This window comes from Amblyraja radiata, chromosome 11, assembly GCF_010909765.2.
Source record: "Amblyraja radiata isolate CabotCenter1 chromosome 11, sAmbRad1.1.pri, whole genome shotgun sequence".
Classification (NCBI taxonomy): Eukaryota; Metazoa; Chordata; class Chondrichthyes; order Rajiformes; family Rajidae; genus Amblyraja; species Amblyraja radiata.
The window spans coordinates 25,069,226-25,185,441 of NC_045966.1; the positions used below are offsets into that span (position 1 = coordinate 25,069,226).

The 116,216-nt window shown below is 41.6% G+C and overlaps 1 protein-coding gene across 5 annotated transcripts; it reads left to right on the top strand.

The window, feature by feature from the left end:
* The first annotated feature begins 4,493 nt into the window (after positions 1 to 4,493).
* fbxo38 (F-box protein 38) lies at positions 4,494 to 82,027 on the top strand. 5 transcript variants are annotated; one of them, XM_033029562.1, is made up of 22 exons: positions 4,494 to 4,661; positions 12,028 to 12,197; positions 15,589 to 15,722; positions 19,575 to 19,738; positions 21,990 to 22,155; positions 22,275 to 22,412; positions 23,704 to 23,841; positions 26,005 to 26,098; positions 29,468 to 29,598; positions 31,281 to 31,451; positions 32,908 to 33,050; positions 37,568 to 37,757; positions 39,650 to 39,763; positions 44,805 to 44,981; positions 48,911 to 49,687; positions 54,710 to 54,810; positions 56,532 to 56,634; positions 63,205 to 63,371; positions 67,873 to 68,018; positions 72,282 to 72,385; positions 73,890 to 74,003; positions 79,979 to 82,027. In XM_033029562.1, the coding sequence occupies exons 2-22, from the start codon at positions 12,070 to 12,072 to the stop codon at positions 80,155 to 80,157; spliced, it is 3,579 nt and encodes a 1,192-aa protein (XP_032885453.1). In that variant the 5' UTR covers positions 4,494 to 4,661; positions 12,028 to 12,069; the 3' UTR covers positions 80,158 to 82,027. The 5 variants fall into 5 exon arrangements, with proteins under 5 accessions (XP_032885453.1, XP_032885455.1, XP_032885454.1 ...); XM_033029564.1 differs by having other exon boundaries at positions 73,896 to 74,003; XM_033029563.1 differs by lacking the exon at positions 4,494 to 4,661 and adding an exon at positions 11,749 to 11,800.
* Positions 82,028 to 116,216: the final 34,189 nt, after the last annotated feature.

Consider the following 116,216-nt stretch of genomic DNA (forward strand, 5'->3'; position numbering starts at 1 on the left):
CTTTATTAGCCTCCCTTACTCTTGCTTCCTTTTTTCCTTTCCTCTTTTCTTCCCTCTCTTAATTTATTTTCATTCTCTCTTGCTGCCTGCCTCGCTCTCTGTCCCCTTTCTACTCCAAGATCAACACCCATATAATTTCAAGATAGCAAAGTGTTGCCTCAGTTCAGAAGGTGGAAAATAAGCATAATCCTTATATGCTTAAGTGGAGTTGTGATCAATGTCAAGACAATCTTTCTTCCCAAGAGACTGCAGATGCTGAAATCTTGGGGTAAAAAATACTATTTATTGTTTATTGAACTTTTTGTTTGTTTATTGGGCTAGCTATTGAATATAATATACTGTGTTCACAATTCACCTGGTGTATTACTGCAGCTGCTAGTAGGAATTTCATTGTTCAGTTTCGGGCTATATGACAAAATACTCTTGACTAGTGTTATTCGCGATAGTGTTTAAAGTATTTAAAGGAAACAATAGACAATAAGTGCAAGAGCAGGCCACTCGGCCCTTCGAACCATTCAACGTGATCATGGCTTATCATCCACAATCAGTACCCCGTTCCTGCCTTCTCCCCATATCCCCTGACTCCGCTATCATGTTTCCTGCCTCTAGCGTGTCCAAATCCTTAATAATCTTATATGTTTCAATAAGATTCCCTCTCATCCTTCTAAATTCCAGAGTATACAAGCCCAGCCGCTCCATTCTCTCAGCATTTGACAGTCCCCCGATCCCGGGAATTAACCTTGTGAACCCACGCTGCACTCCCTCAATGGCAAGAATGTCCTTCCTCAAATTTGGAGACCAAAACTGCACACAATACTCCAGGTATGGTCTCACTAGGGCCCTTACAACTGCATAAGGACCTCTTTGCTCTTATACTCAACTCCTCTTGTTAAGAAGGCCAACATGCCATTCGCTTTCTTCACTGTCTGCTGTACCTGCATGCTTACTTTCATTGACTGATGAACAAGGACCCCCCAGATCCCGTTGTACTTCCTCTTTTCCCAACGACACCATTTAGATAAATCTGCCTTCATGTTTTTGCTACCAAAGTAGATAACCTGATGACTGACTTTAGTGCCTTCCCTCACAGTGGGAAACCTTTGGATTCTGCTGTGTGGGGATGTTTTATGTTGGACTCTATTGTGTGTTGTGTTCTTTATTTCAATGTATGGCTGTATGCAAATACATATTTCAGACCTTGGTCTGACAATAAAGTGCCATTGTATCGTATCATATCGTAACCTCACATTTATCCACATTAAACTGCATCTGCCCACCCACCCAACCTGGTCCAAGTCACCCTGCATTCTCATAGCATCCTCCTCACAGTTCACACTGCCACCCAGCTTTGTGTCATCTGCAAATTTGCTAATGTTACTTGTAATCCCTTCATCTAAATCATTAATATATATTGTAAATGGTTGTGCTCCCAGCACCGAGCCTTGCGGTATCCCACTGCCTGCCATTCTGAAAGGGACCCGTTAATCCCTACTCTTTGTTTCCCGTCTGCCAATCAATTTTCTATCCATGTCAGCACTCTACCCCCAATACCATATGCCCTAATTTTGCCCACTAATCTCCTATGTGGGACCTTATCAAATACTTTCTGAAAGTCCAGGTACACTACATCCACTGGCTCTCCCTTGTCCTAGTTACTTCCTCAATAAATTCTCAATTTTCCTAGTTACATCCTCAAAACAACCTGGCCCCTCATGTGGCTCCCTTCCTTTGTTTGCAGGGTCCCCACTAGACTCGGTCTCTCAAATGTCCAGCAGCAAAAACTAACACAGACCCTTCCCCACACCAAAGCTTATGACTGAGTGGACATGGGGGACTAAGTAGAAAGGAACTGCAGATGCTGGTTTAAACAGGAGAGACACAAAAGCCTGGGGTAACTCAGCAGGCCATGCAGCATCTCTGGAGAAAAGGAATAGGTGACTTTTCAGGTCGAGACACTTCTTCTGACTGAGAGTCAGGGAAAAGGAAACGAGAGATATAGGCACACAGAACCAATGAAGGAAAGATATGCAAAAAGCAACAGTGATCATGGAAATATGGAGCCCACAATGGTCCATTGTTGGCCGTGGGCTAAGTGATAACGAGTTATACAGACAGTGAAACCCAACACGGTGCGTTGGGCGATACAGTGGTGTAGCGGTAGTTACTGCTTTACAGCGCCAGAGAATCGGGTTCAACTCTGACTATGGGTGCTTTACATTCTCCGCATGACCTGCGTGGGTTTTTCGCCGAGATCGTCGGTTTCCTCCCACACTCCAAAGACGTACAGATTTGTAGGTTAATCGGCTTGGTATAATTGTATAGGAAGGAACTGCAGATGATGGTTTAAGCTGAAGATATACACAAAATGTGTAGCTAGCATTACTGCGCGTAGTGATGTTACAAAACTTACCTTCAGCGGCGCTGCAGTTCTGCCACTGGACGTGTGCGCGACTTTGGCAGCTTTGAGGGGGGGGGGGATTAAAATCCAGTTTTCTCCTGCCTGTCAGAGGCGGATTTCCTCGGGCAGCCAGCTGATGAAAAATAATCGATCCGACTTCCGTTCCCGATTTAAAAAAATGTTTTAATCGCGAGACAATTTAATAATTTGATTAAAATTAAAAGTGACTTCTAACGCCCTCAATGCCTACAACGTGACGGATCGCATGAACGGGACAAAACAAAGGGTACGTCGTGTATTTTACATATAAACTTGCTTCTTGGGATGGCTTTAATCTAATTTTACGTTACGAAAATGTGATTTGGGCCCCATACGAACTGGCAGTGTTTTTCCTGCCGATATGGGCTTCAAATTCACCGCAAATGCAACGTTCCAATCGATCGCGTTCCAGAAAAACCCACTCGCAAGATGATTTAAATGCCCTTTTCTTTTGGAAAATCATGTCATAAGAGCATCTAAATCGTCTATATTATGTGTTATTGTCTACCCATAGTCAATATTTTATACTAAATATCAGTTTTAGTCACATGTATTGTGCAAAAATATAAAAATGTTGATTATATTGAGTGGATGTTTCTAGATTAATTTATGGGAATTAAACATCAAATTCCTTCCATCTGGCATATGAATTCATGACAGTGGGATTTTAAAATCATGTTTATTGTGAATTCTTGTGTGAATGGGATTAGTTTGTTATTTGGATACTTAGGCTATTTAAAAAATATATCATTTTCTTAAGAAATGGAATCTACAGGACATTCTTAATGGAAAAGTAGTGGGCAGAAAGGCATGTCATGCGTGGTTTGAAGAGCAAAAACTTGTAGTTTACAATGCCAAAATTGAAAAGTTGAGGAAAAACAAGGTGTACAGAGTTGCTTATTGGTTACAATCTGAGGGGTATGATGATGCTACTGATTATGATATGCCAATGTACCAGCTTGCAACTGATCTTCTCCATAGAGACTTGGTCTATTGCTAGAAATTGTAATTTATTTACCTATCTGTTACGGACTTACAGCATATAATACAATAATATTAAAGTACTGATCTTGAGAATATCACATTTTTGAATTTTCAATGCAGTCTGGGTGTTTATTACTATTTCCGTCACAACGGTCAATTTTGTAATTGACTACAATTAGGTATTTAACTAATTATATGCTTTAATTTCAGGTCATCCAAGTAAGATGTTTTATATTTGTTTCAGAATGCTTCAATCTATAATAACTGAAAATTTCATTCAGTTCTCTTAATTTTTAAGAAAGTTATGGGCTTTTGACTGTCCTCGATCATAGCTTTTGTGTTAAGTCAATGCAAAAGCAATAGGGAACAAGATGCTAATTTCCGAGTATGAAAATGGCCATAACTTTTTTAATACTGAAGATATGAAAGTGAATTAGGTGTCAAATTAAACTTCATTTTGTGCTTTATCTGATGGGATAAATTGCAGATATGATTTTTTAAATCTCAAAATTTTGTAACATTGCTACTGTGCGTTGCGGGCTCAGTGGGCCGAAGGGCCTGTTTTCATGCTGTATCTCTAAACTGAACTAAATGACAATGAAACTAGTACGACGACGACGGGGGGGGGAGGGGAGGGAGAGGGAGAGGGAGAGGGAGAGGGAGAGGGAGAGGGAGAGGGAGAGGGAGAGGGAGAGGGAGAGGGAGAGGGAGAAAGGATGCATGGGATACTTGACGTTAGATAAATCAATATAGGTATACCACTTGGTTGTGAGCTACCCAGGTGAAATATGAGGTGCTGTTCCTTCAATTTGCGTTGCACCTCACCTCACCTGACATGAGGGGCTGCTGTTGGGTCTCACCTGACATGAGGGGCTGCTGTTGGGTCTCACCTGACATGAGGGGCTGCTGTTGGGTCTCACCTGACATGAAGGGCTGCTGTTGGGCCGAGAAGGGAAAGGCGTTTGTAGCTGCGACCAAAGATGATAGAAGGCTAGTGAACTTGCTCCAGTATCTTTGGTTGTGACGGGGTTTGTTTGGGCAGCGCCGCCCCGCCCAGCCAGGGCCGGCGAGCATGCGCGGTGGCGGCCGGCGGTGGGGAAGGTGACGGATGTTGCAGCGGCCGGGCCCGGCCTCCAGCTGGCACCGCACAGCAGCGCAGCGGCCTCCAGCCGACACCACAGCGCCCATACACCACCCACTGTGCCGCCGTGCAGGCCGCCCGCCCGCCTCGCATCCACCGGTAAGGACGGCTCGGGGGAGGGGGAATGGGGCCGAAGGCCGCGGCTCTGGGTGCGATGGGGCGGCCGATCGGCGAAGCTGGCCCTCGTCTCCGCGGCCCAGAATCCCGGGTGGAGGAGACGGCATCTCCCCCCGGGCAAGGGTTATAAACATCAATCCCCAAACCCCCACCTTGCAGACGGCGTCACCACCTCATACCCACCATTATGTTAACGTCCGCGTCACCCATACCCCACAGACAGAGGGCTGTCTCCCCTCCCCCCGTCAGACAAGGGAGCCTGTCACCCCTTCCCCTCCGAAATAGGGACCTGTCTCTCCCCCCCCCCCCCCCCCCCCAGACAGAGGGGCCTGTCTCCCCACACCGTCTGACAAGGGAGCCTGTCTCCCCTCCCCCCCCCCCCCCCCCCCCGGTCAGACAGAGGGGCCTGTCTCCCTCCCCCCCCCCCGTCAGATAGAGGGGCCTGTCTCCCCTTCCCGTCAGACAGAGGGGCCTGTCTCCCTTCCCACCCCTCCCCCCCCCCCCCCGTCAGACAGAGGGGCCTGTCTCCCCTCCCCCCCCCGTCAGACAGAGGGGCCTGTCTCCCCTCCCCCCCCGTCAGACAGAGGGGCCTGTCTCCCCTCCCCCCCCCCCCCTGTCAGACAGAGGGGCCTTTCTCCCTCCACCCCCCCCCCCCCCCCCGTCAGACAGAGGGGCCTGTCTCCCTTCCCTACCCCCCGGTCAGACTGATGGGCCTGTCTCCCCCCCCCCCCCCCCCCCCCATCAGACAGAGTGGCCTACCTGCCTCCCCTCCTTCTCCCCTGCCCCCATCAGACAGAGGGGCCTGGCTCCTCTCTCCTCCCCCCAGCCAGACAGGGGGCTGTGTTCTCTCCCTGCCCCATAAACAGAGGAGCTTGTCTCCCCTTCATCCGCCCCCGTCAGACAGAGGGATCTCTGTTCTCTCTTTCACCCCCTCCTCTGACAAAGGGACCTGCCACCTTGCTCCACCCCACCCACCGACCGGACAAGTGGCCATGTCCCTTCCTCCAGAAAGAGTGGCCTGAATGCTGCCCTCTTCCTCCACCCTTCAGCTCATCATCCATCTCTACATACTCCGGGTGCCTTGTCTCCTCGCCTTTGCCCTATACTTATCTTCCTCATATTCTACATTTTACTCCTCATCCGCTTTATTGTCATCAGATTCCACTATATGCACCCCTTTGTTTTCTCCATTTAAAATTTCTAGTGACTATCTCAACCCCACCTCGCCTGCCCCCACCTCACTCAGCTGCCAATCAGCCCCCTACTTACCTGGATCCATCTGTCACTTGCCAGGTCTTGCCCTCCTATTTCCCTCACATCTTTCTGCCAGATGTCTCCCTTCTACTCCAGTCTTGAAAGATTTCGACCCAAAATATTATCTGTCCATTTCTATCTACAGATGTTGCCTAACCCCCTGAGTTTCTCCAGCAATATACTGACACAGTAGATGTTGGGGTGTTTTCATTAATGGGAGAATCACGAGCAAGCGGATATAGTGGCCAAATATGGGGGCAGTCATTTAAACCTGAGGTGTGAAGACATTTCTTCTTTTGGGGAATAGTGAATCTGAAATTCTCTGCCGCTGATGTTCGCAATAGCAATGTCAGCAGATATATTTAAGATGGAGGAATACATCTTTTAAAGATCAATGAGTGGAGGGTTATGGAGAACTGGCACAGAAGAGTTGAGGCCAGCATATATCAGACACTATGATATTGAATGGCAGGGCAGGCTTGGGTGTTCACTGTAGATCTGTGGTTCTCCTATAATTCTGGAAATATTTCCTCCAGGCACAAAATAATTATTTAATCTTATCGTAGTCTTTTTCATTTTGATTTCTCCTTGTATTATCTGTAATAATTTTTCACTGTGTATAGATGCTTTTGCAGTTTCTTTCCTTTCCCGTACAACTCTCATATTTTTGTTTACCTTGTTTGTTCTTATTTGTTGAATTGTGAAATTACCAACCCTCAGCTTTCTCTTTTACAAAGCTAGACCTTTCACCTTTGATCTAATAGTGTTAACTTCTCAATTCAGATAATCTTTTCTGTTAGGATTTTGTTTTTGCATTCAGAACCGTAGCTGACATAAAACTATGTAGAAACAGGAACTCCAAATGCTGGGTTTACCAAGGAAAAACATAATACGCTGAAGTTACTCAGCAGTTCAGGCAGCATCCCTGGAGAACATGGATAGGTGATGTTTTGGGTTGGGACCCTTCTGCAGACTGCAGGGATGGGAGGAAAGAACAAGAATAGTGGAGGGACAGGACAAAGCATGATAGGCCTTAGGTAAACAAAGGCGAGGGGGGAAATTGATAGGCAGATGGACCAAGGCCAGAGATGAACACACACACCAGGTGTGAGTCAACAGAAATAAAGACTTGCAAATTGTGTAGCTAGAGATTGACGATTTGTGAATTGTTTAGGACTGGAGGGGAGAGATGAGTGCTAGGTCAGTAAGACCTGAGGGGAGAGGTGAAAACCGGTGGAAACTAGGCCAGTTAGCCTGACTTTGGTTGTTGGTAAGATTTTAGAGTCAATTATAAAGGATGCAGTTATGCAGTACTTGGAAGTTGATGATAAAATAGGCCAAAGTCAGCATGGATTTTGTAAAGGGAAGATCTTGCCTGACGAATCTGCTGGAGTTCTTTGAGGAAGTTAATACCAGGACAGACAGGAGAGGCTGTAGATGTTGTTTACCTAGATTTTCAGAAGGCCTTTGATAAGATGCTGCATGTCAGGCTGCTACGGAATATGAGAGCCCATGGTATTGAAGGAAAGATACTAGCATGGATTAGCGGGTTGGCTGATGGCTGAAAGCAAAGAGTTGCAATAAAAGGCAGTTTTTCAGGTTCGCTACAAGTGACTAGTGAAGTTCTGCAAGTGCTGGGGCCGCTTCTCTTCACGTTGTATAATAATGATTTGGATAAGGAGATTGAAGGCTTTGTGGCTAATCTTGCAAATTATGGTAGAGGAAGCAAGGACTCTGCAGATGAACTTGGACAGGTTAGGAGAGTGGGCAGAGAAGTGGCAGATGAAATTCAGTATAGCAAAGTGCGGAGTCGTATATTTTGATAATAAGAATAAAGGTGTCGATTATTGTCTAACTGGAGAGAGAATCCAGAAATCGGAGGTGCAAAGGGACATGGGAGTGCAAGTGCAGGACTTCCAAAAAGTTAGTTTGCAAGTCGAATTGGCAGTAAGGAAGGCAAATTCAATGCTAGCATTTATATCAAGAGGAATGGAATATAAAAACAGAGGTAATGCTGAGGCTCTATAAGGTGCTGGTCAGGCTGCATTTGGAGTACTGTGAGCAAATTTGGGCCCCATATCTGAGGAAGGCACTGGAGAGGGTCCAGAGAAGGCACTGGAGAGGGTCCAGAGAAGGCACTGGAGAGGGTCCAGAGAAGGCTCTGGAGAGGGTCCAGAGGAGGTTTACATGAATGTTTCCACGAATGAGTGGGTTAGCATATGATGAGCGTTTGATAGCACTGCGCTTCAACTCGTTAGAGTTTAGAAGGTTGAGGGGGGACCTCATTGAAACTTACAAAATAATGAAAGGCATAGAAAGAGTGGATGTGGAAAGGATATTTCCACTGATGGGAGAGTCTAGGACCAGAGGCCATAGCCTCAGAATTATAGGACGCTCTTTTAGAAAGGAGGTGAGGAGGAACATCTTTAGTCAGAGGATAATTAATTTGTGGAACTCATTGCCACAGAGGGCTGTGGAGGCCGTCAGTGGATATTGTTAAGACAGAGATAGACAAATTATTGATTAGAATGGGTATCAAGGCTTATGGGGAGAAGGCAGAAAAATGAGATTCGGAGGCAGAGATCAGCCACGATTGAATGGTGGAGTAGACTCGATGGGCCGCATGGCCTAATTCTACTCCTATAACGTGTGAAATTATGAACTTGTGAGAAGAAAGGTGCGGAGGGGAGTTTACTGGGGAGAAAGGGGAGGGGGGTGGTTTGTAGAGGGTACCAATGTATTACCTCTTTATGGGCATGGAGGATGAGATCAGTGTAGGGTGTACTAATATGCAAGGGCATTTAGAGATCAAGAGGGGGGCTGATGTTGGGTTACTTGAGCATTAAGGCGCAAAATTTCCCATGGCCCGATGGGATCTATTCCAGGCTATTGAGAAGGCCAAGAGTGAAGAATGCCAAAACAGGAAACTGAGGAGAACTTCTTCAAACTTTGAAGAAAGCTCCTGACCTGAAATGCCACATCCATTTTCTCCTGAGATGCTGCAGCTCCAGCACTTTGTGGCTTTTTTTGAGGCTAGAGAAAAGATTGCTGGGATCTTGATGGAGATCTTGACATCCTGGGAATGGTGAGGTCCCAGAGAATTAGAGAATAATTAACCTACAAACCCGCATGTCTTTGGAAAGTGGGAGTTGTTTTTGCATTGTTTAAGAAGGGAAATAAAGATAATTCAGTACAGTGGATGCTATCAACATTGACGCAGTGGTAGAGTTCTAGAGAACAGGGTTGGATTCTGACAATGGGTGCTGTCTGTACCGAGCATGTACTTTCTTCCTGTGATAGCATGGGTTTTCTCCGGTGATCCGGTTGACTCCCACTTTCCAAAGACATGCGGGTTTGTAGGTTAATTGGCTTCTGTAAATTGTTGCTAATGTGTGGGATAGAACTAGTGTACAGGTGAGTGCTGGTGGTTGTGGGCCGAAGGGCCAGTTTCCATACTGTATCTCTAAACTAAACATTTAGTAAGGCAATTGACAAGGTCCAGCATGATAGGCAGATCTAGAAGATTAAATCACATGGATCCATGGTGACATGGTATTTTGGATTAGATCCGGTTAACCTATAGAAGACACAGCATTGATGGACGGGTGTTGTTCTGTCTAAAGATCTGTGTACGATGCTGTTACGCCAGAATCATAGTTTAGTTTAGAGATACAGTGTGGAAACAGGCTCATCGACCTATCGAGTCCACGCCGACCAGCGATCCCTGCACACCAATACTACGCTACACACACTAGGGACAATTTACATTTATACCAAGCCAATTAACCTTTGGTGTATGTGTGGGATGAAAGCGAAGATCTTGGAGAAAATTCATGCAGGTCACAGGGAGAATGTACAAATTCTGTACAGACAAGCACCCGTAGTCAAGATCGAACACGGGTGTCTGGTGCTGTAAGGCACCATTTGCTTGGCCTTTGTTGTGATGTATATAAATGTCTTGAAAATATATTTTTGAGTTGGTTAGTGAGTTTGCAGATCAAGCAAAAATTGGTGGGATTTCAGATAGCGAAACAGATTGTCAAATGATGCAGCTGATCAGTTACAGATACGAGCAGAGAAATGATAGATGGAGTTTAATCTGGGCAAGTGTGAAGTATTGCACTTGGGGCTCAAATGTAAGGGGATATAGATTTATGGCAGGACCCTTAATAAGCTGTACGCTTGTCTTCGTAGGTTGGAGCATTAAGTGTTGCAGCTTTGTAAAACTTTGGTTAGGCTGCATTTGGAGTATTGTGCCGTTTACTTGCCTCGTTACAGGAAGGATGTGGAAGCTTTGGAGAAGGTGGAACACAGGTTCACTAGAACGCTGTCTGGATTAGGGGGTATTAATTATAATTGGAGGTTAGGTAAACTTGGATTGTTTTCACTATTGGACCATTGGAGCTCAGGGGGAACTTGGAATGTGCTGCCAGGGGTGGTGATAGAAACAGTAGGTATTTAAGATTTTGAAAGGATGTGCCAGGATTCAGGAACAGGTTCTTTTCTGATGTTATCAGACTACTGAACATTCCTCCCATAAAACAGTGTGTAGTCCCAATCTCCCAACCTATCCCATTATGAGTTTTGCACTTTTATTTGCACTTTTTCTATAACTGTGATGAGATAATGCTGTAACACAATATTCTCCCCTCTGGTATTTTTCTCTATCCATTGTACTTGTGTATGGTTTGATTATAGTCATGTACGGCATGATTTGACTGGAAAAGCATGCAAACAGAGCTTTTCACTGTGATAGTACATGTGACAGTAATAAACCAATACTATTCCCAGTTTAAGATGTTTTTGGATATGCATGCAATGGAGGGATATAGATCATGTGCAAGTAGAAGGGATTAGTTTAATTTGGTATCCTGTTTGGCACAGACATAACGGGAAAAAGGGCCTGTTCCTGAACTGTAATGATTTAGGTTTAAAACTTAGCCAGACTTGTTTATTGTCTGACGAAGGGTCTCGACCCAAAATGTCACCCATTCCTTCTCTCCAGAGATGCTGCCTGTTACTCCGGCAGGTGCAGGAGTAGGCCATTCGGCCCTTCGAGCCAGCACCACCATTCACTGTGAACATGGCTGATCATCCACAATCAGTACCCCATTCCTGCTCTCTCCCCATGTCCCCCGACTCCGCTATCTTTAAGAGCTCTATCTAACTCTCTTGAAAGCATCCAGAGAATTGACCTCCACTGCCTTCTGAGGCAGAGAATTCCACAGATTCACAACACTCTGTGTGAAAAAGTTTTTCCTCATCTCCATTCTAAATGGCTTACCCCTTCTTCTTAAACAGTGGCCCCTGATTCTGGACTCCTCCAACATCAGGAACATGTTTCCTGCCTCTAGCGTGTCCAAACCCTTAATTATCTTATGTTTCAATAAGATCCCCTCTCATCCATCTAAATTCCAGAGTATACAAGCCATTCTATCAACATATGACAGTCCCACCATGTCGGGAATTAACCTTGTGAACCTACGCTGCACTTCCTCAATAGCAAGAATGTCCTTCCTCAAATTTTGTGTCTACCTTCGATTTAAACCAGCATCTACAGTTCTTTCCTCCACATTGTTTATTGTCATGCCTTTTAACTTATTTTCACAGTTTACGACAGCCAAATTTGCCTTCACAATTTTATAAATTCTATCAGCATGGATGAAATCGGAGAAAGCAGATCATTAAATCTGGCGGCACAGTGGCGTAGTGGTACAGTTGCTGCCTTACAGCGCTTGAAGCGCCAGAGACCCGGGTTCGATCCCGACCATGGGTGCTTGTCTGTAAGGAGTTTGTACGTTCTCCCCGTGACCTCGTGGGTTTTCTCCGAAATCTTCGGTTTCCTCCCACACTACAAAGACGTACAGGTTTGTAGGTTAATTAGCTTGGTATAAGTGTAAATTGTCTCTTGTGTGTGTAGGCTAGTGTTAATGTCCTGGGATCGCTGGTCGGTGTGGACTCGGTGGACCAAAGGGCCTGTTTCATGCTGTATCTCTCAAACTAAAAACTAAAACAAGTCATCTTCTTTAATTACTCATCTGACCCAAACTTGCTGAGTAATTATTAAAGTATTTTGTATGTTTTGGATTTTCAGTGACTTTATAAAGGAGCATATTTGAAGAGATATTGGCTCAAGATGGGACCCCGACGAAAAATTATCAAAACATATTTAACTTTGAATAAAGGAGGAGAAGCTGCAAAGGATGTTGAGCCGAGGGATTATATGAATCATTTTTCGCATGAAGTGCTGTGTCATATATTCAGGTATGTAATATAAGATTTACTATTTAAGATGGCAGGAGGAAACAATTCGATAGTGTATGTGATTATCAAGATTTTGTCACTGCTTCCTTATGAACATCAATCTCTAGCTGTTTAATTAAGTATACTTTTCAATGTCTCCACCAAAAATATTCTGGGGGGAACCTCGATAATCTCCTCTCAATACCAACTCATTCAAAGCTGACCAAGAATACTTCAAATGGATTGGCTGTCACTGTTATCCTCTACATATGTTTACAATGTTCATTCAATTGAAAACAATAGGCTGCGATTCAGGAGTCTATTGTGGGAGATGATGACGCCTTAAAAAAAACCCAAAAGCTTTTCAGTCTGGTTATACATTCCACCACTTGCTTTCCTCAGACTGTTGCAGTGGTGATGTGGCTGTTATCACCAAATCAAACAGTAGTCGGTTTTCAACACTCGTTTCCCCTCTCCCGAACCCCAAAATCTATCCTCTGGAACTTTCATTTTCCTAGAGCATCCTGTTTATATACTAGCCATGCAAGCACCATGAAATTTTATTTTATTTCCTTTAACTTCTTCAACACAATTTTTCATCGTCACTTTAGCCTCCATCTTGGTTCATTGCGTGTGCTCTCCTCTGTAATTGCACTGACAGGATTTATGTATATTTGGAAGAACAATGCATGATCAAGGATAGTCAGCTTTGAGTAAGGAGATATCAATAGATAATAGACAACGGGCGCAGGAGTAGGCCATTTGGGCCTTCGAGCCTGCACCGCCATTCGACGTGATCATGGCTGATCATCCCCAATCAGTACCCCGTTCCTGCCTTCTCCCCATATCCCCATGACTCCGCTATCTTTAAGAGCCCTATCTAGCTCTCTCTTGTAAGTATCCAGATAACCGGCCTCCACCGCCCTCTGAGGCAGAGAATTCCACAGCTTCACAACTGTCTGAGGAAAAAGTGTTTCCTCGTCTCCGTTCTAAATGGCTTACCCCTTATTCTTATACTGTGGCCCCTGGTTCTGCACTCCCCAAACATCGGGAACATGTTTCCTGCCTCTAGCGTGTCCAAACCCTTAATAATCTTATGTTTCAATAAGATCCCCTCTCATTCTTCTAAACTCCAGAGTGTACAAGCCCAACCACTCCAATCTCTCAGCATATGACAGTCCCACCATCCTGGGAATTAACTTTGTAAACCTACGATGCACTCCCCCAATAGCAAGAATGTCCTTCCTCAAATTAGGGGACCAAAACTGCACACAATACTCCAGGTGTGGTCTCACTAGGGCCCTATACAACTGCAGAAGGATCTCCTATACTCAACTCCTCTTGTTATGAAGGCCAACATGCCATTCTCTTTCTTCACTGCCTGCTGTACCTGCTTGCTAACTTTCAAATCCTGTTTTGCCAATTTGAGTTTTTTGAGGTGGTAACAGAAGCAATTGATGAAGATGTGGTGGTAGACATTAGTCCATTTTGGTATCTTTAAAGCTTTTGACAAGGTCCCACATGGTAGGCTGTTCCAGACGGTTAAGGTCCAAGGGAAGCTAGAAAATTAGATCCAAAATTAGTTTGGTGATGGGAAGCAAAGGGGTGGTAGAAGGGTGCTTTTCTGATTAGAAGTCTGAGACATGTGATATACCACAGCAATTGGTGCTGGAACTTTTTGTTGTTTTTTGACATATTAATGACTTGAATATAAATGTAGGAGGAACAATTGATAAAATTGTGAATGGCACGAAAGTTGTGTTGTGGATAGCAATGCAGGTTTTCTAGGGCTACAGCAAGATATAAATAAGTTAGGTGGAGCATTGGCAGATAGAATTGCAATGTGATGGATTTTTGGAAGTCAAATAGATGTTGGACGTGTGCCATTGATGACAGAGTGCTAAATGTGCTGATAAACGGAGACACGTCGGATTCAAGTACATTGTTCCATGAAAGTGGCCACGCAGGTAAACAAGCAGTGAAGAAAACATATGGCATGTTTGCCTTTATGGCTTGGAGCAGGGGCCTACATGAGGGCCACATTATTTATTTGGCACTTTTGAGGGCCGTATGAAAAAATAAAGAAATGTCGCACACACACACACATGTAGTGACACACACAGAAACGCACATGCACACGTGGACTCCCACATACCGAAACACACAGATGCATAGAGACACACGGACACGCACACACACTCTGTATGATATGTTCGGTGCTCACATCAGGATCAACACTTGGGAATCAAGACAATGACTCGCTGGGAATCAAAACAGTGAGTCACCCAAGATCTGGTAACGGTGGATGAAAAATATGGTTGGTATATCCCTTTTTGCGTAGTTTTTTATAATAGAGCGATTGTTCCTCTTTCTTTCTTTCTTTTCTAGGGTCTATTTCTTAACTTTCTTCTCTAACTCTCTTTCTAATGGGCTTTCTTTTCACAACACTTTCTTGCACTATCACAACGCTTTCTCACTTTCCTTACTTCTTTTATTTCTATCTTAAAGCTCAAAAAATGAAGGGGTACAACAAATGTAATAAGATGTATGTGGTGTGTATTACTGTAACTTATTGTACTTCTAATAAAAATAAATAAATAATAATAATTAAAAAAAACAGTGAGTCACAGTTTAAGGATTAAGGGGAAATCTTTTAGGACCGAGATGAGAAAAACTTTTTTCACACAGAGAGTGGTGAATCTCTGGAATTCTCTGCCACAGAAGGTAGTTGAGGCCAGTTCATTGGCTGTATTTAAGAGGGAGTTAGATGTGGCCCTTGTGGCTAAAGGGATCGGGGTATGGAGAGAAGGCAGGTATAGGATACTGAGTTGGATGATCAGTCATGATCATATTGAATAGCGGTGCAGGCTCGAAGGGCCGAATAGCCTACTCCTGCACCTATTTTCTATGTTTCTATGATTCACAGAATCTGCCCAGCACACACTGCACCGCAGTAGCACGTGGCCCGGTAAGCATTCACATAACATGCGAGCATCGTGCACGCAGGGAGGTGGGTCTCTTATGCTCGCGAGGCGAAGATGGTATTGCGACATAACAATACAGATTGTGCAGTGCGCGAAATCTGTGAAACATTGTGGCACTAAGCGTGTGTGTACGTGAGCTGGTGATCTGAGCGGGAGCGCTACAGAATTCACTTTTATTTTGGTACACTCATGGTTCATACGAGTTGTACCCTGTCCTCTTGAATTAATGATCGGCATTTGATTTTTTTTTGGCTTACAAGCCGGGCAAAATGACATGACTTTTAGGTTATCCGGCAGACTTTAGGTGGCCATTGGCAACCGTTAATTTCGAGCCCTGTATTACACATGTTATGCACAGCTTATTTTCCTGGAAAGAAAAAAATATTATTGATCACAAGCATTAGCTGAACATTCCAGTATTTTTGCAGGTATCTCCCGCTACAAGATATCATGTGTATGGAATGCTTGTCCAGAAAGTTGAAGGAAGCAGTTACAGTATACATGCGAGTAGTGAAGGTTGTTGACCTCTGTGCTGGCTGCTGGTGGGAATACATGCCAACAGGTAGGTCAAATAGAAAAATGAAATATTGGTTTAGACATTGCTTGGGTATTAACATTTGATTTAAATATACCATCATATTTTGCAAATATTTTAAGAAGTTCCATAGGTAAAGCAAAATGGAGCAAGTAGTATTTATCAAAAGAGAAAAGAGAGGTTTCAGGTGCGTGGAAAAACTGCAAACTTATTACGGTTGTAACACCAGTCCTTCTACCTTCTCTCTCCTATTCATCTAGGGACCCAAACACATTTGCTGGGAAAACAGTGATTTCCTATCATTCCAATTTAATATTCTCTATTTTGTTGTCACATTTCTGTCTGTTTTATGTTGGGGAAACTAAACATGAATTAGGTGTTCAATCAATCTTTCCTCACATAACATTTGCCTGCCACTTTAATTCTTGCACCATTGCCATTCTGATATTAAGATTTTGCCGCCTTTGGAATAATTTATGATTCCAAAGAAGCTCAATTAAATTGGAAGAAATAATACATTGCAGCTCTTTATGCTCAATATTATAACTTGTGAATATATAACTTGTGAATATTGAATTCAGCCATTTTGGGATAATTAGGCATGACATCTTATCTAAAATTTCCAGCTGTGAATTATTTCTGCATCTGGATATTTCAGATTTTCATTAGTCTCGTATTTGCACATCCCTGGCATACCTTTCATTAACTGGTGGCCATTATCACCCTTTTTCAGGTGGCTTCACCACTGCTTTTGATGTTCTCTGACCCTATCACCGACCTTTTCTTTTTTAGTCAATCCTCTCAACTTTCTTTGCACCTTAAACATTTTTGAAATTACAACACGTTTTCATTCTGATGGAAGATCATTGACCTTAAATACTGAGCCCTTGCAAAGATTAAAATTATGCATTGTAAAGAAAATTGTCAAAGGATACAGCAGGATATAGGTCAGAGAGTCATACAGCATGGAAACACGTCCACGCTGACCAGGTATAGTAACTGAGCTAGTCCCATTTGCCCGTGTTTGGCCATATCTCTCTAAATATTTCCCATCCACGTACCGGTTTTATAAATGCCATTGTACCTGGCTGTACAGCTTCCTCTGACAACTCATCCCATATGTGCACCACCTTTTATGTAAAGAAATTATCCCTCTGGTCTCTTTCGAATCCCTTCCCTCTTCCCTTAAGCCCTCTAGTTTCGGAGTCCTCTGTCCTGCGGGAAAATAAAGAGCTTTTTTTTCAATGCCTCTCATGATTTTGTATACTGCTATAAAAATCATCCCTTGACCTCCAACGCACTGAAAGTCCCAGCCTTTGAGTCTTAGTAACATCCTTGTGAATCTTTTCCATACCTTTTTCAGCTTATGCCATCCATCGTATGGCAGGGCAACCAGAACATGCACAGTCTGCAGCAAATGCAGTCTTAACAATATCTTGTACAGCTGTAACATAACATCCGAACTACTGTACGCCATACCCTTACTGATCAAAGCAAGTGTGCTAAATGCAGACTTCACCATCATCTCTGCTTATGTTACCACTTTCGGAGAACTTGAATACCCACCGTAATGTTCTCTAAAGCTCCTAGCACCTCCTCTTATCTTTCCTCTCTCACTTTAAATCTATGCCCTCTAGTTCTTGATCCCCTACCATGAGGAAAAGGGTTCTGCATTCGCACTTTCTATTCTCCTTATGGATTTTATACATCTCTATATGGTCAACCTCAGCCTCCTGCCTCCTGGAATAAAGTTCCAGCCTGCCAAACAGCTCAGGCCCTCGAATCTTGGTAACATCTTCAAATCGTCTCTGCAGTCTTTCCTTCTTAATGGCATCTTTTCAATAGCAGATGACCAAAACCGAACACAATACTACCAGTGCAGGCTCGCCAAAGTCTTGCACAACTATAATATGACATGCAAACTTCTCTACTAAAATATTCAACATGGGTTGAATAGCTTCCTATTTATCTTGAGAAAGATTCAGGAAACTGCCTGGATAATGATGTTGGCCATGGACTGCTACATAATTGGGTCTGTTGTGGACTTGTTGGTTAAGTTTATAGTTTGCATGCCTGCATGAACCTGATGAAAGATAGAAATTAATTTCCATGGGCAAACAAAGTTAAGGGACTGGTGTATTGGTTTTTGCTGCCCCCTCATTTCTCTTGGAATTTATATCTGATGAAGGACATATCCACTGTACATCTGGATGAACAGAATGCTTACTTAGGTTTAGTGAGCAGCTATTCAGCCACTGGGAAAGTACAGTTTAACAGGATCCTGGTGATGACTTTCCCTGTAGCAGACAGCAGGAACTCCCCTCTGTAAGTACCATAATCTGATTTTCCTACTGTCTTGAAGAGGGTTTATAATCACACCATAATTGGCTTTCATCACTCAAATTCCCTCACTGATGATGGCCAATGTGCCAGAAGCCACCTTCGCCATTCTATTTACCTGCAACACCACTTTCAGGGAACTATGTACTTGTATTCCTGGGTTCCTCTGCTCTACAACACTCCCCAGCACCCTACTGTTCACTGAAGGTCTTACCCCGGTTTGACTTCCCAAAACACAATACATTATACTTATCTGATTAAACTCCAGTTTTCATTCCTTGCCCCACTTGTCCAGCTGATCAAGATCCTGCTGTAATTCCTGACTCTTTCGTTTCTAGTCGCTAATTCTTTTGTGGGGAAAATTCCTCATTAACGCTCTCAAATCAGTTATGATTTTGAGTGTCCTTGTCAAGTGTCTTCTGAGCCTTGTCTGTTGGAAGGAATATAATTTTTAACCATGTTGCCAGCTTGCCTATCATTTTATGCATTTGAACATATGGAAACCATATATGGGGTCTCATATACACTCATCAACCTCATATAATTTATAGAATGTTACCTTTCTATATTAGATCATTTACACTGCACTCTTCTCTGCATTAAATGTCATTTGGCAGCTTTTAATAGATTTTCTATCACCTGCAGATTTTATTATGCCCCCTCCTCATCTGAGTCTAAACCACATACAGCTTGAGGAAAAACCCTTCATGTATAGAAGAGTTTTACTTAATTTTTACCATGGATGAAGGGATTTTTGTATTTTAAAAGGCTTCATGTGTGGTGCCAGAATTGAACTTCGCTCTACAGTCAGCTCCTTATTAATATTTGATAAAGGTGTATTATAAACCCATCCCTTTGCTTTTATATCCTATATCTCTAATAATAATTTTAAATATCCCTGCACCCGCTCCCCCCCCCCCCTGCGTTGGGGAACCCTATGGATCCCACTTGGTCTAGTATTTTATAACGGTTTATTATAAACCCATCCATTTGCTTTTATATCCTATACCTCTATTAATGATTTTAAATATCCACTCGTTGGCTGACAGCCCTTTGTACCTTCAATGATTTGTATGCAGACTATCAAGTCTCTGTTTCTTTACATTTCAGCCTTTTACTTTTGTCTTTTTTTTAAGCAAAATCTACTTTCTCCATACTATGATAATTTGGGGTTTAAAATAATTGGGAATGAGAACCTGATATTTTTCCAGATTTCTCCCATTTCTGGCTTGTAACCAGTTTTCTGAAGGTATTGGATTTAATTCCAATGTGAATTGCTTTCTGTCCTTCCCATCTTTCCTGTACTCTGGATTGCCTGCTTCTGGTAGGCTTAATAAAAGTTGGAAATTATGAGAATTGGCCCATCTCCTATAAAAAACCCACCTTGCAGTATAATTCTATGAGTTGGATATCAGATATATTAAAGATGCATATTGTTTTGAAAAATGTTTAACAAATCTTATAATTAACTTTAATTTAATGTTCATAGTTCTAAATGCATGAATATGAATATAAACTTGTTCATGTATTCAATATCAGGATTCATCGATGCCAGTTTTTTAACTTTGTTAAAGAAAATGCCTGACTTGGAACAACTGTATGGATTGCATCCTCGGTACTTAGAAAGGCGACGAGTAAGAGGGCATGATGCATTCAGTATTCCAGGTGTACTTGAAGCATTACAAGCCTGCCCTAATCTAGTTGTAAGTAAAACTAATCTTCAATAAGCAGTACAATTTAGAAGTTTAAAAATAAGACCGGAAGTGAGAATGCTGGCTGTTATTGCATAGGATTCGATTCCATTCACAACTCTTAAGTGCAATGTTTTGTGCTCAAATGCTGCAAGAACTGGAAAACATTTGGACATGGCCACGTGTAATAGAGCGCTAGGCGATGGCCATCTGTACAATTCTAACCACCTCTCTTACATGTTCAAAAGCAGTATATTTGCTGAACTCACACTAAATCAGTATCTTGGTTTTGGGGATGTGATGATGAGATATTTAATTGGATATAAATGCAGCAGCAGGTCAGGGACTGTTTCCTTCCACAAATTACTCTCCATCTGCCAATGGGTCAAGATGGTGGAACATTCTCCTTATTAGCATTTTGGAGTATCTAGAAGGACCAGGAGTTATTTTTATACATTGAGGGCTAAAGGAATAGATTTCAGTATTTACTGAAAATATTCCTATCTTTTTACATGAATCAAATTCCAAGAGCCGGCTTTTAGCATTCGTATAGATTTTTTCGAGGATGTAACTAGTAGAGTGGATAAGGGAGAACCAGTGGATGTGTTATATCTGGACTTTTAGAAGGCTTTCAACAAGGTCCCACATTAAAGATTAGTATACAAACTTAAAGCACACGTTATTGGGGGTTCAGTATTGATGTGGATAGAGAACTGGCTGGCAGACAGGAAGCAAAGAGTAGGAGTAAACGGGTCCTTTTCAGAATGGCAGGCAGTGACTAGTGGGGTACCGCAAGGCTCAGTGCTGGGACCCCAGCTATTTACAATATATATTAATGATCTGGATGAGGGAATTGAATGCAACATCTCCAAGTTTGCGGATGACACGAAGCTGGGGGGCAGTATTAGTTGTGAGGAGGATGCTAGGAGGCTGCAAGGCGACTTGGATAGGTTGGGTGAGTGGGCAAATGCATGGCAGATGCAGTATAATGTGGATAAATGTGAGGTTATCCACTTTGGTGGCAAGAACAGGAAAGTAGACTATTATCTGAATGGTGGCCGATTAGGAAAAGGGGCGATGCAACGAGACCTGGGTGTCATGGTACACCAGTCATTGAAAGTAGGAATGCATGTGCAGCAGGCAGTGAAGAAAGCGAATGGTATGTTAACATTCATAGCAAAAGGATTTGAGTATAAGAGCAGGGAGGTTCTACTGCTGTTGTACAGGGTCTTGGTGAGACCACACCTGGAGTATTGCGTACAGTTTTGGTCTCCTAATCTGAGGAAAGACATTCTTGCCATAGAGGGAGTACATCTAAGGTTCACCAGACTGATTCCTGGGATGGCTGGACTTTCATATGAAGAAAGACTGGATGGACTCGGCTTGTACACGCTAGAATTTAGAAGATTGAGGGGGGGATCTTATAGAAACTTACAAAATTCTTAAGGGGTTGGACAGGCTAGATGCAGGAAGATGCAGGAAGATTATTCCCGATGTTGGGGAAGTCCAGAACTAGGGGGTCACAGTTCAAGGATAAGAGGGAAGTCTTTTAGGACCGAGATGAGAAAATCATTTTTTACACAGAGAGTGGTGAATCTGTGGAATTCTCTGCCACAGAAGGTAGCTGAGGCCAGTTCATTGGCTATATTTAAGAGGGAGTTAAATGTGGCCCTTGTGGCTAAAGGGATCAGGGGGTATGGAGAGAAGGCAGGGATGGGATACTGAGTTGGATGATCAGCCATGATCATATCGAATGGCGGTGCAGGCTCGAAGGGCCGAATGGCCTACTCCTGCACCTATTTTCTATGTTTCTATGATGATTTTCATTTTATTGGTGCAGCTGACCAAAATAAAACAGCTGGAATTCAAAGTAAAACAGATGGCAACCTAAAAATTCTGGTTTCAATTGTCGGAGCTTGTTGTGGATTAAATCTTTTTGGTAAATTTCAAATGTAGGTGCCGTTGTTTTGCAGTTTCAGTAATGTGCGGTTGGAATGCAGCAATTTATGTTACAACTAATCATTGCTGGAATAGTTAAATAAGAAAAAAATGAATCTCAGTTTCCTCCTTGCAGAAAATCCTAAATGAATTTTGCTGACAATTGTGGAGATATTTGGCTAAACTGTATAATTTACCATCATTTGTTATAGAACTGTGATGATTAAGGGACATTCAAAGCAAATCTTATGGGTTTTGGCTGTTAATTTTGTTGCTATATTTTTGTTTCCTCCATGCCATCGTAATTTGGTTTTGATTTTGGTAGGGTGTCGAAACTTCCCATTTAGAATTAGTAGAAGCCATCTGGAATTACATGCCACAGGTCCACATCTTGGGAAAATTTCGAAATCGTGATGGTGCTTTCCCAGTCCCTCCAGAAAACAAATTAACAATTCCAATAGGAGTGAAGATACAAACTCTTCATCTCGTTGGTAAGCCCTTTCTCCAATGGATAATTTGCAATAGGAAATTATGATTATTTGCTTTAAAATCTGCTTGTTGAAAGAAGACAGTAAATTTGAATTAATTTATTGTTGTGTTTTTCTTCTAGGAGTAAATGTTCCAGAAATTCCTTCTATCCCAATGTTGAGGAACCTGTATCTGCAGTGGGTACGACTAATCAAACCTCAGCCTTTCAAAGATTTTCTCTGTGTCAGTTTACGCACTTTTGTTATGAGGAATTGTGCAGGTACTAAGAAAGAATAATTTAAATGTTTCTTTTTAAGTTGCAGAAAATATACTTTTATAAGCTACTACACCAAGCGTGGACCCGTTGGGTCCCCCTCCCCAACGCAATATTCCCCCCAGTAGCACTCACTTATACACGACGCTGGATGTTAAAATGGCGATCCCGACCCGGCAATCCTCCCCCAACTGCGCAGGCGCGGATACCGGACCCACCACGTGTGCGTGGAGACGGCGCCATTTTCAATTGTGAGGCGGCTGATGGGCCCGGCAAGTGGGAGTGCACTGCGCAGGCGCGACTGCCGCGTTGATTGACAGTGTAAAGTAGAGAATAAAGTAAATTAAAGTTTATTAAGGAAAATATTTTGTCAAATCGAACAAAACTTGATACTGGTAGTGGTAAGGCGAGCCTAAAATTGTTGCGCCATTGTGTACTGTTTTGGCTGTCGTATGGGCAGAAACGCATACATAAAAAATGACACATATATATATCACACCAAGTGGGACGCGTTGGTTCCCCAACTCAACCCATTCCCCCAACGCAATATTTTACCATTCACCCATAGCCCCCACGGGAGGGGTGGTCCCCCAACACAACCCATTCCCCAAGGCAATATTCCACCACTCACCCATTCCCCCAACGCAACCCGTTTCCCCAACGCAATATTCCATCACTCGCCCATAGCCCCCAACTGCGCAGTTGCTCATTTCCCCTTATCCTCCAGCGCCCCCCCTCCCTCTTCACCCTTACTCTTTTTAAACTTTTAAAAATTGTCTACACTTTATAAAATCCAGCTGCACTTGCTGCCAGGACTCGGTGTCCTGTAATTTGCAACACTGTAATGTGCTAGGCCAGCAAGTGCAATTGGATTTTTTACAGTGAAAAGTTAAGTGGACAGTTTATGTAAATGAGATCCCATTGTGACGTCAAAGCTGCTAACTGCCACTGCAACTTGAACTGATTTTTCTCAAACTGGATTTTGTAAAGTTCAAAATGTGAATAACTTGTAAAATATACCATCAATCTGAACAAACCTTGACACACCACTCCACAGGACAATGGTGAGCAAGATGGTCCAAAAATTGTAGCTCCATCGTCTACCGTTTTGCCGTAATTCAGAGCATGACACGCAGGCACACAGACAGGCACACAGACATAAACAAGATTAAAGTTTTAGTACTATATATAGAAATATAGATATAGCAACCCATTGTCCTTATTTTTAGCACTAAGACAATTTGTTCAAATTATACATTTCTAAATTAAGTCAACCTGTTTGTCTTCTATTTTATAGGTCCTACCAATTCCTTAAAGTATGTTCCACTGGTGACTGGGTTAGCTTCAGCCAGGAACTTGGAACATTTGGAACTGGTTCGAGTACCTTTTCTTGGAGGTTTGATTCAACATGTAGTTGAGGACAGCTCAAGATCAGGTACTGACTTGTCGTTATGCCTAAAATGGATTAATATGTCAAAAGTTTTTATTTGGCAATTGTTTACTCAAAGTATTGCATCAAAACTTTGGTCTTAACTAATTATGAAAAAACTAAAAGAATGTTTTATCCTGTTAAACATTTTGGAAAGTCGATGATAACAGATGAGATGTATTTGTGTTGCATTAAGTTTGAAATAGCACCCATTTAAAATTCAGAAAGTCATGATGTGATTAACAGTGACTGTTATATGGATTTAGAACTGGCTTACTGATAGAAGTTAGAGGGTCTGTGGTGAAAGGACAATATTCAGGCTGAAGGCTATAGTGGGACCTCTGCTGTTTGTGATGTACATAAATGACTTGGACATATGCGCAGACAGGTTGATTACTATATTTGCAGATGACACCAAGATTGTTGGGGTTGTGGACTGTGAGAAAGGTTGTCAAAGTATACAGTGACATATAGATCAGCTACAGACATGGCAGGGAAAAAAATGGTAGATGAAGTTTAATCCGAGCAAGTGTGAGGTGTTGCACTTTGACAGCTCGTATACAAGGGGGAAATAAATAAATAATTATATGGTCCTTAATAGCATTGATGTACAGAGGGATCTTGGGGTCCAAGTCCATAACTTCCTGAAAGTGCCAAAACACATCGATAGAATGTAAAGAAACAATATGGTATGGTTGCTTTCATAGGTCAGGGGATTGAGTATAAGAGTCAGGAAGTCATGCAACTTTATAGGACTTTTTTTAGGCCACATTTGCAATTCTGGTTGTCCCATTAGAGGAAGGATGTGGAGACTTTGGAAAAGGATACACTGGAGGTTTACCAGAATAATGCCTGGATTAATGGGTAGTGTCTACAGGGAGGGGTTGGACAGACTTGAATTATTTTCTCTGGAACACTGGAGGTTTGATGTAGACTGGATAGGTTTATAAAATTATGAGAGTCATAGATACGTTAAACAATCAAAATCTTTTTTCAGGATGGAAAAGTCAAATACTGGACGACATAGTGTTACGTTGAGAGGGGCAAAGTTTAAAGGAGATGATTGGTGCAAGTGTTTTTACACAGAGGGTGGTGAGTGCCTGGAACGAGCTACTGGTGTCGGAGGTTATGAGGAGAAGGCAGGAGAATGGGGTTATGAGGGAGAGATAGATCAGTCATGATTGAATAGTGAAATAGACTTGATGGGCCGAATGGCCCAATTCTACTCCTATTCCCTATGACCTTATGACCATAGGGAGTGGTTGAGGCAGACAAGATAAAGGCATTAAAGAGACCTTTGGATAGGCATATGTGGGGTATGGATTATGAGCAGGCAGATAAGAGTTGGTCAGCATAATATTCAGCACAGACATTATGGCTGAAGGACTTGTTCTTTTGCAGTACTGGTCTGTGTTCTATGTTTATGAGATTTGTACCAAGTTCTTCTACGTGGATAACTGTAAAACCCGATTGATGGATTTGTAATTTCAGAGGATACAGGTTGGTATTCTCAAGAGGTAGGAGAATCACTGGGAATGATTTTCAACAGTGATCGCGCAATATTTGTGGAAACGGATTAGCCATCCATAATACATTCGCCCCAATTTGCCTTGTGGATTATTCAATGCAAATCCAATACTACATTTATTTTCTATCTTTGCCAAAGTTCAGTCTCATTTTCTTAAATAGAAATATAGAAAAATGATTTCCATATGTTTTTAATTCTATAAAGTTACAGACTTAACTATTTTGGTTTACTCCAAGAGATAAAATATAAGTATTTTATCAACATTAATTGTTTAGTTCACTATAAATCAATTCATTTATTTATTTTAACTTTTAAGTGAGGTTGGATCTGATACTCTGAAACTGTTCAAGAGCGAAATAAGATTTTGAAGGCTTAAAATAATCCACTACCTAAAAACAATTCCTCCAGCAGGATTTTATGCTCAGGTGGTTCACCAAACATTGTGTTTATCACAGGTTAAGGATAGACAATCAGAAAGCATATTAAGACACAATTCTATCTAGAGAATGATCTGAGCTCAAATGATCTGAGGTATGAAGGTTAGACAAGACTAATTTTTAACAAAAGAAAATTGAATAACTGAGCCTGTGCTTATGTTGCTTCAATATTGGCCCCCTAAAATCAATTGCTTTTCTTCATAGGTGGTTTCAGGAATCTGCATACTATTGTATTTGGAGCATGCAAAAATGCACTTGAAGTTGACCTTGGCTACCTCATTATTACTGCTGCACGTAGGTAAGTTTATGCAATATTTTCCATAACAGTACAGAGGTGCACTGCATAACTGGAAATAATACTTGTTTGTGGATGACATTTACATTTCATGATCATGTTTTTTTGGGGGGTTTTTCTTTAATCATCTCAAATTCCATTTCCTTAAAAAAAACAAAGGTGTAGCATAAGTGTGAAATAAAGTACATTCGCCTTTTAAAAAGAAATCAAAGATATCATTTGTTTTACATGTGGTGTTGTTGATCAGATTTTATTAACATATAGCATGTTACTCCAACATGTTGGAAAAGAGTTGCCACGTGAAAAGTTGTAAAGATTGTTGTCTGCTGGAAGTTTTATATCATACATTTAAAAAAAAAAGAAACATTAACAAATCAATTATGTTGTGACAGTATAGGAAAAGATGTGTCTTCAGATTGTTAACCGAAGGTAAAGATATTCTTCAGTTGAACATTTGTCATAGTAGATTCGTGGGACAAACCGATTTTTATTTAAAAACTTGCAAAACAGAAGGGATTTTTATGCATGTAATAATGTTGCTTTGCAATATTTATATGGACATTCCTCTGCCACCTGGTTGATATTCGGCAAAGCCTAAGATAGACTTAAAATGCTGGATTAACTCAATGGAATAGGCGGCATCTCTGGATAGAAGGAATGGTCTCATTCCTTCTATCCAGGAATGGTTTAATTCCTTCTGGTCTCAGAAGGGTCTCGACCCGAAACGTTACCCATTCCTTCTATCCAGAGATGCTGCCTATCCCCGCTGAGTTACTCCTGCATTTTGTGTCTACAGTGTAAACTAGTATCTGCAATTCCTTCCTACACATTAGGTAAAACCTGAAACTTAATTAGCTTCAGGAATCAAAGATAGACACAAAATGCTGAAGTAACTCACAGGCAGCATCTCTGGATAGAAGGAATGGATGATGTTTCTGGCCGAGACCTTTCTGAGAGGAGGAGAACTTATTCAGAATAGTTAAGAAAGAACTGCAGATTCTGGTTTAAATCGAAGGTAGACACAAAATGCTGGAGTAACTCAGCAGGACAGGCAGCATCTCTGGAGAGAAGGAATGGGTGACGTTTTGGGTCAGGACCCTTATACAAAATAGGTGTACTTTGAGGAGATTTTGCAGTGGAGCAGACAAAGCTTGTAGGAAGGAACTGCTGGTGCTGGTTTATTTTGAAGATAGACACAAATTGCTGCAGTAACTCAGCAGGACAGGTGGCATCTCAGGATGGAATCAAATATTGGTACATCATAGAATCACAGAAAATTTAGTCTAATCTTATTCTTTCCCAATGATTTTTAATGTTATGTTCATGTAATTATCTAATTCACTCCTGTAGATTGGTTTATGCATGCCAACCAATCATATATAAGTTAGCATCACAAACCCCACCTTACTGTAACATTTATACTAACACCTACTTCCTGCACTGCTCAGTCCGTGCAGCAGTCAAGATGCTCTGACAACTAATCATCCACTATGCTGCTAGAGTCTGCATACTGATTAAAGATGATTTTGGATCACATAACTCATATGACTCCTGTTTACATGGTGTCAGAAGTGGGATTCGAACCCTCCAATTGGAGATTAGTCTAATCATCCACTACAAAGAGGCACACAGCGGACACCCAGGAACTGATGCCACACTGGCACGCGCGCAGAGCCTGTTCTGGCCGGGGATGGCCAAGTACATAAGGGACGGAACAGCCTCCTGCCCCAACTGCAACATCCTCACACCTCATCAGCAGAGGCAGCCCCTTCTGCAACAACCTTCACCAGCTTTGGCCTGGACGTCGGTGGCGGCAGACATTTTCAAATGATGAGGAAAGCACTACCTCGTTCTCATTGACTCGACCTGCTGACCTCCATCACATCCGAGATGGTCATCCGAAAACTAAAGAGGCACTTCTCTACATTCGGTTCACCCGTTCGCTTGCAAACCAACAATGGTAGACAGTTCACCAGCCATGTGTTCAAGTTCTTTGCAAACCGATAGAACTTCCACCACGTCACGAGCAGCCCCGAGTACCCACAGATTAACGGACTCGCTCAGCGAGCTGTTAGAAGCGCCAAACAACTGTTAGAGTGAGCGCGCCTTGCAAACTCGGACGTGTATCTTGATCTTTTGAATCTCACAAACATTGCCAGAGACGGAACCCTGGGTTCACCAGCCCAGCGACTGATGTCCAGAATGACAAGACGTCCGGTTCCGATTGCTCAGCAACAGCAGGTACCACGGATGCTGAAGCCTGCTACTATCCAGAAACGTATTCAGGAGAAGCACGACATCCAGAAACGATCATATGACAAATCCAGCAAACCACTAAAGCCTCTACTGCTGGGCCAGGTCGTTCGTTTACAAACTTCTATGGGACACTCCCATCTGGGTACTGTTGTCGGCCCAGCTGACGAACCGCGATCTTACCTTGTGGACTATGAGGGAGCAGTTTACCGCAGAAGTCGGCAACACTTGCTTGCTGTGCGGGAACCCCGTCCGCCACCAGCTCCATGCTCCACCGCTTCCATTCCAGCCGCCTGTTGCCGTGCCCTCTACCGATCCCCGCATGCCTTACACCCCTCCACGTCCTGCGGTTGTGACTAACCACAGGGTTTCCCCCCCTGCATGTTTCCCCTTTCAGTCACCACAAGTCTCTCCCGCTCCTTTCTCGCTTCCGGGTCCTCCCAATCCGCCTAATGCTTCAGGAGAGGGGGGAGAGGGTTTGGTCCGTACGCGTTCGGGCCGTGTTTGTAGACCGCCTGATAGATATGGCGAATATGTTTAACTCTAATGGCATGGGTGCCCTTTACACTTAGTCTTTAGGGGGAAGGATGTAGATTGGTTTATGCATGTCAACCAATCATATATAAATTAGCATCACTAACCCCACCTTACTGTAACATTTATACTAACACCTACTTCCTGCACTGCTCAGTTCGTGCAGCAGTCAGGATGCTCTGACAACTAATCATCCACTGTGCTGCTAGAGTGCATACTGATTAAAGATGATTTTGGATCACATAACGTGTATGACTCCTGTTTACAACTCGTAATGTGTATCCCATAGTTAAACTTACTATTTGAGTAAAATGTTCACATTTTATTGCTTTTTATGAAAAATTAATTGGAAATCTTTTCTGCACCTCAACATTAACATCTCAGAACCTATCGTCCATATTACTAATTTGTGAATAAATGGAAAAATCTTTTGGGTAATTAATACTTTGAACATCATTCCATTATGTGGGAACAGAAATTTACCATGTGGCATTTCATTATTTGCCACACAAGATCAATAATATAACATTTTAACAAATTAACAACTTTACTAATGAAAGAATCATTTTGTTTGCTGTACTTCAGGTTACACGAAGTTCGTATTCAACCTTCACTAACCAAAGATGGTGTTTTCTCAGCACTAAAAATGGCAGAGCTGGAATTCCCTCAGTTTGAAACCTTACACCTTGGATATGTCGATGAATTTTTATTACAATGTAAGGATTTAACATTTTTTTTCTCCTAAGCTGGTTCTGATTCATTGATTGTAAATGGGGTTATTTGATAAAGAGATGTGACAGCTTGTTTGAAATGAAAATGATTCTGCATATGGGTATTCCAGTTGGTTCAGAATGCTGCTGCTCGCCTTTTAACTGGAACTCGAAAGAGGGAGCACATAACACCAATGCTGGCCTCCCTCCACTGGCTCCCAGTGCACTCTCGAGTTCATTTTAAAATTCTGTTATTTGTTTTTAAATCTCTGAATGGGCTCGCCCTGCCTTACCTCTCTGAGCTGCTCCACCCATACGCTCCTGCTGATCAGCTGCTCCTGGAGGTACCGAGGTCTAAGCGGAAACTCAGAGGGGATAGAGCCTTCTCTGTTGCTGCTCCGGCACTCTGGAACGCTCTGCCGCTGCACGTCAGACATGCCCCCTCACTGTCCATCTTCAAAGTCAGTGTTAAAACACATTTATACTCCCTGGCTTTTGACCATGCATGAGACTTTGCTCCTGTTTTTAGTGTTTTTAATATTTCTTTATTTTGAATATCTTTACTTCATCTTTTAATTGTTATTATTGGTGTGTATTAACTTTTTTGTCAATGATTAGTGATGTACAGCACTTTGTTGCAACTATGATTGTTTTTAAAGTGCTCTATAAATAATATTATTATTATTTCCGTAAATAAGTGTAATGGGTGGCCAAATTTGAGTTATATCATAATAAAATACCACAATGGGTCTACCTATGATCCTTTTCAGTTAATTTATGATCAAATCAACCAAAATTTAATATTTTCAAATTTAAAAAAGAGAGAGAAAAAATGTTTATGACATATGGGGCACTGACTGATTTCTAAGCTCCCTTAGATAATGTCGGCACCTAACCCACCCTGAGGCCCTTAGTTCACGCCAGGGTCATTATAATCGCATTGTTTGCTTTTTTTTTAAATCGCGACGAGTGCAAAAAAAACCCCGTTATAGCGCTATAAATAGCATTGACAACCTTAGACAATGGGAGGGACTACAGAATGGGACATCACTAAAATAGGTGAACAAACTAGATTTTTATTTCATGATTTTATGTTCTATTCATTATTAAGTCATTCAATGGAAAGCTTAAACACAAAAGATAAACAATAAAAAAAGAAACAATAAATATAAAAACAGTTACTCTGCTTTTAAATCATACATTTTACAACATGACAAAAGCGACACCACTACTCACGTTCTGCTTCAAAATCTTGGGGCATCAGAAAACCATCTTATCGGGTGATAAATGGTAAAAATCATAAGCATAATCAGAATTTGGCTTATATAGAGTTATTTAATTGCAAAATTAATGTAATCTTTCTGGTATAAATTAGCCTAAGGATTTGATTAAATCCTGCAAGAAAAATGTCACAAAAAATGCAAGAAAACACAGGGACAAATCTGATATTTTTCTTTATAAAAACATATTTATTTATTTTTGCTTCATCTCATTATTTTGGCTATACGCCATGATCTATGCTACTTAAAATGCAGGATATGAAACAATGGGAATATTACATAAAAAAACAGGAAAATAACCTGGAAGTTTGGAGACCTTCAGTTTCACTACTGAGTGCTGTATTTACGGAAACGCCCATATTCAAGCTAAGATGTATAATTTACAAGATGTATTTTTATTTTTACCAGGTAAAATGAACAATGTTGAATTAGTGAAGCATGGATTGGCAGATGTTATAGAAAATCCTGGCATCATTACAGATATTGGGATGAAAGCTGTAAATGAAGTATTTCCATGCATCAAATATTTACTTATTTATAACTGTCCACATCTCCACAATGCACACAATTGGATTACAGGTACACTTAAATTTTAGAAATTCTGCAGTTATATTATCCATATACATTTTTATTTGAAGTACGTGACTTAACCAACAATAATTTGAACAGATATTGATCAGTTGTTTAAAATTGCCATTTAAAATTAAAACAAAAGTGATTTAAGTTGATCAGAAAGCTGCCACTTACAATGGCCAGAGATAACTAATTGTACCTAATTGTCCAGTAATACTACACAACCAGCAAATTTTATTAAAGTCACTTTGAATCCAGAACTATACCTTATTCTTTACTCCACTAAATTCAGGCATAATTGAATGGATGTCAGAAAATGAAATTGAAAAATGCTGGTGACATAAGACACAATTTAAAAAAAATTACTGTTAGATTACATACAAGGTATATGTACATGATATCTCCCAAATTGTATTAGAGCTACTTCATTTCAAATTGCATCAGCAAAATTGATAAATTGGTTGAAGATTTATAAAAATATCCAAAAAATTCAAGAGCTTGTCCTGAATTACTTGCAAGTGCTGTAACATTGATAAATATGTTTGAACATTGTAAATGAAGAATCATAGCTTTGCGAGAAGAAGATGTAGTACATTAATGAGAGCAAGCAAAGACCTGGCGACTGCTTTGCCAAACATTTGTGCGCAGCCCGCCAAGATCTACTAGAACTGGTTGCGAACCATTTTAACTCCCCTTCCGACTCCCATACTGATCTTTCCGTAATGGGCCACCTCCTTTGCTAGCGTGCGGCCACAAGCAAACTGAAGGAACAACGCCTTATATTCTGCCTGGGTAGCTTGCAACCCAACGGTAAGAACATTGAATTTTCAGATTTTGGGTAACCACGAACAATCCCTTTCTCTTCCTCCCACTCAGTGACCCAGTTGGATTTGCACCATTTCTGTCCTCCTTCCCAATCTCCCCGCCCCCCCCCATTTCTTCCTCTGGCTTCTCAATTTGCAATTTTTCAATCCACCTGTCTCACACCACCTTCCTTTATCTCTGACCTTTGTTCTAACCATCTGCCTGTCAAAAAGAAAACACTCTGCTGAGTCCACCTATTACATTCTACACTTTGTCTTCCCTCTCCTGTCTTTCAGATTTCTTCCCCCCCCCCCACAAAGAGGGGTCTTCTCTAACCCAAAATATCACCTATTCATGTTATGCAGAGCTGCTGCCTGACACGTTGAATTACTCCAGCACTTTGTGAACTTTTGTGTAAACCAGCATCTGCAGTTCCTTGTTTCTACATCTTAACTTTAAGCACTGTTCTTTGAGGATTGATTTTTTTAAATGATACAGACTTAACCAAAGAGGTATTTGAATTCCAGGACCAATTATACTCTGGTGCTTTAATATGCTCTTTTTACTGAATTTTCAATGTATGTGAAGAATAGCAGTATTCATAAATATTAGTTAAATGTATTATTTTCTCTAAATATAAACTTTTAATATTTTATAGACCATTCACGGTGGATTCGCTTAGTGGATCTTACACTAGTCCGTTGCCATGCCATTAAATTAGAATCATTCAGTCAATTTATAGAAATGCTGCCAAGTTTGGAGTTTATTTCATTGGATCAAATGTTCCGGGAGCCTCCAAAGGTATGATTATTGCTTTTGTAAGAACAAAAGAATCACTCTATAAATAGACAATAGGTGCAGGAGTAGGCCATTCGGCCCTTCGAGCCAGCACTGCCATTCATTGTGATTATGGCTGATCATCCACAATCAGTACCCCGTTCCTGCCTTCTCCACATAGCCCTTGACTCCGCTATCTTTCAGAGCTCTATCTAACCCTCTTGAAAGCATCCAGAGAATTGGCCTCCACTGCCTTGCGATGGTGAGAATTCCACAGATTCACAACTCTCTGGGTGAAAAGGTTTTTCTTCATCCGTTCTAAATGGCCCACCCCTTATTCTTAAACAGTGACCCCTCGGTTCTGGACTCCCCCAACATCGGGAACATGTTTCCTGCCTCTAGCGTTTCCAATCCCTTAATAATTTTATGTTTCAATAAGATCCCCTCTCATCATAAATTCCAGTGTATACAAGCCCAGTCGTCCATTCTTTCAACATATGACAGTCCGTAATTAATCTCGTGAACCTAAACTGCTGGCTTGACTTAATATGCTATATTTTCTGATTGTCCAGAATACTTTGGTATTTTGAGATATTTATGAAAATAAATCCAAACTATCATGTCCTAGATTTCCACAGCAGTGAAAACATTCTTTTAAAATATAACCTTGATCTTGTAAGTTTCATCAGGTCACCTCTCACTCTTCCACACTCCATTGAGTGGAGGCTCAATATACTCAATCTTTACTCCTTAGATAACCTATTAGATGCATTCATAAAATTAGAAATTATTTGTCTCACTGTCACAAGCCACATACATCATTACTGAGTAATGAAACTGCAATTCTACCTTAAACTCTTCAGGCCAGTATCAGATCTTCCTTACTTTTGTGCTCAATACAATACAACACAATTTTATTTGTCATTTGAACCTCGTTGAGGTCCAAATGAAATGTTGTTTCTGCAGTCATACATACAAAAAGAAAAAGACCCAAGACACAACACAATTTACACAGACATCCATCACAGCGCATCTCCTCCTCGCTGTGATGGAAGGCAAAAAACGTATCTCTCCCGTGCACTCCCCTCTCCCCCCCCCGATGTCAGAGTCAAAGCCCCCGGCGGGCGATGGTAATTATCCCGCGGCCATTAAAGCCACGCCGGGTGATGCAAGGCCACGCTCCGGGTCTTGTTGTTGGAGCCCCCGGCGGGCGTTAGCAAAGTCCCGCAGCCATTCCAAGCCGCGCGGGGCGGTGATGTAAGGCCCCGCTCCAGGTAATCTTATCCCCGCAACTCGGGCGGGAGAAGTCGCCGTTGCGGAAGCCCCGAAAAGCGGTCTCCCAGCAGGGTCCCGTCGGCTCCCGGTGTTCCTGTCTGCCAGACCTGCGGTTGGAGCCTCCGAATCTCCGGGGGTCGGGTCACAGCAGCGCTCCACCACCGCTCCACCCGCTCCGGACTCGGCCAGCTTCGTGATGGTACGTAAGTCCGCAGCTCCGCGACTGGAGCCCCAGGTCGTTCCTGCTGGAGGCCGCTCCACGTGGCAGCCCCAAAGACAACGGAGACCCGACAAAGAAAAGGTCGGGTCTCCCGTGCAGGGGAAAGATTTTAAAGTTTCCCCGCCCCCCACACATACCCCTTCAAAAATAATAAAATAAAAACTACATTGAAACGAGACAGAAAATAATAAAAAGACAGACGGACTGCAGAGGCCGCTGCGACGTGAGTCGCGCCGCCCACCATTCCCTCTTTAACAAAAACTAGTATTCTACATGTTTTCTGAATTGATGGCTGCACCTACTTGCTAAATTTGTCTTTCTTGTATTTTAGACTCTAAAACCCCTGTCTCACGGCGCGAGTCCACCCACGGTGAGAGTCCACCCACGAGTGATCCCGAGTTTAAAACAAATCAAACTCGTGGTAATCACGTAGAATTAACGTCGCGAGAACGTTGGAACTCGTAACGCTAATGGCAGGTACTCGGGAAACTTGTTAACTTGTGAAAATCTTTCAATATGATGAAAGATTTCCATGAGTCAAATTTACTCTTGAAGTAAAAATTTTAAACTTTTAAACTCGTTGTAAGAACGTAGTAGCCCGTGAGTTTACCGTAGTGACTCGTGAGTCTACCGTGGGCTCTCTTTAACACAGGCAGCATCTCTGGAGAGAAGGAATGGGTAACGGGAGGACGTTTCCAAAATTTTGCTGCGTGTTTGTGTTACTCCAGCACTGTGTGTTCACTTTTTGTCAACCAGCATCTGCCCTTTCTTGTGTATGACATTATTTGTATCCGTGGCAGTTGATTGTCGCTCCCTTTAGTTTCCCAGGGGGTCGGGACGGGACTGGAGTTGGGAGGGAAAGGTGGGGGGGAGGGGGGGAAGAACAAATATATGAAACCCCAAAAACGGACAGCAAAGATGTCTTTGCTTATACCGCTACAATAATCGGACTATTGGTACGCTGCTGTTTCCTTGACTACGGTCATGTGAAACGACTCTTGTACATTTAATATACCGACGATGTCTGGCAGTGAATCTCACTCTCTCAAATCCGTAGAGAGACACGAAAAGCTGGAGTAACTCAGCGGGTCAGGCAGCATCGCTGGAGAAATGGACTAGGCGACTGCAGACTGCAGTCTGAAGAAGGGTCTCGACCCGAAATCTCGCCCATTCCTTTTCTCCAGAGATGCTGCCTGTCCCGCTGAGTTACCCCAGGTTTTTGAGCCTATCTTCGGTTTAAACCAGCATATGCAGTTCCTTCCTGCACCTCTCAAATCTGTGCCATTATTCAGTACTCCAAGTTTTGTTTTATTTTACTAATTCTGGATAATATCGCCCCGTCCGTTGGTCGTACACCTCTACCCCACCGCTGGTGCTTTAAGTGCATTTTTTTCCTTTTACCCGCGGGAGGAAAAAAATTCAAATCCAGCAGTTCGTCTGGAGCAGTTCTCGAATATAACAGCGAATGAAGAGAAATTGGCGGGTTATTTAGAAATTAATCCTTAAAGAGAGCGTAACTCGTTGGATAAATGAGATCGTCACTAGGCAGCATCTCCCCCGTCCCCCCCCCCCCCTGTCCCGACCCTCTGGGAAACTGAAGGGAGCGACAATCAACTGCCACGGATTCAAATAATGTCATACACAAGAAAGGGCAGATGCTGGTTGACAAAAAGTGAACACACAGTGCTGGAGTAACACAAAGACGCAGCAGAATTTTGGAAACGTCATCCCGTCACCCATTCCTTCTCACCAGAGATACTGCCTGTCCCGCTGAGTTAAAGAGTGCCCACGGTAGACTAACGAGTCACTACGGTAAACTCACGGGCTACTACATTCTTACAAGGTGTTAAGTTGTAAAGTTTAAAATTTTTACTTCAAGAGTAAATTTGACTTGTGGAAATCTTTCATCATGTTGAAAGATTTTCACAAGTTAACAAGTTTCCCGATTACCTGCATTAGCATTAGGAGTTCCGACGTTCCCGCTACGTTAATTCTACGTGATTACCACGAGTTTGATTTGTTTTAAACTCGGGATCACTCGTGGGCGGACTCGCACCGTGAGACAGGGCCATTAGATCTCTGAGTGCATCAATTCAATACTGTTTACATAGGATAGACAATTCTCTAAACTGTGCTACATCTATCATAATTTTGTGCACTCGCTCAACCTGTCCAAAATCCTTTACAGACAATAGGTGCAGGAGGAGGCCATTCGACCCTTCGAGCCAGCACTGCCATTCAATGTGATCATGGCTGATCATCCACAATCAGTACCCCGTTCCTGCCTTCTCCCCATATTCCCTGACTCCGCTATCTTTAAGAGCCCTACCTAGCTCTCTCTTGAAAGTATCCAGAGAACTGGCCTCCACCGCCCTCTGAGGCAGAGAATTCCACAGACTCACAACTCTCTGTGTGAAAAAGTGTTTCCTCATCTCCGTTCTAAATGGCTTACCCCTTAATCTTAAACTGTGGCCCCTGGTTCTGGACCCCCCCAACATCGGGAACATGTTTCCTGCCTCTAGCGTGTCAAAACCCTTAATAATCTTATATGTTTCAATAAGATGCCCTCTCATCTAAATTCTAGAGTATACAAGCCCAGCCGCTCCAGTCTCTCAGCATATGACAGACCCGCCATCCCGGGAATTAACCTTGTAAACCTACGCTGCACTCCCTCAATAGCAAGAATTAACCTGGTGAACATACTTTGTGTCCTTCTCAAATGTTACTTTCTCACTCATCTGTATCAACAGCAAACTTCAAATCAACCCAGTCCCTTTGTCTCAATCATTGGTACAGATTTCTTTTTAAACATGAGGTTTCTGTACTGTTCCTTGTGACACCCTGTTTGTTTGCCATTCTGAAAATTGACTAATAAGCTTCCTGCACCAGCATCCAATTTTTTGTTACATTTTATGTAATATAATATTTGGTTGGAAGAAAAACATTGATTTTTTCTGACATAGGGAGCTGAATATACCAATTTCTATCTCATAAATCACTTAAAGTGAAATTGGAAAAGTAACTGTTTGCTTATCCATTGTTTCAGGGCTGTGCTCGTGTTGGTTTGAGTGCTGGCACAGGAATCGGTGTTTCGTCTGCTCTTGTTAGCAATCAAAATTCCAACAATGATAATGATAACCACCAAAATAATCATGCTAATGTCAATAACAACAATAATGAGGAAAATGATGCCCAGCAAGAGAGAGCAGCAGCTGATCTCCCAAACCCAGTGAATGGTAAGTTTTTCATATTGTCAGCTTGTATTGTAAGATCCATGTTGTCAGTTATTTCATTATCGATACTGTTGATGCTGAATGTACATTCCTGCAATATATTTCTTTGGTTGCTTAGCACCTGAAACAACCAGAAATGTTGACCATATATTTTCCAAAGTAATATAGTTCTCAGTTTTCTCAAATTGAACATTGACTGCTAAAAATATGTTCAATTTTAACTGCTGAGGAGAATTTGAATTAGGAATTATGCCATATGATTTAGACGGATATGCCCAGGGTGATAACTTGGTAGATAATATTCCTGAAGTTAGAAACAGAAATTGCATGAAAGTAGATTTCCCAAACACATAGCTCATTCCATATTGAATGTTAGATATTTATGTTAAAATATGTTTATTGTCATCCTTCATTTTTTGTATTCCTTTTTAGATTTCTGCTCGCATTTGTTCTGTTTGTGAATGTTATATGCAAATTGTGTAGTTTTAGTGGAGTTCTTTGGTAAACTGGTTGTGAAAATTGGGTAAACAACATTTTAAAAAAAAATCAGAATTCTGCATCTTCCGTATGCACCAGGAAGTTTAGGATTTCCACACAAGCATACATGAATGCAGAAATACTGGCTTACTATCTGTTCGCTGACTGTTCTTCACAAGCAATGCTGATTTGCTGTTTATGGTCAATATCATAGATTATCCTATGTCAGATTGCACCTGCATGGATTGTTCTCCATGTTGAAATCAATCAAGAAAAGTATTCGGGTGCAATGGATTAAAGTATTACTATTTTGCTTTGTGGTTTGACAGTGTTTGAATATTTTATGTCATTATCTTTTTGCTTGTATTTTTATTTTCTTTGGATTTTTTTCAATGTTGGAAATGTGTTATATAGCAAAAAAAAGACTCTTCATATAAACTGAGCCCACACAGATCCTCAAACATTTGCACTAATTTTTTAATTCTCCCCTCATTTCCATCAACTTCTCCCGATTCTATCACTCACCTCCATCCTTGGGGCAATTTACTGTGGTGGATTAATCTATCAACCATCATATCTTTGTGATTTGAGATGAAACTCTGGCACATAAACTCCACACAGTCATGAGGAGCTGTGCTGGCTGACGATAGGTCCCGACCCGAAACATTGTCTCTGCATTCCCTCCACAGATGCTGTCTGAATGCTGAGTTGCTCCAACACTTGGTTTTATGCTCAAGATTCCAGCATCTCCAGTTTATTATGTCACCAGTCATGAGGAGAACGTGCAAACTCCACACAGCATCAGAGGTCAGGATCAAACCTGTGTCACTGGAGCAGTGAGACAGCAGCAGTACGAGCTACACCACTGAACCAGGCTAAACCAGGGGCTAGATGACAACTTTTCGGCAGTATTTGCCACTTATTCTGCCCACCTCCTCTGTACTCCATCAACTGTCCCTTATGAATGGCTTTGCATTTTGCTTGTGCACCAGACACTCTTATTTCCTTCGCTCCATAGATGCTGCCTCACCCCGCTGAGTTTCTCCAGCATTTTTGTCTACCACTGTTAGTGGTAATTAGTGTCAATTAGTGTTTAACTTCCACTCATGCTCTTTCAATGGTATGCATATGAAGTATGTTTGAATTTAGTCCAGAAGTGACTGGAGAGCATGAGCAGCTCATTGCTGTCTAAAATGCTGGATCATTTGTGGTATGACAATTGTTGGAGGTTGGTGTGCTGCCCCCATTAGGCCTAATGTTGATCCTAAATATAATTTAAATAAATAGCACATCCTTATTTCACTGGCGTCATTAGATATTGTGGCATTTTCTTTGTGCTGCTTATCATTTAGTGAGACAGTGCTGCATGTACTTTTTTGCTTACTATATGTTCATTTGAAGTATTTTTGCTGCTTTAGAACAAAGACTCCAGGAGGCAGTACAGGATGGCAGGCCTGATGATACTGACTGTAATCCTGGCCAGAATTGTGAACAGTCTGTGACCTCCATGGATGTGGATGAAGAACAAGCAGGTAAGCTGTTATGAAAATGTGATGGTTGGATTTGTAGACAGATCTCTTTCCTGTCACTTTAGTGTTTTGTATATGCCTTTTTCACTTGCCCCCTTCCACGAAAGACTTAATTAATTGCTTAACCTCATCCAATACTGTTTATCATTAAAGAAAAGTAATGAAGCTCAATGACAAATATTTTTTCCATATTGGCTCAGTTGGTAGAGCTACCACCTTACAATGCCAGAGATCAGGGTTTGATCTGACCTCTGAACCTGTCTGTGTGAAGTATGCACATTTTCCCTGTGACCGCATGAGTTTCCCCTGGGCTCTCCGGTTTCCTCCCACATCCTAAAGATGTGCTGGTTTGTAGGTTAATTGACTTCTGTTTATTGCCCTGAGTTTGAAGGAAGTGGATGAGAAAGTGGAATACAACAGAACTAGTGTGAACGAGGACTCGGGTCAAAGGGCTAGTTTCCATGCTGTATCTTTTAATCATCAATCTCATTGTGGCCCAGTGCCAAATTTTGTTTGGGAGCATTTCTGTAAAATGCAGGATTCAGTTGCTGCAATGAATGATGACACCATAGAACACTGAGAAGAAAAGAATAATAGGATGAGTAGAATCAACATGAATTTAACAAAGGGGATGTGTTTGAACAGTTGGAGTTCTTTGTGAATGTGACTGAAAGACTAGATAAAGTGAAAATGGTTGGTATGATATGGTTCAATTTGTAGTGGGCTTTTAATAAGACACCACACAGGATTGATCGACTAGAGCACATGGAATTGAAAGTTAGAAACTGGCAAATTGGTTAACAAGATGGAAAGAGTGCTAATAAACAGATCTTTCACGGGTTGCTGGGCTTTAAATAATGTGTTGTCACAGTGATCAGTGTTTGGACACCAGCTATTCACATTCTATTACAACAATTTGGCTGCGGCGACAAAATACCATATTTCCAGATTAGTTGATTGTGATTTAGGAGGAGGATATAAAGAGGCTTTAAGGGGATACAGACAAGCAAAGTAAGTGGACAACAACATAGCAAAAAAAAGGGGGGAAATGCACGCTCATCTACTTCATGGAATATTTGTTAAATGGAATATTTGTTAAATGGTGAGAAATTTGTTAGTGTTGATTTTCAAAGAGACCTTACTATCTTTGTACACTGAAAGTTAACATGTACAGAGTGCCCTCCATAATGTTTGGGACAAAGACCCATCATTTATGTATTTGCCTCTGTACTCCACAATTTGAGATTTGTAATAGAAAAAAATTACTTGGTTAAAGTGCACATTTTCAGATTTTAATAAAGACCATTTTTATACATTTTGGTTTCACCATGTAGAAATTACAGCAGTGTTTATACATTGTCCCCCAATTTCAAGGCACCATAATGTTTGGGACACAGCAATGTCATGTAAATGAAAGTAGTCATTATTTGTATTTGTTGCATATCCTTTGCAAGCAGTGACTACTTGAAGTCTGCAATTCATGGACATCACCAGTTGCTGGGTGTCTTCTCTGGTGATGCTCTGTCAGGCCTGTATTGCAGCCATTTTTAGCTTATGCTTGTTTTGGGGGCTAGTCCCCTTCAGATTTCTCTTCAGCATATAAAAGGCATGCTCAATTGGGTTCAGATTGGGTGATTGACTTGGCCACTCAAGAATTTACTATTTTTTAGCTTTGAAAAACTCCTTTGTTGCTTTAGCAGTATGTTTGGGATCATTGTCTTGCTATAGAATGAACTGCCGGCCAATGAGTTTTGAGGCATTTGTTTGAACTTGAGCAGATAGGATGTGTCTACACTTCAGAATTCATTATGCTACTACCATCAGCAGTTCTATCTTCAATGACGATAAGTGAGCCAGTACATTCAGCAGCCATACATGCCCAGGCCATAACACCCCCACCACTGTGTTTCAGATGAGGTGGTATGCTTTGGATCTTGGGCAGTTCCTTCTCTTCTCCATACTTTGTTCTTGCCATCACTCTGAAATAAGTTAATATTCGTCTCATCTGTCCACAAGACCTTTTTCTAGAACTGTGGTTGCTCTTTTTACTTCTTGGCAAACTGTAACCTGGCCATCTTATTTTTGCAGCTAACCAGTGGTTTACATCTTGCATTGTAGCCTCTGTATATCTGTTCATGAAGTCTTCTGCGGACAGTGGTCATTGACAAATCCACACCTGACTCCTGAAGAGTGTTTCTGATCTGTGTTTGGGGATTTTTCGTTATTATAGAGAGAATTCTTCTGTCATCAGCTGTGGGGGTCTTCCTTGGCCTGCCAGCCCCTTTGTGATTAATAAGCTCACCAGCACTCTCTTTCTTCTTAATGATGTTCCAAACAGTGGATTTTGGTGGCTGATGTCTCTAACAGTTTTATTCTTGTTTCTCAGTCTTTTGATGACTTATTTGACTTATTTGACTTTCATTGGCGCAACTTTGGTCCTCATGTTGATAAACAGCAATAAAAGTTTCCAAAGGTGATGGAAAGACTGGAGGAAAGACTAGGTGCTGAGAGTTCTCATATACCTGCATGAAGGAGGCAATTAAACACACCTGAGCAATTACAAACACCTGTGAAGCCATGTGTCCCAAACATTATGGTGCCCTGAAATGGGGGGGGGGGGGGGGGGGGGAGACTATGTGTAAACAGCTGTAATTTCTTCATGGTGAAACCAAAATGTATAAAAATGGTCTTTAATAAAATCTGACAATGTGCACTTTAACGACATGTGATTTTTTTTCTATTGTTACAAAAAGATGTTCAAAAAGCCTCCCAGATTTTACAGAAGCCAAAGCCTGGGTTTCTAAAACAGTGATTGACCACTCTTGACTTTGATGTGCTGCTTGAGGCTTAGGTTGGTACATGGAATTTAATCCAGATGAGGGTGGGAGGTCAAATTTTGGTAGTACAGTACATACAGAGTAAATCACAGGTATCTTGGGAGCATTGATATGAACACCTGTCGACTCAGAATGCATGTACATAGCTTCCTGAAAATAGAGTTACAGACTGGTAGGGAAGTGAGAAATGATTTTGTTATGCTTGCTTTTATAGGCAGAGGTATTGAGAATGTGATAGGTGCTATCTTGTAACTGGTTGAAGTGTACTCAAATGTCAATTCTTGTTGAAGGATATTGTTGCATGTGCAGAAGAGATTCACTAGGATGTTAGACACAAAAAGCTGGACCCTTCTCGACCCGAAACGTCACCAGAGATGCTGCCTGTCTCGCTGAGTTACTCCAGCTTTTTGAGTCTATCTTCAGTTTAAACCAACATCTGCAGTTCCTCCTTCCACATTTCACTGGGATGTTGCCTGGATTGCAGGCCTGTAGTTAAAAGGAGAGATTAGATAGCTGGGTTTATTCTCTGGACTGTAAAAGGCTGAGGGGTGACCCTCATTTATTAAATTTATCAATCAAATTTATTAAATTTGAGGGACATCGATAGGATAATCTTTTTTCGAAGGCATAAGAGTCTAGAATTAAAGGATGCAGGCATAAAGTGAGAGGAGTGTAACTTAAACGTGACATGCAGAATATGTTTTATCCGCACAGGGCTGTGAATATCTGGAATGAGGTGAAAGAAGCAGATTCAATTAAACGTTTAAAAGACATTTGGACAGGTACTTGGATAGGAAACGCATTGATGCAGATAACCCTAATGGATCCAAATTGGATCAGCATAGATAGGCATCGTGGTTGATGTGGACAACAAGCTGAGAGGGCTTGTCTCCGTACTGTATGATTCTATGAATTTTGATGATCAGAACATTGACTTTTATTTGGCTGCAAGAACTGTGCATACAATTTTAAATACAATAAAAGACATCTACACCGCTTTCAGAATTTACTAACATGCTTTAAAGAATTGCTATATGATAAAATTTGGGGAAATTAACAAGCATTTTGCACAAAAATGATCTTCCACAAATAGGACAATGATAATTAACAGATTATTTGTTTTGATAATGATGAGTGAGAGACAAATATAGGCCAAGACATCAGGGATTATGCTCCTACCATTGGTTCTTTTATTCCCATCTTGCAGCGGAGATGGGGCTTTGCATTAATGTCTCCTCTGATAAGCTTTGGTTTCTTGAGTTCGCCCTTACTCAGACATCTGTTAAATACCAGTTAGGTTTGCTACATATATAAGAGCTAGAATTGTACAGCAAAGAAACTGGCCCAATTTTCGATCTGATCTATATCCTGCTGCAGCCATCTGCAAACGTAATGGTCTTTCAAGTTATTGATACATACCACAAATAAAAGGATCTTGATTGTGTTTGGAAGGCCCTGGGATATTGCTGAATTGTGACTGCATGCAACATTTTGCTGCATCACAGTTTTTCTGTTGTAATCCTCTTCAGCTCATTTGCCAACATTTTATTGTTTCTGGCTGTTTTGATGGCAGCCAGACATCGAAATAAATATTTAGTAATAGAGTTCTTGAAACAATTCTACACTATTAACTTGCGGCATGTTTGTTGCCTGGATATTGATATTTTCTACAGGGATTACCAATTTGACCTGCTTTCATTGGTTATTTGATATAAAATGAAGGCCTGATTTCCAGTCATCCGCTTAGACATAATTTGAGGATTTTTAAATTGGAGTAGTTTTAATGATGGGTCTTGAGCATGTAATTTAGGCTGATAATCCAATGTTGTACTATAGGAATGCTCTGCCCTTCCTAAATCTCTGTACTCTTTTTTCATTGCAAATCTGCATTATTATGTCCTGCGTTTGGCCGCCTCAGTTCGCAATCTGAAATTCATTCATTGAACTTCTATACTCCTACTTTCTTCTTTTTATATTAATCTACTTTTGTTAACTAAGCTTTTAGACACCTGCCTAATATCTCGCATGGCTTGTCATATTTTGTTTAACGCTCTCATGAATTTCTCCATTGAAAGCATCGTATACGTAATTGTTGGACTACTTTTCTACTTAAATGTGAGTTCTTTTGTTTTAACTAACCGTAAGCTTGCTTTGTAAATTTTGAGCAAATCACTTATTGAAATAAATGTGTAACCTCAATTATTTAGGACCAAGTGGGCTTCAGCCAACTGTCAAAGTAAATCCAGTGATTGTAAATGATTCAGACAGTGAAGATGATGATGAATATAGTATAGATACTTCTGCGAATTGGAATGGACGTGATGATGGGGATCATTTTGCAGATGAGGGGAAAAAAAGTGCACCTTTACTTTGTGAAGGAACAGGTGAGTGTTACAGTTGGAGTGCAGACTGCTTGTATATTTTTTTGTCTCGAGCTCTTGCTGGAATATTACCAGAACATTATCAGGATGTTACTTGTCAATTGAATATTTTGTGTTCAGTGGTACAATAAAATAGATTCAGTATTTCTGCCCCGAGTGAAATAATCTTTGTAGGGCCTTTGGATTTTTTCTCCTGTCATATATTGCAACTGATGGAAATGATGAATGATGCAGCTGGCAGAAATATCAAATTTCCACCAGCTGCAATGATATCCCACTTCTAGCAACATCTTCCCGTCCCCACCCCTATCCACTTTCCGCAAGGACCACTCTCTCTGTGACTCCCAGGTCCAATCAACCCTCCCTGACTCCTGGCACTTTACCCTGCAAACACAGGAGTTGCAGCACTTGATTCCTATGCTTCTTCCTGCACTGCCATACAAGGTCATAAATAACCCTTCCAAGTGAGGCAGAGATTCATGTACACCTCATCCAACCTTATCTGCTGCATTCGATGTACCTGATGTGAAACAGTAATCCATGCCTTTATTACATCTAGGCTGGATTACTGTAACGCACTCTACTCTGGAGTCGCACGAGCTTCATTGGCTCGTCTCCAGCTGGTTCAAAATGCTGCCGCTCGCCTTTTAACCGGAACTCGAAAGAGGGAACACATTACGCCAATTTTGGCCTCCCATCACTGGCTACCAGTGCACTTTCGAGTTCATTTTAAAATTCCGTTATTTGTTTTCAAATCGTTGAATGGGCTCGCCCCGCCTTACCTCTCTGAGCTGCTCCACCTATATGCTCCTGCCCGGTGCCTCAGGTCAGCTGATCAGCTGCTCCTTGAGGTACCAAGGTCTAAGCGGAAGCTCAGAGGGGATAGAGCCTTTTCTGTTGCTGCTCCGGCACTCTGGAACACCTTGCCGTTGCACATCAGACAGGCCCCCTCACTGTCCATCTTCAAATCCTCCCTAAAAACTCATTTTTATTCTCTGGCTTTCGACACTGGCTGAGACATTGCTCCTGTTCTTAGTGCTTTTAATGTCTTTTAATTTTTACTGTTTTTTAGTCCTTCGTTTTACGGTTTTTAATGGTTTGTAATAACTTTTTGTCCATGAGTTCTCATGTACAGCACTTTGTGGCAACTGCGGTTGTTTAAAGTGCTTTAAAAAAATAAAAAAAGCAACATACTCTATATCAGCGAGACCAAGCACAGACGAGGCAACAAGTTTTCAGAACACCTGCATTCTGTCCACAATGGCCATTCCCAGCTCCCGGTTGCATGACACTTCAAGCCCCCTTCCTTATCCATGCTGACCATTCTCAGCCACTGGGTAGTCTAAAATCAATGGAGTGAACATTGAATTTCCAATTCCTGGTAACTGTTATGCCTTGAGTTTCCCCACTCATTCCCTCTCCTTCCAATCCATCGTCTGTTGTCTTGTTTTTGTTCTTTTGTATATTTACCCTCCCCCAACCTCCATCACACACTAGATTCCAACCCCCCTCCTGATTCCATCCACCTATTCCCCATACCCATCTGCAACCCGTCAGATTTCATCACTGGCAGCATTTATGTTCCAGTTTATCACCTTCCAGCAACTGTCTCAACATTCACCCCCTCCTCCCATCTGGCTCCACTACTTTTTGTCTGGTTCCGCCTATCACTCATCTACCTCTGTCTTCCAATTTCACTCCTCCACCTCTCCAACAGGCCCCACCTGCCCATCATCCTTCAAACCCCTCAGTCTGTCTATCATCTCCTGGCCCCTGTCTCATTGCTCCCCACATCCTCTTATACTGGGTACCTTCCCTAATCTGTTGTAGGGTCTCAAGCCGAAACTTTGACAGTTTCCCCAGCAAACCTTCTCGACCTGCTAAGTTCTTCCAACAGTTTATATTTTGCATCTAATTTTCTTTGTTTGGTATACGAGTCAGTAAAATGCGTCTCATATTAGGGTGATTCTTCAGTAAGTGTCTACTTTGGTGGCCCGCTACTTTGATGCTGTATATAAGGAAAATCTGTAATTCTATCCAATTTCTTCTTTTTCGATATTGTTAATAAGCATAATCCTCATAAATAAAGTTTTCGGGAGGGGGGGGGGGCGAAAACTGCATGTCCTGAGGGTTACTTGTGAAATTTCAAGTCAGCATATTTATTTAATGGGGGATCTATCTGAAATGAAAATACTTTTAATCAGAAGGTATTAATAATTTAAAATATTTATCACCCTTAACAAAATTCCTCTATTCTTGATAAAATTATAAATCTTAACGCTTTTTTCAAAAAATTCTTGTCCCGATGATTGGAGTCATTTCCCGTCACGCACCTTTGTTAAGCCGTCCCGCATGGCTATGAATAGAATAGACGCAAACTTCCGACCTCAAAAGACCGCGGAATTCAAAAGTTCCCTACCTTGTGAATTTCTCCTGATTCGCGGGACGAGAAGCGTGTGAAAACTCAGTTTTCTGCTGCATAGCAGGTACGTACCTTTATTCGGCGTCATCATCGAACGGTGCTCAACTCTTAGAACATTTTTTAAAAATCTTTCTTTTTTGATTTGTTCTGGAGAACAAATCGTACCATGTGCCATTCGGGAAACGATATGACCAGGCATGGCCTTTCCGGCAAGGCAATCCTGGACTAAAGGCTTGGGCCACCATTCCCGTCACGGCAATCTCCGCAATGTAACCCCCGATCTCCATCCAGCCCCAGCCGGTCAGGCAGCCGTCGCATCTTCCCGTGACCTGATGTCCCTCTCCACGCCCGGCCCTCTTCAGCCCTTGTTCCCCTCCCTCCCCGACTGGGGAACAAGGGCTGAAGAGGGCCTGGCTTGGAGAGGGACATCGGGTCACGGGAAGATGCGACGGCTGCAACGGTGCTTTGTGTCTGGCTGGAGATGGAGATGGAGATGGAGCTAGAGCTGCTGGAGCTGGAGATCGGGGATAAGTAGCCCCAACCCCAGCCCCAGCCCCCACCGGGGAACAAGGGCTGAAGGGGGCCAGGCGTGGAGAGGAACATCGAGTCACGGGAAGATGCGATGGCTTTGTGTCTGGCTGGAGATGGAGCTGGAGATGGAGATCGGTGGTAAGTAGCCCCAGCCCAAACTCTAGCCCCAGCTCCAACTGCAGCCTTAACACCAACCCAGCCCTAACCCCAGCCCCAGCCTGCAGCCCCAACCCCAGCCCCGAAGATAGTTTTAGTCATACTCCATCATGTGACGCTCCCAAACTTGATCATCTCCATCATGCTGAGGCATATCCGTCACATGAGTATTTTATGCTCATAATGTGTAAAATAATACAATAATGACCATAATTATCAATTGTAGTTGATAAATGACCAGTGTGCCTCTGCCTAGTCATCTGAAGTTAATATTGTTTTAGAGGAAGTTTGTGAAAAGTTATGTGATGGTTACAATTCTTGCTGAAAATCACCACTTTTTTCGGCAGTAAACTGTTACAAAGTTTTAAAATCAATGCCTTAGACTGAAAAAGTTTTTTTTGGTGGTTTATTTGAGGAAGAATCTTGATAATTTGAAAGTGCGACAAAAAATTGATTTTATATTCTTAAATCAGTTATATTTTGCAGTGTTGTTCATCATAAAAATATGACGGATATGACTGAATGCAATGGGCAACCAGGAAAAAGAAGAGGAAAAATAAATTAAATTCTCTAAAAGATTGCGCCAAACATATTTTTCCCATAGTAGAGATGTGAAACAACATTCAAAGTTGCAAAAATTTAAGTTTTATTTTCAGATTTCCAGAAACTTAAAAGTAGACACTTACTGAAGAATCGCCCATTAATTGGGACTAGTGTTTCTAAATTGAGCTCACAGTTCAAAGTTTCCCTTGGCATATTAAATTCAGTTTTTCACCTGAATACATTTCTTTAATGCTAGATTAATATATTTTTTTATTTACAGGCGTTTGTGGTAAAGGCAAGGCCCCATTACGGAAAAAAAGCCTAGTTAATCAGTATGATCTTCAAAGACCATCCAAAGTGGATGAAAGCAGTTGTGAAAAAAGCTGTCAAGTGACCAGTGAACAAATAAAAGCTGATATGAAAGCAGCCAGTGATGGCCCAGAAAGGAACAGGAGCAAAGATGTTTCTTGTGCAACTGGAATTTGTTCCAGTCCATCAGGAACAGCCAACTCAAACATTGCTACATCTTCTCAAAGTATGGAATCTAATGGGACAGATACACTGAATGGTGGGTGCAGACATTATAATGCAGCATATTCACCACAGTTTGATAGTGGAATTCATAACTGTTCATGTTCTACGCATAGAATTGGAGACTCGTCTAGTAGCAATGAGCAAAACTCAAGGAATGGTTCAGTTCCAACTTGCTGCATGTGCAGCACAACTCAGGTAAATGAAAGCACGACATGTGGATGCTCTGAACCCAATGAGCCTTCCACAAGCAGGGCATCATCTGATAAGTCTGATTTAAAAGGACGCTGTAACACAGATTCAACAGAATCTGAATTTTCACAGAGAAAATCTTCCATTTGCAAGCAAGAACAACGAAACATTGGTAATGGCAGGACTAATGGTGAGTGTGGTGGTGTCAGACACGCAGAGAATACGAATCATCATCCCACATGCTCTGAAGGGACCCAGAAAGAAGGCTATCCACGTAGACCTGTGACAAGGTCGAGTAGCAAATTTGGACAGATTCCACTGATCGCAGAGCCAGGTAAAACATGCATAATCATAGATTTACAATGCTTTATTCTAAACAGCACCAACTGACAAACATTATTTTTCCTGCAATAGCATCCTTGCCACATCTCTTGCTGTGTTACTGGTCACTTTTTCTGTATGAAACATTTCACGTTGCTGCCTTTATGAAGTTATTATTTTGCAGAATATGGCAAAACCCATGCTAGTCAATTATTTGTACCTGTATTTGTCCTCTATACATATAAAGGTGTTCATCATACCTCTGTTGAATTATTGCAAATTAAGCCTCTATCCCATCCATTCCAAGCACTCAAACAATTTGCTTAAACAGTTATTTAAATGGCAAGATGTTCAAGAAGGAACTACAGATGCTGGAGAATCGAAGGTAGACAAAATTGCTGGAGAAACTCAGCGGGTGCAGCAGCATCTATGGAGCGAAGGAATAGGCAATGTTTCGGGCCAAAACCCTTCTTCAGGCAGCCACAGAACAGAAATAGCAGCCACAGAACAGGCTGACCTTGTGAAACGATCGGCTGGACCCAGTCTCTTACCTGGATTCACTGCTGTGATCCTTGCAACGATGCAGTGGGACTCTGCAATCTGTATTCATAAGGTCATGTGATAGGAGCAGTATTACGCCATTCACCCATCAAGTCTACTCTGCCATTCATTCATGATTGGTCTATCTCTCTCCTAAACCCATTCTCCTGCCTTCTCCCTATAACCACTGACACCAGTACTAATCAAGAATCTATCCATCTCTGTCTTAAAAATATCAATTAACTTGGCCTCCACAGCCTTCTGTGGCAAAATATTCTACAGATTCACCACCCTCTGACTAAAGAAATTTCTCATCTCTTTCTTAAAGGAATGTCCTTTAATTCTGAGGCTATGACCTCTAGTCCTAGACTTTCCCACTAGTGGAAACATCCTCTCCACAACCACTCTATCCAAGCCTTTCATTATTTGGTACGTTTCAATGAATTCCCCACACCTCATCCTTCTAAACTGAGTACAGACCCAATGCCGTCATATGTTAACCCACTCATTCCTGGGATTATTATTGTAAACCTCCTCTGGACCCTCTCCAGAGCCAGTATATCATTCCTCAGATATGGTGCCCAAATTGCTCACAATACTAGTGTTCAATACATTACAGTATTCTTGGGTGTTGGTATTGACTGGGCCCCAAGGGATGAAATGCTGATCACTCAACCCTATTACAATCATAACAGATGGCAAAGCTGAGAGAGGGGCTTTGTCTTCTGTCAAAGCTGTTCAGGATAGTAATTGTTTCTAATGTTTGATATTTAACCTTTAAACCTAGTAAAGTTGATGAAAATTAGTTTAAAATGTTTAGTTTTTTTAACGCAAAACATGTCGGGTTTAATAATTGTTTTATTAAATAGCTTTCCCCTTTGCTTATTATTAATCTTATGTCATATTTAACCTGGCTTGATGCAGGATTTGCATGGTGATTTTCCATATGTATTACTGGGTCCTACTGTTGGAATCCATATAGAATCAAGTGATAGAACTTAATTGCCATTTAGGACTTGAGTTCTATCACTCGATTCTATATGGATTTGGGACTTTGGAATTGACAGATAAAATGCTCAACAGCACATGTATGATAATCTCAGACCTGAAGTTTAAATGGCCATAACTTCTCATTTCTCTCAGCATGATTTGGGCCTTTGGGTTGAATAATTTCTTGGAGGTTCCATAGAGAGCCACATTCTAGTTGAAATGTATGGATCCACTTGTTCCTGCCTTTCATGACTGCATGGAAGTCAGAAACAAACTGAAGATCAGATATAGATATAGATAAGTGCGGTCAATTAGTTAATTGCCTTTAATTATTTCCATCTCTTGTGATTTTTAATTTATTTCCACTGTTAATGATGCAATTTTATATCAGGATCTTTTATATGGTTTTGGTTGTCAGAGTCATTGGAAAAAACTCTTATGACCTTTGCAGTTGTGAACTGTCAAGAGGCAATCAGAGCAGTTTGGGAATGGGGTTAATTGCCTAAGGCTTAGTCATTCCTCATGGACCACGTTGTTTTGTAGAACTATCACAGTATGAGACCAAGTAGGACGTTGGGCCACAAAAAGTAAATCTGGCCTCCGAAATCGTGTGTTCAAGGAGTAGAGAACAAGCAAGATTTGGCCTGTCATCTTTTGAGCTTTTTCAACAGTAATCAGCACTTGCATTCCCAGCTACTCTCATTCTGGGTTGATACTACCATTAAAGTGAGTTTTGAACCAAGAGCAACGAAAGTTCAGGAGCAGCTTTGAATAAGTTGGTATGTTTTCTGAAATTAATTTTATTGGGAAGATGGCCAATCCATTTTAGTTACAATATCTTACATTGTAATTTATTGCTGTTCAATGTAAAAGGGAAAAAAATCCTTTCCTGCAACACAACTTGTTCTTGTTCCAGTGATCTGGACTTCAGTAACAAAAGTAGACAATACTTTTACTCCGAATGAAATCTGAAAAGGCTAAATGCTTGACCTTACTGTGTCTTATTACATTAATCTTTGTTTTTTTTTACTGTCTGAAAATGATTGGGGAAAATGTGCACAACGCAGTATTAAATAGAATCACTTTGCGGCTAATAAATCTTAATTCTTCAAGAACTTCCAGTAGGGGAAACTTCTGTTGTGGCATTAGAAATAATTTACTAAACTCTTGATGGAGAACTATCAATTTTGATCTCAAGACAGAAGCATCTGTGGAGAGAGAAACAGTTCATGTTTCAGATTGATAATCTCAATCAGAACTGATTAAAGAACATCTTGAAATTATATATGCTGCCATCTCCAATGGTGTCTGATGTTATGAATCTCTCCAGCATTTTCTACTCTCATTTCAAATTTGTAATATCTGCAGTTTATTTACTTGTCCTTTTGAAACTGTTCATAATTTCATGTTCCATGTGCATGCACATTGACACAGCTGGTAGAACTGCGGCCCCTCAGTACCTGGGTTCCATCTTTACCTCGGGTGTTGTCTGAATGGAGTTTGCACGTTCTCCCTGAGTGTGTTGATTCCCTCTGTTTGCTCCGGTTTTGTCCCACATGCCAAAGATGTGTGGGTTTGTAAGTTAATCGGCCTCTGTTTAGTTTAATTTAGTTTAGAGATACAGCGTGGAAACAGGCCCTTCGGCCCACCGAGTCTGCACCGACCAGCAATCACCCTGTACACTGGCACTTTCCTACTCCCTAGGCATAATTTTACAATTTACAGAAGCCAATTAACCTACAAACCTGCATGTCTTTGGGACGTGGAAGGAAACTGGAGAGCCAGGAGGAAACCCATGGGGTCCCAGGGAGAATGTACAAAACGTGCAGCTGCACCTGAAGTCATGATCAAAATGGTTCTTTGGCACTGTAAGGCAGCAACTCTACCGCTGCACCACCATGCTGCCTCAGTAGAGTGGATACGATGTAGGGAGTGGACACGAAGGTAGGATGATTAGAACTAGTGTGAATGGGTTAGGAATGGACAGTGGGCCAAAGGGCCTGTTTCCACTTTGCATCTCCAAACTTTACCCTCATTTTCACTACCTGCACTGGTCAACTCTTTCAACTTTTCTTGTCTTTTATGAATCCACTGGTCTTCAAAACAAACAAAAAGATCATGTGTGCATCATTAGAATAATGTCGGATTTTGAATGTTTTATTTTTAAATTTATAATATTAATCAGTGCACATAATTTACTAGAATTTACAGGGCTATTTTCTATAAAACTAGATCGCAGAAACACTATGACACAGAGAGACTATATAGCCTTGTCAATCTTTTCAACTCCTGGAAATGTAACTGTCCAAAAGAGTTTGTAATTTGCAATGAATTGGTGATGCCACAACTTGCGTTTCTCTTTATGGAACAAGGCATGCGTTTTGGGCAAGGGGGCCATTATTGCACATTAAATGTAATTATTGAACATCTATGATTGTACAATATGCATGCGGTTTTTCAACCAAAGTGTAACGTTATCTTATCAGTAATTTCAAGAACTATCAAGAATCAGATTAAAAGATGACTTTTGAAGTGATTCTTTTAATTAAATGAAAATAAGAAAGGCATTCATTATGCATTAATGAAATTTTAATCAATGAGATAGCATTGTTTTTCAAAATGTGAAAAACTAAACTGGACATTGTTTTTAGTTTATTAGATGTAAAATTGCTCAAATAGAAAATCATAGATTTTAAAAAAATTAAGGAACCACTTGTGTGACTTTGTGAAAAGCAGTGATGAAACTTGACAACGTAAAAGCATCAAACAATATTTTTCAATGAAAGAAAATATTCTATTAGACTGTGATTACCCTCAGGAGCAAAGTAATTTGGCTCATCAGTTATTTATGTTTTAGTTTTGCACCTACTAAGCATTTGCACCAGAAGAAATGTGATGGGTAGATACTTATGCTGGTCCAAGTCCTTGAATCTGAGCTCATTAACCAAATTGTCAGTCTTGGTGGCATATCCCAGCCGTACGTCCTGAATTTGGGCTCATAAACTTCATTTGAGACCAAATTACCAGTCTTGATGACTAATTAAATTTTGATTTCAGCCAGCTGATTCATTTTTTGGTAGAAGCTTGGTAGAAGAAAATTGTGATAGATGAAGAACATCATGCGTAAAGTTGATATTTCATTGCCAATGTTGTCACATCATTAACCGTACTTCTAGTTCTGAACTTGCAGCTCACATACTTAAGTTTGTGGAGAATTATGTATAAATAGCTCACAAATTTAGAACACATGGTTTAGTTACTGAAAAGATGATTCCTTGTTTAGAAAGTATGGAGAAGACATGACACTGCTTAATTTGGAAAAATATTTATTTTGTGATAGCTGCAAATTTGCAGTGGCTTCGATGCAGGTGAATTGATATATTGCAACTACCCCGATCCCCTCTTAGATTCTCCAAATTGCAGTTACATTTATTCCTATTCACTTGTTTTGCTTTGGTTTAAGCTTCTAATCTACTTATTTCTATGAACTAACTATTTTTTCCAGATACTACTAAACCTAAGCCCAGGCATACTGTCAAAAGGAAACGAACTGCTGATAAATCCACAAGCACTAGTGATCCTGTCATTGAGGATGATCATGTTCAGGTGAAATATGAGATTAGTTCTTCAACATTGCTAACTGTTTAACACATTTTTATTAGTACAAAGAACACGTTTTTGCATATTTTTTTCTAACATAATTACCTTTTGGAAGTAAAGTTTTGGAGTTGGATAATGCTCTTAGTGCTAACGGAATCTAGGGATACGGGGCGAAAGCAGGAACGGGATACTGATTTTGGATAATCAGCCATGATCATATTGAATGGCGGTGCTGGCTCGAAGGGCCGAATGGCCTACTCCTGCACCTATTTTCTATGTTTCTAAATCAAAAAATTCTCCCCCATCTCCCCATGTTGAACCTCTGGAGCCATCTGACAGCAAGGCTAGGTGGCCGCTTCTTATGCAGAGCTGCCAAGTAGTACGGATTCTCTGTATTTTGTACGGAAATGCGATTAGAATATGGATGTACGTTTTTGTGTTGTTAAATACGGATTTTAAATATACGGAGTTCTGTTCAGTCTGAAGAAGGGTCGCGACCAGAAACGTCACCCATTCCTTCTCTTATTCTTGCTGCTTGTCCTGCTCCAGGTTTAGAGCGCTGTCAGTTTAACGTGTGGGAATTTACAGCGCTATGGGTTCTAAAAATAGCGCTACCAGCTGGAGCGCTATGGGCTTTAAACATAGCGCTTTGGGCTTTACACATAACGCTATGGGTCACAGACTGTTCCGGAAAATTCTCATATAACAATGAGTCTTTGGAATTATCTTTCTCAGTGGTAGTTGAGCCTTTGATTCTTTTTCAGGCAGTGGTAGAATTCTGGATAAGCCTAGTGGTGAAAGGTTACCAGTGTGATTGCAGTTACATTGGAATGGGCCTTGATTTTACAGAACGGTGGGAGGGGTGGAGAGAGGGAGGGGTGGAGAGTGAGAAAGGATGGAGAGGGAAGGGAGATGGAGGGAGGGTGAGAGGGGGAGGGAGAGAGGGAATAAGAGGGATGGAGAAAAAAATGGAGGAAAGAGGGTGGGTGGGAGGGAAAGGGGGAGGGAGAGAAAGAGGGAGGTAGAGAGAGGGAGGGAGGGCGGTAGGGAGCGAGGGCGGGAGACGGGGGCTTTCAAAATGGCTTCTACATCATCTGGTGCTAAAAGCAGGAAGCAGCCGTTCAGAAAGCAGTATACAAAGAGATGACAATGAATGCACTGTCAAGTAAGGTGTGTAGAAGACATGTCAATTGGTAGCAAAATTATGCATTCTTGTACTCTTACATGGGTATGACTGCACATAAAAAAAACTTTTTTCAGCAAAATCGCACCATGTAAAAATACTGATTTCCTCAGCAAAATACTGATTTTCAGGTACTAGAATACTGAAATGCTCTGACAAAACTTGGCAGCTCTGCTTATGTATGACCGTGAACAGTGAGTGCCAGCAAACGTGAAAAACATGTGGTCACATTATCAAGTGTATTGCTAACGGGAGATGCAGAATAATCATAAGGAATGAAATGCATTTCGCCCCTTTTCTCCTTTTACTTGGAACAGTTTCAGAAACCATGCTACCAACTTTTGTTGCAATGATAGCACAGACCTAGAATCTTCCAACAATGTTAATTTTTTTTAGACTAGTGGATGAGAATCTATCGATTAAAATGACCCTTATTATATTATAGTCTATGACCCAGCTAGTCCCCAGAGTATATTTTTATATTTAAAATTACACAGCTACTATTGTTGCATCTTCAGTAATTAACAAGTAATATGTATTACAGGTTCTTAATTTGAAATCCAAAAATTTGGTTGGGATTACACTTACTAATTGTGGAATTACAGATTTATTGCTCAGAGATTGTCCCAAGATGATGTTCATCCATGGTAAGTACTTGATTTTTGGCTAATGTTTAGCTAGTTCGTCATAATGATATATTGGGGCAGTTTATTTTACATTATAATGCATGGTCTCTTCTGTATAACAAGCCACCTCTACCTTGGTCGTGTTTACTGACGATAAATGGGAAAGTAATTGAAATAATTTTTGCAGCACATGCACATGTACAAAACTTGGATAAAGGTCTTTGTCCGTATACATTTCCATACAAGCTGACTCTCATTTTATTGCATTTTATCCTATCTTTTAATGTCTTTCCTATGTGTACTTAGTACTTAACTCACAAATTCATGCACAGTATTCATCTCAATCCTCATATGATACATGCTACATTCTAATGATTAAATCATGAAGTTTCTCCCAAATCATTTATTTAATTTTATGTCATCGTCTTGTATTTATGATATCTCAAATTGCAGCTGTTCAAGATTGCCCACAATCATGTTGTGAAGGGCAAAACTAGATGGGAAGCTTGCTTGAGCCAACAATGTCCATATTCCCCTCAAAAAATTGTTTTAAATCACACAGAAATTATCCTAGTCTCCACTCTGTAATTCTCAATGGGACATCCATACTTAGGAATTATGATATCAGTGATGACCCCAGAGCAATGATACAGTATTACTGGTGTTTAGTTGTGCAACTGAATTTACAGATTTTAAAATATTAAGTATTATTTATAACTAAAATATATGATAGCTAATCAGATAAATGTATTCACATATTTAGTACAAGCTCTGATGTCTACTTAATGATATAATGGGTCAAGGCCATTTACAATCACTCAGAGGATGGTAAACCAATTGAATTATGTACCCTTGAAGACTGGAGCTCCCTGAACATATTAAATTAGGACACAGCTTTCTTAGCACAAATGGCATCAAGGAGGATGGGGAGCGGGGGGGGGGGGGGGGGGGGGGGGGGGGGAGAAGAGGAATATACTATTGAGTTAGAAGATCATGATTGTATTGAATGAATGAGTAGGCTCATCGAGTCTTAGAGAATTAAGCACTCCAATTTGCTTTTGTCAAGGGATTTGGACAATGCAAATGTCTGTATTTACTGGCCATCACAAATTTTCCCTGAACTGAGGTAGTAATTAAGTGCCAACAATATTGGTAGATCTGGAATCACTGATAGCATATCTTTACTAATGAACATTGGTGAACAAGATCTGATATTTAAGACAATGGCTACCAGTAACTGCAAGCAACAAAATTCAGTTTTCAGCAATTGCTGACTTTGCGTCAAAATACATTCTAAATTACTGTTCAGCAAGTGGGTAGAAAAAGAACAGTATTCCAGGTCACTTGCAAATCTTGCGGGCATTGTAAAATTTTGTCTTGCAAGTATCACAGTGAAACTCCAAAATACTTAATTGCCTGGTCAAAGTAGTAATTTACAATAACACACTATAAGAATTAGGAAGGCAGTAACAATTTTATTTGGCATTTCCTATGGCATTGCTTTACAGCCAGTGAACTATCTTGGAATGGTCATTGTTGTGTGACTACACCTAGTTGACTTGATTAGGAACACTAGTAAAGGAATTAATTTGTTTGATATCAAATCTTACAATAGTCTTGTTGAAATTGTATTTCTTTGTAAAGAAGGACCAGCTTAAATGAAAAATGTGAATGTTTTGGTCTATAGAATCCAAGTTCAAAATTTCATGTCTTCATTTTAATCTGTTTATTAATTTGTCAGTATTAACAATTTTAAATTTGTGCCATTAACCACGTAGTGGTATCTTACACCATGTAGAAAAACAAATTTGTCACCATTCCAAATCAGTGTCCCTGTTTAGTGAGTTTTGTTTGGAATATTGATCATATCACCCCGTGCTAAACATCTAACCCCACATCAACATTTGAGGCAGAATGGTGGCGCAGGGGTAGAGTTGCTGCCTTACAGTTCCAGAGACCTGGGTGCTGTCTGTACGGAGTTTGTATGTTCTCCCCGTGAACGCATAGGTTTCCTCCCACACTCCAAAGACGTGCAGATTTGTAGATTCATTGGCATGGTAAAATTGTAAATTGTCCCTTGTGTGTGTAGGATAGTGTTAGTGTACTGGGATCGCTGGTCAATAGACAATAGGTGCAGGAGTAGGCCATTAAATAGTAAGTCTTATATGTACATACCTGAATATATGACAAAGCACTTCATGCGAAAAATGATTCATATAATTCATCGGCTCATCTTCCTTTGCAGCTTCTCCTCCTTTATTCAAAGTTAAATATGTTTTGATAATTTTTCGTCGGGGTCCCATCTTGAGCCAATATCTCTTCAAGTATGCTCCTTTATAAAGTCACTGAAAATACAAAACATATAAAATACTTTAATAATTACTCAGCAAGTATGGGTCAGATGAGTAATTAAAGAAGACGCCGTTTTAGATTTTAGATTTTACTTTTAGAGATACAGGCCCTTTGGCCCACCGAGTCCACACTGACCAGCGATCCCAGGACATTAACACTAGCCTACACACACTAGGGACAATTTACAATTATACCAAGCCAATTAACTTACAAACCTGTACGCCTTTGGAGTGTGGGAGGAAACCGAAGATCTCGGAGAAAACCCACAAGGTCACGGGGAGAACATACAAACTCCTTAGAGACAGTACCCGTGGTCGGGATCAAACCCGTGGCTCCGGCGCTGTAAGGCAGCAACTGTACTGCTACGCCACCGTGCCACCAGACTTAATGATCTACTATCTCTGATTTGATCCACGCTGGTAGAATTTATAAAATTGTGAAGTCAAATTAGACTGCGCTAAACTGGGAAAATAAGTTAAAAGGCATGAAAATAAACAATGTGTAGGAAAGAACTGCAAATGCTGGTTTAAATCGAAGGAAGACACAAAATGCTGGAGTAACAGGCAGCATCTCTGGAGAGAAGGACAATAGCCAATAGGTGCAGGACTAGCCCATTCGGCCCTTCGAGCCAGCACCACCATTCACTGTGATCATGGCTCATCATCCACAATCAGTTCCTGCCTTCTGTCCATATCCCTTGACTCCGCTATCTTTAAGAGCTCTATCTCTCTCTTGAAAGAATCCAGCGAATTGGCCTCCACTGGGGCAGAGAATTTCACAGATTCACAACTCTCTGAGTGAAAAAGTTTTTCCTCATCTCTGTTCTAAATGGCCTATCCCTTATTCTTAAACTGTGGTTCTGAACTCCCCCAACATTGGGAACATGTTTCCTGCCTCCAGCGTGTCCAATCTCCTAATAATCTTATGTTTCAATATGATCCCCTCCCATCCTTCTAAATTCCAGTGTATACAAGTCCAGTCGCTCCATTCACTTCCATCCGGAAGTGGCGGCGCTGCCCTGCAGCTGTGGCTCGCCTGCAGTCCGTTTGTCTTTTTTTTTTTCTTTTGTCCTGTTGTTTTAGTTTATTCAGTTTATTTTAGTTGTGTATGTGTGGGGGGGGCGGGGGGTGGGAGAAACTTGTTTTTAGTCTCTTCCTTCGGGGGGATGCAACCTTTTCTTGTCGTATCCCCTGTCTACATCCCCGTCTGCACTGAGGCCTAATCGTGGAGCTGGCGACCTCCAACTGGGGCCGACCTCAACGCTCCGGAGGCAGAGCCAGGACTTACCAGCTGGCCAACTTCGGGGCTGTGGTGGTGTTGGGGCGGCGGTGACTCGACTTCAGAGGCTCGACCGCGGGCCCAGTGGACTCTGCCGCGGGCCCAGTGGACGACATCATCGGGAGGTCCCAGGTTGGTGACTGAGTCCCCGGAGCTCCCGCAACAACGGCTTCGTCCACTGGACTGGAGGGTGGCAACTTCTTCCGCCCCGGGCCGCCGAGTTTGAACCGGCCTGTTCGCGGAGCTCGGATTCGGCCGTGGGACTTACCATCACCCGGCGAGGTCCCAACATTGGAAGCCTGGATCGCCTCAACGCAGAGGGAGAACAAGGAGGGAAGAGAAAAGAACTCTAAGACTTTTGCCTTCCATCGCAGTGAGGAGGTGCCTGGTGGACTCACTGTGGTGGATGTTAAATCTGTGTTCATTGTGTGTTTTGTTGTTTTATTCTATGTTATGGCTGCAGGGTTTGTAATTTCGTTCAGACTGAATGGTCTGAGTGACAATAAAAGATACTTTGACTTTGACTTTTGACTTTGACTCTTTCAACATATGACAGTCACGCCATCCCGGGAATTAACCTTGTGAACTTGCGCTGTACTCCCTCGAGAGCAAGACTGCCCTTCCTCAAATTTGGAGACCAAAGCTGCACACTATACACCAGGTGTGGACCTCTTTGCTCCTATGCTCAACTCCTCCTGTTATGAAGGCCAACATGCCATTAGCTTTCTTCACTGCAAATGCCAGAATATTAAAGAACTGACAAAAATAAAAATCAGGCTGCATCTGTGGCGAGTGAACCAGAATCAATGTTTCAGGTGGTTGATTTTTTAATCGGAACCTTTTATTTCAGTTTTCCAGTCTCTACAATATTTTGCCTTTTGAGTCCTTAGACATCTCTGTTGATATAATATTGCACATAGCCTCATTCACCCACTGCTTAATGTTTTGGATGGGGTTACTTTACAAAGAGGACTTGGGTACAAGTTTTAGTCAGTGGTGTATTATGATCAGAGATCAATATTATTTGAAAGGCGCAAGCCTATATGGAGTGGAAGAATATTGGATCTCTGATCATAATACACCACTGACTAAAACTTGTACCCAAGTTTTTAATTCCAATGTCTAAATTATTCATATATTGTGAACACCTGTGGTGCTACCTCTGCCCATGCTGTTGCACAGTGAGAACCTATATTGTACTGCTAATCTCTACATTCGATCCTGAAGCAAGCTTGCAATACATCCTTCTATTTGTACTTTAAGCTTTTTCAGCAGTATTAAAGCACTATCAAAATTCCAGATAAATTACATTTACATTACTATCATTGTGTACTCTCCAGCTACTGCCTCTAAAAATTCTATAACATTGGTCAATTGTGGTTTTCCTATTGAAATCCATGGTTGGTCTTCATTCTTATACGTTGGCTCTAGATGTTCATCTGTTCCCTGCTATTAGTGGGAATTTGATTATTTTTCTTCCTGCCATTGTTAAATTGGTTTGTAATTCCCAAGACATGTTCTCGCTCAAATATAGATATTATGTTAGTAATGTGCCTGTCTTCTGGCACAAACTCTTTTTCAAACAAGTTACAAAATGTGTAGCAATGCTTCCAATTTATCTTCTGTGGATTTCATTAAAATACATGGATGCAATTTATTTATAATTGTAATTAAAAGCGAATGGCATGTTGGCCTTTATAACAAGAGGAATCGAATATAGGAGCAAAGAGGTCCTTCTGCAGTTGTACAGAGCCCTAGTGAGACCACACCTGGAGTATTGTGTGCAGTTTTGGTCCCCTAATTTGAGGAAGGACATTCTTGCTATTGAGGGAGTGCAGCGTAGGTTTACAGGGTCAATTCCCGGGATGGCGGGGCAGGAAACATTTTCCCGATGTTGGGGGAGTCCAGAACCAGGGGCCACAGTTTAAGAAGCCATTTAGAACGGAGACGAGGAAACACTTTTTCTCACAGAGTGGTGAGTCTGTGGAATTCTCTGCCTCAGAGGGTGGTGGAGGCAGGTTCTCTGGATGCTTTCAAGAGAGAGCTAGATAGGACTTAAAAATAGCGGAGTCAGGGGATATGGGGAGAAGGCAGGAACGGGGTACTGATTGGGGATGATCAGCCATGATCACATGGAATGGCGGCTCGAAGGGCCGAATGGCCTACTCCTGCACCTATTGTCTATTATTAGCCAAGTATGTAAACATACAAGGAATTTAATTTGCCAACAGTCATACAAAAAAGCAACAAGATACATAACCACATAAGAGTTAAACATAGATTTAAACAGCCTCCATAACAGCGTGTGAGAATCCCCAGGGCACACAGCATAAGCGGAGACCCACAGCCATCAGTTCAATGTCCGGGCCACACACGCTCCTTCATCGTGATGTGACCAGAGTTTTAACAACTACTGTCACTCTCTCTGCAGTCCCTGTCCACCAGAACTGTCAGAAAGCCATCCACACTCGCACTAGACTCTGGGATGTCCTCATGGAGCCATGTCCCGCAAAACACCGAGATCACTGCACTCACAGCACTCCCTCCGAGCACGTCCATCTTGTTTTTTCAGCGACCTCGCAATCCCCACTGTGATGGAAGGCAAATAACTTATACCTTTGGATCCGGGAAAGGCTGGAGATAATTTTTTGGGGTGCAGGGTGAGGAGAGAATAAAAGGAAAATTTAATGAAAGCGTAGACTGTAAAGAGAGATGAAATAGTCAAGTGGAACTGTAAGACAAAAGGGATAGTAATGTGCCAAGTTAAATGCTCATCGTCTTCGATCTGATATTACTAAAAGGGAAGCATCACAGATGACCTTGCTGTAGTTGAATCGAATCAACAATGTAATGTACACTGAATCAAACTGTTTTTTGGTTGCCTTCCTATCTAGCCGAAATGATTCTTTAATTACAATTGATTACATAAATCCAATGTGTAAATACGTGTTTCTTTTTAAGCTACACGATGCAGGGTACTGAAACACTTAAAGGTGGAGAATGCACCAATTGTAAACAGATTTGACTATGTACAGTGTCGGAAGCTCAACATTGAACAAGTCCTTGACCAAATTTTACGAATGCCTCCAGAAAGGAATCGTATCATTTATCTCCGGCCAATGCACCAGGTGAATGAACATAGTTTAATTTGAAATGCACTTAACTTTTTACATCTTTAAAATGAATATTATAATTAATATCCTTGATATTTCCAAATATACATTTCATTTCATTTTAAAGTAGTTTTATTGTAAGTATTATCTGTCCAAGGTAATGTGCTTCTCCTTTTCATGGAGTTGCATGCCTGATGTTGGTTGGAGTCATTTGAATGGAGGTCAAAAAGAAGCAAAAGAAGAATGACAGTGAAAGATGTAGTATATTCCCATCACTCTGCCAAACAATAGCCACACTTAAATAAAGTATAAATCAATAAATAATGTGATTGTAAAAAGAGTAGTACATTAACCCAGGTTGATTTTAATCTTCATATATAAAATAGATCAATGTAATTGAAAATACTGAGAATAAATTTATGAATTCAGGATAGCTTTCTCGAGCATTAAGTTGTGGAGCCAATCAAAAAATGGGCCATCTCAGATTTAATAATATGTAACATGACAGTTTTAACAATAATATGAGTAAAAGCCTTTTTTAGTCAGGGTGGTGAATCTGTGGAATTATTTGCCACAGAAGGCTGTGGAGACCAAGTCAGTAGAAATTTTTAAGCAGAGATAGGTTATTGATTAGCATGGGCATCAGAGGTTATGGGGAGAAGGTAGGAGAATGGGGTTAGGAGGGAGAGATAGATCAGCCATGGTTGAATGGCATGGTAGACTTGATGGGCCGAATGGCCTAATTCTGTTCCTGTCACATGATCTTATGAAAAGATCTCGGAGGAATTAGTGAAGACAGCCTGATAGAATTTAGCATTCATCGTGAAGGTGTGAAATTGAGTTTGAAACAAGATTGTTAAACTTAAGTTAGGGAATTATAAAGGATTGGAGATAGAATTAGCTAAAATTGACTGCACAAGTAGATTGACAAGTAAAACAATAGATGAGCAGCGGCAAGCATTTAAGGAGATAATTTATAACTCCCTGCTAAAATAAATCCTGATAAGGAAGAAAATAGGTGATCGTTGGTGAGGAGCAATTGTGAACCAATCTTCAATACAAATTGAAGGGGAAAACCTACAAGATGGAAAAAGTCAATGGCAGACACAAAGATTGGTGTAAATTCAGAATTCAGCATGGAGGTGCATTGGTAATTGTAAACCTGAATTGAATGCGGCCTTTTATTGTAAGTGGGTTGGAATTTAACAGTTGGTAAGTTGTGCTACAGATGTTCAAACATTTGTACCTATATATAGTAGTGTTTTGCCCCTTTTTATTAAAGAAAGATATTTTATTATTGAAGGCAGTTCAAAGAAGTGTAGGATGATCATGAGCATGGAAGGATCTTGTTATGATGCACAGTTGAATAGATGGGATATGTATTCATTAGAGTTTAAAAGAATGAGAGGCATTCGAGCTCAAACGTATTATATTCCTCGGTGGCTGAAACAGTAACACTGTTTCCATTCTGAGAGCATATTTCCATTCATAGGAGAGCTAAGGATCAGAGATCAATGTCGGAGTAACTGGTTGACCAGATAAAACTGAAATGCACAAGAATTTCTTCATTCAAAACCTTTGAGTCCTTGGAATTCCTTTACCCAGGAAACTATAGAGACTGAATTATTTAATATACTCAAGGCTGAAGTAGTTTTTAATCCGTAAGGAAATTTAGGGTTGTGAACATATGGCAGGAAAGGGGATGGAGAAAAGTGAATGAGCCATGATCTTAATAGTGGCAGTGCTGGATCGAGTGGCGAAAGTCCAACTCCTGGGGCTGTTTATTGTGGTGTCGGTTTTAGTTTGTTATTGTCACACGTACCAAGGTACAGTGAAAAGCTTTGTTGTCCATGTTATCCGATCAGATATACTATCAGATATACACAATCAGTTCAAGCTCAAGTGCAATAGATAGAGTAAAAGGGAAGTTACTGATTGCATATATAGTCTCAGCATTGATTGGATAGATTGTGTAGGTACTGTAGATTACACTCCGATGTCTTTTAAAGATTTTAGTTTTTGAAGCAAGAAATGTCTTAATTACTATTTTCTGCTTGTATATAACAGCATGTACAGCATAGGAATGGGCCATTAGGCCTATAATGTTTGTGCCAAACATGATACCCAGCTGAACGCCCATCAACTTGCACATGATACGTCCCTCTATTCTGTGCATTTCCATGTGCCTGTCCAAAAGCCACTTAAACGTCACTATCGTATCTGCCTCAAACGCCATCCCTGCCAATGCGTTCCAGGCCCCCACCATCTTCTGTGTTTTAAAAAAAAAAAACTTGCTCTACACAACTCCATTAAACTTTCACCCTGTCACCTTATGGCTATGCCCTCTAATGTCGGATATATCCACCCTGGGGGGAAAAGGTTCTGATTATCTCTCAGTATGTATATACATTCTCTTTGTAGCCCATCTACTGTGGTTTATCTTCTGTGTCCATATTGGTAATACTCACTGAATTTAGGACGACACCCTATAATACCTTGTTTGTTCCAAATAGAGCTGTTAAGTGTTATATGCAAACACAGAGTTACAGTGAAAATTGAGACCATCATGTCTTTACTAACCTTTTAAAAGATTCATCTTGTTATTTACACTTCCTCATCTTTCCCTGAAAATACTGGAATTTTATGTAACAGAACTGTGGAAGTACCTTGACCACGTGGCCTGCAGTAGATCAAGCTGGCAGCCCACTATTGCCACCATCTTAAGGTTATTTGGGGGATGGCAATAAAATTGGTCGACCATTGATGCTCCAATCTCTAGAATGAACAATTAAAAAAAGACAAAGTAATGTAACTGTCCAAAAGCTTAACATCTGTAGTTGGAAAGTTACTAGAGAGTATTCTGAGGAATAGGTTATACAGGCATTTGGATGGGCAAGGGCTGATTAGGGATAGTCAGCATGGTTTTGTACGTGGGAGGTCGTGTCTCACAAATCTGATTGATTTTTTTGAAGACGTGACAAAAAAGGTCTAAGTGGGCAGAGCTGTAGATGTATACATGGATTTCAGTAAGGCATTTGACAAGGTTCCGCATGGTAGGCTGCTCTGGAAGGTTAGATTGCATGGGATCCAAGGAGAGATAGCTGAATGGATAGTAAATTGGCTCCATGGAAGGAAGCAGAGAGTGATGGTGAAAGGTTGCTTCTCGGACTGGAGGCCTATGACTAGTGTGCCTCGATTCGGTGCTGGGCCCGTTACTGTTTGTCATCTGCATCAATGATTTGGATGAGAACATACAGGGCAAGATTAGCAAGTTTGCTGATGATACAAAAGTGGATGGTTTTGCAGATATTGAGGATGGTTGTGAAAGATTGCAGCAGGATCTGGATCGATTGGCCAGGTGGGCTGAGGAATGGTTGATGGAATTTAATACAGAGAAGTGTGAGGTGTTGCAATTTGGAACATCCAACCGACACAGTACCTACACAGTGAATGGTAGGCCTCTGGGGAGTGGGATCGAGGAGCGCACGTGCATGGTTCCTTGAAGGTTGAGTCGCAGGTAGATAAGGAGGTCAAAAAGGCTTTTGGCACATTGGCCTTCATCAGTCAGAATATTGAGTATAGAAGTTAGGAGGTCTTGTTGCAGTTGTATAAGACATTGGTGAGACCGCATTTAGAATATTGTGTTCAGTTCTGGGCACCATGTTATAGGAAAGATATTGTCAAGCTTGATAGGGTTCAGCGAAGTTTTACGAGGATGTTGCCAGGACTACAGGGAGAGGTTGACTAGGCTGCGTTTCTATTCCTTGGAGCGCAGGAGGATGAGGTGTGATCTTATAGAGATGTATAAAATCATGAGAGGAATAGATCGGATAGATGCACAAAGTCTCTTGCCCAGAGTAGGGGAGTCGAGGACCAGAGGACATGGGTGAAGGGGAAAAGATTTAATAGGAAACTGAGGGGTATCTTTCCCACAAAGGGTGGTGGGTCTATGGAATAAGCTGCCAGAAGATGTAGTTGAGGCTGGGACTATCCCATCATTTAAGAAACAGTTAGACAGGTACATGGATAGGACAGATTTGAAGGGATATATGGACCAAGAGCAGGCAGGTCGGGCTAGTGTAGCTGGGACATGTTGGCCGGTGTGGGCAAGTTGGGTCGAAGGGCCTGTTTCCACACTGTATGACTCTAACTGTTAGGAATGAAAAATTCAAAAGAGACTCCATTTGCTTGATGTCTAATTCCCTTTTTATAATTTCAAAGTTTTGTGCTGAATTTTGGTACATTGAAAATATTTTTGATTGAAAATTAATGTTAGCACTATTATTTAAATGGAAGTTAAAGATCATCCCCCCCCCCCCCCCCCCCCCCCCCACATCTCTACCATTTTTAACCGTAGGTCCCTTCAGGGAATGCTAAGATTCAGAAAATGTGCATAATTATGAAATGTTATCCACTTCATAAGAAATCTCTTTGTGCCTGTTATAGTTTTTAATGACATAATTTAAAAACACAATAATGTCATTAATCTTTGATTACTTTTCATATTGCATTGCAGGTTGATACTTTAAAACTGGAAAGGAATATATTTAGTGGACCATATCCTTATCACATTTGCATTATTCATGAGTTTAGCAACCCACCAAATGTGCGGAATAAGGTTCGCATTCGTAGTTGGATGGACACGATAGCAAACATTAATCAGTAAGTATTTCTGCTACTCAAAGTTTGGGTAACTGAATAAAATCGTACATTTTTAAAAATCGTTTATCTTTTGTAATTGTTAAGGAAACTTTTTCAGAAAAGTTTAAATGAATTGTTAATTAAAAATCCAAATCATTTCGTTGTTTGCTGAAATAGCAAGTCTTAAGCAAATTAACCCACAAGCCTACATGTCTTTGGAATATGGGAGGAAACCAGACTACCCACGCAGTCAAAGAATTTACAAAGTCTGTGCAGACAGCACCCTTAATCAAGATCAAACCTGGGTCTCTGGCGCTTTAAGGCAGCAACTCTACCGCTGCACCACTGTGCCATAATCAGTCAGGACTTAAAAATTAGAAATTTAAAGAGGAATTCTGAGTAGGGAATTAAGGGCGTATATGAATTGACCAAGGGCACATGTTGAATTTATTATATAGTCACAATTTGATTCTTTGTTTGATTTAAGGACCTGCTAAATTTAAATAGTGTACGAGCAATGGGCAAGTGCTATAGACTTGCACGGGAAGGTAGACGCTCCCACCTCCACGAGTCTCGGGCAGATGGGGCTTGTCAGCCTGGGAAGGCAGTCCATCTAGGAGAGGGAAAACTCTGATTTAAAACAACCATTGCCTTGTGGCCATATCCAGTCATGGAAAAGGTTCCAGGAGTAAACCTCAAAAAAATCCGGAGTCGTTGTTGTCTATAACCTCGCTCTGGCAGCTCCTGCGACGGCGCTGGTGCCAAACTATAACAGCCCTGCTGTTCCTTTGGATCGAACAGCGACATGGAGAGGGGGGACGTGCTGCATGGGCAACAGCCTGTCCTCCATATGACATCGCCCAGGCTTGCATCCGACTAGGATGCATCACCCATGGTCAGTCATGACCGAGAGGCGCCTACTACTACTACGAGCAATGACAAAAGCTCACCAGCTCTAAGTAAACAATAAATATATATTGCAGCAATAGATGAAATAAAATAAGTTGTACTTTAGAGTGCCTTTCTCGTACATGGTTTCATGGTGCTTTGCAAATGGACTACTTTTTGCAATGTTGTCCTATGCAACCGTCTAAATAAGCTAAATTAATCAGAGGAAAAATATTAATTTTGGTTTGTATTCAAAGATAGTGTTAAATGAGTTAATTAGCATTTTGAATTAACACATTTTTAATAGCTGTTGGATAAGTTTACAGTGTATTTAATGGCAGCCTGGGATTAATGTCACTTGTGAAGTATGTGATCTTGCAAGGCTCTACCTGTTGGAAATAATGTTCATTGTGCCACTGCATCTTGGATTCAGTAATTTAGGTTGGAGTGATGGAGAAAGAGGGAATAGAAGGAATTGTATTTTGAGGGTTTTGGTAATTAAGGAGATTGAACATATCCATTCCTGTCACGAATGAGAGTTAAGGCTATGTTATTTGCACAAAGTTGATGTCCTAACACAGTTGAATAAGGGCCTGTGCGGTATTAGGAATGAGGAGCTAAATTCGAATAGTATAACTTCAATAGAATTAATCTCCAGACTCCTTACATTAATCACATAATAGTAGACCAGGGCATAAATAGATCATGAAAACATTGTTGTCAGTGGGGCACCACTACCAGTTTTGCAACAGGGGTAGGCTGTACAACTTAGAGACACTGCAGCCAAAGTGGGCATTGACCAAGAATAAGAACAACCACAAAATGTTATCTGAACCAGTAATAGTGGAAAATAAGTCAGGTGGAAATTATACTAATATAAAAGTAAAGGACAAAGTACAAAAGTGGTAATAAATAATAAAATCCCAGTTTCTTATTTTAATATGAGGAATAACCAAAAATAGCATTTTAATTTATACCAAGGTGCAAAATATTTGCAACAAAAGTTGTCTTCAGCCAAAAGTGAGGAAAGTACCTGGTATTGCATGCAAGGTGGCCACAGTTTACCACATGTTAATTCTGGAGATTTACATGTGCATTATGAATATAACACACGAGCTGGATGAAGAAATTACCTTTTAAAAAATTTTTTTTAAATGATTATTGTAATGACCTGCCTTTCAGCTTGCTCTGGCTGGGACAAACTTCATAGTCTATGGGAACACAATATTGACACATTTTTAAATGTTTCAATTTTTGACCGAAATCCTGGGCTCAGGCGCACAACCCAGAGCAGTTACTTTAAAATGAATAAGAAATGTTCCCAGCCTTAAACATCAGCTATTCACGTCGTCCAGAGATGCTATCTGACCCGCTGAATTGCCCCAGCACTTTGTGTATTTTTCAACTTAATAAAATGTTTTCCTGGAACATAATTGCTTCATCAATGTCCAGAAATGGAGAAGAAGCAAAAAGTGGTGAACACTGCCTAGTCCATCTCGGGTACTGACCTCCCAACCATCGAAGGGATCTACAGAGTCGCTGCCACAAAAAGGCAGCCAGCATCATCTGAGACCCACGCCACCCTGGTCACAATCTTATTTCTCTCCTGCCATCTGGAAGAATGTATAGGAGCCTGAAAACTGTTTTGGGACATATAACAATAAAGCACTCTTGATACTTGTATGCACACCTCGTAATTGTGTTATGGTGATGTGCCACATGTGTGAAGGTAATCGTTGCATTTGGGCTGTCTCTTCTTGGATGTGAAAGTTTGTATATGATATCCAGATATTGAACCACAATCAATGTTTGCAGATGTGAGCAGAAAATTGCAGAAGAATATAGGCGAGGTGGGCATGAAAGTGACAGATGGAGTTCAGTTGAGGAAGCATGGGATCATTCATTTTGGATCCAGAAAAGTCAAATCAAAATGGTTTCCCATTTAAGTGAGACATGAGAACATACACAAATCACAAGAGCTTATCCTTAAGGGACTGTAATGAAGGGAGAAGGAAATTATGTATTTAGATATACAGAAAATTTGGTCAGTCACCATCTGGAGTGCTGCATTCAGTTTTGGATATTACATTTCAGGCATATTGAATAATAATAATAATAATAATAATTTTATTTATAGAGCACTTTAAAAACAAACATAGTTGCAACAAAGTGCTGTACATCACTAATCATTGACAAAAAAGTTAATACACACCAATAATAACAGTTAAAAGATGGAGTAAGTAAAGATATTCAGAATAAAGAAATATTAAAAAACACTACAAGCAGGAGCAAAGTCTCATGCATGGTCAAAAGCCAGGGAGTATAAATGTGTTTTAATACTGGATTTGAAGATGGACAGTGAGGGGGCCTGTCTGACGTGCAACGGCAGAGCGTTCCAGAGTGCCGGAGCAGCAACAGAGAAGGCTCTATCCCCTCTGAGCTTCCGCTTAGACCTCGGTACCTCCAGGAGCAGCTGATCAGCCGACCTGAGGGACCGGGCAGGAGCGTATGGGTGGAGCAGCTCAGAGAGGCAAGGCGGTGCGAGCCCATTCAGAGATTTAAAAACAAATAACAGAATTTTAAAATGAACTCGAGAGAGCACCGGGAGCCAGTGGAGGGAGGCCAGAACTGGAGTTATGTGCTCCCTCTTTCGAGTTCCAGTTAAAAGGCGAGCAGCAGCATTCTGAACCAACTGGAGACGAGCCAGTGAAGAACGAGCAACTCCAAAATAGAGTGCGTTACAGTAATCCAGCCTAGATGTAATAAAGGCATGGATTACTGTCTCAAAATGCTGCCGCTCGAGAATGGGTTTCACATTTGCCAGCTTCCTTAAGTGAAAGAAGCTGGACTTAACCACCGCGCCTATTTGGCGATCTAATTTAAAGTCACTGTCCATCCTAAAACCCAGATTCAAAACTGTTGGCTTCACGTACCGTGACAATGGGCCTAAATCAACAAATGGAGGTTCACGGCAGCCATTGGGATCAAACAAAATCACCTCTGTCTTCTTTTCATTAAATCCTAGAAAGTTTAGGGCCATCCAGGACTTAATGTCCCCAAGACAAGACAGAATGTTGAAGCTCAATTGACTGATATATGATACAATTCTGAGCCCTAATGATTACCAGTTGAACATCATTGAATTGTATTCCTTTGGGACTGGACGGTTGAAAGCATGCAGGGATAACCTTAAGTCTTCAGAACAGGAAAATGGAGTTGTGTTACAGATCAGTCATTATCTGATGTAATGACAAAAGACTCCACTTATTTGAATCATGGGAAAACATGCTTTAACGCCAAATGTATTTCACAAAGGACAATGCAAATTTGAATTTGCTAGGTAAGTAATGCTTGAGATTTATATATGATTGACGATTTTAAACTTTTATTTTCCAGAGAATTGATCAAGTATGAGTTCTTCCCAGAAGCCACTCGGACTGATGATGATGTAAAGAAATATCCAAAGTACCCATGGGGGAGAGATATTTACACATTAGAGGGTAGGTGTTGCTATAATTTAGTGATTTTTATTTTTGTCCTCAAGCGGAGATTTAGACTCTTAAAAGAGCCAGTAGCCCCCTTTGTGGAAAAATCTAAATGCAAATTCTGTGAATATCTAATTATTCATATACGTGGGATAGCAATGAAAAACAAGTTGTAATCTATAAAGGAGACGGTTGAACGTTCAGGGATTGAGTGTAATAATGTTTTCCCTGTGGTCGTTTATTGAGCTTTTTACTTGGGTCTCCTATCTGCTGGTAACGTGTCCACCAGCTCCACATGATGGAGCATTCTGCTTTATATAATGCAGAATTTGGGAGAATTGCCTATGTTATAGCTGTGTTATGTGAAAGGTAATCAACATTTGCATAGGTTTTCAAGGTCATCTGACATATTTGTAGATAGCGGAAGATGAGGTAAAGTCAATTATTTATTGGAGATTGATGGGGTTGTGAGACAAAATCCACGACATTTGTCGTAAAGAAGTAACTATTGCTAGATCCAGGTCCAAGTGTCGTATGGATGTTGGCGTGTATTCTGCTTCCTGGCATACCTGTGGCTTAAAACTGGCATCATATAGTAAGTGAACCAGTTCTGATCTGACTTTTTCAGAATGCAGGATTGTGGGCAGTTCTCTCAGTCAGAGAATGCTGGATTTTGTGAGACTCTTACTCTATCAGAGCCTTGATCATTCTTTGACATGGGTAGTTCTTTACTTGGACATACAGTGTGGCCTTTGGCAGGTTACCCTGAGGCTCCATGAACTTCTGCCAGTGAAACACGTGACCATCCAGCATAGTCTGCATAGATTAGAACTCTGGATAAATAATAAAGTGAATAGGCCTAGAAAAGAGAATACTACAGGATCACCCAATAGATTCTAATAAGGTAACAGAGGAGAGGGTAATGATTTTTGTTACCAGTGTAAAACTAGACCAAATACAAGATGGTCATAAGTAACTAAAGAATTAATAGAAAAATTAAAATATCTGGAACTCCCTACTTTTACGAATAAATGAGATAAATAGGATGAGCTGGTGTAAATGGGGGCGATCAGGGAAGAAATATAGTTAAGAAGTACTTGCCTGTTTGTGCTCTAATTATTCTGCAATTATTCTATCTTTAAATTTTATTTTTCACTATTGGTTTGATTTTTTTTGTGACTTCTTTCAACTTTATCCGTACACTTGTGTACACCCACATGGGCACAGGCACTAATTGACCATAGTTTCTTGCCATTACAAATTAGAGTTGCATGGATGCCACACCATGTGAATCCAGACAGTGCTTTTGAATATGCATTTAGCTATTGTGTGTGAGAGGAGCTCCACCCTCGTCTCCCATGTGTATACTTTTCATCCCAAAGATTCATAGTGGTTTCTTTAAATTTACGATTTATTTTAAATACTTTGGGGATATGGTTTAGTTTCTTCATCTTAACATTTGAGAAAATAGATATTCTCCATTATGAGAGATGATCTACTCACGGTTTTGTTTTGATAGGAACAGTAGATGGAGCTCCTTACTTCATGATCACTGATTTCCCGTGGCTTCGCTCCCTGCGTACTGCAGAACCAAACAGCTATGCAAGATATGACTTTGAAGATGATGAGAGAAGTAGGTATTCGCTGTACATTTACACTTTATCTATATTACTAAAAGTCTCATCTTGACCACTTCCTGTTGTTCTGTATATTGATTTTAATAATAATAATAATAATAATAATACATTTTATTTATGGGCGCCTTTCAAGAGTCTCAAGGACACCTTACAAAAATTGAGCATGTATAGGAAAAACATGTAAGGGGAATGAAATAAATAGTAGAGGCATGACTAGTACACAAAGTAAAGACAGAATTCAATACAAAACACAGCATGAGGCAATTAATGCACAGATGAAAAGGGACGGGGACGTGGGGCTAAGGATAGGCAGAGGTGAAGAGATGGGTCTTGAGGCGGGACTGGAAGATGGGGAGGGACACGGAATTGCGGATCAGTTGGGGGAGGGAGTTCCAGAGCCTGGGAGCTGCCCTGGAGAAGGCTCTGTCCCCAAAACTGCGGAGGTTGGACTTGTGGATGGAGAGGAGACCGGCTGATGTGGATCTGAGGGACCGTGAGGGTTGGTAGGGGGAGAGGAGGTCAGTGAGATATGTGGGGGCCAGATGGTGGAGGGCTTTGTAGGTGAGGACCAGGATTTTGTAGGTGATCCGGTGGGAGATGGGAAGCCAGTGAAGTTTTTTGAGGACTGGAGTGATGTGATGCCAGGATTTGGTGTGGGTGATGAGTCGGGCGGCTGCGTTCTGGACCAGTTGGAGTCGGTTGATGTAGGTGGAGCTGATGCCAAGGAGAAGTGAGTTGCAATAGTCCAGTCGGGAGGAGATGAAGGCATGGATGAGTCTTTCAGCAGCAGGCGGTGTGAGAGAGGGTCTGAGTTTTAGAAAAAACGCTGCCACTTACGGCTGATTTTTGGCCATCTTACTCAGAGTCTCCCTCCGTTGCGCGGGACAAGAGGATTTTTCCCATCGATGAAAAATAAAAGAGTTATTAGTGTTTAAAAAATGTTGAGATTCTCTCTCCTGAATGCCACGCCCCTTCCAGAGGGACTATAAGATGGGGGAGCGAGAGTGTCACGCCTCTCAGTCTGAGCTCTGAATAACACTGAACACATGTCTATTAAGCTGTGAGTGGTTTTACTGACCACTTTTAATATAGGTTGGAAATGCTAAAGCTGTGTTGCCTTTGGTTTGGAAATGCTAAAGCTGTGTTCCCTTTGGTTTGGAAATGCTAAAGCTGTGTTCCCTTTGGTATGGAAATGCTAAAGCTGTGTTAGACATACAAAAATAGGCGCAGGAGGAGGCCATTCGGCCCTTCGAGCCAGCACCGCCATTCATTGTGAACATGGCTGATCGTCCCCTATCAATAACCCGTGCCTGCCTTCTCCCCATATCCCTTGACTCCACTAGTCCCTAGAGCTCTATCTAACTCTCTTAAATCCATCCAGTGATTTGGCCTCCACTGCCCTCTGTGGCAGGGAATTCCATAAATTCACAACTCTCTGGGTGAAAATGTTTTTTCTCACCTCAGTCTTAAATTGCCTCCCCTTTATTCTAAGACTGTGGCCTCTGGTTCTGAACTCACCCAACATTGGGAACATTTTTCCTGCATCTAGCTTGTCCAGTCCTTTTATAATTTTATATGTTTCTATAAGCTTCCCCTCATCCTTCTAAACTCCAGTGAATACAAGCCTAGTCTTTTCAATCTTTCCTCATATGACAGTCCCGCCCGCCATCCCAGGGATCAATCTCGTGAACCTACGCTGCACTGCCTCAATCACAAGGATGTCCTTCCTCAAATTAGGAGACCAAATCTGTACACAATACTCCAGATGTGGTCCCACCAGAGCCCTATACAACTGCAGAAGAACCTCTTTACTCCTATACTGAAATCCTCTTGTTATGAAGGCCAACATTCCATTAGCTTTCTTCACTGCCTGCTGTACCTGCAAGCCAATTTTCAGTGACCGGTGTACAAGGACACCCAGGTCTCGCTGTACCTCCCCCTTACCTAACCTAACCCCATTGAGATAATAATCTGCCACCTTGTTTTTGCCGCCAAAGTGGATAACCTCACATTTATCTATATTATACTGCATCAGCCACGCATCTGCCCACTCACTCAACCTGTCCAGGTCACCTTGCAACCTCCTAACATCCTCTTCACAGTTCACACTGCCACCCAGCTTTGTGTCATTGGCAAACTTGCTAGTGTTGCTCCTAATTCCCTCTTCCAAATCATTAATATATATGGTAAATAGTTGCGGCCCCAACACCGAGCCTTGCGGCACTCCACTCGCCACTGCCTGCCATTCTGAAAAGGGCCCGTTCACTCCTACTCTTTGCTTCCGGTCTGCCAACCAATTTTCTATCCACGTCAACACCCTACCCCCAATACCATGTGCTCTAATTTTAGTCACCAGTCTCCCGTGTGGGACCTAATCAAAGGCTTTCTGAAAGTCTAGATACACTACATCCACTGGCACCCCTTCATCCATTTTACTTGTCACATCCTCAAAAAATTCTTGAAGATTAGTCAAGCATGATTTCCCTTTCATAAATCCATGTTGACTTGGACTAATCCTTTTACTGCTATCCAAATGCCCCATTATTACCTTTTATAATTGACTCCAGCATCTTTCCCACCACCGAAGTCAGGCTAACTGGTCTGTACTTCCCAGTTTTCTTTCTCGCTCCTTTCTTGAAAAGTGGGATAACATTAGCTATCCTCCAATCCACAGGAACTGATCCTGAATCTATTGAACATTGGAAAAATGATCACCAATGCATCCACTATTTCTTGAGCCACCTCCCTGAGGACCCCGGGATGCAGACCATCAGGACTTTGGTTTGGAAATGCTAAAGCTGCGTTGCCTTTGGTTTGGAAATGCTAAAGCTGTGTTGTCTTTGGTTTAGAAATGCTAAAGCTGTGTTGCCTTTGGTTTGGAAATGCTAAAGCTGTGTTGCCTTTGGTTTGGAAATGCTAAAGCTGTGTTGCCTTTGGTTTGGAAATGCTAAAGCTGTGTTGCCTAATTAAAGTTGCCTTGCCTTCTATGTAATTAAAAGTCCAATTTTGACCACTTCCTGTTTGCGTTTTATATTGATTTTAGAAAAAACGCTACTACGTACGGCTGTGATTTTTGGCCATCTTACTCAGAGACCCCTCCGCTCATCAGGTGCCGAGGATTTTTCCAATCGATGAAAAATAAAAGAGTTATTAGTGTTTAAAAAATGTTGAGTTTCTCTCTCCTGTCAATCACGCCATGAAAGCCACGCCCCTTCTGGGGAGGGACTATAAAACCCAGAAGTGTGGGCGTGGCTCAGTCTCTGAAAGATGGAGGAGGGAGAGGTCACGACTCGCTGTCTTTTGTGGCCTTACACCCTGCTTGAAGTGGTATGAAACTGCACTTGAATTTGATGGCCTTACACCCTGCTTGAATTGGAATTTCCAGGAATAGCCGTGTCAACTGCCAGCCCACCAGCCGTGAGTGAGCTGCCAGCACAACAGGCTTGAGTGACTGAGCCGCCAGCCCAAGAATCCATTCAGCCCACAATGTCCATACTAGCCCTCTGGAAACCAGTCCCTTCAGCCCACAACACCCATACTAGCGCTCCAGAAAGCCCCCCCCCCCTCCCAAAGCCTCCTCCCCCACTGGCCACCAATATTGTAATTGGTGGAGAGGTGGAATATTGCGTTGGGGGACCAGCCCCGTGTGATGCTCTGCCCTTTTCTATCCACTATTCAGTCCTTGTCTGTCTTTGTAGTCAGATGAGACGTATATTAATAAACGTAAGGGAATTTATCTTTCCCCTATGATTGGGTCATCCTGATGCCAATGGTGTCATCCACAGTACATTCCCGCTTCTGAATAGTCCGTTTGCAATAAAATGGGAATAGAGTATTATCCTAGCCTTGCCTGAATATACAAAGGTCAAAGAAAAAAACATGCAGCCTTCTTACCGTTACCCCCAGTCATTCACCTTGCCAAATAACTGGTTTGCTTATGCTGTGCAGTATATATCATACTTTGCAGACAAAAGCCTTATGTTCAAGTATCTGTTTTTTAGCTGTCTTAATGGAATTTATTGTTATCTTTATTCAGGTTGTGTAATACTTCCAGTGGACTTTGGTATATAAATTATGTATTGTTTCCCAAACACTTCAAAAAGAAGAATGACAAGTTATTTTCCTGTAGTACTGTTTAATGTAGCAAAACGTCAAGGCATTTCAGTCATTCTTTCCAGCTAAACATGACACTGAGCCATTAAGCCTATTAGAGAAGTTGACCAACAGTTAAGCCATAGTTATATCAAGACCTCACCAATAATCAAGCACCCATTTAAACTAATTCCACTCTATTCTCCTATCTTCCCCATGAACTCTCCTCTGATTCTAGCCGTCACCTAAACACAGGCAATTTAGGGTGGTCAATTAACCCCTCAATCCACATATTTTAGAGATGTGGTGGGAAATGTGGTCCGGAAGTGGCGGCGCTGCCCTAGCAGCTGTGGCTCGCCTGCAGTCCGTTTGTTTTTTCTTTTTTTTTGTTTTCTCGTCCCGTTGTCACAGTTTGTTTCAGTTTATTTTAGCTGTGTATGTGTAGGGGGGGGGGGGGGTGAAACTTGTTTTAGTCTCTTCCTTCTGGGGGGGATGCAACCTTTTCTTGTCATATCCCCCTTCTCCATCTGCGCTGAGGCCTAATCGCGGAGCCTCCAACTGGGACCGACCTCGAGGCTTCGGAGGCAGAGCCAGCCAGGACCTACCAACGCGAGGCTGGCCGACTTCGGGGTTGCGGCGGCGGCGACCCGACTTCGGGGCTGTGGCGGCGGTGGCGATCCGACTTCGGAGGCTTGGCCGCGGGCCCAGTGGGAGCTCGCAGGTCACAAGTTGGTGACCTGTTCTCCGGAGCTCCTGCAACAACAGCTTCGTCCGCTGGACTGGAGGGTGGCAGCTTCGACCGCCCCAGGCCTTGAACCGGCCCGTTCACGGAGCTCAGATTCAGCCGCGGGACTTACTTACCATCACCCGGCGGGGTCACAACATCGGAAGCTTGGATCGCCTCAACGCAGAAGGAGAACAAGGAGGAAAGAGACAAGGACTTTTAAGACTTTTGCCTTCCATCACAGTGAGGAGGTGCCTGGTGGACTCACTGTGGTGGATGTTAAATCTGTGTTTATTGTGTGTTTTGTTATTTTATTCTATGTTATGACTGCAAGGCACGAAATTTCGTTCAGACTGAAAAGTCTGAATGACAATAAAGGATACTTGATACTGAAATCCACACGTCACAGGAAGAACGTGCAAACTCTACACAATCGCCACTAGAGGTCAGGATTGAACCCAGGTCACTGAAACTGCCTTGGAGTAACTTTCATAGGTAGACTTGAAAGAGTGTCTGAAACAAAAGAAAAGAGGTTGAGAAATAAAAATTCAGGTGAGGAATTCTGTACTTCATGGTTTGACAGCTGGAGGTTAAGCTCATTGGTAGAGCAGTTTATGTTTGTGGATGATTGATGCCAGAATTGAAGGAATACTGATATTTAAAGGCTTATAAATTTGAAAACATTAATGAGAATTTTAAAGTTAATCTATGGCTTAAAGAGAACCCAATTGTAGATTGTGGGTAATTTTGTGAGGATGGAACATAAGCAGCAGTGTTTTGGAAAGCCTCTAATTGGTTAAACAGGTTGGGAGGTAACAGCCTGAGATTGGAAAAGCCATTTCTGGAAGTTAATATAAGTATGCTTTGGTACACAAGGCTGAAGACAAACAATGCTACAGATGGGGAAATGGGATATCTTGGTGATAATAGACATGTGGCCTAACGTTTTAATACTGAGTCATCATCCATCATCAGCAGTGGGGGGAATGTTAGCCTGGGTTCCTGCTCCTTGCATTATCCAAGCATGACTGGCGTAGTTGTGAAAATAAATTTTTGGACCTAAAAATTAGTGTGTTCTTATTTAACCAAATTATGTTCAACAGCTTTGATTTACGTCGGATGTAATCATTTTGCGATTATTTTTATTTTCCCCAGCTACAATCTACGCTCCTCGGAGAAAAGGACAACTGTCACCAGACATTTGTATGGAAACAATTGGTGAGGTGATCTCTGAACGGCGGCAGATGCGAAGTGGTGTATTCCCACGAGTTGTAGCTATTTTCATACATTACTGTGATGTCAGTGGAGATCCTGTTCATGATGACTATATCTGACTATGCCTTCCTTGCTTATGACTGTTCAAAGGTCCGAGACTACAGCCTGCAAGATTTGAATTATCAGCACTGTGTAGCTGCATTATGTCCCAAATACTTTTGGAAGAAATTATATAATTGTGTATAAAAAAATTTGTGTACAAAAGATTTCTGTATAGAGATGCTCTTAAAAGAATTAGCTTCCTGAAGCAGTATCATTTCATATGTTTATACAATTAAATTCATTTAAATGTTATTGATAGGGAAATATAAATAGAATTTAAAATGGCTATTTATATCCTCAACTTATACAATTCCTAAGGTGAGCATTTTTGATATTTTGTTACAAAACAGGTGCAAATGTTTAAAAACAAGATAAAATGAAGGCCACATTCTTTGGCGTGTTTCATAGCCCAGTAAAGATGTGACTTAACACTTAATTTTTTTTTTGGTACGATGTGCCTTTTCCCCTTAAAATCCACTTTTGAATGTGTTAATGAAAGAAAAAACAAGAACTTTGTGTGGACTTCCTTTTATATAATATATATCTCTAATTTGAACAATATATTCATGCCTTGTTATGAGGTATTTGCCCTAGTTGCGAGTAATCTAATAACTAAAAATAGCTTTTTATTATACAATGACATGCATTTTGTTGTGCACTGCTTCCAAGGAACAAGTGGCAGGGAAATTCAATTATAATAAAAGAATAAAATATTTAAATACAAGAAGCATTTCTGAATACCTATTTCATTAGGTTTATTCTATTCCCAGTATGCTGTTTAGAATTTCTAGTTTTTTTTTCCCAATACCCAAATGCTTTGTTCTTGTTTTCCAAAAGATAGGTCTTGCTTTGAATTATTTTGATACTACAGAAACACCTTATCGGACTTCTATTTGGTGAAAGGCAATTTAACTTTCAGGCCTGCATTGGTCATAGTTGTCAGAGATCACATCAAATCACATAATCCAGTTTTTAGCTTTAGACTTACAGTGTGGAAACAGGCCTTTTGGCCCAATGTCTGTACTGATCATTCATACATTAGTTCTATCCTACACACTAGGGACAATTTACAGAGGCCAATTAACCTACAAACCTGCAGGTCTGTGGGAGGAAACCGATGCACACACGTGGTCACAGAGAATGTGCAAACTCCGTACAGGCAGCGCATGTAGTCACGATTGAACCTGTATGGCAGCAAACCGACTGCTGTGCCACTGGTATCAGCATCTTGTTACAGAAGTCCAACATAGCGAAAAACAATTATGAACTTAGATTAGAAAACAAATGTTTCTGTTTACATCCATTATTTTTATGGCTGATAACTTAGTTTTTAGTTTGTATCAATTGTAGTTTATACTCGATCTGCCAAACGTCCCATTATCTGCAACTGTTTGTAAATGTTTTTCTGTTTCAGTACGATAACAGTTTACGATTGGGACTGCTGTCACAGGTTTCACATTTTTAATATGATTGATGAATGGTCTATAGTAATATGTATCTGGCCAATTTATTTTCTTCCCATCCCCGCACAAACATCTGCTTGTGATCTGCAACGTAACCATTACACTTTTCATCCTCACTGGCCTTGCCGCTTGCATTCAATATAATCTTATACTGAACTTGAAACAAGCCATCCCCATATCTCCAGGATCCTCATCTGCAGGCTGATTAAATGTTTAAGGCTTTAATTTTCCTAAATGGGAGGCTGTATGTTCAGCAGCCCAAGTTTCAAGCACTGGAATTTTCTCACTGTGTATCTATTTCTCTCAAGATGCTCTGCTAAACTACCTCCAGCCAATCTTTTGGTCAGCATAAACTTTTTGTCAATGCTCCAGTGAAGTGCATTATGAGGCAAGTGGTGTATAAATGCTGTAACTGTTCGCTGGCTCCATGTTTTTCTCTTTGGTTATTGACCAGTTTACACTCCTAGTCTTTGAATAGGTTTCCTAATCCCAGGAGATGTCAATTCTGTATTTATCATAAGGTCATAAGGAATAGGAGTAGAATTCAGCCCATCAAGTCTCCTCCGCCATTTAATAGTAAGATTAAATGAGAACTTACCAGTTTGAAGTTTGATCTTGATTTTATGAGGAGTTACGATGAGCGATTACGTGAAGAAGGGCCGTCCGTCTGCGTGCGCGTCAATCTTCAAAGCAGCGGTGTTAAATCACAGATAACAAAGAAGACCTGAGAATAGTAAGATTGTGAAAAACTAGAAGTTCCATATGACCTTGATAATATGAGGGTGGGAGCGGTGGGCACGTAATCGCTCATCGTAACTCCTCATAAAATCAAGATCAAACTTCAAACTGGTAAGTTCCCATCAGCATAACCACTTTCAATGTTAGTTTTGACAAAGATAAGGCCATTGGCTGTTCCCACTGACGAAGTACGGTCAGTACCATGCTCACATCCCATGTGTCCGTGTACCTAGGCCTTGGGGGTATCGAATTGTAAATTCCCTTCATGAATTTTATTACGAAGAGGTGCGTTCCTATCGGCCCGTGCCCTGCCTCCAGTGTCAGATAGGAGGATAGTGCACATCTGGCACTGTTGATTGCGCTATAACTTAATTTATAGTCATAGTACAGGGCTGATAGGAACTCCAAGACATCCGTTATCCGAACTGTGTTGTATGTTTTATCGTTTGCATGGCAGAAAGCTTCCCACTTCTTAATATGAGTGGCGTACTGTTTTTTGGTACTGTCCCTCCATGCCTTTGTGATGACATCCACAGTTCGTTTGGATAGTCCAATGTCTTGAAATGGCCTCCTCAGAATCTGCAAAACCAACAATTAATCCAGTCAGAAAGTGGATGGTTGCTCCCTGAAACTGGGTTTACTAGGAGATCTCTCCTCTTAGGTACAACCATTAATGGCTGGACTATGATCCCCAATATTTTCGGGAACCAGGCTTGTGTAGGCCAATCTGGTACTACTAAAATGCCTGTGGCTTTGTCTTGCTTGATTTTAGTCAAGCATCGGTTTATGAGGCAGAATGGTGGGAAAGCATAAATATATATTCCTCCCCAGTTTAGAGAAAAAGCATCCACTGACTCTGCTCCTGGGTCCGGCTCCCAGGACACATATCTGGGTAATTGATGGTTTAATCTAGATGCAAACAGATCCAAATCTGGAGTGCCAAATCGTATAGTTATTTCATTGAATACCGTACGATTCAACATCCATTCTATATTATCATTAAACATTCGTGACATTGCATCTGCCACCGTGTTATATCTTCCTGGTAGATATACTGCCGTGACCCAAATATCCCTCTCGATGCACCAGTGCCAAATGAGGTTAGATAATCTGTCACAGGATACAGATTTTACACCACCCATGTGATTGATATATGCTACCGCAGTAGTGTTATCAATCTGAATTTGAACATGCACATGTTGCATGTTGTTACAGAGAGACTTGAGCCCATATTGTGCCCCCAACAATTCTAGACAATTGATTCCATATAGTTGGAGTATAGTAGACTCTTGCTCATTCCATCTGCCTTCACAGCTCCTGACTGTGTTTGTGGCTCCCCATCCTAAACCGCTTGCGTCGGTTTGGAGAAACACTGATGGGCTCTCAAGTAAGATTTTTCTTGAGCTGAGTCTTATGTTTGCCATCCACCATTGTAGTTCAATAATGGCTTCAGTTGGTAACCGCATTGATTTGCCAAACTGACATGCAATTTCAATGCTCGTTCCTTTGCCCGCTGTAAATGCTGGTAATGCAAAGGTCCGTAGCGTACTGCAGGAAAGGTAGCTACCAATTTGCCAATTACACTTGCTGTTTGTCTGATAGTTGGTTTGTGTTTTTCTATCAGATCATTGCAGGCTTTCCTCAAGTCTTGTTGTTTGCCTTTAGGCAAAGTCACCAACATGGTTACTGTATTGATAGTAAATCCTAGGTAATCAATTACCTTGGTAGGAGTTAATTTTGATTTAACTGGATGGATTAGGAACCCAAGTTTTTCAAACAGGGTTTTGGTTGCCTTGACTGTTGCTTCTGCCAATTCTTTGGTGACTCCAAAGATGAAAATGTCGCCAAATATGCCATGACTATGTGATTTTGAGATCTTAGCAGCCCCAGAATTGGTTTCAGTAATTTGGTAAACAGTCTAGGGGCTGATGTCAATCCATTTGGCAGAGCCTTGTATTGCCATAATTGACCCATCCAGGTAAACTTCAAATATCTCCTATACTCTTTGTGAATAGACACCGAATAGTATGCATCTTTGAGGTCGATGCATGCCATATAGCCATTTTTGGAAACCAACTGAGTTGCTGTTCCAAAATTGTCCATTTTAAAGTGTTTATATTACACATATGTATTGAGTTCCGTAAGATCCAAATAATACGGATCCCTCCATCTTTTTTCTCTTTTGGAAATAAAGTGGATATAAATTGGTGAGGTTCTGTGTATGACCTCTCAATAACATATTGTCAGATAACGTTTCAATTTCTTTTTGTATATTCATTGTCTCTTTGGGAAAAGACATATGTGCGAATATTAGAATGTGTTGGTGGTGGTGATGAATTCAAATTGAACTCAATTTTGAATCCTTCTATACTGTGCAGTATGAATGGATCCTTAGTAACCCAACACCATTCTTTTAAGAAGTATTTTAACCTTCCCCCCACCTGTAAGTGAGGTTCGTCTGGTATATTCCCTGAGGAACTGGTTTGACTTACCTCTGTTGTTACTGGCGGCGTGGTGATGGTTTTCGTCCGCGAGGTTTGGGGAGCAGAGCTGGTGGTTGCTCTCTCCTCATCCTCGCTGTCGGCCTGCTGGGGCCTGCCCCTAAAAAAGACCTTGACTCAGGTGTGATTCTTCCTCCGGTGCATGGCTCTCTAGGTGTAAAACGGCGAGAGCTGTAGGGGTGGAATCTCGTGGATGGACCCCTGGGTGTGGCCTGACCACTTGTTATGAGGCGCACGGTTTTTGCCTGGTCATCCAGGTCCCGTACCTGTCTTGACAGGTCTTCCCCAAACAAGTAGTTTGCGGGCTGGATGTCGCTAGCTTTGCAAAGAGCTGCAAACTTCGAATTTATTGCTGGTTTTATTGCCTCTTTCAGAATGCAGTTTATTTCGAAGCGGGCATTACATAGCAGCGCCATGGTATCCTGTTCCCGGTCAGTGAGGAGGCCTCCTTCCACACCTCCTGCAGACGGAGTAATTCCAGACCCCAGCAGGTTTAATACTTTTTGGAACTTCAGTTCCTGGTTCCTGATGATGGGACCTATTTGCCCCCAAATTATACGGTTCACCGCTTGAACCTTGAGGGAAGCACAGTTAGATGGTGGGGGGTACCTGTTCAGGGTTTCTTCCTCCAATCTCCCCTGGGAGTGTTCCCCCCCCCCGTGCTTCCAAACTCTGAATCCGGGTAATCCCCGTATGTACTTCCCCCTTCCATGGGAAAGACATATTGCTGCCCAGAGTATGAGGCTGCTGGCACGGTCTGTAGAAGGGACTCGTGCTGATATTGCTCCTTTCTCCAGAGTTTATCATTGTGGAGCAGCTTCTCCACAAGCTGCTCCATGTGGGAGAGTCGTCCTCGGACGCTTCCCGATGAGGGAAGGTATCCCTCTTCCCCGGACTCATCCGAGTCTACGGGTCTGGCAGACTTATGGGTGGCTTTACGTCCCGCCGGGACCACCACGGTGCTTTCCTCCTGCACCAAGTCTGCTGCTGCCGGTTCTGATGCCGGCGGCAATGTCGGCGAAAATGACCGTCGTCCGCTACCGGAATGCTGCGGTCTTCGGCAGCCGGTTTCCCCGCGGACCGTCTCTTCGACATTTTTTGGGGCTCTGAAAAACAAATAATTCCTTAGCCCGAACAGAAAGCGCAGGGTAAGTGGTTCAACTTTTCTTACCTGCCGCCTTTTTTTAAATCCCAACGGCTGGGAGGACGCAGTGCCTCTCCAGTCCGTTGCGCGCGTTGCTTTCAGACGTAATGACGCGCACACAGACGGACGGCCCTTCTTCACGTAGTCACTCGCGTGACTCCGAAGGAAAATCATCTATCTCCCTCCTAACCACATTCCCCTGCCTTCTCCCCATAACCTCTGATACATGTACTAATCAAGAAGTGTCTTGATTAGTGATTTATGGCTATACAACATGGAAATGGGCCCTTTGGTCCAAATCACCCTTGCCAACAAAGGTGCCCCATCTAAGTAAGTCCCATTTGCTTGCATTTTACCCATATCCTTCCATACATTCCTTTCTGTGTATTTGTCCAAATGTCTTTTAAATGTTGTTATTGTATCTGCCTCAACTACTTTCTCTGGCAGCTGGTTCCATATACCCAATGTGGAAAAAGTTGCTCCTCTGGTTGCTATTAAATCCTCTCTCACATTATACCTATGCCCTCTAGTTCATGATTCCCCTATTCTGAGAAAAAGACTGGACATTCACCCTATCCCCCTCATGATCACCCCTCAACCTTCTGCACTCAAAGGAATAAAGTCCTAGCCTGCACATCCTCTACTTATACCTCAGCCCCTCTAGTCCTGGCAATATCCTTCTAAATTTTATTTGTACTTTTTCCAGCTTAATGGCATCTTTCCTATAGCAGGGTGACCAAAACTGAAATCAATTCTCCAATTATGGCTTCACTAGCATCTTGTACAACTGTGACTTCATGTCCCAACTTCTGTACTGCTAAAGGCAGTGATGCCACTTTCAAGGAACTATGTAATTATACTCCTAGATTTCTCTACAGTACTGTCAAAGGCCCTACCATTCAGTAAGCAAAAGATGATTGTGTGCAAACTCTCAGGCGGTAACTTCATTTAAATTGCAAGTAAACTAAAAGTGCCAACTTCAGGTATTACAGGAATTTTCCATTAAATTTGTCACCTTTTGATCAGAAATTTGATTATTGCAAAATAAAAAAAATCTCTGTAATCTGCCACGTCTAGTATAAACCTACCAACTCAGTTATCTGGACTACACTTCTTTTCACCCTGCCTCTTGCAAAGATGCTATTCTCCACTCTTAATTACTCCGTCTCCACAGCATCTGCTCCCAAGATTAGGTTTTCCATTTTAGGACATCGGGGAAGTCCTATTTCTTTAGTAAACATGGTTTCCTCCCTTATGTCACAGATGGATCCCTTACCCATAGTGTCTCCTCTGTGTCCCTCGGCTCTGCTCTCGCTTTCCCTCCACCCAGATGGAACAAGGATAGAGTTCCTCTAGTCGTTACCTTTAACGCAACCAGCCTCCAACACTCATCCCCTGACATTTCTGTCACCTCCAAGGTGGTCACATCTTCCCACCTCCACACCTTTCCGTAGATACCTCGCTCTCCACAACCTCTTGGTTCACTCATCCCTTCCCATCCAAACCACCCCCTACCCAGGTACTTTTCCCTGCAACTGCAGGAGATACAACACCTGTCCCTACATCTCCTCCTTTGCCTCCATCCAGGGACCCCAGCAGTCTTTCCAGGTGAGACAAAGGTTCACACGCATCTCCTCTAACCTGATCTCTGCTGTTCCTGATGTGGCCCCCTGTACATTTGCGAGACCAAGCATAGACTTGGAGACCGTTTCGCCAAACATTTGCATTCTGCCCAGCAAGGCCAACTGAATCTTTCGGTTGCTAACCATTTAAACTCCCATTCCCACACTGACCTATCTGTGTGGGCCTCCTTCTTTGCCAGAGAGGCCACATGCAAACTCGAGGAACAGCACCTCGAATTCTGCTTGGGTAGCTTACAATCCAAAGGTATGAACAATGAATTCTCTCATTTTGGGTAACCACTAACAACCTTTACCCACTTTCTCCACCACCCCCACTTTCTTCACTCCCCTCGCCCTTCTCTCCTGTGCCCCATCTGGATTCACACTTAGTTCTTCCCCCTACTCATACATTCCTTCCTCTGTCTTCACAAATTACAACTGTACAACCAGTCGGTCTCTCGCCTTCTGCTTTAATCTCTGGCCTTTGTTCCAACTATTTGCATATCAAAAATCCACCTAGCCTGTGTCCACCTAGTACCTGCCACACTTTGCCATGTCTGACTTCTCCCAGCTGTCTTTCTTCCCACTCTACCCCCAAGACAGTCTGAAGAAGGCTCCTGACCCAAAACACCTGTCCATGCTCTCCAGAGATGCTTCCGGACCTATTGAGTTACTCATTTATTTCATCGTCTTTCTATTCACGAATTAAACAATTTTTCAGAGGAAAAAGTATCGGAAAAGTTACTCGGCTTGGCATATAACAAGTGGAATGGGATCTTAATTCAATTGTATTAATTCATATTGATATCACTAAACGCTAGCAATTTGAGAGATTTTTACTGCATGTGAAAAGCAGAGGCATGAATGGAAAATGATGGAGCAAATCAATGCCTTTTTATACATTAGTCTAGATGTTGAGTTTTTAAACAACTCAAGCTGCAGTATTTAATTGCCAATTACAATATTTTGTGAAACACTTAACTGCTACAATATTTTGCTATTTGAGTTAAATTACTAATATAAAATAATTTAATAAATAATATATAAAAATAATAAATAATATATAAAAATAATAAATAAAAATAATAAATAAAAAAAATAAAATAAAATTTAAATTTTTTTTTTTAAAAAAGCAGGGCCCCATCCCCGACCTCTACCTCCGTTACATCGACGACTGCTTTGGGGCCACCTCCTGCACCCACACCCAACTGACTGACTTCATCCACTTCACCACCAACTTCCATCCGGCACTGAAATACACCTGGACTATTTCCGACACTTCCCTACCATTCCTTGACCTCACTATCTCCATCGCAGGTGATAGAATCCTGACCGACATCCACTACAAACCCACTGACTCCCATGGCTATCTGGACTACACTTCTTCCCACCCTGCCTCCTGTAAGGACTCCATCCCTTACTACCAATTCCTCCGCCTACGCCGCATCTGCTCACAGGATTAGGCGTTCCACACCAGGAATGTCCTCATTCTTCAGGGAACGGGGATTCCCCTCCTCCACCATAGAAGAGGCTCGCACCATACCCCGCAACACTGCTCTCTCTCCCCATCCCCGCACTTTCCGTTGCAACCGCAAGAAATGCAACACCTGTCCCTTTACTTCCCCCCTCGACTCCATTCAAGGACCCAAGCAGTCGTTCCAGGTGCGACAGAGGTTCACCTGTATCTCCTCCAACCTCATCTACTGCATCCGCTGCTCTAGATGTCAGCTGATCTACATCGGTGAGACTAAGCGGAGGTTGGGTGATCGTTTCGCCGAACACCTCCGCTCGGTCCGCAAGAACCTACCTGACCTCCCGGTGGCTCAGCATTTCAACTCCCCCTCCCATTCCCAATCCGACCTCTCTGTCCTGGGTCTCCTCCATTGCCAGAGTGAGCAACACCAGAAATTGGAGGAACAGCACCTCATATTCCGCTTGGGGAGCCTGCATCCGGCGGGCATGAACATTGAATTCTCCCAATTTTGTTAGCCCCTGATGTCTCCTCCCCTTCCTTAGCCCTCGAGCTGTCTCCTCCCATCCCCCAGCCCTCGGGCTCCTCCTCCTCCCTTTTTCCTTCCTTCTCCCCGCCACCCCCTATCAGTCTGAAGAAGAGTTTCGGCCCGAAACGTTACCCATTTCCTTCGCTCCATAGATGCTGCTGCACCCGCTGAGTTTCTCCAGCATTTTTGTGTACCTTCGATTTTCCAGCATCTGCAGTTCCTTCTTGAACAATCTAAAATAATTGTTCTTTTCACAATTTAACATATCACTTAGTTTATAATATTTTACAGGACTCAATGAAATTATCGTTGATAATGCTTTGCTTCTTTGCAGCAGCCCCAGACCTCTCTATTCCCACAATTGTTAACTCAATCTCATTCTATGCAGGTGCACTTGCACATCTGTTTACTTCATACACAGCCAGGTGCCGTTACTAATCCTTCTACAACTTTTCAACACTATAATGGTGATTTATTTCGTGAAAGGGCTTGCACCTTTGTCATACTAAGTGTATTTTAGGAATTTAAAAAAATCTGGAATTTACAGTTAGTAGTAAATGGACAGTCTTTGCTGCTCACATGAATTTGCCCGCTTTGTTGCCATTTGCTTGATCATGTCTAAGAGTCGCTTCGTGTAACTCCCTGTGATGGGTATCTGGATGCTGTGTGAGCTGGACAACAAGGATCTCTTAACTGAAGACATTTGGAATGAATGCCAGGAAAATGTGCAATTAAACGTAAAACTGCATACAGAAGGCAAATAAAAGATAAAGAAGAAAAATTATATTTTATCTCCCAACTTTAAAACCTGAAGCATTGGGACAGTATTGTCTAAAAATATATAATCCATTGTCGGGGGTTTGGCACCTAATCCTTACCCCGCTGTTATAATCTCTGAAACTAATGGACAAGCGGTATTTTTTTGGTGTCCTTTGTGTGTAGATTCTGCAACCTCATCCCTGTCACGTATTTTCAGGCTGGCCCTACTCCTAGACCTGTGATAATGAGAAGCTTCTGGAAAAGCAGTATTATCCAGCGGCTTCAATACTTACTATACAGACAAGATTTTCTTATTTACTCCCTCACATTATAGTGACAGTCCCATTGATTTTTATTTTCCCCCTCAAATACATTCATTATTAATTGATGTTCATATAATCCTGTTAAAAATAAATCTTATTGGTTTAATTCTTGGTAAACATCAGATGGTTCAGTAGAAAAGAGAAAGGATCAAAGTCACAGCGAGACTTAAATAGGAGAGAGAGTTGAAAAAGCCATACCCATTCCAGGGGCCCAAATTTGCATGGAACTATCAGCTTTAATCTTCATAACCAAGGCATTTTTCCTTGGGGGTTTTTAGACGACTGTCCAACTAAAACTCCAGAGCGAGAATTCACATTTCATTGAATTATTTTTAAAGACGTGAACTTTAACAGGAAGTTGCCTACAGAATCCGTGGGATATGAAGGGGATCTTCTTCACCCAGAGAATGTTAAGTGCCTGGAATGCACTGTCTAAGAAAATGGTTGAGGCTGTGTCGCTGATAGCAGTTAAATGTCTAGGTTGGGATTTGAATTGGTCAAGTATAAACGTTATGGGGTAAACGCTGGAATGTAGGTTTAACACAGCTGGGTGCCATTGGTCAGTGTGAATGGCCTGTTTCCATGCAGTATGATTCTATGATCTGGCTTGCCTCTCTCAACGTTCTTGCAGCTATCACTGCTTTCAAGCTGGTTGTCCAGTATCTAATCCTTGTCCAATACTTGGTGTTGGGAGGTTTTGGCAGCAAAAACAATATTCATACATTTGATTTCTCTAAGTTTGCTATCCCAATATTTTTCCATTTTCCTTTAACTTAATCTAAATCCAAAACTTTGCTAACGTAGAATAAATGCCTCGATTTTAAATTTCTCAAGTTCAAATTGTTCAATAAACTCAAGCTTCTCTGACTCTATCCTCCTCCAATGCCTCAAGAATTCAATGTGCCTCCACTATTTCTCTTTCATCCATCTCCAAGCCTTAACCTTAATACAGTTGAGTGCCTTTTACAATCTGGGACCGGAGCTCTGGAATCTCTTCCCTTCACTTCCTCTCTCGCCTCCTTTATAATCCTTCTATAAAACCACACTCTTTAAACACACTTTCCATTTCCTGCCCTATAATCTCCCATCCTTTTACATGTATGATTTTTTTTCTAATTATGTTCTCTTGAAATGCTCAACTTTTCATTACATCAAAAACCTGATTTACATTGTAATTCATGTTGGAAAAAATAGCCTGTTGCAGGCCTTGTCAATTGAAACCACCCATTAAAAATATTTTATGAGCAGACATTGGTTATTACCAACAACTCATTAAAGATATTGTTTTCTTTCACTATTCTATAATTAAAAATCAATCAAATGGAGGAAATCATTTTCGCAACCATTTGAGTTAAATCATTACAATCAAGAAATTTGACTTGGCGCTTTCAGTTGTAGATCTTTGCAAACCGATCTATGTAACCTGGGCAGTCTAAAGGGCCTGTCCCACTTAGGCAACTTTTTAGGCGAGTGCAGGAGACTGCGCTCGCCTCATGATCGCCACATGGTCGCTGCTGGTCTCTGGTGAGTCTCCTTCATGGTCGCGAGGAGTTCTCGCATTCTGGGAACTAGTCGCGGCTACAGTATGGTCGCCGCAAATTTTCAACGTTGGAAATGGAGAAATTGATCGCCATGGAGAAAATTGATATTCCTGGAGCCATAGGTGCAGTTGTAGTGGGATCGCCATGTAGTTATAGGTAGTCTTAGGTAGTTTTAGTTAATCGCCTTTGCTGACCGGGCATTTTCATTGGCTCATTGGGGGGAAAAAACATAAGCACGAGTTTTCAGAACCAAGGATAACCGACTGTTGTTAAATGTTAAATGCCCGCCAAACTTCACAGCTGTGAATCTCTGGTTTATTAAAAAGTTGTCTGGCTTCTTAAATGTGTCTCCACTCCTTCTCCCCACCTTTCGCCCCAATTTTTACCGATTGCATTGGCCAGATGGTTAGTAGTACAAAGTATGGTCGACTTACACCTCTTACTACTGCTGGATAGGCACTTATAGACAAATTCTGATTATAGGTGCTAAAGTTAAGTTTTTGAGTCAGAAGTGCTTAATCCTCATCTCAATATAGAAACAAGATTCCATATTTATTTTTGTTAACTACACAACATGCCTACAAAAATAATACCAACCTGCTGTGGCCAGATCTCTACAGAATGGAAATGCAGGTAGGAAAGGCAAGATAAATTAAGAGGCTGGAACAATAGCTGCAGAATGGGGTAGAAAATACACTGTGGTCGATCATACTGTGCAGATTGTGCTGCAAAGCTGAGGGATAAATGGTTGCAAGGAATATCGTGCTTGGGAGCAAGAATAAAGCTGGACAATTTTGTTGATCTTGGGATGTTTTTGAACGTAAGTGAGGATGACGGGTGATGTAAGTGTGAGAAGCTTTGAGTTGTGGGAACTTGAATTATGGTCAAGACATAATAGAAATGGAATTTATTACGGTGGGGGTGGAACCTCGGTGACAGGGATTTGGACAAATTGAGTAATTTGGAGGTCTTTTAGAAGATTGGGAGCTGGCTAAAGTGGAAAGTTATGAGTTTCCTGATGATATGGAGGAAGTCCAAAGGCAGAGCAGAAATGGAATTTGCTAATGCTGAGATGCCTGAAGGGAAGTGAAAACACATTGCAGGTTGATAATATTAAAGCTTAGAAATTTAGCGTCTGTCGCAAACACTAAGCACGCGAGATAAATTGCTTCTGAAAATCAATTAATATCAAAGCCAAATATGCCACCACATTGTGTGTGTGAATGAAGTAAATTTGCGTCAACAGCAAATTTACTTCATGGAGAATAGAAGCTGCTAACAAATACATTGAGGAGCATCGTAAATTTGTTGTCAGTTTAGATTCAAAGAGTCATACAGCATAAAAACAGGCCCTTCAGCCCAACGCATCTGTGCTGACCATGATACCCATCTAAGATAGTTCAACTTGACCGATATCCCTCTAAACCTTTCCTATACATGTACCTGTCCAAAAGTTTTTAAAATGTTGTTATAGTTCTCATCATAATTAAGACAAGATAAGGATATTACGATTTTTGACACTGCCAGTCTGTGTGGAGGACATTGTGTTACCAGCTTGTATCAATACCAATTCTGTTCTACATTCAAGAGTTTGTAAGAGTGACAGAAGGTGGCAGCAAAAAGCTAAGTAGAAATCTTTCTGAAATGGTTATTAGAGTAGGTGGTTCTGAAACGTGACAACGTTATTTATATTGTAAGCAGTTTAAGAATAGTATGTTCGATTTACGTAACCAATTCCTTGGTGGTTATGTCTAACTCCTTTTAATCGCTTTTTTTGGTTTTGACTCTTAACAATCTTTTCTGGAATGTTCCATGTTTATTTGTCCATTCAGGATGATTTATTTGCATAGTTTTGGTGTAAAGACCGGGAACATGAAATTTGGCCCTTAAGCTTCTTGTACCAAAGATTGGATCCCTTCCCTGAACATCTAATTCCAAATATAGTCTGTACTTCTGTCACTACACTGGTTTTCAGAGTTTTTTTTAACTGATGTCTAAGATTTTAGGAATTCATAATCATAGATAAAGAAATAGTGTAATCATAGATAAAGAAATATACTTGAATAAGGACGTTCCCAGGGCAACCATACCAACAAAATAAGATTTATGTACTCACCATTTTTAAACTGCAGCTTGTTCAAGGATAATCATGTTATCTGGTACATAATTGGCATACCAATTAAGGGTACAATCCAATGTTTAAGCAAGGATGTTTTGTATGTGGTGTTTATGACAAAGTGAAGGCTATCCAAACAAAAATCATAACACTGGGACTTCGGCACAACAAAAAGTGATTAATGTGGTTGTCCCCTAGCATGAAATGTAGAAGATGACGAGTGCATTTACAACATTTACATCTTCTCTGATGTTGAAGAGAATTGGGCTATCAAAGGTGGAATTTCACAGACCCCATGCCATGAATGCCCCCAAGCAGTTGAAAGCAATGGAATCAGGTCTACAGTGCAGAGCATATTGCGATGGTGTTACTGTGAGGAAAAAATAAGCAGATAAAATGGATGCAGGGTAGTCGGTATTTATTAAAACCATGCCCCAAGGGAACCCTTTTCTTTTATCCACGGTTCCCTGCTGTTTTCAGCTTGTTTCAATGATAATGGTTGTAGGCTGTGACCCCCTCCCCCCTCCCCACCCCCTCCCCTTTCAAATGAATGCCCACCTATTAATGATGAATTATAATTGGGGAAAAGTACTTGAACCAGGCCCCAGAGTGCCTGGCCTAATTTACTGACGAGTGGGGCAATCGGTGCAGGTGTAGGCCATTCGGCCTTTCGAGCCAGCATCGCCATTCAATTTGATCATGGCTGATCATCCACAATCAGTACCGTTCCTGCCTTCTCGCCATATCCCTTGATTCCACTAGCCCAAAGAGCTCTATCTAACACTCGTTTGAATGCCTCCAGTGAATCGGCCTCCACTGCCTTCTGTGGCAGAGCATTCCACAAATTCACAACTCAGTGTGAAAACGTTTTTCCTCATCTCAGTTGTAAATGGCCTACCCCTTATTCTTAAACTGTGGCCCCTGTACCACTGCAGAAGGACCTCCTTGCTCCTATACTCAACTCCCCTCGTTATTAATGCCAACATGCCATTAGCTTTCTTCATGTATCTGCATGCTTACTTTAATTGAAATTTAGTCTGAAGAAGGGTTTCGGCCCGAAACGTCGCCTATTTCCTTCGCTCCATAGATGCTGCTGCACCCGCTGAGTTTCCCCAGCAATTTTGTGTACCCTACTTTAATTGACTGATGTTCAAGGATACTCACGTCTCGTTGTACTTCTCCTTTTCCTAACCTGATGCCATTCAGATAATCTGCTTCATGTTCTTGCCACCAAAGTGGATAACCTCACATTTATCCACATTATACTGCATCTGCCCACTCACCCAACCTGTCCAAGTCACCCTGCATCCTCATAGCATCCTCTTCACAGTTCACACTGCCACCCTGCTTTGTGTCATCTGCAAATTTGCTAATGTTACTTTTAATTATTAGTATTCCCAGAAATACCTGCCATTACTGTTCCACCGTCATCCCTGCTAGGGTCCCTTTCCAGTCAACTTTGGCCAGCTCCTCCCTCATGCCTCCATAGTCCCCTTTGTTCAACTGCAATGCTGACACTTCCGATTTTACCTTCTCCCTCTCAAATTGCAGATTTATCATATTATGATCACGACCTCCTAATGGTTCATTTACCTTGAGTTCCCTTATCAAATCCGGTTCATTACACAACACTAAATCTCAAACTGCCTTCTCCCTGGTAGACTCCAGTACATGCAGCTCTAAGAATCCATCTCGGATGCACTCTACAAACTGCCTTTCTTGGGGTCCAGTACCAACCTGATTTTCCCAGTCTACCTGCATGTTGAAATCTCCCATAACCACCATAGCATTACCTTTGTTACATGCCAATATTAATTCCTGATGCAACTTGCACCCTATCTCCAGGCTACTGTTTGGGGGCCTGTAGATAACTCCTATTAGGGTCTTTTTACCCTTGCAGTTGCTCAGTTCTATCAACAATGACTCTACATCTACTGCTTCTATGTCACCCCTCGCAAGGGACTGAATTTCATTCCTTACAAACAGCCACCCCAACCCCTCTGCCCACCTGTCTGCCTTTTCGATAGGATGTATATCCCTGAATATTCAATTCCAAGCTCTGATCCTCTTGCAGCCATATCTCTGTAATTCTGTAACTCTGTAATTCTCATAACATCATACTTACCAATTTCTAACTGAGCTTCAAGCTCATCCACTTTATTTCTTATACTTTGCGCAATGATATATACAGGGCTGCCAACATTGGGTGAGAGTTGGGAGTGAGAAATTGCGAGAGACCAAGCCCGAGGGAGCATAGCGACCGGAGGGGGGGGGGGGGGGGGGGAGGAGGGTAACCCCCTCCCATTGGTACGGAACATTTGCATTTTTCAGCTTGAAATTGTGTAATATGGTGCATACTGTAGCGAGTCTTTTAACTTACACTTGAATGCAATATACAGTGGCTAGCAAAAGTGTTCATACCCCTTGAACCTTTCCACATTTTGTCACGTTACAACCACATACGTAAATGTATTTTATTGGGATTTTATGTGATAGACCAACACAAAGTGGCGCATAATTGTGAAGTGGAAGGAAAATTATACATGGTTTTCACATTTTTTTACAAATAAAAAACTGAAAAGTGTGGCGTGCAAAAGTATTCAGCCCCCTTTACTCTGATACCCCTAAATAAAATCCAGTGCGACCAATTGCCTTCAGAAGTCACCTAATTAGTAAATAGAGTCCACTTGTGTGTAATCTAATCTCAGTATAAATACAGCTGTTCTGTGAAGGCCTCAGAGGTTTGTTAGAGAACATTAGTGAACAAACAGCATCATGAAGCCCAAGGAACACACCAGACAGGTCAGGGATAAAGTTGTGGAGAAGTTTAAAGCAGGGTTAGGTTATAAAAAAATATCCCAACCTTTGAACATCTCACGGAGCACTGTTCAATCCATCATCCGAAAATGGAAAGAGTATGGCACAACTGCAAACCTACCAAGACATGGCCGTTCACCTAAACTGACAGGCCGGGCAAGGAGAACATTGATCAGAGAGGCAGCCAAGAGGCCCATGGTAACTCTGGAGGAGCTGCAGAGATCCACAGCTCAGGTGGGAGAATCTGTCCACAGGACAACTATTAGTCGTGCACTCCACAAATCGGGCCTTTATGGAAGAGTGGCAAGAAGAAAGCCATTGTTGAAAAAAAGCCATAAGAAGTCCCGTTTGCAGTTTGCCACAAGCCATGTGGGGGACACAGCAAACATGTGGAGGAAGGTGCTCTGGTCAGATGAGACCAAAATTGAAGTTTTTGGCCTAAATGCAAAACGCTATGTGTGGCGGAAAACTAACACTGCACATCACCCTGAACACACCATCTCCACTGTGAAACATGGTGGTGGCAGCATCATGCTGTGGGGATGCTTTTCTTCAGCAGGAGCAGGGAAGCTGGTCAGAGTTGATGGGAAGATGGATGGAGCCAAATACAGGGCAATCTTGGAAGAAAACCTGTTAGAGTCTGCAAAAGACTTGAGACTGGGGCGGACGTTCACCGTCCAGCAGGACAACGACCCTAAACATACAGCCAGAGCTACAATGGAATGGTTTAGATCAAAGCATATTCATGTGTTATAATGGCCCAGTCAAAGTCCAGACCTAAATCCAATTGAGAATCTCTGGCAAGACTTGAAAATTGCTGTTCACAGACGCTCTCCATCCAATCTGACTGAGCTTGAGCTATTTTGCAAAGAGGAATGGGCAAAAATTTCAGTCTCTAGATGTGCAAAGCCGGTAGAGACATACCCCAAAAGACTTGCAGCTGTAATTGCAGCGAAAGGTGGTTCTACAAAGTATTGACTCAGGGGGGCTGAATACTTTTGCACGCCACACTTTTCAGTTTTTTATTTGTAAAAAAATTTGAAAACAATGTATCATTTTCCTTCCACTTCACAATTATGCACCACTTTGTGTTGGTCTATCACATAAAATCCCAATAAAATACATTTACATTTGTGGTTGTAACGTGACAAAATGTGAATAAGTTCAAGGGGTATGAAACCTTTTGCAAGCCACTGTATATGCTTTAAATTGGATTGGAGCATTTTTGAAAGGGGGGAGGCTGTGCGATCATTGATCACTGGCCTTGGGGGTACCCGGTGAGGGAGTGGAGCAACCGAGTGGGGAGAGGGTGTGGAAGAAGGGTGTCCGCCCTCCCAGGGTAGGAACTTTTTGAAATTTGATGTATTAAAATCATGTTTTAATGCACTGTAGAAGTATGATTTCAATGTTTTTTGTATGAAGTATTTTTAAGAGGTAACATTTTAAGGGGTAACTTTATCCACACAAAGGGTGATGGGTGTATGGAACAAGCTGCCAGAGGAGGTAGTTGAGGCAGGGACCATCCCAACATTTAAGAAAAAGTTAGACTGATACATGGATAGGACAGGTTTGGAGGTATGGACCAAAAGCAGGTGGCGTAGCTGGGACATGTTGGCGGGTGTGGGCAAGTTGCACCGAAGGGCCTGTTTTCACACTGTATCACTCTATGACTACATTATACCTCCACCATGCATGAATGCTTCAAAATCAAGTGATCGAGTTTTATTGCCATATACTCAAGCATAGAAACATAGAAAATAGGTGCAGGAATAGGCCATCAGCCCTTCGAGCCAGCACTGCCATTCAATATGATCATGGCTATTCATCTAAAATCAGTACCTCTTTCCTGTTTTTTCCCCATATCCCTTGATGTCGTTAGCCCCAAGAACTGAATGTAACTCTCTCTTGAAAACATCCAGTGAATTGGCCTGCACTGCCTTCTGTGGCAAAGAATTCCATAGATTCACAATTCTCTGCGTGAAGAAAGTTTGTTCTCATCTCAGTCCTAACTGGCCCCCCCTTTATTCTTAAACTGTGACCCATGGTTCTGAACACCCCCAACATCGGGAACATTTTTCCTGCAGTTACAGTAAGTGAAAATCTAGCAGGCAATCAGGATGCTTTCACCAACCACCCCCATTTGAAGTCCACTTTCTTCCACCGTATCTACCCAGTGCTTGGCACTTACTTCCAGCAGCCACAGGTTGTCCTCCAGGATGTACCGAGCCGCAGCCTGATCCATGCCGGTCACCTGGGCGAATTCGGCACAGAGACTCACGGCAGCGGCGCAACGCTTCCACACCTCCGACGGTCCGGGACTCTTGCACTGAGGCTGCTCCATGGCCGGAGCTGCAGTGAGCAACTCGCCAGCCTGGCAAACACTCTCCAGCCCCGCTCCCCGTCCGCATCTGTTCCCGCTGCTGCTTCTGCTTCCAACACCCGCAGCCCATGCAGTTGATATGAGTTTTGAAATTTTCGTTGATCACAGAATTTCTCACAACAGAGCGAGATAAATTTGTGATCAGCGTGAGAATTTGGTGAAATGCGTGATTCTCACGCTCAATGCATGGGAGTTGGCAGCCCTGCCTCTCAATTCCCTTCTCCTCCCCTCTCTCTCTCTCCCCTCTCTCTCTTCTGTCCTCTCTCTCTCTCCCTTCCACCTCACTCTCATCCCGCTCCCTCTCCTCTCAACCCCCCTCTCTCTCCCCTCCCCCTCTCTCTCCCCTCCCCCTCTCTCACCCCTCTCGCTCTCTCCCCTTCCCTCTCTCTTCTCTCTCCCTCTCCCTCTTCCCCCCTCTCCCTCCCACCTCACTCTCCCCCCCTCTCCCTTCTCTTTCCCCTAACTCTCTCGCCCCTCTTTCCCCTAACTCTCCCCCCCTCTCTCTCTCTCTCCCTCTCTTTCTTCTCCCTCTCCCCCTCTTCTCTCTCTCCCCGTCTCTCTGTCTCTCCTCTCACCTCTCTCTCTTTCCCCCCCCCCCTCTCTCTCCTCCATTTCTCCCTCCCACCTCACTCTCCCCCTGGCTCTCTCTCCGCTCTCTTTCTCCTCTGTCTCTATCACCTCTTTCTCTCTCTCCCTCTCTCTTTTACCACCCCTCTCTCTTCCCCCTCTCTCTCCCATTCTCTCCTACCCTCTCCTTCCTCTCCACTCCCTCTCTCTTCCCTCACCCCTCTCTCCCCTCTCTTCCCCCCTCTCCCACCTCTCTCTCCCCTACCTCTCTCTCCCTCTTCTCCATTCACGCCCCCTCTGTCCCTCTCCTCTCTCCCCCCACTGTCCCCTCTCTCTCTCTCCACCTCCCTTTGAGAGTCTGTCCCTTCGACACAGAGACTCTCGCGGCAGCGGCGCAACGCTTCCGACGGCTCCGCGGCCCGGGACACTTGCACTGTCCAGAGTGCTCCATGGCCAGAGCTGCAGCGTCAGCCCCGCAAACACTCGACAGCGCCACAAACAAATCGCCAGTCCTTGCTCCCCGCATCTGTTCCCGCCGCTGGTTCTGCTCCCATCCCTCCCGCAGCCCCGGCTCTCCAACACCCGCGGACCATGCAGCTTATCCGAGTTTTGAAATTTTCGTTGATCACAAAATTTCTCACCACTGAGCGTGAGGGCGTGAGAGTTTGCTTGAGGGCGTGAGTCTCACGCTCAAAGCGTGAGAGTTGGCAGCCCTGATATATAACACTTTTAATTCGGTATTCACCTTCTCACACCGGTTCCTGTTTCACCAGACTTTACTCTTATCCCTTCTTGACGTTCCCGTCCCATTAATTTGAATGGCTTTCGTAACTTTTCATGTACACTTTTTTTTTTTTTTTTTTGATTCAATTTATTGTCATTGCACTTTTCAGTGCAACGAAATGGTTTAGCCTGCAGTCATAACATAGAATAAATAACAAACACTCAACACAGTTTAAGTCCCAAAGTCATTGTCTCTTCCCTCCTTGCTCTCCCTCTGCACTGAGGCAATCCAAGCCTCCGATGTTGTGACCCCGCCGGGTGATGGTAGGTAAGTCCCGCGGCTGAATCCGTGCACCGCAAACGGGCCGGTTCAAACTCCGCGGCCCGGGGCGGTCGAAGCTGCCGAAGCTGCCGCCCTCCAGTCCAGCGGACGCAGCTGTAGTTGCGGGAGCTCCAGAAAACAGAACTCGAGCTCCCGATGATGTCATCCACTGGCCCGCGGCCGAGCCTCCGAGGCTCCAAAGTTGGGTCGGAAGTTGGGTCGCACCGCAACCACAGCCCCGAAGTCGGCCAGCCTCGCGCTGGTAAATCCTGCCTCTGCCTCCGCAGCCTCGAGGTCGGTCGCAGTTGGAGGCCGCCAGCTCCGCGATAGGCCTCAGTACAGATGGACACGGAGACGGAGGATACGGCAAGAAAGGTCGCATCCCCCCCCCGAAGGAAGAGTCAAGAAACATGTTACACCCACCCCCCCCCCCACACATACACAACTAAATTAACCGAAATAAACTGTAAAAACGGGACAAGAGAAAACAAAAAACAGAAAAGACAAACATACTGCAGGCGAGCCGCAGCTGCAAGAGAGTGCCGCCACTTCCCTTTTAACTCCATCCTTACTACACTCTTCCCCTTTAACTCCATCCTTATACTTCCAATTTGTCAACACCTCACCCCCGCTATTTAATTTAAACTCCCCGTGTAGCACTAACAAACCTGCCTGCCAGAATGTTGGTCTCCCTCCAGTTAAGGTGTAACCCGTCTCTTTTGTACAGGTCACCCCTACCCCAGAAGAGATCCCAGTAGTCTATAAATCTAAGGTACACAAAAATGCTGGAGAAACTCAGCGGGTGCAGCAGCATCTATGGAGCGAAGGAAATAAGCAACGTTTCGGGCCAAAACCCTTCTTCTATAAATCTACATCCCTGCTCCCTGCACCAGCCCCTCAGCCACACATTCAGATCCCCTGTCTCCCTGTTCCTGCCCTCACCAGCTCGAGATACTGGAAGCAATTCAGAGATAACCACCCTAGAATTCCTGCTTTTCAGCCTTCTCCCTAATTCTCTAAACTCACATTGCAGAACCTCCTTCCTCTTCTTCCCAACGTCATTTGTGCCTATATGCAAAACCACTTTCTGCTGCTCACCTTCCCTCTCGAGGATGTTCTGAAGTCGGTCTGAAACATTTTGGACCCTGGCACTGGGGAGGCAACACACCATCCTCGAGTCTCGCTTGCTGCCACAGAATCTCCTGTCCGCACCTCGGACAATGGAGTCACCCTCCACTATGGTTCTGCCCAACGTCAGTCTCACCGGTCGAGTCTCATCGCTCGGATTGGAGCCTTCGACCCGTCCGCCGCTCGGACTGGAAGTGTCGTCTGCCCCGACAGCTCCCAAGGGGGCGTACCTTTTTGCAAGAGGAACTTCCACCGAGGTCTCCTGCACCCACTTCATCCTCTTTCTTTCCGTTCCTACCCATCGCAACTCCTGCACTCTTGGAGTGATGATCTGACTGTCGGTCATGTCCAGGAAGCTTGTGTCCTCCCGGATGCACCACAGGTCATTCAGCTGCTGCTCCAGTTCTCTAACTCGGTCATTGAGGAGCTGCACCTGGACACAGTTCCCACAGGTGTAGTGATCAGTGACACCAGCAGTGCCCCTGACTTCCCACATCCTACGCACTGCACTAGCGTCCCTGCCATTTACACTTAAATATTTAAATTAAACACACAACAGAATAAGTGCAGCCTCCTTGCCTCATCCTCCTCACCGAAGACTCTCGAGCCAAAGACTCACACTTTACTCATCTCAACAAGGCCGCTCCTCCTAAAGCAAACTCTACTTTTATTTGCTGTTCAATTAACTAATTTTACTAATTAGCTAATTTACAAATTTGGTTCCCTGCTCTTGAAAAACTCACAAAGGCTTTAACTTCTGCAGCCAATCCCCGCACTCGCTCCTTCACCTGCCGCCGCTCTGCCGACCTTGAAGGTATGGGTGGAAACATCATCAAACGTCCGTAAAATTATTCTTTTCTGCACGAGTTACCCAAATACATGTGCAAGTGGATCCAATATCTGAGCACATAGTTCTTAATACATGAAGTCCAACAACTGAATATACCAATGCCAATGTGGCTATGCCTGTGAAGATCAGTGACTATAATGGATTAACAAGTGGCAAAAGTAAAAATAGGGAAACATGAAGGCAGCAGTCACTATAATATAATACTTCAAGATGATGGGGAGGATGCAGTTGAAAGGGAAAAATAGATTAGCCATGATCTGATGGCGGAGTAGACTTGATGGGTAGAATGGCCTAATTCTGCTCTGTCTTATGGTCTAAAATAGTGGTTTGGACTAGTAGGTTGTTAAAAATTTGATGGGACACGGATAAAACTTGGGCAAATAAAGTAGTAAGCAATTTCAACAATGCTGTGGAATAGCAATTTGGTAATATTCCAAACAATGTTCAACAGAATCCAAGAAAAACACATTCCTGTTCTTAAAATAAAAAAAATACTAATGAAACACCATTAACATTAAAACGAAAGTTGAAGGGATAGAACATGATGTACGTTAAGTACTTGGCTTGCAGGAGAGAGTGAGAGAAATGAGAAAACAAATTAGGAGACATTTAAAAAAAGAGAGGAAAGGAAACATTAAATTGAATTATCAAGAGGCATGAAACAAAAGAAAATTATTTTATATGAACAATTTTGTAAAGAAAGTAAGTTGGAAAGGGCAGGATAGTGAAATGATAGAAACATTATGTATTGTTTGTTTCTATATTTAGCAAATATATTTGGACACATCTGAAGATTATTTAAGGAGATCACCTTTAGTCTTTAAGGGAATTAAAAAAAATTAATAAACTTATCAAAAGCAAAGAGGATGGTCCTTATATAATAACTTAAAGGTTTCTGTGGAAGAAAACACAACTTTCACATTGGAGAAAAATCTATGGTGGTGTACGTCTGGTAGATAGCGATACCAATATTTAAGAAGAGAAATAAATATGTTTAGGCCACTATTGATCATTTTACTAGTTAGCCCTGGTAAGAAAATTAATGGAATTTAAAAAACAGCCAGAAAGCAAAATGTTATTTTTGAAATCTAGACAAACCACACAACATTAAGTTTGGCCAAACTATTTTGAAACCTTTAAAATTATAACAGAAAAGGTTGATATGGATAGATATAATATATCTATCAAAGGCTTTTTGGAAATGTAAAATACCATATAATAATTTGATGAATAATTATACCATGGGACAAGGAGCATGGTGGATATAGTTTGATAACTGGTGTAGAAAATAGAGGTGTTACAAAAACCGTTGGGAGTGGTCGGTAGAAATAGCTGCCCCAAGTGGAGTCATTCACAATTTTTATTAATGATTTGAACTCAAAAACAAAAGCAGAGTTTAAATTTTCAAATTGCAATATTCAGTAGTGGAACCTCCAGTCAATTACCAGTGCACCCTAATAATCATCCACAATATGTAATAATTGGTAAATGAATTTAAAAATAGATGTGATTTTATTTCCTGAACACAATCTAAATTTTAAAATACAACATAATAATTGTAGCCAAATCTGCAACCAATGTGTTGTTTAGTTTTGGAATAATATTTTTACGCTGGTGGTTTTGACCTTACTCGTAAAATCCCAGATGGTATTGTCTTTGGTTGTGGCTTGCATTCACAGACGAGAAGGAACGAGCATCCAACAGCATCTTTCACATTGCCAGAGCAACTCAAAGTGGTTTACAAATCATGACTTATTTTTAAACCATACTCAGTCATGTAGACAAATGTGACATGTAATTCACACAAACAGGACTGAGATTGATACTTTCAGTGCAGAAATAAACATGATCTTGGAATCCAGAAGAAATTCTGTTTTTCTTCAGTGCCAAAGGATCTGTCAAAGCAAGCAGATCAAGCCGAACATTTATACTCCTTCCAATCAGGCATAAGTTTGACATTTCATTTTAAAAAATAGCATATCGTCAGAACCACACTAAAGGGTTAATCCATATTATGTTCTGAAACCCCATAATGAGACTCCAACACAGGACCTTTGGATTTAAATAATATTTAAAGTGGTGTGGAAATAAATTGCAATCCAGGTTAGAAATTCACCAAGTGCTTTGGTTTCCTTCCACATTCTAAAGACCTGCTGGTAAGTTAATTAACTCCTGGCAATTGCTTCTTCATATAGGTTGAAGGAATCAAAGGGAGTGATGGTATTGTGTGTGGGAGATCATGTCTCACCGCTTTATTTGAGTTTTTTGAAGTAACAAAGAATGGTGAGGGCAGGGTCACAGATTTAGTCTATATGAACATTAGGAAGGCCTTTAATAAGATTCCACATGGTAGGCTGCTCTGGAAGGTTAGATCTCATGGGATCCAGAATAGTCTGCATGGTAGGAAGCAAGGGGTGGGAGTGGAAGGTTGTTTTTCAGACTGGAGATCAGTGTTGAGGTGCCTCAGGGATCATTTCTGGACCCAGTGTTGTTTGTTATTTATACCAACAATTTGGATGAGAATGTACAAGGCATAATGAGTAAACTTGCAGATAATGCTAACATAGATTAAATAATAGACAATGAAGATGGTTATGAAGAATTACAGCAGAATCTTGATCAGCAGGGCAAGTGGGCCAAGTAATGGCCTATGCAGGACTTTTGCCATGAACAGTAGAGCCCTGGGAATTGTTGTAGAATAGAGGGATTAAGGGGTAATAGTACATAGTTTCTTGAAAGTGGCATTGCAGGGTGATGGAATGGTCTTCAGCAGTCAGTGAACCAAGTATAGAAATTGAGGGAAAAAACACATTTCTGGAGTAACAGCAGGTCAGGCAGCATTTGGAGGGAATGGATATGTGACTGATTATAGTAAAGGAAAGAAACCTGTAAAAGGTGGGGATGAGAATGTCTTGTAAATGTTAGGTAGGTATAAGTGTGGGGGGGTTGATTGGCAGATGGGAAACATGCCATTGTGCCAGAAAGACTATAGAGAAGATTTACAAGGATGTTGCCAGGACTTGAAGGTCTGAGCTACAGGAAGAGGTTGAGCTGTCAAGGACTTTATTCCTTGGAGTGCAGGAAGCTGATCTTATTGGGTCATATTAAAACAGAGGGGGTTTTTTTCCCCAGGTTTTGGAATCAATTACTAGAGGACATAGGTATAAGCTGAGAGGGAAAAGATTTAACAGTGCCGAGGGGCAACTTTTTCCACAGAGGGTGGTAGGGATACGGAACAGGCTGCCAGAGGAAGTGGTTGAGGCAGGCGCAATAACAACATCTGAAAGACATTTGAATTGGTACATGGACAGGAAAGGTTTGGAGAGACATGAGCCAAAAGTGAGAACATTTGACTAATTTAGATTGGACATTTTGGTCGGCATGGATGAGTTGGGGCAAAGGGTCTGATTCCAAGCTATGTGACTCTACGACTCTAGATGTAAGAGAGGTTGCATAGGAGGAGTAGTGAGAAATAGAGGGTGGGAAATGGGACTAATGGGATTGCTCTCTCTGTCTGTCTGTCTCACACACGCACACACTCTGTCTCTGCATTGTTATGGGCCTGTCTCACTTAGGCAACGTTTTAGGCGACTACAGGCAATTAGGCTGTCGCCACATGGTCGCCGGGGTGTCGCCTGTATGGTCGTGAGTAGTCTCCTCAGTCTCCCAAAGAATCGTAGCGTCTTTCTGGTCACCGCTGGATTTTCAACATGTTGAAAAATGTTTGGAGACAGTTGACGACAGTGGGTTTGACGCCAATGACATAGTTGCAGTCGTGGTTGTCGCCAGGTTAACGTAGGTTGTCACCAGTGCTGACTTCATTTTTTTTTGTTTGTTACGGTAATGATTCTATTTCAAATTTTATGTCGAAAAGGGGTTCAGTCACTGTTTTTTTCGGCGACATGCTATTACTATGACAGCCGCCTAAAATAGCCTAAGTGGGACAGGCCCATTACAAGTTAAATAAACTAAAAGGCAAGGGCAAACATTTATTCCAGTATTTATGAGAAGGCAGAAATTATTTTCAATCTGAAAATTCTTTCTTGAAGGGTGAGAGATTAAAACTACTGGTTTCCATGCAAGCAACATACACAATAATCACTTTAGCCTTAATTGCTTGACATTGATCAAGCGCTGAGTAAAGTGATAAGGCTGACAACTGTTGCTTCCCGTTTAAAATCTATTTTCCGACTCAAGAATGATATTTCAAAGGCAGGCTGTACACAGGACATTTTAGAGCTATTTGTTATCTCTTCATCTAAATTTCTAAAACCATAGGGATCCCATTTCAAAACAGAGAGCTACCTTATTTACGTGGATTATTTCAGAAATCTCAAAACATTCCACATAGATTATTCTTATGTTAACAAGGTACAATGCCGAACGTCAGCTTTTTTTGCCCATTTTTGTGCAAATGTATAGTGGAGCTTTTTGGATGTTTACTTCTTTAAGAGAAACCAATTGAAAAAAAAATGTAATTCTATCCATTTTGTTACGATTGAGGCTTCACCTTATACTTCTGCTCAAAATAAACTTCATATCTGAAAGGCAAACCAGTACTTGCCCTGTAATGAAGTGTAGTTTAGTTTAGTTTATTATTGTCATGTGTACCGAAGTACAGTGAAAAGCTCAGTTTGCTTGCTGTCCAGTCAAAGAAAAGACTATACATGAATACAATGAAGCTGTCCACATTGCAAAGGATAATTGGCACACCATTGAATACAAGATATAACATTGAACAATGTTTAAAATTAAGGGGATAATGGTTCAATGGCCTCAGGAGCACATACAAGATTGCTACTGCATACCCCTCAAATGATTATTCATCACTCTTCCACAGATAACCCGTCATACAGTTCAGTCGCAGACTGATATTTACAAAAGTTAGCAGTGACAGCAATTTGTTGAAATCATTGCAACCGATGTAGCATGATATCAAAGTCTCGGTAAGTCCTTTCCATGCTTCTTCCAAGATGATATTAGGACAGAGATTTCAGTTATGTTGGGAGACAAGAATAGTTCATATTGTTCTCAGTATAGTTGAATTTAAGGGGAAATTTATGAGACCTAAAACATTAAAATTTTGGTTTAAGAGAATGCATCTGGTTAAAAAGATAATTGACATTGATATTGACATAAGATAATTAGAAAAATATTTAGAAGAATTTACTCTTTTCCCCTCATGTAGTGAGTTACTAAATGGAATTGGTTAGATGAAAAGTAACGTTCTAAAGGGAATTTTATATATACTTAAAAACACATTTGCAGTGCTTAGGGAAAAGAACAGTATAGGACGAGTTCAATAACACAGAAATGACAGGAAGGGCCAAAAGACCTTGTTCAGCTGCAAATAACACATGATGCTCTCTGTTTCCCAGCCTCCCTCTAAAGCTAACATTAAACTTGTCCATTCATTGTACATCTGTGCTAAGATTTATTTAACATAATTCGTGTGAAGAGCCTTAAGACGTTTTACTGTATTGAAGATGTTATTATATAAATAAAGCTATTGTTGCTCATTCTTTGAATCGGTTTGTGAAAGAGCAAAACAGAAAAAGACTCTGTATTAAAGTTTAATGAACCAGAATAAGAAAGTGTTTGGAAGGATGCAATGCGTGTAGAATCTAGTTTAAGAAATAAATGCACAAATAAGAGTAAAATCTAAGATACAGAAAAAGAATATATGACAAAATGAAATCTATTTCTAAATTCATAGCATGTTTAAAAATTCATAGCATGATTCATAATGTCTTATTCTGTTGTTTTTTTTTTAATAAATTGGGAATTTTTACTTTACATTAGAAAAATTGGGATATTTTGAGAATGCAGCATATTATGCAGTTTTCATCTTTTTTGGTAAAATGGAAAATTATTAAAAAGATGGCCAAATTAGACAAAGTAAATTTTAAACATTTGCAAATTCTCCCTCTGCCTACAACCATGACAAATATCCAAAATAGGTTACGGAGAAGTCTTGAATACATGCAAGAATGATGCATTCACTGTGATTTTATACAGACATGCCGAGCAATCACATTATTTAATGTTGTAAAATCCTTCAAAAGTGGCTTTTATAAGACAGAGGTTTGTGGTGGAAGGATGTTATTCTGGGTGAAGGTCTGTGACCAGTGACGTTCCACAGAGGTCTGTGCTGAGACCTCTATGGTGTGTGATATATATATATATAAACAATGTGGATGTAAATGTAGATGGGTTGGTCAGTAAGCCTTTAGATGTCAACAAAATTGGAGGAATTGAGTACCGTGAGGGAGGCTGTGAAAGTATTCAGCAGGGTATGGATTAGCTACAGAAATGGGCAGAGTAATGGCAGATAGAGTTTAATCTGAGGAAATGTGAGGTGTTGCAGTTTGGGAGGTCAAATGTAAGGGGAAAAGTATACAGATAATAACAAGACCCGTAACAGCATTGATGATCACATGGATCTTGGGGTTTAAGTACATAACTCCCTGAAAGCAGCCACACAGGTAGACAGTATGGTAAAAGTGGTGTATGTTATGCTTGTCCTCTTTGGGCAGGGCATTGAGTATAAGAGTCAGGAAGTCCCGTTGCAGCATTATAGGACTTTAGTCAGGCTGCATTTGGAATATTGTATACAGTTGTGGGTCGCCTTGTTATAGGAGAGGTTTTGGAGAGGATGCACACATTTGCCAGAATGTTGCCTGGATTAGAATGCATTAGCCAGTGGGAGAGGTTGAACAAACTTGGATTGTTTTCTGTGGGGTTTTCAGAGGCTTAGGGGAGACCTGATAGATATATAGAAATATATAAAATGATGAAAGGCAGAAAGTGAGACCTTTTTCCAAGGGTGGAGATGTCACAGACTAGAGAGCATAGCTTTATGGTGAGGGTCAAAATTTAAAGGAAAATGTGCGGGGCACATTTTTTGTTTTACACAGAGAGTGTCTGGAACATGCTGTTGGTGGTGGTGTTGGTGATGGTGATGGAGGCAGATATGATTGGGGCATTAAAGAGATTTTTGGTTAGATTCATGAATATGCAGTAAATGGAGGGATGCAGATCACGGGCAGGTAGAGCAGATTAGTTTAACCTGGCATCATGTTTCGCACAAAAATTGGAGGCTGAATGGCCTGTTCCTATGCTATACTGTTCTATGCTCTATGTTCATTTTTGTATTTAGATTTGAGTGATTGTCATTGGAACATCCAGTCGGTATTGTTTTTCAGCATTTTCTATATTTATGTCGGTCTGCAGTTTTATTTGATTTTCATTAAATGTTTTACATTGTGCCATTTCTCCATGTTTTTTTTAAATATTTTGGTTCCTGGTTAAATAAGTCCTTCTTAACAACGCTATCTGCTTTTGTGTTGACTTCATAGATCCTTGCATTTTTCCTCAGTACTTCCTGGGGTTCTGTCATGTATATCAGCTCTATTAATCCTCCCAAATTATTTGACCTTATTTTTTAGGATTAATTTCCATCTACCTTTGCCTTGCTCATCTTATCAACTCATCAATGTCATTCTGTAGCTGAAAACTAGCCCCTACCCCGCTCCCCCACTATCAACACCACCCACAATTTTCATGTAATCTTCAAACTTACTAATCATACCTCTTGCATTCACGTGTTGATTAGTTAATTATACAATAAACAAGAAACACAACACTGATCCCTGTCGTATACCACTGGTCAGAAGCTCCCATTTATAAAAATAACCTTTCATTACATTCTCTCTTATCAATAAAACAATTTTTTATCCAATTTGTCAAATTGCATTGGATCCTGTGGCCTCTCACCTTACGAAGAAGTGTCCTATGTGGCACTTTGTTAAAGGTCTTAATAATATCCGTGTAGAGCACATTGACCTACTTTGTTGCTCCTTTAAACAATTTAATCAAATTAGTAAAACTGAACCTCCCCATGCCAAAGCCAAGTTGACGATCCTCGTTTAATCTCGTCTATCTCACTTAATCCCCATCTCTCCAACTGCCGTTAATTGGAAACAAATTCTGAAGGACAATTAATTTCCTTGCCCATGGTGTTAAACTCACTAACCTATTCGTAATTATATGTCTTATCTCTGCTACCCTTCTTGAATAAAGGCAGCACATTCAATATCCTCCAGTCCACCTTGGTCAGCAGAGCGAAGATAATTTCAGTCATGGCATCAACAAATTCCACAGTTTTGTCCCATAATTGCCTGGGATATTGCTCATCTGGACCTGAGGATTCATCAACCTATAACCTTGCTCAGACATCTAATACCACCTCCTTTTCATTGGTAATTTGTTCTGGTATCCTATTGTTTCCCTCCCTAAATTCTCCAATATTCTTTTTGTAGTGAATACAGACAAACGTTCACACACTTCTGGTTTTGCAGATAAGTTGCCCTTTTGGTCCAACTCTTTCTGATTAACTTCCTGCCCTTTAACCTTCATAACATGCCTGTGGATCTTTTTTAATCATGCATGTCTGTGCTATTTTATGCCCCCTCCTAATTAGTTAAATACACTGACACTACCCACCCCCAGCTGACCGCCACACTTTCTGTACCATGGGCACTCTCCTGTTTTCAGTTCTCTAAACCTGACATAACTAATTTGCTTTACCCGATCCTCAACATCTCTTGGCATCCAGGATCTTTGTATTAGTTAGCCTTGCCTTTCACCATGATACAGACATCTTAACCCAGAACTCTCACTATTTTTTTGAATGCCTTTTTTACCAGTTGCCTGGTAACCTGGTGCCTGGTGACCACTTTGCCATGTCCTGCCTTATCATATTGAAGTAAACCTTTTCCCACATTAGTTTCCGCTCCACCTCCACCTATACAGGAGCCTAATTTCCATTTTATCCTTATCCTTCTACACAAGGACCTTAAAACAAAGTTCTCGTCACTATTTCCAAAATGTTCCACAACTGATACACCCATCCCTTCTCCAGTCACATGTCCAAAGTTGGGTCTAGTACAGCCGCTTATCTTGCAGGATTATCCACATACTGGTTCGGAAATCAGATGCTAGATGCACTCTTAACAATTTCCACCTCACAAAGCCATTCACATTAAGGCAATAGCAGTTTTGTTTTGTTTCATTTCGTGTAGTGATACAGTGTGGAAACAGGACCTTTAGACCACCGCGTACTCACAGACCAGCAATCTTCACACATTAACACTATCCTACACACACTACGGATAATTTACAATTTTACCAAAGCCGTTTAGCCTACAAACCTATATATCTTGGTAGTGTGGGAGGAAACCAGAGTTCCCGGAGAAAACCCACACAGTGACGGGGAGAATGTACAAACTACATACAGACAGTATCCATAATGAGGATCGAACCCAGGTCTCTGGCGTTACAAGGCAGCAACTCTACTGCCACCTTCTGAACCTTCTGAATTTTGTAGTCGGCAGGGCAGTACTCTGCATATCGCCAACTTAGACAATTTTACATTTTTATCAAGCCAATTAACCTACAAACCTGTACGTCTTTGGAGTGTGGGAGGAAACCGAAGATCTCTGAGAAAACCCACGCAGATCAAGGGGAGAAAGTACAAACTCCATACAGACAGCACCCGTAGTCGGGATCGAACCCGGGTCTCTGGCGCTGCATTTTACTGTAAGGCAGCAACTCTACCACTGTGCCACCGTGACTGCCCTTATTTGGTGGAAGTTTAAATTCCCAACTCCTTTTGTCATAATATTTTTACAATTCTCTAATTTCCCAAAGTATCTGTCCGTCTATATCCTGCTGCCTGTTTGAAGCTCATTTGAAGTCCGTAATGGATTCCTTGATTAATATTGCACCATCACTTTGTTTACATTTCCTTCAATATTATCATTATTGTAAAACAAAAACCTCGGCATAATTACACTGATTTTATTTTTCCTATTTATTAAGGTGAAAGCTCAATATTCAAGAAATCAAAATGCTGCTGTAGGTCATGATTGGACAAAACTAAAGATAAGAAACATTGTTCATGTGATATAGAAATGTCTGCTACAGTTCATACAGAATTCTGGTCTTTGTAATAAAAGTATTTCCACCTTAGCCTGCCTGAGGAGTTTCTGGTTACGGCAGTTGGCAATTTAGTATCACTTCATTCCAAATGGGGAAAGACTTGTACTGTCAACACACGGAGAATTAACTCCCTAACATAATTTCTTTCAGTTCTCATCCAATCTAAAATACAGCCTTTCATCCTATTACATTGGGCTGCATTCAAACCCGTGTCCCAGAGGTAAAACGAACATGATTGAATTGCTCTCACCACTCAGTTTTGTAATTGTTCTCAGTTAGTAAACATTATTTTAAGTGTATGCAGTCATTCCTGCTATTGTGGCATTTCCAAGAAATATATAAAACATTGTTGTGAACAGATTTCACGCTGTCTTTTCATGCGATGTAGATGTGCAAAACTAGTGAAATAAATGTAAGCACGGTATTTTATTTAAACCTTTCTGAAAAAAAGTAATCAGCCTTAACTCTAGTCCATTCACAATATTTGAATAATTGAATTGCCAGCAATATCTTGACATCTACTTTTGTTTAAAAATAAGACACAAAATGCTGGAGTAACTTATCGGGTCAGGCACCATCTCTGCAGAATATGAAAGGGTGGCATTTCGAGTCAGGATGCTTTTTCTAACATTGGTTTAACTGTTCTGTGCTAACTTGAAATTCTGTTACAGGCAAAGTCATGTCTATAGAAGATTGCATAATGGTTTCCAGGTGTGTGATTATCCAGTAGGAAAATTGGCTACATAGATTAAGCTTAAGAATCAATTGGCAATGTAAACCGATCATATTTATGTACAGGAAGGTGCACAACAACTGGCCCCAATAGCTTGGGTAATGTTGAGGGAAGTTGGCCAAGTTTCCTGCTCACAATTTTTGTCCAACTGGTCCAACAGGAAGAATTCCTGTAAGAACATTGAGCAAGAAGTGAAAAAAAAGACACAAGATGCTGGAGTAACTCAAGAGGTCAGGCAGGATCACTGGAGAACATGGATAGATGATGTTTCAGGTTGGGTCCCTTCTTCAAGAAGTTAATCTGGATCGGCAGCAATGGCCGACAAAATCATTGTTCTTTGATTCTGCTGCCGTGCAGCATTGGTCCAGTCCTATCCAGAATAATCTGTGGTATCCTTATTATCTAAACATTTAGCAGAGGGGACTGTCCACATATAACTGATTCCAAGCAGGAGAAGCTTGAGTTTGGAGGAAAGCTCTGTCACACTTGTGGATATAAGTTAAATAATGAGACGGGACAAAGGGTAGGATATTAATCATGCAGTGGATAATAGGGAAACAAAATTACCAATTATGGTTATTTGAGCTGATGTATATTGGGGCAACTAGTCTAGAGATCTGCATCTGACATATTCCAATTTATTTCGAACTTTCATTTTTATTCATTTACAAAATGCGTTTATGTAATAAAGGTTTTGACAGGAAATGCTACTTTTCATTTCATTTTCTTACGTGAAATCAGGATATACCATAGAGGAATTGCTAATCCAACAGCTAAGATGCAATTAAAAGTCATCTTTGACTTTGCACGATGTTTGCTAACTGTTACACACTTCCACAGATGCTCATTGTACTAAAGAATGAATGAAGGCACAATATTGCAAAATTGAAATTCAGCTAGATCGTTTTTAGTTTAGTGTTGTTTAGTTTATTGTCACGTGCACTGAGCTGCAGCGAAAAGCCTTTTGGTGTGTGCAGTGGAAAGACTACACATGATTACAATCAAGGTGTCCACAGTGTACAGGATACAGGATAAAGGGAATAATGCTTTGTGCAACATAAAGTCCAGTAGAGACTGATCAAAGATAGTCCGAGGGTCTCCAATGGAGTAGGCGGTAGCTCAGAACTGCTCTCTACTTGGTGATAGCAGCTGGGAAGAAACTGTCTCTGAATCTGGAGGTATGCTTTTTCACACTTCCGTAGGTCTCACCAGATGGGAGAGGAGAAAAGAGGGAGTGTCCAGAGTGAGACTCATCCTTGATTATGCTGGTGGCCTTGCCGAGGGAGCATAAAGTGTAGATGGAGTCAATGAAAGGGAGATTGGTTTGCATGATGGTCTGGGCTGCGTCCACTATTCACTGCAATTTCTTGCGGTCTTGGATGGAGCTCTTCCCAAACCATGCTGTAATGCGTCCCAATAAAATGCTTTCTAAGCACTTCTGTATAAGTTGGTGAGACTTGTTTGAGACTTCTTCCTAAGCAAGCAGCGGCATTATAACCAAATGACTGGTAACAAATTTAAGCATACAAGGAAAGTAACATAAAAATAGGAGATAAAGATGGTGTAATAAAAAAATATATATTCATGCTGTATTATTTGAGGCAGGAAGGGACATTTTGAAAGTGAGAGCAAAATTAGAAATCTCTCTTCAATGGATCCATTGTTCAAGATAGTGTTTATTGATTCAGAAAAGTGCAGGATATGATCAGCTCTTTGCTGGCATTAAATGTGTGGATAATGATACAGGGAGGGGGAGGGAAGATGTGTGGGTGGTGAATTTACCTTTTCTTTGGCTTTCTGCTGTCTGTCTTCTACTGTTGCAGATGAATGGAAAATGACATTCTAAGTGATGTAAGCACACTGATGTCCTGCTAACCTTTCTACACTGGACATTTGATGCCTTCTATGTATCTGCATGGTTGGTTAATTCAAATTCCTATTCACATGTTCAGTAAGACTCAGACATTTCCTTTGATAACATTATAATTATAGTTAAGAAGTGAACATTTGCATTCTTTTTGAGAATTGAAAAACAAATACATGTTTTTGTATAACTAAAATTAATTTTGTACAAATTCTGCACTGTGAATTATTTATTTGTTTAAAATTAGATGCTCATGACCAACTACATATGCATCCTGCTGAAAATATATTGGAATATATTTTTAATTTATAATTTATATTTTCTAATACTTGTATGCATCGCACATATATTACTTTCAGTTTAGTTTCTTAATACTTGGCATCAGATATATGAGAAAAAGTCAAATAAAATAATCGGACAGATTTCCAAAATCTCAATTTGGTGTAAAGGTTATCACGTAACTAGGACTAGAGATTAATAACC

Excerpts from the sequence above, each read along its gene's own strand:
- fbxo38 (XM_033029562.1), top strand. The coding sequence starts at position 12,070 with ATGGGACCCCGACGAAAAATTATCAAAACATATTTAACTTTGAATAAA. Across the intron at positions 15,723-19,574 it reads GTGGGAATACATGCCAACAG|GATTCATCGATGCCAGTTTT; the intron begins GTAGGTCAAATA and ends ATTCAATATCAG. Across the intron at positions 72,386-73,889 it reads AGATATTTACACATTAGAGG|GAACAGTAGATGGAGCTCCT; the intron begins GTAGGTGTTGCT and ends TTGTTTTGATAG.